This window comes from Camellia sinensis, chromosome 9 (genome assembly GCF_055761805.1).
Source record: "Camellia sinensis isolate YWXY chromosome 9, ASM5576180v1, whole genome shotgun sequence".
Classification (NCBI taxonomy): domain Eukaryota; kingdom Viridiplantae; phylum Streptophyta; class Magnoliopsida; order Ericales; family Theaceae; genus Camellia; species Camellia sinensis.
Window position 1 is genome coordinate 46,737,328 of NC_138969.1, and position 106,570 is coordinate 46,843,897.

The 106,570-nt window shown below is 36.3% G+C and overlaps 4 protein-coding genes across 4 annotated transcripts; all 4 read left to right on the forward strand.

Annotated features, from left to right (window-relative positions):
* Window positions 1-3,157: 3,157 nt before the first annotated feature.
* Window positions 3,158-4,785, forward strand: LOC145799077 (epoxide hydrolase 1-like). Its single transcript, XM_082888642.1, has 2 exons — window positions 3,158-3,595; window positions 4,306-4,785. Exons 1-2 carry the CDS (start codon window positions 3,476-3,478, stop codon window positions 4,549-4,551), a joined length of 366 nt encoding a protein of 121 aa, XP_082744768.1. The 5' UTR covers window positions 3,158-3,475; the 3' UTR covers window positions 4,552-4,785.
* Window positions 4,786-29,963: 25,178 nt separating this feature from the next.
* LOC114266116 (epoxide hydrolase 2-like) lies at window positions 29,964-35,397 on the forward strand. The gene is made up of 4 exons (XM_082888559.1): window positions 29,964-30,446; window positions 33,775-33,942; window positions 34,032-34,267; window positions 34,704-35,397. The coding sequence occupies exons 1-4, from the start codon at window positions 30,162-30,164 to the stop codon at window positions 34,951-34,953; spliced, it is 939 nt and encodes a 312-aa protein (XP_082744685.1). The 5' UTR covers window positions 29,964-30,161; the 3' UTR covers window positions 34,954-35,397.
* An 11,176-nt stretch (window positions 35,398-46,573) lies between these two features.
* On the forward strand, window positions 46,574-51,479 carry LOC114277266 (epoxide hydrolase 2-like). The gene is made up of 4 exons (XM_082888567.1): window positions 46,574-47,081; window positions 49,441-49,608; window positions 49,920-50,155; window positions 50,983-51,479. The coding sequence occupies exons 1-4, from the start codon at window positions 46,929-46,931 to the stop codon at window positions 51,104-51,106; spliced, it is 681 nt and encodes a 226-aa protein (XP_082744693.1). The 5' UTR covers window positions 46,574-46,928; the 3' UTR covers window positions 51,107-51,479.
* A 21,252-nt stretch (window positions 51,480-72,731) lies between these two features.
* Window positions 72,732-79,926, forward strand: LOC114277272 (epoxide hydrolase 1). The gene is made up of 4 exons (XM_082888566.1): window positions 72,732-73,272; window positions 77,578-77,745; window positions 78,052-78,287; window positions 79,425-79,926. Exons 1-4 carry the CDS (start codon window positions 73,120-73,122, stop codon window positions 79,669-79,671), a joined length of 804 nt encoding a protein of 267 aa, XP_082744692.1. The 5' UTR covers window positions 72,732-73,119; the 3' UTR covers window positions 79,672-79,926.
* The last annotated feature ends 26,644 nt before the right edge of the window (window positions 79,927-106,570 follow it).

Here is a 106,570-nt window from a genome sequence, read left to right on the forward strand (position 1 = left end):
ATGAATGATGTGATGTTTTGGTCTTGGAGTTGTAATTTTTTTTTTTTTTTTTAATGCATTAGTGCTATTAGTGGTGATGTTTTTAGTGGGATGAATCATTGTTGAATAGTGTGGTATGGGTGGACAAACATTGGATTAGGTTAGATTAGCTCTGTATAGTAAAAATATGTATCTCATTCCAAGCCCGCCCCAACAGGCACCAGACCTAGCCAATTATCTATTTTAGAAAACTAGTGGCAATACTTCACTTTAAAATAACAAAAATTGTAGCCAAAAAACAAAAAAAAATTGAAGGAAATTTCTGTTTCAATTTTGCAACTTCCATTGACAATTGTTTGGATATACATCTTGTCATAGTAGCCTGGGTATTTTGTTGAAAGATTATTGATTTTCCAAGCTATTTGTATGATTATAATCAAACATTAAGAAACTTGAGTTTGGTGTGGTTTGGTTATTAAGCCTCCGTTTGGGAAGTAGGTTGGCTTTTTGACTTTTTGACTTTTTTGGCTATTTTAGCCTGGGCTTAAAAGCTTGGTTTGGGAAGGGCTTTTTGGTTTTTTGGCTTTTTTGAGTTTTTTTGTGAGAGAAGAATGTAATGATTATGGGTTGGATGTGATGTTTTGTTTGTTATGGCTAAAATAGCCTATTTTGTTTTTTGTGGCTAAAATAGCCAAAAAAGCCTCCAATCCACCTTCCCAAACGGTGCCGATGAGTCAATCTCCAACCAACAAGAAAATATTTCAATGCTGGAAACCTTTTGCATTTGTTTTCCAAGCTGTTTTTGCGATTATAATCAAACATTTGAAAGTAGAAGCAATCTCAACCTCATAGGGGAATGTTTCAAGGCTAAATCCTGTTTCTTTGTTCAAAACATCACGGGGAAACAATTAGGCCCGTTTGTTTCGTTGGATATAAAATGGAGGATATAATATGATGTGAGATTTAGTCAGGATATATAATAAATAGGATATAAGTATTTGATAGTATATCCCCTAAGTCATGTTTGTTGACTTGATATATAAGATTGGATATATGTTATGCATGTTTGTTTTACAAAATATATTGTGGGATATAACAAGTAATTTCCAAGATTGCCCTCATAATATTATATTATATTAAATTAAATTAAATAATATTATATTATATTAAATTCAAAATTTATATTAAATTAAATTCAATAATATTATATTAAATTAAATTAAATTAAATAATATTATATTATATTATATTAAATTCAAAATTTGGTTTAAATTAAATAATATTATATTAAATTAAATTAAATTCAATAATATTTATATTAAATTAAATTCAATAATTATATTATATTAAATTAAATAATATTATATTATATTAAATTAAATTCAATAATATTTATATTAAATTAAATTCAATAATTATATTATATTAAATTCAAAATTTTATATTAAATTATATTATATTAAATTCAATTCAATAATATTATATTAACTTAAATTAAATTAAATAATATTATATTATATTATATTATATTCAAAATTTGTATTAAATTAAATAATATTATATTAAAGTAAATTAAATTCAATAATATTTATATTAAATTAAATTCAATAATTATATTATATTAAATTAAATAATATTATATTATATTAAATTCAAAATTTTATATTAAATTATATTATATTAAATTAAATTCAATAATATTATATTATATTATATTAAATTCAAAAAAATATATTAAATTATATTATATTAAATTAAATTAAATTAAATAATATAATATTATATTAAATTAAATTCAATAATATTTATATTATATTAAATTCAATAATATTAAATTAAATTCAATAATTATATTATATTAAATTCAAAAAAATATATTAAATTATATTATGTTAGATAGAAAAAAAGATAAATTGGACTTTTTACATCATATCCCCACCAAGGGGATATGATATAATGGGGGGTGTGGTATTGTATATCCTCCACTTTTGGGGGATATACAATCCCACCGGATATTACATCCCCTTCAAAAAAAATTACAAATATGAAATATATGGACCCCACCGGATATAATATCCAATCCCAATCTTTATAGGCCTAGCCTTGGTTGATTTTTACACAAAAGGTTGATTATCAAACCTGTTTCTATTCTCAGGTTTTTCTTGTTGCTAAAGATTTTGGGACTCGGACTGGTTTCTTTTTTACCCCTCTCTACCCAGAGAGGGTCTCGGGAATCAAAACTATGGGTGTGCCATTTGTTCCCCTGGTCCCTTTGAATTCGGCAAAAACATTCCTGAAGGTTTCTACATGTCAAAGTGGAAGGTGTGTTGTAACTTTATCAATTTGTTTTCTTTTTTTAAGGGGTTGTTTGGGGTGTCCTAAATAAGTGAACTTTTTATTTTTTTGAACTAAAAAGTTGAGGAAAAAAATATGGATGTTTGGGTTAACTTTTTATCTTTTTATGAAAAAATGTGTAATAAAAAAATTGTATAAATAAAGTGTGTAGTGGAAGATTTAAGATTGATGGTACGGCTGCCTGCGGCTGCCCAGCCTGTCTAGTAAGAAAAATAATCAACTCCTACAAGGTAAATAATTTTTGGAGAGTGATGGTGGATCCGTGGGGGCCACCAAGGGCCCTATTTTAATAATCTGAACCGTTCAATATGTATAACTCATCGATTATTATATGCTTGTAAAAAATCATATTGATCGGATATCGATAGCTACATGAACGGATTAGTTTTTTTTTCAACAGTTAACTATCACACCATCGGTTTTGTTTATACAAAATTAATTTGATCATATAGTTAACAATATCCGATCAACGTGATTTTTTACAGGCATATATTACTTGACGAGTTCTACATATTAACGGTTTGGATTATCAAAACGAAACCCTTAGTGGGCCCCCAAGGGCCCAATATTACCATCAAACTAATAAACTTTACCTATGGAATTTTTTTTTGTCTACAAAAAAAGTGGAACTTTTCCCAGTTTTAGACTGTCACGTTGCTAGTGCATTTGAAGTATAAATATATATAAAATATTTTTTTAATATTTTTTATTTGTGAATAGTAATGTCTTTTTTACTTTTTGTGTAATTTTTTGACTTTTTGAATTTTTTTGAGGATGCCAAACTTGACCTAAGTTTTTGTTTATGATTGAGAACTCCGCCTAGTTAGGGACTCTTGGACCCTCCCCAAGTGTGTAAACTAGGGGTTCAAAGGCCACCCCATAAGCCTATGAACCAATGAATTGGACAAATGGGAGGGGTGTTGAACCGCAGACCTCCTGGATTGGAACTTGGGCGACTGATCATATGAGCTAATGAGGATTAAAGAAACAGTCTTAGCCGCTTTCGATTTGATGTTTTGTGATCTCAATACTAGAAACCTGGACGAGCTGAAGCTGATTTTGGCCGGTTTGATGCTAAAACTGTTGTTACATTCTCTTTTCCAAAAGTGAAATACCAATAGCAGGAGAAAACCAAGAAATCATGAATTTGGTGGAACCGTCTGCTTCTCTGCCCACTTGGTTCACGGAGGAAGATCTTGAAGCGTATGGGGCTTTGTACAATAAATCTGGATTCCTCACTGCCTTTGCGAATTCCTTACAGGTAAATTGGATTTGTCCTGTGTTCACATTAGTCAAGTACTTAACATTAGGCCCTGGTTGTTTGACCTGATTACATTTCTTTTTATTCAAAATTAAACAGTTAGTGTGTTGATAAACTTAGGTCATGTTTGATTCACTAGTGAAGTATTAATAATCCTATTAAATTAGTGTGGTATTCACTATCTAATTAGATTAATATCCATTGGATTAATAATCTCACCCCTATCCCATTACTAATAATCCTTCAAATTTGTTGGATTAATTATCCATTGGATTAATAATCTTAAACCAAAGTGTTAAGACAAACATAGGATAATTGGACCCACGGATTAATAATCTCAATCTCATCCTCTAATCCACCCAATCAAACATGCCCTTATTTCACAAACTACGTTAAAATGTGGATAGCAATCATGTTTTTATTAAAAAAAGGTTATTACTAATAACTTATTATATCCAATCGCTTATCTGTAACTTATCTCCATAATTCTATCATTATCCAATCCATAGTATAACTTATTCATTAGAATCCTATCAATAATCTCATCATATCTTATCTCCTGCGTGTTAAATCATGTTATATAACTTGTGTGATTGAATTAAGGTTGGCTAATGGAAACTTTTTTACAGGATTGGCTACCATCTAATAATATAGCTTCATCTATTCAAATAATAATAATAATATAGCTTCACTTATATGTTGTTTTACAGGTCTGTCGAAGAAGAGTTCAACTTTCCAAATATGAAGTTGAAGCTCCGACATTACTGATCATGGGCGAGAAGGATTATTTTGTCAAATTTCCAGGAGTGGAGGACTACATAAAGAGCGGACAAGTGAAAGTGTTTGTCCCTGATTTTGAGATAACATACTTGCCTGAAGGAAGTCATTTCGTTCAGGAGCAACTCTCCAATGAGGTGAACCAAACAAATAGTCCATACCTTCCTCAAGAAGCATAGTTGTTGATTTCAAACATTCAAGGTTGGTTTGTTGTTGTCATTTGAAGTGTGTTGAAAGGTTTGGTTGGAGCTCAAGATAATACTATGAGAAATTTGAAGTCACATTAATATATGCCAATTGTGACATGAATAATTAACTATGTTAGGCGTTTGTAGTTCTTTTGTATGTCTTGTAATTTATGCGTAAGACATTGATGGCACTTTTGCAACAAAGTTGATTGACGAATTTCCTGTGATATTCATTCTAGCTGTGCATCATTTTTTTCTCTCTTTTTTATGGGTAAAGAATCTGCCATGATAAATTAGCTTTTTCATCAGTGGCAACCACCTTCATCCACTAGCTCTTGCAAATAATATTTTTCATTTATTTTCAAAAATAAAATTTTAAAATACTAGCATACTAAATTGTTTTTTTATTTTATTTTTATCAAAAATAAATATAAGCACATTAATATTTGCTACAAACTAAAAAGTAAACTTTACTAAATGAATAAAATGATATACTACAAGTTCAACGCCCATTGAATGGTTAGGATAGCAATTCCGTTAATCCAAAAAAAAAGGTAAAATGCACTTAACTCTATGTGATTTTGGCCGGTTGCAGATGATCCCTTAAGGTTTGAATATATATAGACATCTCTTTTATGATTTTGGATTGATCTGTAACTGTTATCTTTTTCATCCAAACAAACGGTAAGTGGATTGCACGTGTCTCATTTGCAAGTATTGCTCTGTTTGACAAATTTTCATCCAAAAATGATTTGTCCAAAAGACCAAAATTACCCTTCACTATATAAGACAATACTATTAAATGGGTGTTAAAACATCCAGGAAAACCCAAATTGATTGTTTTATATATATATTTTTATCTCTTATTTATTTTTTTATTTAATCAAATATTGATTTGTTTAATTTGTCTTCCACTCTATTTTCGTCTACTCTGTTGTGGTAGATGACTGTCTTTTTTTCTTTTTTCTTTTCTACTTTTTAGTTTTATTGTTTAGGTTTATTTTTTGTTTAAATCATAAAATTACCTTAATCTAATTTTTAACCCACTTTTTATTTAACAATATTTTAAAATAAACATATATATAACAAATTAAATCATAAAAATTTATTTCTATAAAATTACCTTATTTAATAGTATTTTAAATTAAACATACATATATTTATATGTATAACAAATTATATTATAAATTAATGTAACTACCTTAATTTATTATCATAAAATTGCCTTAATTAAGTTTAAATTTTTAACTTAATTTCTTATTTAATAACATTTTAAATTATATATGCATATATATATATAATCATAAATTAATCTAAACACCTTTATTACCATAAAATCAAATCAAAAAAATTAAAATTAAAACTTAAAAAAGAGAGGCAACCAATAGTAGATATTGTAATGTTCCTAACAAATTGCAGAATAGAGTAAAAAAAATAATTAAAGAAATCAAAAAAAAAAAAGAAAAAGATAGGTGTTTTTATATATAATTTAAAATGTTATTAAATAAGAAATGAAGTTAAAAATTAATAATTAATTAAGGTATTTTCATGATAATAAATTAAGGAAGTTAGATTAATTTATAATTTATATATGCATATGTTTAATTTAAAATATTATTAAATAAGGTAATTTTATAGTAATAAATTAGACTGTTTAGTTTAATCTATGATTTAATTTTTTATATATTTAAAATGTTATTAAATAAAAAAAAGTGGGTTACAAATCAAAAAATAGATTAAAGTAATTTTATGATTTGATTTTATGGCAATAAATTTGTTTAGATTAATTTATGAATATATGTATATATAATTTAAAATGTTATTAAATAAGAAATTAAGTTAAAAATTAATTAAGATGATTTTATGATAATAGATTAGGGTGTATAAGTTAATATATGATTTAATTTGTTAAATATGTGAATAATATAGAAAATTATAAGAGAGAGAGAGAGAGAAGCTTAAGGGTAAATTAGTCTTTTTAATGTTTACTATTAACGGTATTATGGTTGCAGTTCAGTCCAAAATTACAAAGGAGGTGTCTATATATATTCAAATCTCAAGAGGGGTCATTTGCAATAACCCAAAGTTACATGGGATAAAGTGCTTTTTACCTGCAAAAAAAAAAAAAAAAAAAAAGGAGAAATTATACTGGTCTCGTCAGAAATTTGAAACAAATAAAATAAGTTTTATAATTTTCAGATAATTATACTGATTTTTTTAAGTTAAACCGGCCGAAAGTACGGTAGATGGCGTGAAAATATAAAAATAAATAATATGAGTATATATTTTTGTGTAAAAGGGATAATAAATATCATTTTTTTAATCTATATAACTAGCAAATTATTAATAAAAAAGGAATTAAGTGATTTATGAATTAAAATTTCAAGAAAACTTAATATAATTATACCAAAATTGTGAAACTGCAACAGATATTAGGGATTCGGGTTTTGGGGGGTCTGTGTTAAGGAAAATGTTATAAGTCCCAAATTTTCTACTAAATAAATAACCAAATGCCTTACATGAGTGTGAGGACTCCACACCCACATTTGATAGAAAATTTTATATCCCTAATATCACCCTTGGATTATACAATAATGCATTTTTAATGCCACATGGCTTCCATGTGGCATTTTTTGTCTAGAATTTGACGGACGTTAGTGTTATAAATGTATTGGGAAAATTTTGAAATGTAACGGCCCAAATGGAGAAAAATAAAAAAGTCAAATTTAAAAGGGACAAAGTGTAATTTATTCAAAACAAAATCAAAACTCACTAATAAAATCAAAATTTACCCCCAAAAAATTAGGGAAAAGCTTCTCTTCAGTTCAAATTGAATTGGAGGTTACTATTGGGCTTCCATGGGCTTACCATGGAGCCCTTATCAATAATCCAAACAGTTCAATGTGTAAGAATCGTCAAGTACTTCATCGCTGCAAAAAATCACGTCGATTGAATATCGATAGCCACTTGATCATATCACATTTATGTCAATGATAAGTATAATTTTTAAAATAAATTATTGATACAAATGTGACCTGATCAAATAGTTATCGATATCCAATTAATGTGATTTTTTATAAAGATGAAGTACTTAACAAATTTTATATATTCAACGATTTGGATTATTGATACAAATTCTATAATAAATCTACAAAAATCCAACAATATCCTCCAATTAAAAAACCTAGAATTTTTTCTCAAGTTTGGTCTATTTTTTAGGTGGGCCCCGAGCGTCGATTTACTCGGGTCAAAGTGGTAATGTGTTCTATGCCGCGTTGTGATTCACGTGGTATATTTGGTTGCTCAAAACCATTACCGAGTGAATGAGAAATTAAAGCCAAAGTGTGCTCCATGGAAATGGAATTTTGGTGGAAATTCCTTAAGGTTGTAAATTGGCTTGTCCCACATTGATTTGGTGGGAAGTTTTGAAAGGGTTTATAAGGCTTGGGTGAGATACTTGGGGTGTGCCCCAAGGGGTACTCAAGTGTTTTAGAGGGAGAGGTTATGGGCAAAATGGGCTAGACCCATTAGACCCAAAAATCACTACACGCGCGCCGCCGCAGCCGTCCGATCGGGCGACCTGGGCTTGGGCGCAGGTGCATGGTTAGGTTGGGCTTGTTCGGCCCAATATTAATCTTTTTGGGTCAAAAATATTTGAATTTAATTTTATTTTTTGGTAAAATAAAATCCAGAATTCAAATTAAACTGGTTTGGATTTACTGTTCAATCCAAACAGGTCCCTTCCCGTTTTCAAACAAAATTAAACTGGTTTGGATTTACTGTTCATCCAAATAGAGCCCTTCCCGTTTTTTATCTGTTTGAATTATTAACCCAACAGATTCAAATCTGTTTAAATTTGAAACTAACAGGTTTCATACCTGTTCAATTCAAAACCAAGAGCCACCTTTACATCTATAAATAGACTAGCCTCTCATTTGGATTTCACACCAATTTTCGTACTCCATCCTCTGCTTTAAATCTCTGCATTTTGTTGCATGTTATTTCTGAAAGAAAGAGTGTAAACACTTTGTGTGTTCGACGAACGATTAAATTGTAGTGCTGCTTTTATTCGTTGATAAGATCATTTTATCCTGGGAGATAGACGTCCAAATTCTGAAAGCACCGTAGAGAGGACGAATCTGTCTTAAGGACACAGTGTTAAACACTGGACTTGATCAGAAAAGTTATTCAAATAAATTAACCAAGTAAGTTGTTTAATTTTATTCTGTTTTTATTTGTTTATTTAATCAGATTTTATTTTTGTTTTTGTAACAAAATAAAATCTGTGGTTTTATATATTTATTTATTATTTCGAGTTTGATTTTTGTAATCAAACATATTCTCTCATTTTCTTTATTTCTTTATATTCTTGTTGTTGTTTTGTACACAACAGAATTTAACTTAATTAAATACAGTGAAGATTGTCCAACAATCTTAAGACAGAATCCTTTTTGGTATCTTCATTGTATTTAATTTTCTGTGTTTTCAAAGTAATATTCTGGTTGGAAAAATAAATAGTGATTTATGCTATTTGACAGATAGTAGTAATATACTGTCTCTTTTCTTTGACAACTAGTAGTAATATACTGGTATCATTAACAATTGCAGAATATTATTTGATATTACAGAAAATTATTGTGATATTTTATTTTTCTAGTTTTAGTAACAAGGAAAATAAAATTATTTTGTTGTTATAATTTATTTTCTGGTTTTAGTAACTAGAAAATTAATTTGTGTTTTAATTTTTTCTGATTTTTGTAATCAGAGATTATGGCTACTACAACTGAAACTGCATTTGGCAGTGGTACTCCTATTGTTACACCTACATCGGTCCCTGTCCAGAACCATGTTCATGTACCAATCAATCATGGAGAAAAATCGGACAAATTTAACGGTACCGAGTTTAAGAGATGGCAGCAGAAGATGCTGTTCTCTCTTACAACTCTTAATTTGGCCTGGTTTCTCCATAAAGAGGCTCCAGCACTTAAAGAGGGTGAAAGTGATCGGCAAGTTGTTGCCGTTGTAGATGCTTGGAAACATTCAGATTTCCTGTGCAGAAACTACATCCTAAATGGCCTTGACAATATGTTGTATAATGTATACAGTCCTCTGAAAACAACAAAAGAATTGTGGGATTCTTTGGAGAAGAAATACAAGACAGAAGATGCCGGCACGAAGAAATTTGTCGTCGGTAAATTTCTGGATTTTGTTATGGTAGACTCCCAAACGATAATATCTCAGGTTCAAAGTTTTCAAATAATTTTACATGATATTCATTCAGAAGGTATGTCTCTTAGCGAGTCATTCCAAGTCGTTGCTTTAGTAGAAAAGTTACCACCGGCTTGGAAAGATTTCAAAAATTATTTAAAACATAAACGCAAAGAGATGACTATGGATGAATTGATTGTAAGATTAAGAATTGAGGAAGATAACCGAAAGGCTGAAAAGAGGAATGGGAAAAATCCCATTGAGTCCAAGGCTAATGTGTTGAACAAGTTCATAAACCACATAACAAAAAGAGAAAGTTTACTGGAGATGGTCCTAAACAAGGTGATAGTAGCAAGAAGTTCAAAGGAAAATGCTATAACTGTGGCAAAGCTGGACATCGAGCTTCTGACTACCGCCGCCCTAAAAAGGATCATGGAAGTACAAGTAAGAAGACCATCAATCAGGCCAATGTAACCGAATTGGATTACATCTCTGACGGAGTGAATGACATCAACCTATCTGCTGTGGTGTCTGAGGCTAACTTGGTTGGAAATCCCAAAGAGTGGTGGGTTGACACTGGAGCAACTCGTCACATATGTGCGGACAAGAAAATGTTCACTACCTACAATGAGGCTGCAAATGGTGAACAACTTTTTATGGGAAATTCTTCTACTTCTACTGTGGCTGGACAAGGGAAAGTGATCTTGAAGATGACATCAGGGAAAGAACTAACCCTCAACAACGTACTGCATGTACCTGGCATCCGAAAGAATTTAGTTTCTGGGTCTTTGTTAAGTAAAAATGGTTTTAGACTTGTATTTGAGTATGATAAATTTGTATTAACAAAGAGTGGTATGTATGTTGGTAAGGGATACACGAGTGATGGTCTCTTTAAGTTGAATGTAATGACAGTTGTACCGAAAGTTGCTATGAATAAGAATAACACATCTTTTGTTTATATTCTTGAGTCAAATTTATGGCATGGTAGATTAGGACATGTGAATTTTGATGCTTTGCGTAGATTAATTGGTTTAGATTATATGCCAAAGTTTGAAATTTATCCTAATCATAAATGTGAAATTTGTGTAGAAGCGAAACTAACTAAGACTCCATTTAAATCGGTTGAAAGGAAAACCGAACCTCTAGAATTAATTCATACTGATGTATGTGATCTAAAATTTATTCAAACTAGAGGAGGCAAAAATTATTTCATAACATTTATTGATGATTGCACAAGATATTGTTATGTTTATTTACTTAGAAGTAAAGATGAAGCCTTAGAAATGTTTAAACTCTACAAAACAGAAGTTGAAAATCAACTTGGTAAAACCATTAAAATGATTAGAAGTGATAGGGGTGGTGAATATGATGCACCATTAAATGAATTTTGTGCACAACGTGGCATTATTCACCAAACTACAGCCCCTTATTCTCCACAGCAAAATGGAATTGCTGAAAGGAAGAATAGAACCCTAAAAGAAATGATAAATGCCATGTTACTAAGTTCAGGCTTACCACAGAACTTGTGGGAGGAAGCAATATTGTCTGCTAATTATGTTCTTAATAGAATATCCCACAAGAAAACCAAAAGCATTCCTTATGAATTATGGAAAGGTCGATCACCTTCCTACAAATACTTAAAAGTGTGGGGGTATTTGGCAAAAGTTGAAGTACCTGTTCCTAAAAAGACTAAGATTGGACCAAAAACAGTAGATTGTGTGTTTATTGGTTATGCTCAGAATAGTAGTGCATATCGGTTTCTGACTTATAAATCAGAAATACCTGATATAAATGTGAACACTATTACAGAGTCAAGGAATGCTGTGTTTTTTGAACATGTATTTCCTTATAAGAAATGACAGGATTTAAATTCACAGAAAAGAACTTATGATTGTACACAAAGTCAAGAGACTAATGACAATCAAACACAAGAGACTAGTAATGGTCTCGACCAACAGGATTTAACTGATGAACCAAGACGAAGTAAGAGAGTGAGAACATCAAAATCCTTTGGTCCAGATTTTCTGACATACTTATTAGAAAATGAACTTCAAAGCTTTAAGGCAGCAATGACAGGTCCTGAAGCACCTTTGTGGAAAGAGGCTATTAATAATGAAATTGAATCCATTATGCAAAATCATACTTGGGAATTGGTAGATCTTCCACCAGGTTCTAAACCTCTTGGATATAAATGGATATTCAAGAGAAAAATGAAAGCAGATGGTTCAATTGACAAGCATAAAGCAAGACTTGTTGTTAAAGGTTACAGACAAAAGGAAGGTTTGAACTATTTTGACACATATTCCCCTATGACAAGAATAACATCCATTCGCATGCTTATTTTTATAGCAGCGTTGTTTAATTTAGAAATACATCAAATGGATGTTAAGACAGCTTTCTTAAACGGTGATCTAAATGAAGAGATCTATATGGAACAACCCGAAGGGTTTGTTGTATCAGGGCAAGAAAAGAAAGTTTGTCGACTTGTAAAATCCCTTTATGGATTAAAACAAGCACCTAAGCAATGGCATGAAAAATTTGATCATGCAATGTTACTAATGGGTTTAAGATAAACGAATGTAACAAATGCGTCTATGTTAAAAACACTGACCAAGGATATGTCATAGTTTGTCTTTATGTGGATGACATGCTTATCATTGGAAGCAGTCAAAACATGATCAAATCAACTAAGCAAATGCTTAACAAAAGATTTGATATGAAAGATATGGGGGTCGCATATGTTATATTAGGAATGAAAATTACTAAAATATCTGACGGATATGCATTATCTCAATCTCATTATATTGAGAAAATTCTTGATAAATTTATCAAGGATGATTTGAATTTAGCTAGAACACCTGTAGACATTAGTCTTTATTTATTAAAAAATAAAAGTGATGCAGTGTCTCAGTTAAAATACTTCCAAATCATTGGAAGCCTAATGTACCTAATGAATTGTACTCGTCCTGATATAGCTTATGCTATCAGGAAATTGAGTAGGTACACTAGTAACCCTGGAGAAGACCATTGGAAAGCGATCATTCGGGTTCTTAGATATCTAAGATTTACTCGTGATCATGGTTTGAACTTTACTCGATATCCAGCAGTACTCGAAGGTTATTGTGATGCCAATTGGATATCGGATACTAAAGATTCAAAATCCACTAGTGGATATGTCTTTACTCTAGGAGGCGCTGCTGTTTCTTGGAAGTCCACGAAACAAACTTGCATCGCACGATCCACAATGGAATCTGAGTTCATTGCTTTAGACAAAGCAGGTGAAGAAGCAGAATGGCTTCGTCACTTCTTAGAAGACATTCCAATGTGGCCAAAACCTGTGCCAGCTATTTGCATTCATTGTGATAGTCAATCTGCAATAGGCAGGGCACAGAATCACATGTATAACGGTATGTCACGACATATTCGTCGTCGACATAATACCGTAAGGCAATTGTTGTCAAACGGATAAATCTCAATAGATTATATAAAATCTAAAGAGAATATTGCGGATCCGTTAACAAAAGGTTTGACAAAAGAGATAGTGTATAATTCATCAAAGGGGATGGGATTAATGCCTATTACATAAGAGTCGTCATAATGGTAACCCTACTTATATGACTGGAGATCCCAAGAACTAAGTTCAAAGGGACAACTAAGTTATGTATGGCTCGCCAAAAATCACCAAGGGATTAAAATTCCTACCCATTCTTATGGTGAGAGTGATATCTGCAACATATGTTGTCTGCAGGGATATAAGGATAAGCTTTGCTTTTAATGATTACTTATATCTTGATTAAGGCATAAAATCAAGACGAGTATAAGGAGATACTCACAATAAGAATCACCTATATGAGTGTTGAACTGGGGCCGGTTCTATGAGAATGAAAAAGGCTACATTCTCTAGAAATACTCATGAAAACCAGGTGCGTTCAAGGCCAAAATGAACACAACAGTGAGAACCACGATGTGTCAGAAGATGTTTTGTGTGAAATCTATTGTCTTGGCTTACACAAATGGCTGAACAATTCAAGGCATCGCGTCCATTGGTTAGCCAGTAAGTCCGATAGGTTATCACTAAGGAAGGTTCAAGGCCGAAAACTACCTATCCTGATGCAAGATATTTTCGACTTATACTCTTTCGTAAAAGTCTGCATATTGTTGCATTTCCGTTGTCATCAAATTCCATTCATGTGGGGGATTGTTGGAAATGGTAGAAAAATTCTGGGTAAAACCAGAATTTTTTCTCAAGTTTGGTCTATTTTTTAGGTGGGCCCCGAGCGACGATTTACTCGGGTCAAAGTGGTAACGCGTTCTATGCCGCATTGTGATTCACGTGGTATATTTGGTTGCTCAAAACCATTACCGAGTGAATAGGAAATTAAAGACAAAGTGTGCTCCATGGAAATGGAGTTTTGGTGGAAATTCCTAAAGGTTGTAAATTGGCTTGTCCCACATTGATTTGGTGGGAAGTTTTGAAAGGGTTTATAAGGCTTGGGTGAGATACTTGGGGTGTGCCCCAAGGGGTACCCAAGTGTTTTAGAGGGAGAGGTTATGGGCAAAATGGGCTAGACCCATTGGACCCAAAAATCACCACACGTGCGCGCGCGCCGCCGCCGTCCGTCCGGTCGGCTGGGCTGGGGTTAGGCTTGTTCGGCCCAATATTAATCTTTTTAGGTCAAAAACATTTGAATTTAATTTTATTTTTTGGTAAAATAAAATCCAGAATTCAAATTAAACTGGTTTGGATTTACTGTTCAATCCAAACAGGGCCCTTCCCGTTTTCAAACAGAATTAAACTAGTTTCGATTTACTGTTCATCCAAACAGAGCCTTTCCCGTTTTTTATCTGTTTGAATTATTAACCCAACAGATTCAAATCTGTTTAAATTTGAAACTAACAGGTTTCATACCTGTTCAATTCAAAACCAAGAGCCACCTTTACATCTATAAATAGACTAGCCTCCCATTTGGATTTTACACCAATTTTCGTACTCCATCTTCTGCTTTAAATCTCTGCATTTTGTTGCATGTTATTTCTGAAAGAAATAGTGTAAACACTTTGTGTGTTCGACGAACGATTAAATTGTAGTGCTGCTTTTATTCGTTGATAAGATCATTTTATCTTGGGAGATAGACGTCCAAATTCTAAAAGCACCGTAAAAAGGACGAATCTGTCTTAAGGACACAGTGTTAAACACTGGACTTGATCAGAAAAGTTATTCAAATAAATTAACCAAGTAAGTTGTTTAATTTTATTCTGTTTTTATTTGTTTATTTAATCAGATTTTATTTTTGTTTTTGTAACAAAATAAAATCTGTGGTTTTATATATTTATTTATTATTTCGAGTTTGATTTTTGTAATCAGACATATTCTCTCATTTTCTTTATTTCTTTATATTCTTGTTGTTGTTTTGTATACAACAGAATTTAATTTAATTAAATGCAGTGAAGATTGTCCAACATCAAGTACTACAAAAAGAAACAATTTCATTTCAATGCAAATTTTTATATACTTTTATACAAATTTCTTACATATTTCAACGTGATTGTGCAGTTACATGTAGTGTGTCCAACAAATAACAGAATGTTTAAGAATTATATGGTCCTAAAAATAAGAGAATGGTAGAGAAATAATTAAAAACAATGAGAAATTTTTGGATGTTGTGGGAATATATTTTCTGAATACCAGCACGTGGCATGGTGACGCCGACGTGTCAGCCGAGGTGCCACGTGTCGTGGTAGTTAGGCCGAGGTGATCTCAGAGTTGCCGAGGTTATCTCCGAAGATATCGGAATCCGAGATAAACGAATAAGGGACAAGAGTCCTAAGACGAAGAGGGGACTTAACCAAGATAAGGATAAAGCTCTTAGGGAGTTTATCTTTATCTCTTGAGGAGTCCAAAGTAAGCACAGAATTGGAGTTCATAGAAGTCATACTTCTAGTGGGACTTGGATTGAGTATATTATAAAAGAGAGGCACCCCCGTGGGTCTAAGGTATGCATTTTATGTTTTGAGTATTAAGTTTAGCACTTGATTATCCTTGAGAAAGATACTGACTTGATCGTCGGAGTGTCCCCGGGTGGAAGAACCACCGCCGGAGCCTTTTCTTTCTGTTGCAGGTTGCTGAAGCCATCTATTCTGCCTGTGCTCTCCAGTTGATCACTGAGTAGGCAGTGTGGTCAGATTTTCACCCACACAATTTGGCGCCGTCTGTGGGAATCTTAGAAGAATAGATGGCCAGTGACGGAGAAAGGGAAAACATTGGGGGCAACACTCCTACTGGGAGCGGCAGACCAATTGACCTTGACATTGAAAGAGACAACCACAATACAGAAGCCCGTGACCAGGGTCACAGAGAGAAAGACGTCATCCAGGAGGGCGACACATCAAAAAGGACAGACCAAGGAAAGTACTACAATGAAGATAACCTCCAGGTATGGAGGGACAGGTGCCTACGGAGGGATGAGGAAGTGAAAGAATTGGCAAACAAGTTGGCAGATCTTCAGTCAGTCGTCAACTTCATGATGCAGAATAATGTTATGCAGCCACCATACCCGCTGCAAGATACGCCGATGCCAGCAACCAACACCCAGAAGGGCGGAAGAAAAATAATCCCCGAGGTCCCTCAGTATACTAGGAGCGGAAGGCATTCTCACCGGCCTTCCAGGGAAGTCAGACGAGAAGAGCCGAGGCAAGAAGAGTCCCGAAGGACGCACCACATGAAGAATCCAGAACCCAAAGAACATCGGCATGTTCGAGGGCAAGCACTCTGCTTTGACACAACCCATGGAGAAAGATCCAAACGGGCCCACCATGAGGCCGAAAGCAGTGTACTAAAAAGACTAAAATCCAAGGACAGCCGAGCTCCAGGGAGGAGCAAAGAAGACCTGAGGGACTACCTCAAAAGGAGACAGCAGAATGTCGAAGCCGAGGTAAACTCCCCAGTAAAACCGAAGACAACCTTCTCGGTGGAACTGAACAAATTCGAACCACCAAAGAGATTCAGTATGCCGAGGTTTCAAATTTATGATGGTAAGTCGGATCCAAACTTTCATGTTGGACTATACCTGAATTCAATGGCATTATATAGCGGGAACGAGCCACTACTCTGCAAAGTATTCCCCTCATCCTTTGGGGAAATTGCATCTGATTGGTTCCATAAATTACCAAAGGGAAGCGTAAAAACATGGGAAGGCCTAGCCGAGATGTTTGTGGCCAGGTTCGTGATCAACAAGCTGTAGCCCCTGAGGGTTGATGCTTTGATGGCTCTAAGAATCGCCAAGGAAGAAGGCCTTAGGGCCTATGCGAAGAGGTACTACAAGGTGTTCAACCGAATACCCGAATGCAACCAAGAGGTAGCGGTCGTGTCTTTCAAGAACGGCCTGAAAGATGACTGCCCACTACGGAAGTCTTTGGCAAAAACATTGCCAAAAAGCATGGAAGAACTCATGGCAAGAATTGAGAAGTACGCCAGAGCCGAAGAAGATACATCGGGAAACAAAGAGGTAAAACAAGAAAAGGGAAACGGCTCGCCGAAGCAAGGCCGAGGCAACAATGGGCCGACCAAACAAGAAACAGAGTTGAGAAGTAAACAGGCGGTAACAACGGTATTCCGAATCCCAATCCATAAAGTCTTAGATCAGATTCGAAACCAACCTTATTTCAGGGCTCCGGCAAGAGCACCAGGGGAATTCATGGGAAGGAACGTTGGTAGACGTTGTGCCTACCACAATGAAGAAGGGCACCCAACTCAAGGTTGCAGAGCCTTGAAAGCACACTTGGAGGACCTGGTGAGACAAGGCCTTCTGAGGGACCTGGTCGATGAAGCCAGGACAAGGGAAGAACAGGCAAGGTTGCCTCAAGCACCAGCAGCGCCGCCTCCCCCAGCACAGCTACCACAAGCAGGAGGACCGATGGTGGTTAATGTGATCCACTCAAGGGTCAACGAAAACGAAGTCAGAGGGGAGACCCAGAGGGTAAGACATTTACAGCATGTCTACCAAGTCGGGGAGAAGAGACATCGGCCAGAAGAATGCCAAGGGCCGATGGTAGCCTTTACTGAAGCCGACCTGGAATTGGTCCAACACCCGCATAATGATGCCTTGGTAGTATCCCTCCAGGTTGGGGAATGCCAAGTGAAACGCATCCTAATAGATCAAGGCAGCTCCTGTGACATCATGTATGTCAGATGTTACAAGGAGCTGGGCCTTCACCCTGATGACTTAGAACAATCCGGCGGCCCGATGGTCGGCTTTAATGGAACGCCGACATGGCCACTAGGCGCAACAAACTTGGAAGTACAAGCCGGCACTAAGAAGATCTAGACGGAATTTTTGGTAATTGGCACGCCCTCACCATACAACATCATCTTGGGAAGGCCGTGGTTGCATGCAATGGGGGCAGTTCCCTCAACGTTGCATCAACTACTGCGGTTCCCAACAGAGCATGGGATTGAAGAAGTCAGAGGAGATCAACTACAAGCAAAAAATTGCTCCATGGCAGCAATGAAGTCCACTTGTAGTATACGAGAGCCAAGGAAAGCAGAAGTTGAAGATGAGGACATGGAGGTCCTAGAAGACGTCGGGAAAGAACCAGCCGAAAAGAGCGAAGAGGCGCTAAAAAAAGTTTTCATCCAGGAGGGCGACGAAGAGCGTTTCTTTCTTCTCGGCTCAGGCTTAGCTAGAGAAGAAGAAAGAGAACTGGAATATTTTTTGAAGGCAAACATAGAGGTGTTCGCCTGGACACCTTATGAAATGCCAGGCATTGACCCCGAGGTCACTTGCCACAGACTGAATGTCGACAGGTCGGCAAAACCTGTGATTCAACGAGCCAGAAGACCGACGTTGATGCACGTCGAAGCAGTAAAAGAAGAGGTAGACAGACTCCTGGAGGCCAAGGCCATCCGAGAAGTTCATTACCCAACATAGCTGTCCAACACAGTAGTAGTAAAAAAGAAGAATGGCAAATGGAGGGTTTGTGTAGACTTTACCAGCCTCAACAAAGCCTGCCCCAAAGACAGCTTTCCTCTGCCCAAGATCGACCAACTGGTAGATGCCACTTCAGGACATGAAAGGATGAGTTTTTTAGATGCATACAGAGGGTACCACCAGATTGCCATGTACCCTCCAGACGAGGAGAAGACCGCGTTTATCACCCCTAAAGGCCTATACTGTTACAAGGTAATGCCTTTTGGGTTGAAAAACGCAGGAGAAACCTATCAGAGGTTAGTGACAAAGATGTTTAAGCACCTGATTGGCAAAACAGTAGAAGTCTACATCGACGACATGGTCGTAAAGACCAAGGAATCAAAAGGTCATCTTGCTGACCTAAAAGAGGTCTTTGACATACTCAAAAGATATCGGCTCCGACTCAACACCTCGAAGTGCGCCTTTGGAGTTGGATCAGGTAAATTTTTAGGGTATCTAGTAACAAGAAAGGGCATTGAGGCAAGCCCAGACCAAATCAAAGCCATCCTGGAACTACAGAGCCCGACATCGGCAAAGCAAGTTCAAATGCTTACGGGAAGGGCCGCAGCCCTAAACAGATTTATCAGCAGAAGCTCAGATAAGTGCAGACCCTTCTTCAACCTGGTGAAAAAAGTCATAGACTTCCTATGGACAGAAGAATGTGAAGCCGCCTTAACCGACCTAAAAAAGTACTTGACCACGACTCCAGTTCTTTCTAACCCAGTACCAGGGGAGGAACTGTTTTTGTACTTAGCAGTCTCAGAACACGCAGTCAGTGCCGTGCTAATCCGAGAAGAAAAAGGGGAGCAAAAGGCTGTTTATTATGTAAGTAAAACTTTGGCCGACGCAGAAACAAGATACCTACCACTGGAAAAATTAATGCTGGCCTTAGTAATGGCTTCAAAGAAGTTGAACCATTACTTTCAGGCACACAAGATTGTGGTCCTAACAGAGCACCCACTGAAGTCCTTATTGCAACAAGGAGACTTAACAGGAAGGATAGCAAAATGGGCAGTAACCCTGGGTCAGTTTGACATGGAGTTCAGGCCGAGAACAGCAATAAAGGGTCAAGTTTTGGCCGACTTCGTCGCAGAACTCACACCTGAAACCATCGCACATCAGGCTCCGTCAAGCCAAGATGAGCATTGTCCCAACAAGCAAAAAGAATCCCAGCCAAAGACAAAAAAGCAAGAGAATGAGAAGCTCAGACCCTGCAGCATCTACATCGGCAATTCATTCAGACTATTCGTCGATGGAAGCTCAAACCGCCAGGGAGCAGGGGCAGGAGTACTGCTGATATCTCCAGATGGAGAAATAGTAGAACAGTCCATCCGTTTGGGGTTCAAAGCCTCAAACAATAAACCAGAATATGAAGCATTAATTGCAGGGCTAAAGCTGGCAGCAGCAGCAGAAGCAGATGAGGTAATTGTTTTTTGTGATTCACAACTCATTGTTAACCAGTCAACATGAGAATTTGCAGCCAGAGACGAAAGAATGTCGGCATATGCAAAGGAAGTCATCAGATTGGCAGCCCTATTTCAGAACTGCAAATTACTCCAAGTTAGCCGAGATGACAACACCCACGCCGACGCGTTGGCTAACCTGGCCAGTTCAATTCAAACTGGAAAAACAAGGACAATTATGATCGACTACATGTCGGCCCCGAGCATAGATAAACAGAGCACCGAACAAGAAGCAATGTGCGTGGACTTGGGACCAAGCTGGATGGATGCAATCATTGCATTCCTAAAAGAGGGGAAGCTGCCAGAAGACCATAAGGAAGCGCATAAAATCAAACTGAAGTCGGCCAGATTCAGTCTAACAGCAGAAGGCCATCTCTACAGGAGGTCCTTCACTGGGCCGCTTTTTAGGTGCGTACACCCTTTACAAGTTGAAGATTTTCTTTACGAAATTCATGAAGGAATTTGTGGAAGCCATGCTGGGGGCAGATCATTAGCCCACAGGACCATTACCCAGGAGTATTGGTGGCCCTACATGCAAAAGGATGCCGAAGCCTATGTGAAGAAGTGTGAACAATGCCAAAGGTTTGCACCTTTGATACATCAGCCAGCTGCTGACCTGAACCCAGTATCCAGCCCTTGGCCGTTTGCCCAATGGGGCATGGGTCTGGTTGGACAACTTCCCCAGGCAACTAGGCAGAGAAAATACTTGCTGGTAGCAACAAACTACTTTACAAAATGGATAGAGGCAGAACCTCTTGCCAAAATCCGAGATGTGGACGTCAAGAATTTTATATGGAGAAACATTATCACCAGATTTGGGATTCCAAGAGCAATAGTTGCCGACAACGGAACACAGTTTGACAGCAAACTCATCAAGAACTTTTGTGCAAAATTCAAAATCAAGAATTATTTCTCAACACCAAGTTTTCCTCAAAGCAATGGGCAAGCAGAGGCATCCAACAAAGTAATTCTTGATGGAATAAAGAAGAGGCTGCAGGCAGCAAAAGGAAAGTGGGTAGACGAGTTGCCCAACGTACTTTGGGCATATCGGACTACGCCGAGAAGATCAACAGGAGAATCCCCCTTTGCCATGGCTTATGGCACAGAAGCAGTCATCCCATTGGAGATTGGCATCCCAGGGATCAGAACCCAGGGAGTAGAGAATGGCACCAATGACGTACTCTTAGCCCGAAATCTGGATTTGTTGGAAGAACGAAGAGAGAAAGCTGCAATTCAGCTTGCAGTATACCAGCAACAGCTTGCCAGAGCTTACAACAAGAAGGTCAATCGAAGAGATTTTCAAGTCGGCGACCTAGTCCTGAGAAAAGTCGTCGGGAACAAGAAGGATCCCAGGGAAGGCAAGCTTGGCCCAAACTGGGAAGGACCCTACAGAGTTACTTCAGTATTAGGCAATGGAGCTTATCGGCTTGAGGACAATGAGGGCAAAGCAGTGCCCAGACCTTGGAATACTTGTAATTTGAAATTTTTCTATCATTAGATGTGCACATTTTTTGGCCGATATCATCAATAAAGTCTTTTCAGAATTCTTTCAACACATATGATTGATAAAGTTATGCATTAAATTAATGTGAACCCAAGTCAAACTCAGATTCACATTGGGGACAAAGAAAAGGAAGAAGTTATTCCTTAATTCACTTGTTGAAATTTGTAGCAATTTACAAGTTGGAATTGAGCTGATTCCTTATCTTCACTTGTTGAAATTTGTAGCAATTTACAAGTTGAAGTTAAGCCGAGATTATTCCTCAATTCACTTGTTGAAATTTGTAGCAATTTACAAGTTGGAATTAAGCTGATTTCTTATCTTCACTTGTTGAAATTTGTAGCAATTTACAAGTTGGAATTAAGCTGATTTCTTATCTTCACTTGTTGAAATTTGTAGCAATTTACAAGTTGAAGTTAAGCCGAAGTTATTCCTTAATTCACTTGTTGAAATTTGTAGCAATTTACAAGTTGGAATTAAGCTGATTCCTTATCTTCACTTGTTGAAATTTGTAGCAATTTACAAGTTGAAGTTAAGTCGAGATTATTCCTTATTTCACTTGTTGAAATTTGTAACAATTTACAAGTTGGAATTAAGCTGATTTCTTATCTTCACTTGTTGAAATTTGTAGCAATTTACAAGTTGAAGTTAAGCCGAAGTTATTCCTTAATTCACTTGTTGAAAGTTGTAGCAATTTACAAGTTGGAATTAAGCTGATTCCTTATCTTCACTTGTTGAAATTTGTAGCAATTTACAAGTTGAAGTTAAGCCGAGATTATTCCTTATTTCACTTGTTGAAATTTGTAGCAATTTACAAGTTGGAATTAAGCTGATTCCTTATCTTCACTTGTTGAAATTTGTAGCAATTTACAAGTTGAAGTTAAGCCGAAGTTATTCCTTAATTCACTTGTTGAAATTTGTAACAATTTGCAAGTTGGAATTAAGCTGATTCCTTATCTTCACTTGTTGAAATTTGTAGCAATTTACAAGTTGAAGTTAAGCCGAGATTATTCTTTAATTCACTTGTTGAAATTTGTAGCAATTTACAAGTTGAAATTAAGCTGATTCCTTATCTTCACTTGTTGAAATTTGTAACAATTTACAAGTTGAAGTAAAGCCGATGTTATTGCTTAAGTTCTCACAAACAATATGTGGGTTGCTTAAACCTAAGGAAGATGGTTAACACTTGTTGAAATCTGTAGCAATTTACAAGTTTATGTTAAGCCGAAATATGATCACCCGCTGAGGTATACAGAAATTTACAGGTTGAAGTCAAGACTAAGTATATTGTTTAAACACTTGTTGAAATTTGTAGCAATTTACAAGTAGGATAGACCGAGATCACTGTTTAATACTTGTTGAAACTTGAGAAGAAGCTTGCAAAGTTTACATTGAATAGTATATGTTTTATACTTGTTAAAATTTATGCAAGGTTTGGAGGTCAATATCTTGCCGAAGTAAAAGTTTTGTAGTTATACCCGAGGTATGTAACCCCGAGAAGATTGCACAAAGGAAGCAAAATGGAAAAGCATGCGAAAATTTCGAAGTATAGAATTACGCAGAAGAAATCAACGGAACATCACAAGATTAAAAAACATCTATAGAAAGAGCAGTTGCAGTTACATATTGAAAAAGTTACGTCGGCCATAAGAAGGAGTTTTACATTATCCAGAAATTACAAGAGAGTACAGTGTGCAAAGTGCAGAAAAAGAGGAAAAAAGTACAAAAGGCATTTTAAATCAAAACTCTTCAGTATTAGCAGCTGCAGGGGCTGGGACCTCGGACGATTCTGGTGGAACCTCGTCGGCCACTTTTTCCGCTTGTATCTCGGCATCAATCTCTGCTAATGTTTTCTCAACACTTCTTTCTATCAAGAGAAGATCGGACGATAGCTGCCCAGTGACAATTTCCTTGGCTGCCTCCTCAACCTCATCACCCTCCTCATCCAAGGTTAAGTCCATAACCTGCTCAGCAGGAGGAGGGGACTTGGCTTCAGCAGCATCCTTGGATTTCCTCACCAAGACTTCATCATCATTTTTCTCTTCATCCTCATCCTCAGCATCAGCCTCAGTCTCTGATTCGTCTTCAGTCTGACTTGGAGGAGGAAATGGTAAAGGAATGACATCGGTATTACGAAAGGGCGAGTCAACAGGGAGATCAAGTTTTTTTATCAAGGACATCCAACCAAGGGAAAATCCCCTGTTGTATGCCTGCCTGACTTGAAGTTTATAATCCTCTGCGACGTCGGCCATACCCTGGGCATAGGCCTTTTCATCGGCCTCTTTGACTTCGGCCTCTTTGGTGGCTAGAGCTTGCTGGAGTTCTTTCTCCGCTTGGGCCTTCTTAGCCTCGGCCTCTCTTTTCTCAGCCTCTGCAACTTTTTTAATGGCCTCAGCAGATTCGGCCTTCTCAAGAGCTAAAGTTTGGGCTTTAGTTGCAGCCTCGGCCTGATCCTCCAGTTTTTTCATCTTTGATTCAAGAGATTTGATCTCCTTCTCCTTCTTTAGGGAAGACGCTTCCCTCTTCATATCAACCAATCTTTGCCGATTTTCAAAAGATTGCATTGAAAATGAATGGGCGTGTTGGATGGCCTGGAGAAAAAACAGAAGTGTTAGAAAATATTCAGAGTAAAAAACAGAAGAAAAAATCACAAGTGCAAACAGGAACACTTACCTGAACGGAGTGTTGGAGCATGAGAGCGTAATTCTTATACTCACTGAGCTTAGCATTTCGCTCCAAATCATTCGGAAGGAGAAGAGCAGTGCTGACGGCGACACCTACGTTGATATCATCGGCGCTTTCGCTGGCCATAATAGGCCTATCCTCCAGAGTTAATTGAGGGGCCCATGGAACGTCGGGCTTCTTGGACGCCGAGGTCATCGTAGACGATGACCTCGGCCTTTTTGACTGTGTAGACCCTGAGGGTTGGGCCTCAGCAGACCTCTTGGTGGAAGCAGAGGTTGATTTTTTGCTTTCTGCCAGCTAAGAAATAGGCAAAGCATCCTCAGCCTCGGCATCAGTAGCCTTGGCCTTGGGCTGGGCCTTTTTTACTCTCTTTGGCTTTGGAGGGGGCATCGCATGCGTTGGCACAGCTTCGGCGTCGATTGGAAGGTCGGCAAGAAGATCTTGCGCGACAGGCCTTGGACGAACCATCTCGGCAGTCTTCACAAGTCTTCGTCGACGTTTACGTTTTGGAATTGGTATTAAGTAGGGGGCCGAAGTGGATGGAAGATCGGCTGGGTCAGAGGTGGATCCTTAATCTGTTCGGGATGAAGAAGTGGTTACAGTTGTGGCAGTAGGTGGAGAGAGACTCTTTTTCTTCCTTTTTGGGATGTCGGGTAAAGTGGATTTATATGTAGGGATGAAGTTTAATAACAGTGGGGCTTTTCGTTTATGGATTGAAAGGTCAAGGAGTTTTTTCAGATCTGTTCCTGGGAAGAAGGATTGACGAAAGTTTTTCGATGGCTGATGAAGATCTGCAGGATAAAGAAACAGACGTCAGAAACAGAAAGTATTAAAGACTTAAATAAAAACAACTAAGTGTTGGCTCAGGGCTCTTACCCTTGCCCTCTTTTACTGTTCGAGGAAGAGGGTAGAGGTGGACATCTTCATCTGGGCCAAATTCCCAATTCCCCGAAGCGATAACAAAGTCATCCCCAGCCCTCTTGTTGGAGTCTGGGAGGTCGGCTACAATTTTGAACTTGGTAGACCTCGGCTTAAGGTAATAAACAAACCCCCTTTCCTTCAGGTTGAGGAGGCACATTGTATAACAGTACTGAAGGTCGGCCAAGGTAATCCTAAGATTCTCCTGCCTAGGTAAAGCTATAATACCGTTAATCACCCTATAGGAGTTGATAGTAAGTTGCATGGGGTTCAGCTTGTAGAAATAAAGAACTTCACGAAACAGGGGATTAAATGGAAGCCGAAGTCCACATTCAGTAAAGGCCACTATAGGAAAAGGCATCGTATGGTCTGTGGGCATAATGGTATCATCATCCCCAGCTAACTTAAGGTGAACATCGGCTGGGATAGAGAATTCTTGCCTAAAGTATTCGAGTTTTGTTGGGGTATTTACCCTATGCCTCCACATACCCATTACGTCGACTTAAACAAAAGAAGAATGTATTTCAGAAAATGGGCGTTCAAAGAAGGGATGCAAGAACCTCGGCAAAGACTTAGGAAGGGACTGACAAGGCTTGTTTCAGTTTTTCCTAAAAAATTGAAGGTTCTACACAGAAACTCCCAAGCCAAAGAACTATAAAGATCAAAATCGAAGGCACAGATCTGAAACAGATACGAAAAATCAAGAAAACAATGGCAAAGTTTCAGATTCAAGAACAACGGTGGGCTATCAGAAACACGAAGAATACAAAGGGTTAAAAGTCAAGAATTATGGCAAGAAAAGCGGTGAAATAGTGCAAATATTCAAGATGTAGCCACGATTCAAAATACAAACGAATCCAAGGCTTTGAGCAAAGCAATAACGACAAACAGGCAGACGAAAGCACATAAAGAGAACTAAAAGTAAAAGGAACATAATCTTACCAGAACAAATGAAGCCGGAGCAATATTCGCCGAAATCAGATGTCGGTTGTGACAGCAAGGAAAGCTTCGCAAAAATAGAAGATTAAAGACAGTTGCAGAAGAGAGATTGAAGCAATGGCAGATTCGAAGAAAAAAGGGCTTTCGGAGAGAGAAAGAGCAAGAAATCAAAATGAAAAAGTGAAGAAAGAAAGGGGCAAAGAAAAGTTTTGTGAAAAACTTAAAACGGCGGCAAAACAGGGCATTTATTGCGCCTGGAGCACCGGATACGTCAGACGGCGCAGACGGATGAAAAGACAGCCTTAAGGCGCGTCACAGACACGCTCCAATAAAGACAGAGCACGTGAAAGGAACGGTTAGATGTGCATGACAACTCATGCGCGTGATGGAGTACATTTGAATTCTTATTCTCAGAAGCGAACACATCAACTTGGAAAAGAATTATCTCAGCCAAACAGTTTCTTGACCACAATGCAGAAAGAAATATCAATATAGGTTCCATCACCTCAAAATGCCGAGGTAATAGAACCTAGGGGGCAGTTGTGGAGATATATTTTCTGAATACCAACACGTGGCATGGTGACGCCGACGTGTCAGCCGAGGTGCCACGTGTCGTGGTAGTTAGGCCGAGGTGATCTCAGAGTTGCCGAGGTTATCTCCGAAGATATCGGAATCCGAGATAAACGAATAAGGGACAAGAGTCCTAAGACGAAGAGGGGACTTAACCAAGATAAGGATAAAGCTCTTAGGGAGTTTATCTTTATCTCTTGAGGAGTCCAAAGTAAGCACAGAATTGGAGTTCATAGAAGTCATACTTCTAGTGGGACTTGGATTGAGTATATTATAAAAGAGAGGCACCCCCGTGGGTCTAAGGTATGCATTTTATGTTTTGAGTATTAAGTTTAGCACTTGATTATCCTTGAGAAAGATACTGACTTGATCGTCGGAGTGTCCCCGGGTGGAAGAACCACCGCCGGAGCCTTTTCTTTCTGTTGCAGGTTGCTGAAGCCATCTATTCTGCCTGTGCTCTCCAGTTGATTACTGAGTAGGCAGTGTGGTCAGATTTTCACCCACACAACAAGATGGTAGATATCATGTGATATTGTCTTCTATTGTGATTAAATTTGATAATGGAGTCTATTACATTTATGTTTAGTGTTTGAGAGATAGTAGAGACATGCATTTATACCACTTACCAGTGTCATGTAGTACCTTCTTGGCAAACAAAAATTTCTCAAAAACAAGGGAATAGTAGAGAAATAAGGTAGTATTTGGTTCACTAGAATAAAATAGAATGGAATGATCATTTCATCAAAATATTCATTTTCATGTTTGGTTAGACTAACAAAATGATGACAAATGTAATATAAATGAAATCATCTTACATAATTTTGAGCGAATGATGATTCCATAAGAAAAGTAACCACTATTTTATTCTCTCATTCCAAAGAAATTATTTAATGCTCCCGAAGTAAATTTAGATGACTCGAAATGGGCACACGACCATGTGATTTTATAATTTTTGAGAGACATTATTGCTATTCTGAGGTAAAAGTTAAACTTATTTTTTAAATCTATTAATGTGGCAATCAAATTGAATATTTTTTTTTGAGAAAATATAAAGAAGTTACATTAAAAAAAAAGAAAAGAAAAAGAAGTTACATTAAAAAAAAAAAAGTAAATTACAAACACACTCCCTGAAATTTGTTTTAAATACAAATTATTTTCTGTGATTTAAAAATTACATCCCGCCCCTTAAAGTGTCAAATTTAATAACAAATAGTCTCTTTTATTAATAAATCGTCAAGTTAATTAATAACTTTTAATAATGTCAGAAATTTATTTAATTAATAATTTATGTAATTTTATTATTATATAGGAGAATAATTAAAAAAATTATTTTTTCAATTAATCTATAAATTAAAAATTATAACAAGAGATTATTTATAATTTTTCAAACAATAAAAAACAATTCGTATTTTAAGCAAATTTTAAGAGGTATATTTGTGAGTGAGAGGATAATTTATAAATAAATTGGGTGGAGCTAGGGAAGGGCCTTTTTTGTAAGTTGGGCCGCACAATAGGCTGAGGTAAGAGTTGATATAGCCCGGTCTTAGAGCTAACGAGCTTGGCCTAGGCGAAGTTCGGACCGAGCTATGAATTGAGGAGCTTGGGACCTCGCACGATCGACCTCATTCTAGTTAGCTCGGTAAGAGACCGCTACAGTTAGCTCGATTTGAACAGTCAGAACCGAGGTGTACGTGGACAAGGACCGAGCTAGGCATTGCGTTTAGAGTCACCGAATTGAGTATGTCAGAGGGCTACTGTTAGCTCGGTCATACTGTTATCCAACCGTGGTAAAATCATCTCACTTGGTTTAAGCAGTGAGGAGGGTGTTGAAGGATAAGCATTATCTTTCAGAAGTGTGATTCCTAGGCGAACTCTACTTTGAGGAGTAAGAGTCCTACTAGGATTGTGCCAGGCAAAAATTATAAAAGCTCACAACAGAACCTATATACAGGTAATACAATTTTGATTTTCGAAATACACAGAACTTTTGTCTATTTGTCTATTTTGCTGACTTAGACATCGGAGAGGTATCCGGCACACACCCGCCGACTAGCTCACATTTGTGTTTTCAGGGAATAGAGCGACAACGTTTGGAGGAGCACAAACTTGATTAACAGGATTATACGAGGACATTATTTCGTACTCGTACAGCGAGCAACATACAAATCAAGAAAAGAAAAACAATAAGACGTTAACAAGAACTACAAACAACAAAAAAATAAAGCCGAAAAAAAACAAAAATTACTATTTAAGAAAAATCACCAATTTATTCGGGATGTGATTTGAAAAAGTAAGATCTGCATTAAACCCATTGTTGTAGTCGTTATTGCCCAACTTTGCCACTGTCGTTGTCGAACTTTAATCACCACCAAAAATTGGAGTTGAAGATAAAAAACACGTGCAACAATATTAGAGTGATTAAAAAAAAATTATTATGGGCGTCAAAAATCCAAACACATTATGCCCCACATAAAATATTCAGATATATATTCGACATTTTAAAAATGTAAAGGAGTTCGCTGGACCGTTGTCGGACCATCACGGCGACACGGACAAAAATCACCTACAGAAAAGCTCTTCCGAATCTGAAATATATTTTCTAATCATTATTTAATTATTATTAATTTATGTATGATTTTTCTTTCTGACGATAGTCCTGTTAGTAGGATTTATTTTTAGTTTATTTCAGTTTGGACAAATTACATATACACCCCTCAAGGTTTGGTTAAATTATAGATACCCTCTTGAGGTTTCAGAAATTACATCCCGCCCCCTGAGGTTTGTATTTTCATAACAATTTACCCTCTGAGGTTTATATTTCATAACAAATTACCCCCTAATTTCTTATGCAAATATAGCATTCAGGGGGGAATTTGTAATTTCTCAAACCTCAGGGGTATTTGTAATTTAGCCAAACCTCGAGGGGTGTATATGTAATTTGCCCTTTCAGTTTTTAATTTAATTTAAATTATTTTGATGTGTTTGGTTCAGCTTAACAATACAATTTATAATTTTTTGTCAGTTAAAAATTAACTTATTCTTTAAGTGAGGAAGAGAAACTTAATTTATAAGTCAAAAATCAACTTATGTTCATAATTATAAGTTATAAACTGTTAAATTATAAGTTATAATCACTTTCCCACGTTCTTATCAAACCGGGTCGATAGGACAAACATGGTGTCTCACCAAACACTTCTTGACGGACCTCAGAATCTCTCTCTCTCTCTCTGCTAATGATGACGAAGAGCAGCGGAGAGCACCACTTTAACAACTGAAGAACTACTATTCGAGGCACACTTCAACTCTCTCTCTCTCTCTCTCTCTCTCTCTCTCTCTCTCTAAAACTCAAAGATGGATGAGATTGAGCACAAGTACGTTGAAGTGAAAGGTCTGAAGCTCCATGTAGCTGAGATCGGATTGGGCCAATCGGTTGTGGTGTTCCTCCACGGGTTTCCCGAGATATGGTACTCCTGGCGCCACCAGATGATCGCCCTCTCCAGCGCCGGTTACCGAGCGATCGCGCCCGATTACAGAGGGTACGGGCTGTCCGACTCACCACCCGAACCCGGAAATGCCTCCTTTGGTGACCTCATCACCGACCTCCTCGCTATCCTCGATGCCCTCAGCCTTCCTAAGGTATCCATCCCCACAACTCTTCTTCGTTACTTTGTGTTTGGATGCCGAGAAAATAGAGGAAAGGAAAATAAAGTAAGTTTTGGTGCAAATTATAGTTGTGGTAAATGTAATTTTGCCTGTCAATTTGGTCCATAATTTCAATTGCATCAATTTAAATTTTTATTATTATTTTTTTTAAAATTGTGTGAATTAAGTCTAATTAATAACGTAGTTGTGTAATTAGACAGAAATAAATAAGGGCCAAATGATCAAGTCTAAGTGGAATAGCCATTTCAAATTGTACGTCAATTTCTTAATGTTTTGAGGAGAGTAATATATTATTAATTTGATTAAAATGATACAATATAAAAAATTAAGCGAAAATTAGAAAATAAAAATTCAGAGTTTGACATAACAAAATAAATAATAGAATTTTAATTTTTATCTAATTATTTGATTTGTTGTTAATCAAAAGCATTTGCCTATTTCAATTAATTAAAACTAATGGAGAAATAATATTTTAGCTATTTAACTCAATGTAAATGTACATAAAATGTCTAAAATACTCTTTTTTGTTGAGTTTAATAATTAAAATACCTTTTTTTTTCTTGTCAGTATTACATAACAAAAATAAGTAGATAGCTTAAATTAAAAATAAATCAAAAGATTAAAGTTTAAATTAACAAAATTAAAAACTCATTGCAAGGGTCAAACTCGTGACTTTTTTTTTTTTGTTGTTATGTTTCCAAAAATTAGAAGTAAAATTGATGCAATTATAATTAACACGAGGCAAATTATAGAGACCACAGATGATATTTGCCCTAAATTTAGTTTTAAGAAATTAAATTATGGATGAATCTGCGTTCTGCCCTGTTTTATTTAGATGTGATTATGACATCATTTGTGGTTGAGCATATTGGGTTTTTGACTATTTTTGCAGAATATTTTTCAACAGATGCAAAATTTTTGGGGATGTTTTGGAATTTCTTCTTCTAATACATCCAAAAAATTGGGGAAGAAGAAATTGGGAAACGATAAAAAACATGTCAATAAACTTGTTTATTTAGAAAACTACTAGAAATTTTTCTTCACTTGAAATGACAAAATTATAGCCAATATATATATATATATATATGAAAATGGTTGAAGTTTTGTAATTTTTATTTATAATTGTTTGGATACACCTTGTCATAGTAGCATGGATATTTTCTTGAAATGTAATTGGTTTTCTATGACAGTTTTATGATTATAATCAAATCAAACATTAAGAAAGTAGAGGCAATCTCAAACTCATAAGAAAATGTTACGTTGGAAACCTTTTGCATTCTACTAAACATCATGGGGGAAACAATTGGAGCCTTGGTTGATATTTACAGAAAAAGTCAATTATCAAAGTTAACTCCATATCAAGTGTTTGAGGAAAAAATTTACAATAACATTTATTTAAATAAGGGCAAATTACACTAACAGTCTCTGCAGTTTGGGATTTATATCACTTTGGTTTATGACTTTTTAATTGTGATACATTTAACTATGAATTTTTAATATTGTTCCAAATAAGGAAATCAAAGATGTTTCCTTTGCAAACGGTTCATTTCAAAGGCAAAGTCGTCATACAACTTATTTTGTATTGATCAGCTTATATGTTATTTGAAATGTAATGGCCTCTTTTTTTAATGAATAATATTAAAACTTTCTTGGTTATAAAGTTCTGTTTTGTTTGGTTTTCAGAATCTATTTTCATAAAAAAAAATTCTAAGAAACTAAAAATTAAATTGTTAAAAAAAAAATTTAATATACGTCATTTTTATATAATTTATCTTTTGGAAGGGTAGAAATAGCTGAAATAATGATGCTAAAGTAGATGTATGTCAAGACTAGACAAGACAGAATTAGGAATGAGTGTATTCGGGAGTTGATAGGAGTAAAACCGATAAAAGATAAGTTGAGAGAGAATCGATTGAGATGGTTTGGTCGCATTCAACGGAGACCAACAGAGGTAGTAGTGAAGAGATGCGATGCTATAACAGTAGAAGGGAGTGTTAGGGGACGGGATAGGTCTAGATTAACGTTGACTAGCGCTGTAAATAGAGACATGTATCTAGTTAATTTGACTAACGAAATGGCCTTTGATAGGATCGCGTGGAGAAGAATGATTCATGTATCCGATCCCATTTGATGGGACTTAAGACTTTGTTTGGTTTGGAAGGGTAGAAATAATTTTTAAAAATATTTTTTTTTTTTATATTTATTTTCGTTAAATTATTTTTTGTCTTTTCAAAAGTCAAACATGACGACAATTTTGATATTATTATTAAATCATCCATTAAATCAAAAAATTTAAAATTAAAAATATTTCATAAATTAAATATATCGATTATACATTAAAAGCTTAATAACCATTTATTACATGATAACTATCAAAAAATATCTATTAATAACAAATACAACCATGTATTATCTAATAACCATCCAAAAACATCAACAAAAACAATCATCCATTACATAATCATTATTCAAACACATACTAGAAATTAAGTTGGTAAAAAAAATAAAAATGTAAAAGATTTATCATTTTTATATAATTTTATCTTTAGTGGGTAAAAATAATTTTTAAAAATTCAAAAATAATTTGTTGACATTTATTTTGTCAAACTAGTTTATATTTTATCAAATTAACGATTTGGCCCTTAAAATGGAACAACTATGTCTTCAATTCTCCTTATTTGGAAGAAGATTCAAATTCAAGATCAAATGTATCACAATTGAAAAGTCATTAACCAGAGTGACACAAGACTCAAACTATAAGAACCGTTAGTGTAATTTGTCCTTTAACTAATTAAATATATTTTTTTTAAAGCAAAAGCCATTTAACCTGTGTTATATGAACGCTTCTACTTCCCCTAGTATACCCGTGTCTAGAAGGGTACGTGATATGTGTTTGACAGCCAGATTTAATTTAGACATCTTCTAATTTTGTATGATATTTGAAGAACAATACGCGCTCACATTTATTGGTGAATAAGCATATCTAGCTTCCCACACTAATGAGAGAAATAAATTCAATATTTTTCCTAAATCTCATTGAGAAATACATTTCTAAATAATTTAAAGCATCTTATTTACAAACATTATATAATATGCAATATGTATAATAGTTTAAGATGTGTTCACGTACCCCAATCTAATGTTTTGATGCATATCTCACCATCTTAATCTTTAGATTTAGGAAGATCTGACACAGTGACACTTGGCCATGTACCTGCACTATATACTTGTACCTGAGTCCATGGAATATAGCATTTAGCCTTCTATCTCTTTCCTGTCTTTTCACACATTTTATTCGTAGGTTTTCCTCGTTGCTAAAGATTTTGGGGCTCGGCCTGCTTACTTTTTTGCCCTTCTCTACCCAGAGAGGGTCTCGGGAATTATAACTTTGGGTGTGCCATTTGTGCCCCCAAGTCCCTCTACTTACCACAAGTACCTACCTGAAGGTTTCTACATCTCAAGGTGGAAGGTGAGTAGTAACTTTTTCAGTTTACTTGCTTAGAATTGAAGAAACAATTTTAGCTTCTTGCAATTTGATGTTTGTAATCTCAATACTAGGAACCTGGACGAGCTGAAGCTGATTTTGGCCGCTTTGATGTTAAAACAATTGTGCGGAACATCTACATTCTCTTCTCCAAAAGTGAAATACCAATAGCGGGAGAAAACCAAGAGATCATGGATTTGGTGGAACCGTCTACTCCTCTACCCCCTTGGTTCACAGAGGAAGATCTTGAAAACTATGAAGCTTTGTACAAGAAATCTGGAGTCCTCGCCGCCATGCAAGCTCCTTACAGGTAAATAGTTTCAAACTCAAAAATTGTTTTTGAGCTTTTTGTTTTCCATGTTTTTTTTTCTTAATGAACTTTTTGTATATTTTAGTCAAAAAAAATTTTAAACTTCTTTGATGCACTTAAAAGTAAAATATTTGTGAAGAAGTTCGAAAAAAATTCATTGAAGACAAAAAAAAAAAAAAAAAAAAAAAAAAAAAAAATCAAAAATCAAAAATCAAAAATAATTTTCAAAAACTAAACCAAACATTGGTTCAAGTCCTGCCTTCCCGTTAGTTAAGTACTTAATACAAGGCCCTTGCCAATCATCCTTCCCTGTCCTTTTGTATACTATGTTGATCGAACAAAAGGTTGGCTAATTGAAACTTTTGAACAGGTTTGGCCAACTAACTTCTAAAGCCACCATCTAATAATATAGCTTTGCTGATATGTCATTTTACAGGTCTTTTGGAGAAGTGTTCAACTTACCAAATACAAAAGTTGAAGCTCCAGCATTGCTGATCATGGGTGAGAAGGATTATTTTTTCAAATTTCCAGGAATAGAGGACTACATAAGGAGTGGAAAGGTGAAAGTGTCTGTTCCTGATTTGGAGATAACATACTTGCCAGAAGGAACCCATTTTGTTCAGGAGCAATTCCCCGATCAGGTGAACCAGCTCATGCTCACCTTCCTCAGTAAGCATAGTTGTTGATTTCAAACATTGAAGGTTGGTTTGTTGTTGTCATTTGAAGTGTGTTGAAAGTTTTGGTTTGGAGCTCAGGAATACTGTTTGGTCACATATCAGTATGCCAATTTGTGACATGAATAATTAAAGGTAAATTACACCAACCTCCCCTCAGATTTAGAGAAAACACAAGCTTTACAGTTTTGCAATAATTACATTGAGTTCTTTTTAATGGTTTCACCACTTTTCATCTATAAATTGTTAGTAATATGATGGAAAATGATGTCATCTGTTTTACACCAAAATGTGTATTTTTCTTTCTTGATCCTTATATTTTCATACCATTTGCATTTGTTTTGGTCCATTTAACTTTATTAAAAGGATGATTAGTGTAATTATGTCAATTATGGAGCTTCTTGTATTTTTTTTCCAAATTTTAAGAAATTACCCAGTAAATAACTTTGTTTGGTATTTTCAATTGTTGGCACTTTTGGTACCAATTTGATGGAAGAATTGCCTGTGATAACCATTCTAGTTGTGCGTCAATTTCATGGTGATAATGAGAGTTTAGTGCCTATCTAAAAAAAACAAAAAAATGAGAGTTTAGTGTACAATCACTTACTAAAAAAACTTCGCTGCTTCTATTTGATTTCATTTTTAAAATTTATTTTTGTTTAGGGGCATTTTTGTGTAATCCAATATGTTTGATTTATGATTCATTTGGGCCTATTCATATTCTTAGAGGATTGCTAAATGTCCCTACATTTCTACTTCGAACCCCCACCTCCTTCATTTTTTTTAAATACTAATTTTGTCCAAATATAAAATTTCATTTTTACCCTTACCCCTAATCTTCTAACCCTAATTTTCCAAACCCAAACCCTAACCCTAATCTCATTCCTCACCACCATCCAGCAGCCCCTAGTCGCTGCAACCACCACTCCCTCCGATGTGTCACCATTGTGACCACCACCACCTTCATAGCCCCCTCACTACCGCCATTGAGAGAGAGAGAGTAGCAGTCACCACTTCTCTACCTCTAGCGAATATTGCTTTTAGATAAAAAAAAAATCCTAGATCTAGGGTTAGGGTTCTAGGAAAAGAAGAAGAAAATGAGGAGGATGATTAGAAAAACAGTACAATTGAAGATTTGTATCAATACCCATTTCTCCGTTTGTAACGAAAATGACCGATATAGTGTTTCCAAAGCTCTTCAAGGACGTTCTCAACATTTTCTTCGTGCTCGAAGACAATCCTCGAAACTGGGCTAGACTTGCTTGCGTTTGCACCAAATTCTATTCTCTCATTTGGTTCGGTAGTTTAGGGTTGAACCACCACCATTTGTTTGACGGTCTTCAACCGAACGACCACCATTTGTTCAGTAGTCTACACTCGAATCTCCACTATTTGTTTGGTACTGGTTTTTCGAACCAGGGGGGATGATTTCAAATGAAAAAAAATCAAACATGAGCATCGTGGGGAAGGGCTCTAGGGTTGTTTTGTGGGTGGCGACATTGATGAATGACTGAGAGGGAGAGCGACAGTGATGGTGGGTTGGTGTAAATTATTTCAATATGAAAATAATTAAATACCATAAATTATTTTAATATAAAAATAATTAAATATAACAATTAAAATAAATAAATGCAATAAACTATTTCAATATGAAAATAATTAAATACTATAAAGGGGTATTTGTCAGTAAATTCTATTTAGGAGACTTATGTCCCATTTAATCCTATTAAAACTAGCATTATTGCCACCTAGGAATGGCAAAATTACCTGACCCGATTGTATTTATTTTAAACCGATTTTAATAATAAAAAACAGGAGATTTTTTTTAAGATCCTTGGTATTAAGATTTTATAGCCTAAACGACATCCAATATTTTCATAATGTCTAAGGTCCCTCAACATCAATCCAGAGATGGATTTTCCAGAAAATTTCTCTCTAGAGAATTTCTGAGAAGGCCAGATAAATTCTCTGGATTCTAGTCTAGAGATTTTCTCTGGATTGCCTTCCCAATCACGATGTGCAATACACAAATCGATCACCCAAATAAGCAACAACAAACAATATACATATATATATATATATGTAGAGAGAGAGAGAGAGAGACTCATTGACAGTAGAATTTCTCTAGATTCAAACTAGAAAATTTCTCTACCAAGAACAAGAAAAATCAAGATTATAGTTTGGATGGAGAAAAAACAAAGGCATGAAAGAAACCTAATTAATTGTAGAGAAATGTGAGATGAAAGAACAGAGAATCATCCATATAATTAAATTCAAAAAAACTCATGAAGACAATTCTACTTTTTTGTGGTCAAGATGAGTCTATAGCTTCAAAGCCCAATCATACCTTCTGTATTCACTTCCAGACCTCTTAGCTTAATCTATTCTTCACCCATTACGAATCTATCGTCGAACACAATCTATAAGCTCACCTGTAACAATCTGTGCAACTCTAACAACGATTTTTCACATACCCATCAATTATTTTCTTGTTTCCAATCTTTCTCTTGGAATCAAGGCATTGCTCTTGGTGGGGTTTTGTTTAACTTCAACCTCATTGTTTTATTGATCATATGCATAATTTTCTCTGGAACATATAAACAAACATGGGATGGGCTATCTATGGAGTGTCTCAGAGGCTGGAAATCACTCATGAATTTGGCGATTCCAAGCTGCATTTTTGTGTGTTTTGAATGTTGGTGGTATGAAATCATGATTTTGCTTTGTAGGTTGTTGATAAGCCCCAAATTCACAGTTGCTTTAATGAGTATTTTGATCCAAACAACCTCATTAATCTACATATTCCCATCTTCTCTGAGCTTCAATGGGTTGTTTTTAGAATTGTCTTCATGTTCGTCGGAGAGAGAAGAGCAGAGAGAGAGGAAGAGAGGAAGAGGTCGGTTTGATTTGAGGGAATCAAAATTCTCTATGATATATGAGTGTTGGGGTTGAGGGACCTTAGACATCACAAAATAATATTGTAGACATTTTTCATTACTAAAAATGAGATAAGAACCTTAGATTAAAAAAAAAAGGTTTGGAAGAGTATTGATTGAGTTGGGTAAAGTATAGCGATATGTAGGTTAAAGTTGTCAAGTTAGAGTAAAATATGAAATTGTATTAGTTAAATAGTTGAGCTTAAAATCAACAATTCACCCGTGAAACCTGAAAAATCCCGACCCGTTACCATCCCTGTTGCCACCAAATTATATAGATAGTAATAACTAAACATATATATTCTTACTTAAACTTAATATCTAATACAAAAATGATTGACTCACCGAATTTGAACTCACCCGAATTATATAAGCCGGACGTTTGGCTGGATGATCGACATCACCCTCATCAACCCACGGTTGTCACCCTTGACACACCGGTAACTGTGGTCGTCACCTTTGTCTACTGATATGTCAACCGGCATCTAATCGGCATCCTATTGGATGACCAACCAGATGACCTCTCGAATGATTGGCATGCACAAATTCGAGTAATTCAAACAAGTCCAAATTCGATAGATGTAGCAATGCTCTGTCTAATAATATTAGTTGAGATTAAATAAAAGATTCTCCATGAATGTGTTGTTAAAATAGGATTATCCATTTCAAAAATATACCTAACCAGTAGAACAAAATGTTGAGTATCCCTAATGTTGAGTATCCCTCATTTTTTTGGAATCCAACAAGAGTATCTATATCTGATCAAAAAAAACAAGAGTATCTATATATGTAAGTATATATGATATATTTATATAATATAAAAAATATGTGAATGTTCATATTATATTCTATGAATAAGAATAATGTAAAATTTTAAAAATTAAAAATATTAGCATTTTTAATAAATTAGAATAATATTAATATCTTTTAAAAAATATGAATATTCACACTAACTTCTATACTTTTCAAAAATTCATAATATTTTATTAATTGAAAGTATGAATATTCATATTTATAATTTTCACATTTACTAGAAAATTCACACTATTACATTTATAAACGCAGAGTAGAAGAGCCTCATGACAAAACATTTCTCAAACAATGAAATTTTAGAAGTGGAAAAATTTTACACTGCCAAATAATAACAAAAAAGAGTAAAATTTTATTTTTTTTCATTGTACATAAATTTATATTCAATTGAGATTTTGTTTTAATAGATCTCGTTCAGTAGTTTTCAAAAATCTTTATAAAAAATTGAAGTATATTTTAAAGATGATGGAATTTTAAAGTTTTAAAATATAAAAGAAAATGTTGCCATATAAGCATGTTGACGAAAACAAAGATAAACTGTCATGGAAAAACATTTAATTCAAAAAAAAGATATTCCAGAATACAATTTCAAATATATAAGACTTATCGGATCACAAATATTTCCATTGAATTTATGACTAGACAAGTTTTTGAAAATGGACTTTCTACTAATTTTTTCTTAATAATAAACACAGTTATCATGCGAATATTATGCTATGGTATAAGCTGTTATTGAATATAGTATTTAGTATTCATATTGATATGAATATTTATAATGTTATACCATATAATATTCATATTGACATGAATATTTATACTATTTAATTGTTTTAATTATTTTCATATTGAAATGGTTTATAATATTTAACTATTTTAATTGTTTTAATTGTTTCTATATTAAAATAACCTACAGTATTTAATTATTTAATGGTAATACAATAATTTTACATTAAAAATATATTTAAAAAAAAACCACATGAATCATAAGTTATCCATATGAGATTTTTGAAAAAAATGTCAATAATTTGAAAGGGGATCTCTTCCGTCCTCATCTGAATTGAAGAGGCACTGTCTGAACTTGTGAGGCTCATTATGAATCTTATTCTTATAATTCAAATATTTAATTTTTAAGGTTATTCACATATAACATTTATTAAAAAAAAATTAAATCAATCCAATAATTATATCATTTTTATTTTATCACATTTAATTTTAAAAAAATGAATGATTCATTTTAAAAAATGCATGTGTCGTTCATTATTTTAATGATAAATATAATAAAATATTATAATTATTGAATCAAATTAATTTTTTTTATAAATAATATAAATAAAAAAAAATAAGTAATTTAGTTTATCAAAACAAGTGAATGGTATATGCCCCACCAATTCAAAGAGAGAAATTTCTACCTAACAAGTGGGTTGGCTTTTTAGTTTCTTGGCTTTTTTAACTATTTTAGTCTAGGTTAAAAAATTTGGTTTGGGAAGGGTTTTTTGACTTTTTGACTTTTTTGACTTTTTTTGTAAGAGAATAGCGTAATAATTATGGGTTGGATGTGTTATTTTGTTTGTTGTGGCTAAAATAGCCTATTTTATCTTTTTTGGCTATTTTAGCCACAAATCATCTTCCCAAACTGACCCTAAGTCCATTTATAAAGTTGGTTAAAAATTAGTTTTTGGCTTTTAATTTATTTTGAGTTATATTATTTTTTATATTTTTTATTCACAAAGGTTTTGTCTGGAAAGAAGGATTGGGTTGGGTTCTGGGCTATTTTAATCATAAAATGACAAAATAGATTTTTTAATTTAATAAGATAAAATATCACATCCAACCTATAATTATTACATTTTTTTCTCACAAAAAAATTTAAAAATTCAAAAAATTCTTCCCAAACAAGACTTTCTAATCTCAAATTAAATTTCCCAACGAATCCCAAAGGACAAAACAATAAAATCAAAAAAAATAAAAAAACTAATTTTTAACTAACTTCTCAAAAACACCTCAAATAAATTATTGAACCAATTATTGAATCCATAAAGGACAAACCTGTTGGAAAATTTATAAAGAGATAGTTGTGAATTGAAATAGACTCAATTTTGAATGAAAGGGTGTAACCTTTCATGGTGTCTTTTTGTTTTAAAGGAAAGGTCAAACCTTGATTTGAATGAAAGGGTGCAAACCTTTCATGGTGTCTCTTTATTTTAAAGGAAGGGATATGTCCCTTCTTCATACATTTTCTATTCAAATTGAATAGGTACCAACAAAGCCTATATAAAGGTAGCCCCATTCCAATTTTGATTGATTCCAAAAATTCATTTTCCTTGCTTTCATTTTGCTCTCTTGTGTCCTTTATTCTTCATATTATTTTAGGGTAATTTTCAAAGAGTTAGAACACAGGTTTGGTTCGCCGAACAAATTGTTTGGAGTGCTACTACAATTTGTGAAGATCATTGTATCCTGAGAGATAGACGCCACTCAACCGTAAGCACCGTAGTGGGGCGAATCTATCTTAAGGACAGAGTGTCACACACTCGACTTGGTCTTAATTTTAATTCGGTTCGATAAATAAATCCGGTATGTTATTTATTTATTTTGTTTGAATTTATTTCAAGTTATTTTATTTACCCAAAAGATTGTTCCAACAATCTGAAGACAGATACGAATTATTCTGTTTATAGAATTTTTCGTCTGTTTCCTTTTCCTTTCTTGTTTTAAGAAAATTATTTTCTGTGGATTTACAAAATAATATTCTGGTTGGAAAAACAAATAGTGATTATATGCTACTTGACAGATAGTAGTAATATACTGTCTATTTTCTTTGACAACTAGTAGTACGATACTGGTGTCATTAACAATTCAGAATATAATTTTGTGAAATTTTGTCAGAAAATTAATTTTGGCTTTTAGAAATTATTTTCTGAGTTTTCATTAATTAAAACTCTGTTTCAGTATTTTAATTATTGAAGTGTTACAGAAATTAATTTTCTGTGTGGAATTAATTTGGTTAAATAAAATTTTATTTTATTTCCAAATTAATTGAAAAATAAAAGTTATTTTCTTATTTCTTTTATTTTACAGAATTTAATTTTCTGTGTGAGATTAATTTGGTTAAATAAAATTTTATTTTATTTCTAAATTAATTAAAAAATAAAAGTTATATTCTTATTTTTTTTATTTTACAGAATTTAATTTCCTGTGTGGAATTAATTTGGTTGAATAAAATTTTATTTTATTTCCAAATTAATTGGAAAATAAAAGTTACATTCATGTTTCTTTATTTTTTACAGAATTTAATTCTGTGAATTTGGTTTAATTTTCTATGTAGTGTAAATTCTAACTATAATTTTGTTTTATAAATTAGAATTGATGGCTACTGAAACTAATGCCCAAACAAGTACTATTGTGGTGGCTGCAATGACGCCAACCCCCTCTCCTGTTGTAACAGTACCAGTGAATCATGGTGAAAATTCAGAGAAGTTCTTAGGAACTGTTTTTAAAAGATGGCAGAAGATAATGCTATCTAAAGGAGGGGAAATTAAGAAATACAAGTTTAATGGCATGTGTTACATTTGTAACAAAGAGGGATATCGTGCTAAAGATCGCCGTTACAAACATAAAGGCAAAGGAAGATCAAGTAAGAAGATTGCTAAAGCCAAAATGATCGAAATGGATAAAATTTCCAATAGTGTAGATGTCAAAAATCTTTCTGCAGTTGTTTCCGAGACAAATCTTGTCGAAAATCCTAAAGAATGGTGGGTGGACACTGGTGTTACTCGTCATATTTGTGCCGACAAAAAGATATTCACATCTTATTCTACAGTGGACAATGGTGAACAACTTTTTATGGGCAATTCCTCAACTTCCAAAGTTGAAGGACAAGGAAAGATTGTACTAAAGATGACATCAAGAAAGGAACTCACTCTCAACAATGTGCTGCATGTACCGGATATTCGCAAGAATCTTATTTCCGGATCTTTGTTGAGTAAGAATGGGTTTAGGCTAGTATTTGAGAGTGATAAATTTGTACTTATTAAGAATGAGATGTATGTAGGAAAAGGTTACATGTCTGATGGCCTTTTCAAGTTAAATGTAATGATCGTTGTATCCTCAGTTATTAATAATAATACATCTTCTTCTTACTTGCTTGAGCCTTCAAATTTATGGCATGGTAGACTAGGACATGTTAATTATGGATCTTTGCATAGATTAACTAATATGGAATGTTTACCTAAATTTGCAATTGATTCAAATCATAGATGTGAAATTTGTGTTAAGGCAAAATTGTCTAAACTCCTTTTTCATTCAATTGAAAGAAGTACGGAACCACTTGAATTAATTCATAGTGACATTTGTGATTTTAAGTCAATTCAAACAAGAGATAGGAAAAAATATTTTATCACTTTTATAGATGACTATACTAGATATAGTTATGTTTATTTAATTCGAACCAAGGATGAAGCTTTGGAAACTTTCATTCAATATAAGAATGAAGTTGAAAATCAACTTGGTAAGAAAATCAAGAAAATTAGAAGTGATAGAGGTGGTGAATATGAATCACCTTTTGGTGAATTTTATAAAGAACATGGAATAATTCATCAAATCACCGCTCCTTACTCACCTCAGCAAAATGGAATTGCTGAAAGGGAAAATAGGACTTTAAAAGAAATGATGAATGCCATGTTAATCAGTTCTGGATTACCTCCGAACTTGTGGGGGAAAGCAATACTTTCTGCTAATTACATACTTAACAAAGTATTCCGAAAGAAAGTGAATCAAACACTTTATGAATTGTGGCATGGAAGAGTACCATCCTATAAATACTTAAAAGTGTGGGGGTGTTTGGCTAAAGTAGCTATTCTTAGTCTTAAAAAGACTAAGATAGGTCCTAAGACCATTGATTGTATTTGCATTGGTTATGCCAAGAATAGTAGTGCTTATCGATTTTTGATTCATAAATCAGAACATTCCGAAATGCATGTAAATACTATTATTGAATCTCGGAATGCATCTTTCTTTGAACATGTATTTCCAAATAAAACTGGACAAGAGATTAGTAACCATAAAAGATCTCATGATGCTATTACTAGTCAGGATCAAGAACAAGAGCTGGATCAAAATGAGGAAGAGGAACCTAGGCGTAGTAAACGTGCTAGAACCTCAAAATTTTTGGTCCAGATTTTCTAACATATTTGTTAGAAAATGAGCCTTTAACTTTTAAAGAGGCTATGTCCAATCCTGAGGATCCTTTATGGAAAGAAGCTGTCAACAGTGAAGTTGAATCTATCTTGCAAAATCACACTTGGGAATTAGTGGACTTGCCACCAGGTTGTAAACCTCTTGGGTACAAGTGGATTTTTCAAAGGAAAATGAAAATGGATAGATCAATTGACAAATACAAGACAAGACTTGTGGTCAAAGGTTTTAGACAAAAAGAAGGTCTTGCTTACTTTGATACATACTCACCGGTTACTAAAATAACATCGATTAGAATGTTAATTGCCATTGCATCTTTATACAATTTAGAAATTCATCAAATGGATGTGAAAACCACTTTCTTAAATGGTGAGTTAGAGGAAGAAATTTACATGGAGCAACCAGAAAGTTTTTCTGTTCCAGGAAAAGAAAAAAAAGTGTGTAAACTGGTTAAATCATTATATGGTTTAAAACAAGCGCCAAAGCAATGGCATGAGAAATTTGACAAGTTAATGATGTCAAATAGATTCAAAATTAATGAGTGTGACAAATGTGTTTATATTAAAAACACAGACAAATGTTATGTCATTATATGTCTTTATGCAGATGATATGCTCATCATAGGTAGATGTAATGACATGATTAAAACTACTAAGAAAATGTCGAATAAACATTTTAAAATGAAAGACATGGGCATTACTAATGTAATTCTTGGTATGAAAATTACCAAAACATCAGAAGGATATGCTTTGTCACAATCTCATTACATTGAGAAAATACTTGACAAATTTAGCAAAGATGATGATCATCTTGCTAGAACACCTGTAGATGTTAATTTGTATCTTTCTAAGAATATACAGGAAAGTATTTCTCAATTAGAGTATGCCCAAATTATTGGAATCTTAATGTACTTGATGAACTGCACTCGCCCAGATATAACTTATGCAGTAAGTAAATTAAGTAGATATACGAGTAATCCAGGAATAGAACACTGGAAAGCAATTATAAAGGTTCTAAGATATCTCTGATTTACTCGTAACATTGGGTTGAATTATACTAGATATCCAGCAGTACTTGAAGGATACTGTGATGCAAATTGGATATCGGATACTAGAGACTCGAAGTCCACCAGTGGGTATGTCTTTACTCTTGGTAGGGCGGCTGTATCCTGGAAATCTTCCAAACAGACTTGCATTGCTAGGTCTACTATGGAATCAGAATTCATAGCTTTAGACAAAGCAGGGGAAGAGGCAGAATGGCTTCGCCATTTCCTTGAAGATATTCCAATTTGGCCAAAACCGGTGCCTACTATATGCATGCATTGTGATAGTCAATCAGCAATTGGTAGAGCACAAAGTCATATGTATAACGGTAAGTCACGACACATTCGTCGTCGACATAACACTGTAAGACAACTACTCTCTAATGGTATTATTTCAATAGAATATGTTAAGTCTAAAGACAACATAGCAGATTCACTAACCAAAGGGTTAGCAAGAGAGTTAGTTGAGAATTCATTGAGGGGAATGGGACTTAAGCCTATTAAATAAGAGTTACCACAACGGCAACCCAACTTAGTTAATTGGAGATCCCAAAATCTAGGTTCAAAGGGACAACCGAGTTGTGAATGACTCAGAAAGATCACTGGGGAGTCTAACACCTACCCATTTCTTTGATGAAATAATGATGTCTGCAGCGTTTGAGGTTAAGTAAAATTTTAATGATTCTTATATCTAGGTAAACCTAGTGGAGTATGGCAGGATAATCTTCATAAAAATCACTTATGTGAGTGTGAACTGGGCCGATTTTATGAGATTTGTGAATGGCTACAATTCTCTAGAGCACTCATGAAAGACCAACCTGTTCAGGGCCAAAATGAACACAATAGTGAGAACTAAACTGTGTCAGGAGATATACTGTGTTAGTTCTATTGTCTTGGTTTACACAAGCGGCTGAACAGTTTAAGACATCATGTTCACTAGTTAGCTAGTAAATCCGATAGTGTCTCATAAAGGAAGGTTCAAAGCCAAAAGTTACCTATCATTTGCAGAATATTTCCAATTTCTATACTCTCTATATTTACATCATGTTGTTGCATTTTCTCTCTGTCAATTTCATTCATGTGGGGGATTATTGAAAAATTTATAAAGAGGTAGTTGTGAATTGAAATAGACTCCATTTTGAATGAAAGGGTGTAACCTTTCATGGTATCTTTTTGTTTTAAAGGAAAGGTCAAACCTCCATTTGAATGAAATGGTGCAAACCTTTCATGGTGTCTCTTTATTTTAAAGGAAGGGGTATATCCCTTCTTCATACATTTTCTATTCAAATTGAATAGGTGCCAACAAAGCCTATATAAAGGCAGCCCCATTCCAATTTTGATTGATTTCGAAAATTCATTTTCCTTTTTTTCATTTTGCTCTCTTGCGTCCTTTATTCTTCATATTATTTTAGGGTAATTTTCAGAGAGTTAGAACACAGGTTTGGTTTACCGAACAAATTGTTTGGAGTGCTACTATAATTTGTGAAAATTATTATATCCTGGGAGATAGACACCACTCAACCGTAAGCACCGTAGCGGGACGAATCTGTTTTAAGAATAGAGTGTCACACACTCGACTTGGTCTTAATTTTAATTTGGTTCAATAAATAAATTTGATATATTATTTATTTATTTTGTTTAAATTTATTTCAAAACAAAAATTGTTCCAACAAAAAAAACCGCCGTCCCTGACGTCAGAATCTCTCCTCTCTCGCTCACTCTACTGAATTCTACTCTTTTTCTCTGACTATCCGTCTCTACTCAATCCTCTCTCTCTCTTTTGTAAAACTCAATGGATGATAACAACTGAAGAACTACTATTTGAGGCGCTCTCTCTCTCTCTCTCTCTCTCTCTCTCTACCTAAAACTCAAAAATGGATGAGATTGAGCACAAGTACGTTGAAGTGAAAGGTCTGAAGCTCCATGTAGCTGAGATCGGATCGGGCTAATCGGTTGTGGTCTTTCTCCATGGGTTTCCTGAGATATGGTACTCCTGGCGCCACCAGATGATTGCCGTCTCCAACGCCGGCTACCGTGCGATCGCACCTGATTTCAGAGGGTACGGGCTGTCCGACCCACCACCCGAACCCGAAAATGCCGCCTTGGGTGACCTTGTCACTGACCTCCTCGCTATTCTTGATGCCCTCAGCATTCCTAAGGTAGGGTCCAGAACTCTTCTTCGTTGTGAGTTATTTTGTGTTTGTTTGGTTGCAGAGAAAATAGACGAAAGGAAAAGAAAGTAAATTTTGGGCCAAATTATAGTCGTGGTTCCTGTACCTTTAATGTCAATTGGGTCTAGTTTCAATTTTGTTAATTTTGTCATTTAAATTTTTACATTACATCAATTGATAACTCCAGTTCCTTCGGAAATGGTAAGATCTTTGGCGCAAGAGGAGGGGGTTGATCCGTATCATCTTAACTTGGTTGTGCTTCCTCTATTTTTGTAAGAATACCGAGTCGGGTTCTTCTCCTACCTGTATCAAATAGAACATGAGGAGCCAAATCTTTTTCATGTAAGACCTGCTTAATTTAGATCGGAAAATCGTGTGCTTTTATGAAATCATGTGCTATGGCTCGAATCCATAGTCTGATCTCGGTTATGAAATTAGATGAAAATTAAGCATAAAATCATTCATTCAAATGGGAATATACCATTTCAAGTTAGTCGTCAACTACTCAAGGGAAATTTTGTTTTTGCATGCACCAATTGCTCAGTTCACACCACACAATTTAGATTTTCTGAATTTTTTCCCCTCAATTAACACCATCAATTTTTGGATCTTCTCTATGTTGCAAACCCTAACCCTAACCACCGCTGGCGCTGGCCGCCGCCCCTCCTCATTGCAATCCCTCTCCCTCCCTGTTGCCGCCTCCCCACCCCATCGTGGTCCCCTAGATCTTGAGTTCTCTCTCTGCCTCTACGGGTATGGGATTGCGAGGGTGGGGGGCTTAGGGGGAGGGGCTGTGATGGTAGTGGTAGTGGGGGCGAGGGGCAGTGGGCAGCGGGGTTGGAGGGCCTGCAATGGGGGCTGTGATGGTGGGTAGGGAGGAGGAATTTGGAGCTGGTGGTGGGGGCTGGTGACGGCAACCGGAGGTGGGGAGTGGGTGGCAGAGGAGGGATGGCAGTGGCTGGTTGTGTGTAGGGTGTCTGAACTAGTAATTTGATTAAGGGACACAAATGTAATAAATAAAAAATTAGGGAGATGGTGTATATTGAGTTAGATGGTGGTGTATAAATAGAATTACTCACCACTATCAGTACAATTTTTAAATGACGTTTTTAATTTGATTAAATTAACACAATGGGAAAAATCAAGAATAAAATTGATGTAATTAGAACTACAATGATCAAATTGACACAGAAGACAAATTACAGCGCTATGAATTTTATTTGCCCTAAATTTAGTGTCAAAAATTTACAAATTTTTGATGGCTCTGTGTCCAGTCTTCCTTAGATGTATTTGTGACATTATTTGTAGTTGAGCATTGCACAAGGGATATGGGTTTTGACTGTGTTTGCAGAGTACTTTTTGTTGCATCCAGAATAGTTTTGGTGAATTATATGATTAGATGCTGTAAATTCAAGCTCTTCAATTTGTAAACAGATGTTATTTTTTGGGGATGTTTTGGATTTTCTTCGTCTTCTTCTATGACATCCAAAATTTGGGAAAAAAGAAATTGGGAAACAATTAAAAACATGTCAATAAATTTGTTTATTTTGAAAACTAGTAGCAATTTTACTTAACATTTTGTTTAATTATAGTGACAACAAAAAAAGAAAAAAAATAAAGGAAATGGTTATTAGAATTTTGTGGGTTTCTTTCACAATTGTTTGGATATACATCTTTTTATAGTAACTTGAATATTTTCTTCAATTGTAATTGGTTTTCCAAGTCATTTTTATTATTGGACTCAAACATTAAGAAACTAGAGGCAATCTCAAACTCATAAGAAAATGTTTCAAGGCTGGAAATCTGTTTCATTCTTCTAAACATCATGGGAAACAGTTGGAGAGTTGGTTGATTTTTAACTAAAGGTTGATTATCAAAAGTTAATTCCGCATCAAGTGTAACCTGTGTTATATGTCTGCGTCTACTTCCCTAGTCTACCCATGTCTATCGGAGTAAAGGTGTGTATGCAATTTAGATACTTGGATCTTCTAATTTTATATGATTTTTGAAGAAGAATACGCTCATATTTCTTGGTAAATTAACATTTCTAGCTTTCCACACAAACTAGAGATATAAATTTCATTTTTTCCTAAATCCTATTTTGAAATACATTTTTTAATAATTTACATTTAAAAACATTATACATATGCAATATATGTAAATGTTTAAGACGTGTTTGCGTACCCATATTTAACTTTTTGATGCATATTTCACGATTCTAAGCTTTAGATTTAGGAAGAATTGATGTTTGAAAACGCATTTGCACTCGATACTCATACCCGAGTCCATGTAACATAATATTTAATCCTTGTTCGCTTCCTCTCTCTTTCACGCATTTTATTCACAGGTTTTTCTCATTGCTAAAGATTTTGGGGCTCTTCCTGCGTACTATTTTGCCTTTCACTACCCAGAGAGGGTCTCAGGAATCATAACTATGGGTGTGCCGTTTTTGCCCCCAGGTTCCACTACATTCCACGAACAACTTCCTGAAGGTTTCTACATGTCAAGGTGGAGGGTACGTAGTAACTTCATCAGTTTGCTTGCTTAGAATTGAAGAAACAAGCCTTTTATTTTATTTTATATTATATTTCTGACTGAGAACTTGGCCTAGGCAAGGTCTTTTGGACCCAACCCAGGTGTGTAAACTCGAGGTTCAAAGGCCATGCCCTACGTAAGCCTATGAACCGGGCAAACGGGAAGGGATTTGAACCTCAGAGCTTGTGGATGGGAACCTGGGCAACTGACCATCTGAACTACCCCTCTGGCTTATTGAAGAAACAAACTTAACTGCTTGCAATTTGATGTTTGTAATCTCAATATTAGTAGGAACCTGGACGTGCTGAAGCTGATTTTGGCCGTCTTGATGCCAAAACGGTTGTGCGGAACGTCTACATTCTCTTCTCCAAAAGTGAAATACCAATAGCTGGAGAAAATAAAGAAATCATGGATTTGGTGGAACCGTCTACTCCTCTTCCCCCATGGTTCACAGAGGAAGATCTTGAAGCCTATGGAGTTTTGTATACGAAATCTGGATTTCGCACTGCCCTGAAAGTTCCTTACAGGTAAATTGGTTTTGTCCTGTGTTCACATTAGTCAAGTAAATATAGGCCCCTGCCATCTTCCTTGACTGCCCTTTCGTCTACAATGCGTGCTAAAGCTAATGGTTGTACCAACAGGCATCGACCAGACTAGGATGCCACACCTTCCACTCTCAAGAGCATGAAACCAGTCTATGAAGCACGGATACTTCTAAGAGGGTTATGTGTCTGACATTGACACTTGTCCAAAACATTCATATTTTTTAAAAAAAAAATTAGATCCGAACACTCTTTAGACACTTGGAGGAGGGCACACAAGTACATCATTTGAACACACATAAAACTAATTATAAGTTTGAACAAAATACCTAGGAGATAGAACATAGAAAAAATAAAGCAATGTAGATTTCTAAAAATTAATGTTATGTTGCATTTTTTTTATTATCTTTGAAAGATATATTCGTAAATATGATATGTAATAAATATATAAAATTATATATTTTGTATCCCTCACATGCTGTGTCCCACATTTTTTTTGAGAATTGTTGTGTCGTGTGTGTATATCCGTGCCCCTTAGCCTGAATGTAGACAGGCAGTTATCAAAGATCACCGCACTAATTGACAACAGTGTACACTCAAATTGGAGTTCAAAATATTCATTCTTCATCCCCTTCATAGTATCAACATACTGAAAATAAAAGATTTTCTATAGTGTTAAAATCATGGTATATAGATAACTTATATGATCGACCAAAAGGCTGACTAATTAATACTTTTGAACCAGTTTGGCTGACTGATTTCTAACCAGCTACCATCTAATAATATAGGTTTGCTGATATGTTCTTTTACAGGTCTTTTGGTGAAGAGTTCAAGTTACCAAATACAAAAGTTGAATGTCCGGCATTGCTAATCATGGGTGAGAAGGATTATGTTTTCAAATTTCCAGGAATTGAGGACTACATAAGGAGCGGATAGGTGAAAACGTTTGTCCCTGATTTGGAGATAACGTACTTACCCGAAGGAACCCATTTCGTTCAGGAGCAATTACCTGATCAGGTGAACCAACTAATCCTCACATTCCTCAGTAAGCATAGTTGATTTTCAAACATTCAATGGTTGGTTTGTTGTTGTCATTTGAAGTGTGTTGAAAGGTTTGGTTGGAGCTCAAGAGTACATTTGAGAAGTTTGAAGTCACAGTATTAGTATGCCAATTGTGACATGAATAATGAGTAACTACTTTGGGCATTATCATAGGAAGACTAATTTTGCAGTTTTTCTGCAAATCTTTTAATTTATTTGCAAGATGTTTGGTTATGGAGCTGCTTATAGCTCTTTTTTGTTTTGAAAATTTGTGTAGTGTTTGTTACAGTTTTTGTTTACAGCTTATAAGATAAAAATAATTTAAATAAATTAAAAAAGGAAAGAGAGCAGATTATTGAAAAGCACACAGAGATGATTGTAACTTCTACACTTGACCATAAACAAGTGAAGCTCATAGGTCACACAGATCAATCAGTTGTTGGAAAAGCAATTTCAGTGGAATCAAATTTGAACCATAGCAATCTGCAATCATAAACTAGCTTTTAGCAAACTCGTCAAAACTTTCATTTTTGGTGTCAAATTACTATTTACCCATAAGTTGGGAAAATTACATTGACTTCTTTCCATAAGGTTTAAAAAATTGATAACATATCCTCCTCTAATAATGATGTTGAATTATGAGTGTTGCTATTAGCACTCTAATCAATATTTTCGACTCCTACTTACAAAATTCAAAATTCTAAAAATTTATAAGAAACACTAAATAATACCAACTCTTTTTTAAAAACACCACAATCACCAAAATGCACACTCCTTAGCGCCCCTTAAAAATCCTTCATCTCCCAAAACCCTTAATAATTGAACTCATCAATCTTTTTCTCACGGTTGAGAGAGTTGCATTGTTGGGAGAGCTACCTCGTTGATCTCTCCACAATCGATCTCTGTTACATCTAATCTCTCACCGTCCACTTCTCTCCATCGTCAATCTCTCCCCACTATGTTAGGAGCCGTGTTGCCAAACAAATTACCCATGTTCGGATATGTGTTATCGAACATTATAAAAATGTAAACTCGTGTATATGAATAAGTTTGACCCATTAAAATTTAACAAACAGATAAGTATGCATCAACCAATTTGATTAACAAATAAAATTAAAGTTCATTGCATAACCAAAACATAAGTATGCATTAAAGTTACCTCCAAAGTGCCGAATATATGAATTAAAAAGTTCGAACCCAAAGTGTCACACATATAAATAATGTTCGATTAGATGTTGCTAAACTAATGCCTTTAATTTGGCCCCGTAGTGACCTTTTTTTTTTCTTTTTCTTTTTTTACATGTGTTCGGAAGTTCAGTATCGAAAAAAATTCAATCTGTATTTATCATTTTTTTGTTCTTGTGTTTTTAAAATAAAACTTATCATTACAAGGTCAATCTCCTCTTAATTGCGAACATAATCCAAGTTATAAACTTTCTCTGAGTTTACATTGTGATGCTACATTTGTTTCATAGTTGGGGTTGCCCAAAAAACTCACTCATTGCCATTGTCGGAGAAGTATGTACTGTTAAATAGTTGCTGCAGAAAGACTAGCTGCTAGAGGATTTTGAAAGTTTTGAGGGTTTTGAAGTGTGTAAATGGTGGGGGAGGTATGTACTCTCATAAACTCGATATTATGATTTAGTGGGTGAGTGAGTTTAATTGTGGATGGGGTGTCCTTTTTAGTCATTTTATTTGAGATTATTATTATTATAATAATAAATAAATGAAAAGTGCAAAGATTAATTATGGTGTTAATAGCAACACTCTAGATTATTTTTTCACCTTTATATATTTGTGTCATATAACTTTTTTATCGTTCACATCTTTTTTTTTTTTTTTTTTTGTTCTCTTTTTTCTCTAATTTCTCTATTTTGTCTCTCTACAACCACACCACCACCACCACCACTTCACCATCGACCACACGCCCTGCCTATCTTTCCTTCAACACTACACAACACCTATACCCCCATCTTCCCTATTTAAGAAGAAATTCAAAAAAAATAATAAATTAATAACTAAACACAAAAAATATTGAAAAACAATTTAAAAATATTTTTTTAAAAATTAAACCAAACATTGGTTTTGACTTATCTTCACATTAGAGCATCCACAATAAAATAACTAAAAATATAGTGTGTTGGGAAATTCTACTATATACATCATTTAAAGAAAGTGTACTATATGTACTCATAGTTATATCATTTTCTTCTTTAGTTACGAATAATTTTCTTATTTTAGTTATAACTCGTGAGATCTTTAGTTATGTCTCATATGATTTTTTTTTTTAAAGTTATAATTCAAAAAGTATGAATTTATGACATTTTCTTTTTAGTTATAAGGTCTATATGGTATGCACTATTTGAAGGATATGTATGGTCTTATATAACAAATAGTGATAAAAGTAGAATCTATTTTTGTGTGTTAAGATTTGTTCGTTTACGCTGTGTTTGGTTGAGAAATTTGATGAGAGATTTAGAAAAGAAAAGAGAAAAGTTAAGGAAAATGTGAATAAAATATACTTATATTTTACCTAATTTTACACACCTTTTCTCTATTTCTTTTCAAATCTTTTCCTAAATCTTTCAACTAAAATAGCATTAACAGCATTAGTAAATATGCGTGGTGTTGCAATGAAAATATTAAGGTATATGTGTTGGCTTTTTGGCTTTTCGAAGGGTATTTTTGTGAATGTGAGCGTGCCAGCAAGGATCAATCAGTCCTTACAGAAATTGTGATTGCCAACCAATTATCAGACGATTGTGTTTTAGTTCTTTTCAGCCTCAATGAAGAGGACTTTTACTGGTGGCTTGACTTAGGAGAAGTTAATAGAAATAACAGTAATATGAAGAACAATTGAAGTATTTCATAAAAATGAACCCTTACAATGGTTCGAACTCAGCCTCAGAGAGGTTTACAACAGCAATCTACTTGAATCTACTTGAAGCTACTCCTATGAATCGAAGTGCAGTGCGGGTATTTAATGTGCAGGTATTTAAAGACTGGAAATGTAAAAGACTGGAAAAGAAAATATATGAAGTAAATGACTGATTTGTATGATCTGAGTCCGTCCTTTTTTCTGGGGGCTACCCTGCTATTTATACTCGTCTGTGATGACCTTCGAACTGCACTTCGAACCGTCGAACTGCTCCTCCATGATCGCTGATCATGCTTCCTTACAAGTAGCTCCATTACGCCATTACTGGCAGTTGAGCTTCCCTCTTGTACTTGAATTTGAATATAAGTAACCGTTGAAGATATGTCATCTTGCATCCCGTTATTGATCTAGTGTTACTCAGATCATGTGAGGACCAATATTTATTGCCACGTGTACGATCAGGATTAAAGGCTTGAATAACCTTCCTTTATTACCCTTACTCTGCCACGTGTCGAACTGTAACTGGCTTTTACAAAATATGTAGCCAACATTACCCCCCTCACTAATATACCCAATACTTGGTGATATTAGTGGATTACAGTTTTTCCCGCGCCTCTAGAACGTGTATGGAGTCCAAATTCTAGAAACACAACCGTCATCCATTTGGTGATCATTTGCATTAACTCGTCGAACATCCCAATACCTTAGTATTCGAACAGGCTATGGCTGCATCAACTTCCCTTACTACTGATCAAGCATATGAAGAGCCTTTGAGTGATGTTATTCCCCCTCGAAAGAACCTCCACGCATTCATTAGCCACCTTTACCCGCCCTTCTCTATTCAGGTAATGGAGGCTTTTGCAGATTATAAACCTTTGGACTACGAACACATTGCCTTTAATCCCTTGGTTTATAAACTTACAGATACAAAGAGTTCTTCCCCTAAACTCCCTTTGTATTTTGACCGAACTACTCTCAAGCCTTTGCTTCGACAAGTTGCAAATATGGACTCTGCATGGGATGAAACTGTAACCTCTTCACCCTCTGGGGCTTCTGGCTGGACAAGCTGGTCAACTCCTGAGACTTATGATTTAAGGGAGCGAATCAATCACCATTTTGTTGAGTTCACTGACCCCTTGGAGTTTCCCTCCTACGCTCGAAGCTCAGTAGTCTACCCTTACGTACCCATTGACCTTCGACGTAGCTTGGAAGAGAATCTGCTTGTGGCTTGGTATACTTCTTCCATGCCTACAAAGATAATGCACCCTGCCCGGCGTCCAGAAGAAGCACAAGGGTACACCCCTTCATTCTTAGCCAAGAAGGCGAAGATTTGTTTTTCTGATTGGCTTGATTACATTAATGCCTTTGTTCCTTCTGCTCCCGTGCCATCTCCCATGATAGAGGCATCCACACCCTCTTCTGCATCTTCTGAGATAGAAACATCTACTCCCTCCCCTTTGTCTTCTGAAGCAGAGCCATCTACTCTCTTCCCATCTTCCGAAGCAGGATCATCTTCTCCTTCTCCTTCTCCCATTCTTTCCTGGACAGAGAAACTAAGACTTGTCCTTCCAATGGACAAAGTTTTTCCACCTTACCAACCTCCGTCACCCCCTTCTCCAGCCGAGCGAAAGCAAGCTCAACTTTTGCTCGCGGCTTTCTCTCACCTGCCCTTCAATGTTCTTGAGGATGACATTCCTCTTAAGAACTTTCAATGGGCTTGTGATGTCCTGACTAGGGGTCATGTCCTCAACCCTCTTGCCCAAGTAGAGCTTCATTTGTTTTTGGACCAACTCCCAGTGCTCCTCTACTGGCATCAGAATTCTAAGATCACCATCCAAAATCTGGATCAACTTTTATCTCTCCGAATTCATGCCCAGTATGAAGCAGAAAATTTTATCGAAGAGTTCGATGACTTCAAGAATAAAGATTCTGCGTACTGGGACGATTTGGTTATAGATGAATCGGAACAAAAATCGAGGGAAGAGGCTTTCGAAACAAAGGCTGAAGAACTCTATTATGAAGTGAGAGCTCATCAGCTTATGCAGCCAACTTTAGAAGAGATAGAAGAAATAATAAAGAAAGAACAGAAATTTATTGACCATTGTTGGACAAAATTCCATGACCTCGTTATTTATTCTATTCCTTATTTTTATGAACTTGAATTTGTACCTAGATAGGGTTACTTAATGTAATCGTCTTGGCTTTAATATAAACAAAGTCTTTCTGTATTTAACACTGTTTGACTTTGTTTCCTTTTATCTTTAACAGCTAACTCGTAACTTCGAATTTGAACAATCTCACCCTTCGAATCAATTGTTTAATGAAGTACTAAAAGAACCAATCATGTCTTTTTCCAATTCATGGAGTAAAATTGACAATTCTGGCAGATATTATTTTAGTACTTCGATTTCAATGACTTTACTCTTCAACACTAACTGTAACCAATATATGGTCATGGTTGATAAAGCCAATCAATTTTAAACTAATCTCTTTTGGCTTCGAAGGGCAACCTATGGCAATTCCTTCTTGCTCATATAGAAACCAATGATTGGTCTTGGATGTTTCGAACAGTGCCCCTCTTTCTTAAAGAGTCCTAGGGTTTGCTTCGAATATTATCATTTTGACTGATAACCTTCAAACAGGTCTTTGGATTTTTGAAGTAGACCAATACTTTGAGTATTCAAGCATTTTTAAGCATGTAGTATGCTCCGAACAGCGTTTCTCATACTCAGAGAATACTAGGGTTTGCTCCGAAGGTCGCTACTTTGATTTATAACCCCTAAACAGACCCATAATCAAGCAATTTAGCACCTTTAAGCATATACTAGGCTTCGAAGCCGACTTATGTATTTCGAAGCCATTGTTATTTGATTTTTTGACGCCAAGATCTTGTTTTCGAAGCCAAATATTTCATTTCGAAGCTGGCCCCAATCCCCGGAATACGCTCTTCCCTCCAAAACTATCAATATTGGAAGAAATTCCTCGCATTCGTACTTTTAGTACTTAACGACTTACGGGGTATAATTTCGGACACAAAGGTTTTAAAACCCTCTCGTTTCGTGTTCCGAAATCTCTTGCCTTTTACAAACCCTTCTCTCTACTGGTTCTTCTGATCTTCTTTGCTCTTTTTTTTGCTTACTACCAATGGATCCCTCCTCTCTAAAAGTACTTGCTGGCGATCATATCTGCCCTACCATGGCTTTGAAATATTGTATCGATGAAGAAATCAGCAAGCTGACATCTGGTGAGTCAAGTAACATCGATGGTCGTCTTTTCGTTCCTCGCCACAGCAACAAACAGGAGTACGTCCTAGGTCCTATCTTCCGGGAGGCTCCTACTCAACTCCCAGCTCTGTACCCTCGTTTGGAGGACCATTTCCTTCTCTACGAAGAAAGGCTTGATTGGGGAAATTGGAAGGTAAATCGTCCTCATCGTTGCTGGCCGACATTGAGGACTGAATGGGAGGAATGGTATGACAGAGTGGTGCCTGTGAGAGAAGATGACCTGCAAGAGCTTTATATCCTCGATGCCCTTCGAATTTCCAGGTTCATTATTCCTGAAGACCCCTTTTTGATTCCTGCTGCCTTATGTTTTTGGAATATGGCTTTCAATTTCTTCCAGTTTCAGTGCGGTATGATGGCCCCCACCGTTCTTGATATTTGCCATCTCCTAGGGCTTTCACCCCATGGTTCTCCTTTTACTCCCAACTATCTAGACCTTCCTGTCAAATTTTCTCTTCCAGCCCTAAGCTCTTCTTATAGTGACTTCGTAAAGGCTGAAAATAAGAGAGAAGGTCCTGTGCGGGACAGAGAACTCTTCTCCTTCATATTATACTGGTTATGCAAATTCCTCTTTTGCACCACATCTCAGAGGATTATGCCTGAGTTTGCTCCACTTGCGAAGGCACTCGTCTTGAAGAAACATATCGCTCTTGCTCCTTATCTTCTAGGTCATGTCTACAGAACCTGCTCCCAATTTTGCGAAAAACCCCTCGATGCTAACCAAGGAGGTCCCCTCTGGGTGCTCCAACTCTGGCTCTTTGCTTATTTCACTGACCTACATCCCAAGTGTTTAGGATTCCTTGTTCAGGATCCTAGTACTTACGGGGAAAAATATGCCAAGATTGCCCTTTACCCTGCTTCCTTTGCTTATTACTTTACCTTCTTTTATCAACTTCCTATCTCTCCATCTGCTTCCTTCTTTTGTCCTTTCGAAGCCAATAGAGGGCCAACCTGGCTACAATCTTTTCTGGCTGATAAGGAATGTTCCACTTCTCCCCACAAAGATATGTGGGCCTCTATATTATTACCAAGGGAGCTGTTCATTGGCACTCTGAACCCTCGAGCCTACAAATGCATATCTGAGGTATACTGCCCTTCTCAATTTGCAAGGCAATTTGGGCTCTCTCAAGGGATACCTGTTCCTCTTTGCAGTCTTTCAAATGTCCATCTCACTGCCAGGGATTTGAGAATACCCAAATCCAAGCCAGAGGCAGCAGTACTCAGACTGCTGAAGGAATTGAGTGAATTCCAATTTATCCCCTTTCGCTCCTTTGGCTCAGTTTTAAAAAGGTTTAAGAACTGGTGGACAGCCAATATGGAAGTGCGCCTCTTTGCACACCCTCATGACTTGTTGGTGGGGTTGGGATTGCCTTCGAAGGATAAGTCAACAACAGCCCAGAACACTTCTCCCCCTCCTGAAGTTGTCACCACCACTCCTGCCACTTTACCTCTTCCAGCTAGGGTTACTAGAGCTGCTTCGAAGAAAGGTGAGTATCTTCAAGTTCTTCTCCTCCCCTTTTATTTCTGAATCTTTTGTTGGTTTCCTTATACTCATGCTTTTGGTGTAGGGTCTCCACAAGAAGAGTCTCCCAAGAGAGCCGAGACTTTAGCTATTCTCAAGAAGAAACAACAACAAAAAACAAAAAGGAGACTAGTCCTTCCTCCTGAAGTACCTAAATCTCTTGAAGAAGAAAGAGAGGTTGAGCCAGAGAAGGAAGTGCCCTTACAAAGAACAAAGAGACAAAAGGTAGCTGTTTCTTCATCTGATGCCATTGAAAATCCTGTTAGCGAGGCAACCACCATAATAGCGGAGAAAGAACTTATTTCTGGAGAGTCTGAACCCCAATCTGAAGAAGGGGAGGTTGGAAAAGAATTGGTTGTATCTCTGCCAAGGGAGAAGAGAAAGAAAACGACTGTTCCTGTCACTGACCATGTTGAGGACTCTACTCATAAAGCAGCTGCCAAGGCAGTCGAACAAGAGCATTCCAAGGCAATCGTTGTATTTGAGAGGGCCAAGAAAAGATGGCAAGAGCAAATGCTAAGAGAGGAAGCTGCTACTGCCGATGCAACACAAGGGGAAATGGTAAGAAGGCAGCAGACTGCTGGACATTACTCTCTCCGCAGTTCTCCCATCAGTACTAGCGCCTCTGGAACAAGTAATTTCTTTCATACCTCTACTGTTTTTTACTTTGTCAGCTCGTGGTATTGAAGTTTAACATTGTTCTGCATTTCTTCCTTTTGCAGCGACAACTACTGCACTCACCTTTCCAATGAGACCTTCCTCAATTTCGGTTGAGGTTGATCAAATGCAAAATGTCAGGGTTGTTCGAATCGTACTTCCACTTCCAAAACCTATATTTGACGTACCTCCCTTAAGTCCCAGTATTCCTGCATCTCCTTTTCTTGGATTAAAGCCATACCTCCCTTTTTTGGCTCGTGACCTACCTCAGTCTACTTTTCCTTCGAGCCATGCTCTTTTTCCATCCTTTATAGAAACTCCAACTGCTACTCCATTCCCAATGGCAGTTGATTCTTCCACAGAGGACACTGGTAGCCCTTCAATTCATGGTTCATCACCAATGCCAACTTCCAGCCCCTCTTCACTTGATTTGCTGGTGGCCAAGACCATAGAGGCTGCCAAAGATGCTCCATCCGTTTCTCCCATCCCCATGCAGCCTTTTGTGTCTTCCACCACAACACTCTCTATGCCCTTCATGTCAAGGGACGAGGTAGACATCTTCGAAGGAAGACTAGCTAGTCTCTTTGACATACCTTCTACCTCTCCCACCTCTACTGCTGAAGCTGAACCATTAGCCTTGGCTGACTCCCTACTGGAAATCTTCAAGAGTTCTCCTTCCTCCAGCAACAAGCCTTTTGCACCTTCAGTAGATTTGGACACATGCTTGCAACTGTTGACTTCTTTTTCAAGGATCCCCTTCGAGGCTCTACAAAAGCCTATCATCAGGAATGGGTTCCTTCAATGCTGTAACATTGCTGAGCAGTCTGGCATGAGTGTCTCAAGTCATCTATCTCAGGCTGCAACTACTATTGATTTTTATCTCAATATTTGTCATGCTGCTAAGATTGCGGATGAGAAGCTGGCTAAGGACCAGAGTTTTGTTTCTCAAGTGCATACTGAAGTATCGACTCTGAAAGAACAACACTCTTTTGCCTCCCACTTTCGAGTCCAACTTCTGGAGAAGAAAGCTCAGCTTGAAGAAGAGTTAGCCGTAGTAAACCAAGCCTTGGTTCGAACTGATAAGAAACTGCACATCACCAATCAAGGGCTGGCTAATCGAAAAGAAGACATGACTGTGGCTATCCAATTATTTCCTTCCCTTAGCAATAGGAAAGCTATTGTACAAAAACAACTAAAGCATTGTAATGATTTTTGGGCCAATTTGTGGCACAATGTACTTGATTCTTTATGAAAGCACAATATTTTGTATATCATTTGAGCAAGCTTGTGTTTTTGCATATGATGCTTGCATATGATGTTTACTCTATCCCTTGTGTTTCCCAAATGGTTGGAAAATAAGGTTTTAAATATCTGCCATTAATCTTTTTGGGATGTACATAACCATTCAAATTTCTTAAATGGTATGCTCCAAAAGGCAGAACCCTATGAATTTGATATGGTCCTTCCCAGTTAGGTGACCATTTGCCAAACTTATGGCTTTTAATCCCAATTGGGAGTATTGTCTTCCATACCAAATCACCTTCATCAAAGCCAATGTGTTTGACTTTCTTATTATAATTCTTGGCTGCTTTCTTCTTTTGGAAAAGAATGCTATTTAATGCCAAAATTCTGGCTTCATCTATGCCTTCTAATTCTAAGCACATACTTTGATGGTATTGTTCAGAATTCAATTGATCTTGACATCTTACTCTCAAAGATTTAACATTAATCTCTACTGGTAAGACTGCATCATGTCCATACACCAAGGCATAGGGAGTGACTCCTGTGCTTGACCTCGGTGAGGTTCTATATGCCCACAGAACATCCAATAATAGGTTATGCCAATCCCTGGGATTGTCATCCACAACCTTTTGTATTCCTTTTTTCAAGGACTTATTGGATGACTCAGCTTGACCATTAGCTTGTGCATAATAGGGTGTGGAATTAACAAGGCTAATTCCAAATTCTGCCACAAAAGCCTTCACCATCTTCCCATCAAACACAGTTCCATTATCAACTGTTATGGTTTGCGGGATGCCAAATCTATGGATCAAATCTTTAATAAAACCAATAACTTCTGTTTGGTCTACAGCCTTGTATGGCTTAGCTTCAACCCATTTAGTGAAGTAGTCAGTGGCCACTAGAATGAAACAATGATGCTTCGAAGAAGGTGGGTGTATTTTTCCCATCATATCCATGGCCCACCCTCTGAATGGCCAAGGCTTCACTACTGCATGTAGGTCAGTTATGGGCACGTGCCTTATTGTGCCATGCTTTTGACATGCCTGACACCCCTTTGCATATTCTATGCAGTCTTTAAGGATGGTTGGCCAATAATAGGAATGCCTTCGAAGCAACCACCTCATTTTTACACCAGGTTGATGAGCACCACAGATGCCTTCATGAACCTCAGCCATGGCTGTTAATGCTTCTTTCGGGCCTAGACATTCTAACAATAAGCCATCTCCCCCCCTTTTGTAGAGAGCATTACCATATATCATATATTGCATAGACTGCAATTTAACTTTTCTACTGGCCTTCGAAGACGGACCAGTCAAGTACTGCTTTATTGGATGCCTCCAATCTTGTTCTTGTAAGTCATTATGATTGACTTCCAAGATCACATTCCTTTTATTCAAAGGTTGTATTAATCTCTGATATGTTGTTTGGCTTATGTCCCTTTGGGTATTATCCCTTCTCTTGAAGTTTGAAGCCTTTTGAGCCACATCATTGGCTCTAGTGTTCAAGAATCTTGGAACATGGGTTACATTTGCTATTTGAAACTGAGAAAGCAAATGTAATGCAACAACATAATATGGCAGGATACTTATGCTTTGACACTTGAAAATTCCTTTCACTTGGTTAACCACCAATTGAGAATCTCCAAATATGTCAACTGCATATACTTGTAATCCAATAAGAATCTCTAATCCCACAATTAAGGCTTCATATTCAGCCTGGTTATTGGAACAGGTAGCTTCATTTACTCTAAAACCATGGGTAGTTTCTGTCCCCCGTGGAGACTTGATTACAATACCAATTCCAATTAACCCATTTGCTTTCGACCCATCGAATCACATTTGCCATGGCTCAACACTGGCCATACCAAGTTCCATTATCTCCTGGCTCTCTGTTTGAGATGGATGATCTGCCAAGAAATTGGCTAAAACCTGCCCTTTTACTGCCCTTTGAGGGACATATTCTAGATGAAATTCTGATAAGGCAAGCATCCATTTGCCAATTCTTCCCCTCAACATTGGTCTAGATAACATATATTTAACCAAATCTGTGGTTGCAATTACCAAGACAGTTGTAGGCAAAAGATAATATCTTAATTTTATTGCAGCAAAATACAAAGCAAGACACAGCTTTTCAACAGCTGAATATTTACATTCACAAGAATTTAAAAACCTACTAAGGTAATAAATAGCTTGCTCCTTGCCTCCTTCATTGTCTTGGGCTAAGAAAGCTCCCAATGAATCCTTTGCTGCGGCTATGTACAACTTCAAGGGCTTGTTCCCCTTTGGTGGCATCAGCACTGGAGGGTTAGCCAAGTAGGCCTTGATACCTTCGAAAGCAATTTGATGCTCTGTTGTCCACACAAATTCCTCTTCATCTTTCAGCCTTAACAAGGAAGAAAATACTTTAGTTTTCCCTGCAGTGTTAGAAATGAACCTTCGAAGAAAGTTAACCTGCCCAAGGAACCTTTGTAATTCTTTCTTACTTGATGGGGGTTTGGCTTCAATGATTGCTTTGGCTTTGTTCTGATCAATCTGTATTCCTTTCTTGTGAACAACATAGCCCAAGAAATTTCCAGATGATACACCAAAAGCACATTTAAGAGGATTGAGCTTTAACTTGAACTTCCTCATCCTTTCAAAAGCTGCTTCTAAGTGAAACAAGTGCTCTTCCATGGACTGGGATTTAACCATAATGTCATCAATATAACATTCCAAATATCCTCCAATAAGATCATGAAAGATAGTGTTCATGGCTCTTTGATATGTAGCTCCAGCATTCTTTAGACCAAATGGCATTTTAACCCATTCAAAGGTGCCAATATTCCCAGGACATCTGAATGCTGTCTTGTGGATATCTTCCTCTGCAATGCAGATTTGGTTATAGCCGGAATGCCCATCCATCATTGACAAGACTTGGTGACCTGCTGAACTATCCACCAGCAAGTCCACTATAGGCATAAGGTACTCATCTTTGGGAGTTGCCAGATTTAAATTTCTGAAATCGATACATACCCTCATTTTGCCATTCTTCTTGACTACAGGCACAATATTAGATAGCCACTCGACATACCTGGCTGTTCTAATAAAACCTGCCTTGAGGAGTTTAAGGATCTCTTCCTTGACCTTCTGAATTACTTCTGGACTCATCCTCCTTGGTTTCTGCTTGTAAGGCTTGAAATTAGGCTTCATGGGGAGCCTATGTTCCACTAATGACCTATCCAATCCTGGTAGTTCATTATAAGACCATGCAAAGCAATCTTTGTATTTTTTCAGAACAACCAATAGCTGGTTTCTGTCCAGAGCATTCAAGCAAGCACTTATATAAGTGGGCTGTTGTACAGAACCTTCCCCTAGATTTACTTCTTCTAAAGGGTCTTGTGCATGAGAACTCCCTCTGGTTTCTTCTACCTTTGAAGTGATCTTCAAGCTTGGTTCTGCCCCCAGGTTCTTCAATTCAATATCTCTGTCCTCCTCCTCATAGACAAAATCTGTCCACAAGGCTTCCTCTTCCTGTATCTCCTGGACTTTTGTTTCAATGTCCAAGGCACAGTACTTACCAAGAGTCAAGACTCTAGCCTGTTGCTTCTGCTGTTTGCAGCCAATTATCATGGCCTCTCTCTCTTGCTCCTGAACTTTCTGGACTATTGCTTTTATGTCCAATGCTGAAAATTTAATCAAAGCCAAGGACTTGGCCTCTTGTGGTTCCTCTCTTTGCCTATAACCAGGCATCATTGTCATCTCTAAGGACAACCTCTTCATCAGCACTTTCTTGGACTAAGTGCTTCAGGTGTGTCACCTCCTCATCAGCCGTTACTTCGGCTGAACTGTCATCTTTCATCAGTATACTGAGTGGTGTCACTCCCTCAATATACAATTTAGCCTCCGCAAAGTCTGCACAGGCTATGAAGGGTTGAGGATCTGCATCGATTTCCTCTGTCTCTCCATTGCCTAAAGCCATCATGATTTTCTGATGTAAAGAAGAAGGCACACATTTGTTAGTGTGGATCCAATCCCTTCCAAGCAAAGCATTGTATTTAGCATTACTGTCGATTACGAAGAATGCTGTCATACAATCCCTGGTTCCCACACTTAAATTAATGGGTAGAATCCCCTGAGCCATTTGCTTATCTCCAGCAAAACCAGCAATGGTTGTGCTGGTTGGTATCAACCTGGGATTCTTTTTTCCTAGTTTCTTCAAAGAAGATTTCGGGAGTAGGTTTACTGCTGCCCCATTGTCTATCAGGACTCGGTTCAGCTGTATCCCATCAAAGAAAGCCTTGATGTACAAAGGCCTGACGTGCTGCGTCATCGAATCTGAGGGGTACTCAAATGGATACGATAGATTGATGCTTACCACTTCCTCACTTTCATATTCATCTTCCATCGGGGTAACCATTTCGAAATTATCTTGCACCATGCTTGCTTGCGAGTCTTCACTAGAGATCTGAACTGGATCAGCTTCCTGCCCCTCTTGATTTTCATCTCCAGCTTGGAATTCCTGTGGTAATATGTGTACCATGTTCACTGATACTGGGGGAAACGAGCCAAACTGGATGGCTGGCTGTACTTGTTCCCCCTCTTGGTTACTTTGGTTGACTCCCTCAGAAACATCCTGCATGATGCATTCTGGTATTTCATTGCTAACTGATCCCTTCGAAGGATCTTTCTCAACTGGCTCTTCAGTCAGAAACGTTTGCTCAGCCATGAAGGCTTCGAACATCTCTTCCTCCACGACCTCTTTCTTCTGGCTTATGCCAATCTCTTCTTCCGTCTCACTATCACTCTCCATCAGAGTCTTCTCCAATCCAACTAAACTAGACTTCTCTCTGGCTGTTAGTTCGGCATGAACCTTAGCCAATTGTTCTCGGCTGCAGACCACTTTGCTCTGTGGAACCGGCTTTGGAGCATGGTCTGACTTTGGGTTCTTCCTTCCTTCCGTTTTGACTGGTGAAGAATTTTCTCCACTTTCCTTCAGATCTTTCTGGTACTGGGTGTACCTGCGCTGAATTTTTCTCCTCTGTGATCTTGAGATGACTGGGACCATACCTGGTTCCCTCGTCTTTGGGTGTTTAAGCAGCACCCAGTTATTCGGAGCCACCATAGGAGGCCTGATCATCCTGCCTTGGTTTACAACATCTCCTCGAACAGGCAACTCTCTAGGTTTGTTTTGCATTACAAACCAGTCTGGGACTCCAGGTACCCATGAACTTGCTGATTCAGACGCTGAACTGCCCTTTTCCACCTTCGAAGCCATCTTCGAAACTGGCCGTGAAGGTAAGTGCTTGGTTTTGTCCTCATGTTTTGAATCTGATTCAGACCTTCGATAAGAGTGACCATTTTCTGTCCTGCGTGAAACTGGTCTAGGGGGCCAATCTCTGGCTTTGATTCCATGAACTGAACCCCTCTCCAGTTTTCTTTCAGAATGGCTACTCTCCATTCTATAATAGTTATGTGGCCTGGATTCATGCAAGAGCTTCTTGCCTTTGTCATGCATTCTGTTCACCACAGGCTCAACCACTGGTGGTCTCTGCCTATCACTAGCCGGATACGGCCTTTTGTTGTAAGCATTGGTTGACTTAGGACGTCTCTGAACATCCCTGTAGTATTGCTTCCCATCAGTTGGAAGCCCCTTCAACCACTTGTAACTGAGTCTGCACCTGGGGCACATTCTCTGCATCACCGCTGCTTCCAAGGAGTTGTCATCTAGTGCTTCTTCGTCAGATTGCTCCTCCTGATGTGAGAAACCTTGTCCAATAGCTGGTGGGTTTCTAGCCTCCTTCTTAGCAGTTATCTGGTTGGCAGTATGCATTTGCACGTTGACCTCTTCCAACTCTTGCAGAGATAGATTCTGGAAGTTTGGTACAACCACATTAGCTGTGCCTTCTCCAACTTCTGGAAACGGATCACTGTCAATTCCCATGGCTTTTTCTGTTTTAGCTGGGAACTTCAAACTTCCTTTCCGAATCTGTTCTTGGATCCTGTCTCGAAAAACAATGCAGTTTTTAGTCGAGTGAGACCAAGAATTATGCCATTTACAGTATACTTTTCCTTTCAGTTCATCTGGAGATGGTAGTTTTACTCCTTTTGGTAACTTAAGGAAATTAGCCGCGAGCAAATAATCAAAGATGTCATCTGCTTTTGTTAAATCAAAAGAGTATTTTCTGTGAAAGTCTTTCTTTTTAAACTGCTGGTCTATAGTTGTATCCTTATGAATTAATGCTTCACAGATTACGGGTTCTTTGCCTACAATCTCTGCTGCATCTATTTCATAATTAGGATCTCTATAATATGTCTTATATGATGCATTATTTCGATCTTGCTCCTTTTCTAATAATGCTTCATATCGAGACACCTTATAGGTCAATTCGACCAAATCTCTGAATTCAGTTAAATCAAACTTCTTTCGAAGCCTGAATTCTAAACCATTTTGAGCCAATCTGACGAATTCTGGCTCTGGCAGGATGACTCTACATTTATTTCGAGCCCTTTTAAATCTGGCAATAAACTGAGTAGCCTTTCCTTCAGGCCTTTGACTCAATCTAGCCAAATCTGCCATAGATACTTCTGGCTCTGATTGGAAGAATTGGGCATGAAATGCCTCTTCCATTTGTTGCCAATTTTGAATGGAGCCAGGTGTAAGGTTGATGTACCATACAAATGCTCCCCCCGTTAGGGAATTTGGAAATAATCTCAGTTTCATATAGTCATGGTTAGTAAATTCACCGCATTGAGCAGCAAACCTAGCAATATGTTCTATCGTTGATTGATTTCCAGTCCCATAAAAAAGGGTAAAATCTGGTATCCTGAATCCCCTTGGGTATTCATGTACCCTATCCACCCATTCTGGGTATGGTTTTCTGTATATAGGAGTCTGGACCCCCCGAGCCATTGGTCCACATATCTCCCTAACAATATCAGCAATCTGGTCTCTAGGGACCATATTTTGTGCCTGCTGAACCACTACTGGAGGGGCAAACACAGGATTTAGTGGACAAACTTGTGCTTGTGGTCCTCTTGGTCCATAAGGTGGTAAATTTGGGGCTGGTTGTCCTTGCGGTGCAGGTTGCTGTTGAGGGTATGGGTAACCCCTTTGAGCATGACTTGCGAAAGGACCTGCAAAAGGTGCTGGAACAGGTGTTGTGTCTCTGCCATTTGTAGGAAAACCCTCCAACCCCCCGGGTGTAAATTCGAATAAGGGATTAGTGTACCCCCTTGTGCCAGGTATGGCTTCGAACATGGGATTTGTAATCATTCTTATACCAGTTTCTTGTATTTGGCCAGATCCACCAACTTGTGTGGCTTCATTATTAAGTACTGAGGCATTTTGGCCTGCTATAGGCCTTGAAATGGGTTCATACCAAGACTGAGGTGATGGTCTTTCATAGTTCTGATTACTAGTTTGACCATTATACTGTCCATTAACTTGCATAGGCTGTTTTTCTCTAGCCAATCTTTGTTGGGGGACATTTACGACTTCCTCCGTGTGTCTTGTGTTTGTTGATTGGTGGTTATTCATTCGATCCAAAAAGGATGTTGCCCACCTTTCCATTGTGTTCATTAATTGTTGTCCCATGGCATTTACTAAACCATCCCATGGATTTGTTGGTTGAATAAATGGCACAGTGGACGGTCCAATTCATTGGTTTTGTCCAATAATATGAACATATGGTTCTTGTCCAGAAGTACTGGTCTGTTCGACCATAGGTTCTGACAATATAGGAGTTTCCACAGGATGTGTTACCACATTATCCTCTGAATTTGGTATTTCTACCTCTCCTTCCACGCCTTCTTCCAAGCGTTCATTTTCTCCTTGTCGTCTTCTTCTAGCCATTTTTAATTATGTCCCACCGGGCGTGCCAAAAATATATGTTGGCTTTTTGGCTTTTCGAAGGGTATTTTTGTGAATGTGAGCGTGCCAGCAAGGATCAATCAGTCCTTACAGAAATTGTGATTGCCAACCAATTATCAGACGATTGTGTTTTAGTTCTTTTCAGCCTCAATGAAGAGGACTTTTACTGGTGGCTTGACTTAGGAGAAGTTAATAGAAATAACAGTAATATGAAGAACAATTGAAGTATTTCATAAAAATGAACCCTTACAATGGTTCGAACTCAGCCTCAGAGAGGTTTACAACAGCAATCCACTTGAATCTACTTGAAGCTACTCCTATGAATCGAAGTGCAGTGCGGGTATTTAAAGTGCAGGTATTTAAAGACTGGAAATGTAAAAGACTGGAAAAGAAAATATATGAAGTAAATGACTGATTTGTATGATCTGAGTCCTTTTTTCTGGGGGCTACCCTGCTATTTATACTCGTCAGTGATGACCTTCGAACTGCACTTCGAACCGTCGAACTGCTCCTCAATGATCGCTGATCATGCTTCCTTACAAGTAGCTCCATTACGCCATTACTGGCAGTTGAGCTTCCCTCTTGTACTTGAATTTGAATATGAGTAACCGTTGAAGATATGTCATCTTGCATCCCGTTATTGATCTAGTGTTACTCAGATCATGTGAGGACCAATATTTATTGTCACGTGTACGATCAGGATTAAAGACTTGAATAACCTTCCTTTATTACCCTTACTCTGTCACATGTCGAACTGTAATTGGCTTTTACAAAATATGTAGCCAACAATATGTTAGATAAAAGTTATGTATTAAAATATATATAAATAAAAAATTTATAAAAAGTGCAATAAGACTCACTTCCTGTACAATCATCAGCCCTCTTCTCTTTTATCTCTCTCTTCTCCCAACGCATTAGTTGGATGCCCACGGTTATAATTAAGGGTCTGATTGTTTTTACAGTTAAGAGCATCCCAACAATCTGTCTTATTTCTATTTTAAAATATAATAAAAAATAAATAAATTATAAATACATCTTATAAAATTTATTTAAAATATAAATCACCTTTTATGATTTGAAAAATTAAAAATAACAATTTGTTAATTTTTTTATTTAACTAAATTAACTAAAAACATAAATTTTTTAATTGTTCTTCCATATAATAATAAAATTACCTAAATTATTAACTAACATATATTTCTAACATTATTAAAAATTGATAATTGACTTGATGATTTATTAATAAAATGATCTATTTGTTATGAAATTAGAAACCTCAAATGGTGGAATATAATTTCTAGAACTACAAGGGACAATTCATATTTTAAGCAAAATTCAAGAAATTTATTTGTAATTTATCCTTAAAAAATGATTTCCTATTTTAGGAGTCACTTTGTCAACTATTTGTCCCAATAACAATCTCTATTCTTTTTCTATTCTATTAAAATATTTCCTATTCTTTCACGCCTTCCAATTCGCACCTATGAAATAAGAATTATATATTTGGAGGAGCTACATGACTACAAATAAAGAGCGATTGTAACAATTCTAAATTTAGGGGACTCAATAGGAGTCTGTTGGGGAGTGTTTTTTGGACAACCAACTCCTCAATTTAGCAAAAAGGTAAGATAAGTGCTCTATTGTTGATGCTCTTAGGTTGGGTGCAATTATTAGTGTGTAGATTGTTAGTGAGGAAATTGTTAGTATGAGGATAATTAGTGAGAAAATTATAAAAAGTTGTATTTTTTTCATAACCATTGAACTAGCAAGATTTTAGGTTTGTTTTTCATTCTGTGATGGGATTAGTTATATGAAATTTCACAAATGCCTTTAGTGTTTTTGATATATTTTATAAATATTAAATTTATTATTTTTTTGTACTATATTATTTAAATATTAAAAAAAATTATATTAAATTATTTTGATATAAAGAATGGTGAGAGTAAAAAATAATGACAAAAAAAAAGAGAGGGATTTGGTGATAGATCCTTCACTGTCTAATTTGTCTTTCAAAATAACAAGAATTATATATGCACTTTCAAAACCTCCTAATATTTTGAAACATGTTTCTTTTACTATATAACCCTCATATCTATCAGCTCTCCTATTAAGCCATCTTCAAAGTGTATTTCAGAGTAAAATTTTACTTTGAATCATAGTAAATTTTACTCTGATTCAGAGTAAACTCTGAATTAGAGTAAAAGTAAAATTTCATATCGTTAAGAAAATCAACATGTTTTTAACCAGAGTAAAATTTCAGAGTAAAATTTTATTTTGAATTATAGTAAACTTTACTCTGATTCAGAGTAAAGTTTACTACGATTCAAAATAAAATTTTATATTGTTAAGCAAATTAACATGTCTTTAACCAGAGTAAAATTTTACTTTGAATCATAGTAAACTTTACTCTGAAAGTACAATTTTACACTAAATTAGAGTGAAATTTATTATGATTCAAAGTAAAATTTTATATTGTTTAAAAATTCTAAGTGATGATTCATTTGATACTAGCAGGAGCAAAATAAGGTCCACTCACTCATGTATACAACATGCATGCATGCATGCATATATATACAAGGCTCATTTCTGATAACAAAAATACTTACCTACAAATAAGCAATCTCCACGGAAGATATGGCCTACGACATTGTTACTACTAAGAAAAATGTTTGGGAACTTTAAAAGAGCTCTAGATGGTCGGTCTCACTAATTGATGTGATGTTTTGGTCTTAAATTTTTTTTTTCTTTTTTTTTTTTTAATTTCCACTTCATTAGTGGGATAAATCATTATTGTACTACTAAAGTTGTTGTGGATATACATGAATAAAAATATATGATAAGATAATTAGTAAAGACAGAACAACAAATAATTCAAAACAGATTTCAAAACTTTCAATTAAGCCCCACTCTCACAATTGATTTCATTCGACCATTACCAAAACACTTCAATGATAAGCCAAAATTGAAAGATTTGAGAGGACCTGTGTTTGATTGTCGTTGCTTGCTTGCAAGAGCAGCCACCATTTTTTGAGCAACCTTGCGAGTTTGACTCGACATGCGGCGAATCAGAGGATCTTAGATATGAGGCCTTGACGGTGTTCACGATTGGGAAAAAAGACAACGATGGAGGAGGGAAGAGAAGGTGGGAAGAGGGTGGATAGAGAAAGTGGAAAGATTTAGTTGAGGATATAATAGTCTGATAAAATATTTAAATAATAAATTTTGTCCTTTATGCAAGACTTTATAATTATGAGGAGATTTAGAAAGTATAATTTTTTTCTTAATCTTTTTAATAATGAAAGGAATGTAAAGGGAGTTTATAACCAAATTTTCCAAAATAGAAAGTTAGAGAAAATGCCCTGCTAACCAAGTGGAGTAAGTAAATTAGATAGGATAAAAAGAGAGCAAAATAGCTTTTTCCAAGCTAATCCCAAGGGATTAAGTCTTAAAACCAAGTTTCTTTGGCTTTTGCTAATCCCCTCTATTCATAGAAATCATAGTCCATTGAGAATTTGAGACTAACAATCTATTGGGGATTAATTGCAAATAAACACAATATTAGTGAATTTTACTCACTATTAATTCTAATTGCATGCTCAACCTCTTCAAACAAACAAGGCCTAACAACTGACAATGGGAGTGTTTGGAAAGTTGCGTTTGCTAAAATATTAATAAAGATAAAATAAACTAAATTAGTTAATAAGATAAAATGTCACATCTAAATTATAATCATTTCATTTGTTTTCTCACAATCATCAAATCAATTACAAAAAAAAAAAAAAAAATCAACTCTTATCTCAAACACAACTTTTTTAGCTAGCTAAAATAGCTAAAAAAATTAAAAAGTCAACTAAAATAATTTATTTACAAATGAGGTCAACCTTATTGTATGCTTGTAGACCACGTTTGTTTAACAAATTAAGTTGGATAAGATTATAAATACAATGGAATTGAGTGAGAAAATTAATAATATGATAGTATTAAGTTAGAGATGTAAAATAAAATATGTTTGTTTAAGGAATAATGCGGTGACATAAGTTAATTGGTATTAAATCTATAAAATTATATGTAATAGCTTTTATTATATAAAAAGAGATTTTATTGTGTTTGATAAATAGAAAGCAAAGTAGACATTTTACTTGGGGATTGAATAAGCAATCTCAGCCCCTTCATAGCAATGTTAATCCCACTATCCCCAAGTAAGATTGATAGTCCCATGAAACTCGTAGCTCTGTAGCATGTGACACAACTAAACATGAATTTGACGAGACTCACCGAATCATTAACAACTGCTCCTAGGCTCCTAGCAGCCTTCGTGAAGAAAAAGGTAAAAACCGGTGGCTTGAATTTTAGAATTAACGCTATTCAAAAGAAGAATTCTAGCTCCATGTAGCTCCATGTAGCTGAGATCGGGTCGGGCCAATCGGTTGTGGTTTTCCTCCACGGGTTTCCCGAGATATGGTACTCCTGGCGCCGCCAGATGATCGCCCTCTCCAACGCTGGTTACCGTGCGATCGCACCCGATTTTAGAGGGTACGGGCTGTCTGACCCACCACCCGAACCCGAAAAGGCCTCCTTTGCTGACCTCATCACCGACCTCCTCGCTATCCTCGATGTCCTGAGCATTCCAAAGGTATATTCCTGAACTCTTCTTATTTGTCAGGTACTCTGTGTTTGTTTGGTTGCAGAGAAAATAAGAGAAAAAGTAGAAGAAAGTAAATTTAGGGACAAATTATAATCGTCGTTAATGTACCACTTATGTCAATTTGTCTGGTTTTAATGATGGAAATTAGGATAAAATGATTTAATATATAAATTGATAAAAGAAAATAGATGGAAATTAGGATAAAATGATTTGTTATATCAATTGATAAACCCGAATAAGAAAATAGATGAAAATTAGGATAAAATGATTTAATTTATCAATTGACAAACTCGGGTTAGAAAATAGATGAAAATTAGGATAAAATTATTTAATAGAACAATTGATAAACTCGGATAAGAAAATAGATGGAAAATAGGATAAAATGATGTGTTATATCAATTGATAAACTCAGATAAGAAAATAGATGAAAATTAGGATAAAATGATTTAATATATCAATTGATAAACTCGGATAAGAAAATATGATAAACTCAGATAAGAAAATAAATGAAAATTAGGAAAAAGTGATTTAATATATCAATTGATAAATTCAAATAAGAAAATAGACATAAATTAGGATAAAATTATTTAATATATCAATTGATAAATTCGAATAAGTAAATAGATGAAAATTAGGATAAAATTATTTAATATATCAATTGATAAACTCGGAATAAGAAAATAAATGAAAATTATGATAAAATGATTTAATATATCAATTGATAAACTCGGATAAGAAAATAGATGAAAATTAGGATAAAATGATTTAATATATCAATTAATAAATTCGGATAAGAAAATAGATGAAAATTAGGATAAAATTATTTAATATATCAATTGATAAGTTCAGATAAGAAAATAGATGAAAATTAGGATAAAACTATTTAATATTTCAATTGATAAACTCGGATAAGAAAATAGATGAAAATTAGGATAAAAGGATTTGTTATACCAATTGATAAACTCAGATAAGAAAATAGATGAAAATTAGGATAAAATTATTTAATATATTAATTGATAAACTCGGATAAGAAAATAGATGGAAATTAGGATAAAATGATTTATTATATCAATTGATAAACTTGGATAAGAAAATAGATGGAAATTAGGATAAAATGATTTATTATATCAATTGATAAAGGATGAAAATTAGGATAAAATGATCAATTCACTCCTTCAAACCAAACCCTTGATCTTGATTTCTCTGTATGTGTGTATTTGTGTTTGTGACTGTGAGTAGAGGGTAGCGAGGGGTGGGGGATTTAGCAAAAGTGCGTCATGGGGGTGGTGGATCGCGGAGGTAGGGTCTGCAATGGTAGTGGTATTGAGGGCGAGGGGTGGTGGGGCAGCGGGGATTGGGGACCTGCAATGGTGGCTAGGGAAGAGGGACATGGAGGTGGAGGTGGCTGGTGACGGCAGCTGGCTGTGGGGAGTGGGCTTCAGAGGAGGGATGACAGTGGCTGGTTGTGTGTTGGGTGTCCGAAGTAGCAATTTGGTTAAGGAACATAAATGTGTAATAATAATAACAATAATAATAATAATAATAATAATAATGGGATGGTGCCTTGAAAATAGAATTACTCACTAACCAAAAACTTTGAAAAGAGTAAATGGACTAGTTTATCTTTGATTTCAGTATAATTTCTAAAATATGTTATCAATTTGATTAATTAACACAGAAGACAAATTACAAGAGTATGGATTTTATTTGCTCTTTAGTGTCAAGAAATTACAAATTTTGGATGGATTTGTCCGGTCTTCTTTAGATGTAATTATGACATTATTTGTAGTTGAGCATTGCGCAGGGGATATGAGTTTTGCTTGTGTTTGCAGAGTACTTTTTGTTGCATCCTGAATAGTTTTGGTGAATTATATGATTAGGTGCTGTAAATTCAAGCTCTTCAATTTGTAAACAGAAGAAATTTTTTGGGGATGTTTTGGATTTTCTTCTCTTCTTCTATGACATCCAAAAATTGTGGAAAAAGAAATTGGGAAACAATTAAAAACATGTTTTGTTTATTTAGAAAACAAGTAGCAATTTTACTTTGCTTATTTTAATTATAACAACTACTAAAAGGAAAAAGAAAAAAGAAAAAAGAAAAGGAAATGGTTATTAGAATTTTGTGAGTTTCTTTCACAATTTTTTGGATATACATCTTGTCATAGTAACCTGAATATTTTCTTCAATTATAATTGGTTTTCCAAGCTATTTTTGTAATTGTACTCAAACATTAAGAAATTAGAGGTAATCTCAAACTCATAAGAAAATGTTTTTAGAGGCTGGAAATGTTTTGCATTCTACCAAACATCATGGGAAACAATTGGAGCATTGGTTGATTTTTAACCGAAAGTTGATTATCAAAAGTTAATTCCACATCAAGTGCAACCAGTGTTATATGTCCGCTTCTACTTCCCCTAGTGTACCCATGTCTATTGGAGTAAAGGTGTAGGATATATTTTTGACACCTGTATTCAATTTAAATATTTAAATCTTCTAATTTTGTATGATTTTTGAAGAAGAATATGCAAATAATTATTGGTAAATTAACATTTCTAGCTTCTAGGAATGGCAACGGGCCGGGGCGGGGCCGGGGACCACACTCCCCGTCCCCGATCCCCGATGATAAAAACTTCCCCGTCCCCGGCCCCGATCCCCGACGGGGAACCTATTGGAGTCTCCGTCCCCGCCACCAACGGGGATCGGGTTTTCCCGACCCCAAAAGTTCCCCGGACCAAAAAAAAAAAAATTGAAACAGCAACAAGTTTGCAGATTTGAGAGACATCATCAAAAAAAAAAAATCCAAAAATTCAAACATCATCAAACAACATCATCATAGAACAACATCAACATCAACAACAAACAACATCAACATTACAACGGGAGAGAGACAGATCTGAGAGACATATCTAAGTATAGAGAGAGAGAGAGAGAGAGATCGCCGAATGAGAGGATCTGCCGTTGACGGTCGAGATCTGGGTTTGCAGATCTGTGAGTGAATGGGTCTGTGTGAGGAGGGAGGCCTTTGAGCTTGTGTGAGTTTGTAGATCTGTGAGGAGTGAATGGGTCTGTGTGAGTTTGCAGATCTGTGAGTGAATGGATCCGTGAGTGAATGGGACAGCAGAGGGGGAGATCGGCACCGGCGGTGTCAGCGTCGGAGGAGGGAGGCTTTTAGAGAGAGAGAGAGAGAGAGAGAGAGAGAGAGGGAGATGAGAGGCTGTGTGAGTGAATGGGTCTGTGTGAGGAGGGAGGCCTTTAGAGAGAGAGAGAGAGATGAGGTTGTGTGAGTGAGTAACGCTGGGGCCGTGTGTTTTTTTAACACACGGTGTGAGTGGGGCAGTGTATATATATATATAGGGGTATTATAGTAATTTCATTTCGGGGAGAAAACCGGGGATGGGGACGGGGCCGGGGACGGGGCTGTGAAAGCTATCCCCGTCCCCGGCCCGAAACTAATCGGGGATCTAATTTCAAATACCATCCCCGTCCCCACGGGGATATTTTTCGGGGAAAAACCATTCTGATCGGGGTCGGGGGGTCGGGTCCCCGTCGGGCCGGTTTCAAATTGCCATCCCTACTAGCTTCCACACAAACGAGAGATAGAAATTCTATAGGCTCTATTTGATTTGAACATGGTGTTTGTTTATTATTTTCAAAAATCAATTCCACATTCACTTTTGAAAACATAGTCGAAGGCGGGAAAATTTGGGCTAACCGGTTGTCCCACCGGACGTCCCACCGGTTGACCGGAACAATGCATTTTTTTTTTTTTGGACACATGTTAATTTTTATATATTCAATAAAAAAATATTTTCCGAATTTTTTAAAATTTTTTGTGAGTTTTAATAGAATTTTGAGCTGTGTGTTTAGTTATGAGTTGTAAGTTTTTGTATCAAATATCATATGTCACATCAAAAATTTCCTACTCAATTCAAAACTCATTTACCAAACAAATTTTTTACACTCAAATCAAAATTCCAAAACTCACAAACTCAAAATACAACTCTATTCTTAAATCATATTTAGAAAACTCTACCAAACGCAACCTATATTTTTGCCTAAATCTCATTTTGAAATACGTTTTTTAATAATTTACATTTAAAAACATTATACAAATGCAAATATGTAAGTGTTTAACATGTGTTTCCGTACCCATATTTAACTTTTTGATGCATATCTCACGATTCTGAGCTTTAGATTTAGGAAGATTTGATGTTTGGACATGCATTCGCACTCGATACTCATACCCGAGTCCATGTAACATAACATTTAATCCTTTTTCGCTTCTATTCACAGGTTTTTCTCGTTGCTAAAGATTTTGGGGCTCGGCCTGCCTACTATTTTTCCCTTTTCTACCCAGAGAGGGTCTCAGGAATCATAACCATGGGTGCGCCATTTTTTCCCCCGGGTTCCGTAACATTCGGCAAACACCTTCCTGAAGGTTTCTACATCTCAAGGTGGAGGGTATGTAGTAACATAATCAGTTTGCTTGCTTAGAATTGAAGAAACAATCCTTTTATTTTATTTTTCATTTATGGCTGAGAACTCGGCCTAGGCAAGGTCTTTTGAACCCAGCCCAGGTGTGTAAACTCCAGGTTCAGAGGCCACCCCCTACCAAAGCCTATGAACCAGGCAAACGGGAGGGGATTTGAACCTCACAGCTTGTGGATGTGAACCTGGGCGACTGACCATCTGAGCTACCCCTCTAGGTTATTGAAGAAACAATCTTAATTGCTTGCAATTTGATGTTTGTAATCTCAATATTAATAGGAACCTGGACGAGCTGAAGCTGATTTTGGCCGTCTTAATGCCAAAACGGTTGTGCGGAACGTCTACATTCTCTTCTCCAAAAGTGAAATACCAATAGCTGGAGAAAATCAAGAAATCATGGATTTGGTGGAACCTTCTACTCCTCTTCCCCCATGGTTCTCGGAGGAAGATCTTGAAGCCTATGGAGCTTTGTATACAAAATCTGGATTTCGCACTGCCCTGCAAGTTCCTTACAGGTAAAATTGGTTTTGTCTTGTGTTCACATAAGTCAAGTAAATATAGGCCCCTGCCATCTTCTGTCACTGCCCTTTTGTCTACAATGCAAGCTAAAGCCTATGGTTATATCAACAGGCATCAACTGGACTAGGATGCCACACCTTCCACTAACAAGAGCACGAAACCTGTAGTCTATGAAGCATGGACACTTCTAAGAGGGTTATGTGTCTGTGTTTGACACTGACACTTGTCCAAAACATTCATATTGTTTTTTAAAAAATTTAAACCCAAACATTCTTTGGACCCTTGGAGGCACACATGTTCATCATTTGAACAGACGTAAAGTTCGAACAAAATACTTAAGAAATAGAACACAGAGATAAAAGAAAACAATGTAGATATGTAAACATTAATGTTATGTTACATTTTTTTTTTTATTATCTTTGAAAGATATATTTGTAAATATGATATACTATAATAAATATATAAAATTATATATTTTGTGTCCCCCACATGTTGTGTCCTATATTTTTTTTTTGAAAATTGTTGTGTCGTGTGTCTGTATCCGTGCTCCGTAGCTTGAATGTAGACAGGCAAACAATAGGGTACACTCTGTGAGAGTATTTGTGTATCTTTGTATATATGGTAGTCTATATTTGTGTATACGTTCTATTTTCTTTTTTGTATTAGGGTTAGGAGTGCTATATAATTAGATGTATTCTTTGTAATTAGACACAATTGAATATACAAATACATTCAGGAACTTACACACTCAAATCTGAGTCCAAAACATTCATTCTTCATCCTCCATAGTATCAACATACTGAAAATAAAAGATTTTCTAGATCATACCTTGATAACTACCCAAACCAATCAACACTACACATGTCACAAGGTTTACACACTATGATATATTGACAAGCCATGAGTCTATTGAGCACCAAAGACCTTCAACTTACTATTTTTTTTTTTTTAAAAAAAAAAAAAAGGGACCTTCAACTTAACTATTTATACTGTGTGTTAAAATCATGGTATATGGCTAACTTACGTGATCGAACAAAAGGTCGGCTAATTGAAACTTTTGAACTGGTTTGACTGACTGACTTCTAACCAGCTACCATCTAATAAAATAGGTTCGCTGATATGTTCTTTTACAGGTCTGTTGATGAAGAGTTTAAGTTACCAAATACAAAAGTTGCATGTCCGGCATTGCTGATCGTGGGTGAGAAAGATTATGCTTTCAAATTTCCGGGAAAGGAGGACTACATAAGGAGCGGACAGGTGAAAACGTTTGTCCCTGATTTGGAGATAACATACTTGTCCGAAGGAACCCATTTCGTTCAGGAGCAATTCCTCGATCAGGTGAACCAACTAATCCTCACCTTCCTCAGTAAGCATAGTTGATTTTCAAACAGTCAATGGTTGGTTTGTTTTTGACATTGGAAGTGTGTTGAAAGGATTGGTTGGAGCTCAAGAGTACCTTGAAAAGTTTGGAGTCATAGTAGTAGTATGCCAATTGTGACATGAATAATAATTAACTTTGTTGGGCATTATCAAAGGAAGAATAATTTTGTAGTTTTTCTGTTTGTCTTGAAATTTATGTGCAAGATGTTTGGTGCATTATTAAAGGCAGACTAATAGTCTTTTCTGTTTTGAAAATTTGTTCCTGAATATTTGTTGCAACTTTGTCTATTGCTTATGAGATAAAAATAATTTGAATAAATTAAAATTGAGAGAATCATTTGCTGGAAAAGCTATTTCACTTGTATCAAATTTGAACCATAGCAATCTGCCATCATAAACTAGCCTTTTCAATTAATAAGCAATTACTAACACATATAGCAAGCTCTTCTAACTTTCATCTTTTGGTAAATTAAGCTGATTTCTCATGAGATTTGAAAAAATTATAACTAATTTTAACAGAATTACAAATATTTCCCTCAAGTAGAGTTGCAAATGAACCGAGATATTCATTAACAACTCAAGTTTGGCTTGTTTAAAACTGGTTTGAGCTCGGCTTATTTATTAAACGAATAAGCTCGAGTTTGTTTATTTCTCCCCTTTATGGGTTGTATGTAAGCAATAGTGGAGTGATTGTTGGGTGTGGGTATAATAAGGCTTTTGTTTCTTCCCCATGTGGAGTTGTATGTGCTATGTAAATAGTATCTATTTGATGATACAATATTTTTCACGCTTATAATTACTCTTGTATAAATTGACAAAAACATATTGATGTATTAAACGGAATCTATTAAATATAAAATTATATGAAATGAAAAAATTAAAAATTTCACATTTTTGGAGAAATATTTTGTCATAGGACTCTTCCTCTCCGTGCTTGTATATAAGTGTGAATTTTTTAGTAAGTGTGAAATTTTTAAATGTGAATATTCATACTTTCAATTAATAAAATATTATGAATTTTTGAATATTCACACTATTTATATTGATATGAATAGTTTCAATATGATAGTATCTAGTATTCATATTGACATAATATTTAATTATTTCATATTAAATTAGTTTGTGGTATGTAATTATTTTTATATTGAAATAGTTTATAATAGGGATTTTTTTAGTAAATTTCATTTTTAAAATATATTCATATTCTTTTTTAATATTCCATTAGATCATATTTGATATAATATGACCAAATCACATCCAACTTGTGGCGCTTTTTTCTATTTTGAAATTAATACACAATAAACAAAATAACAATAATTCCTTATTCCAAGGAGAAATTCTCTCATCATTTTAGAGAAAATCTATCCCCTATTCTATGAAGAAAAACTCTCCGTCATTCTAGGGGAAAAAATCTCCCCTATTCCATAGAAAAAAAAATCTAACATTCTCAAAATCCTAAATCGTCTATCTCCTGAAAATTTCTCACTAAATGTTGATGTGAATTTTCACATTACAAATGCATGCTGATAAATAACATCTCATCATGGAACCATACACACACTCAATATTAAATGAGTGTGTGAACATTAACATAGGGTGCGACTACCTATTTATATTACAGAATTAATGTGAACATTCACATCTCTACGTGCACACCATGTTTGTACTACAATGACTACTTATATACAACTTTTGAAAAAATAAAATACATACCAAAGCACAATGTAATGTCCATAATAAATAACAAACATACAACTAATTTAAAAAAAAATAAAACTCATATCAAAATATAATGTGAATAATCATAGTTTACAATTAACATACACTATCCTTAAAAAACTTCACTCATACCAATGTGAGGCATTCACACTGGAATGTGAAAGTATAAAATAAAATTGAATAAAGTAAAAATCGACTATTTCGATTGTTTAATGGTAACAAAAATGATTGATCAACCAACAAGCATAGTAACAAAAACAACAAACATACAATTAACTTTTGAAAAAATAAAATTCACACCAAAATACAATGTGAATGTTCACAATTTACAATTAACATACAATTAGTCTTAAAAAAAAACCTAAACGCCATTTACATTACAACGTAAAAATACGAAACAAAATTAAAAAGTGAAAAATTGACTATTTCGATTATTCAATGTAGCTGAGATTGGGTCGGGCCAATCGGTTGTGGTTTTCCTCCACGGGTTTCCCAAGATATGGTACTCCTGGCGCCACCAGATGATCGCCCTCTCCAACGCTGGTTACCGTGCGATCGCACCCGATTTCAGAGGGTACGGGCTGTCTGACCCACCACCTGAACCCAAAAAGGCCTCCTTTGCTGACCTCCTCGCTATCCTCGATGTCCTGAGCATTCCAAAGGTATATTCCTGAACTCTTCTTATTTGTCAGGTACTCTGTGTTTGTTTGGTTGCAGAGAAAATAAGAGAAAAAGTAGAAGAAAGTAAATTTAAGGGCAAATTATAATCGTCGTTAATGTATCACTAATGTCAATTTGTCTAGTTTTAATGATGGAAATTAGGATAAAATAATTTAATATATAAATTGATAAACTCGGATAAGAAAATAGATGGAAATTAGGATAAAATGATTTGTTATATCAATTGATAAACTCAAATAAGAAAATAGATGAAAATTAGGATAAAATGATTTAATTCATCAATTGACAAACTCGGATAAGAAAATAGATGAAAATTAGGATAAAATTATTTAATATATCAATTGATAAATTCGGATAAGAAAATAGGTGAAAATTAGGATAAAATTATTTAATAGAACAATTGATAAACTCGGATAAGAAATAGATGGAAAATAGGATAAAATGATTTGTTATATCAATTGATAAACTCGGATAAGAAAATAGATGAAAATTAGAATAAAATTATTTAATATATCAATTGATAAACTCGGATAAGAAAATAGATGGAAAGTAGGATAAAATGATTAGTTATATCAATTGATAAACTCGGATAAGAAAATAGATGAAAATTAGGATAAAAGGATTTGTTATATCAATTGATAAACTTGGATAAGAAAATAGATGAAAATTAGGATAAAATTATTTAATAGAACAATTGATAAACTCAGATAAGAAAATAGATGGGAAGTAGGATAAAATGATTTGTTTTATCAACTGATAAACTCCTATAAGAAAATAGATGGAAATTAGGATAAAATGATTTATTATATCAATTGATAAATGATGAAAATTAGGATAAAACGATCAATTCACTCCTTCAAACCAAACCCTTGATCTTGATTTGTGTGTGTGTGTGTGTGTGTGTGTGTGTGAGAGAGAGAGAGAGAGAGTGAGAGAGAGAGAGAGAGACTGCGAGTAGAGGGTAGCGAGGGGTGGGGGCTTCGGCAAAAGTGCATCATGGGGGTGGTGGATCGTGGAGGTAGGATTTGCAATGGTAGTGGTGTCGAGGGCGAGGGGTGGTGGGGCAGCAGGGTTTGGGGACCTGCAATGGTGGCTAGGTAAGAGGGACCTGCAATGGTGGCTAGGTAAGAGGGACATGGAGGTGGGGGTGGCTGGTGATGGCAGCCGGCTGTGGGGAGTGGGCGGCAGAGGAGGGATGACAGTGGCTGGTTGTGTGTAGGGTGTCCAAAATAGTAATTTGATCAAGGAACATAAATGTATTATAATAATAATAATAATAATGGGATGGTGCTGTGAAAATATAATTACTCACTAATCAAAAACTTTGGAAAGAGTAAATGGACTAGTTTATCTTTGATTTCAGTATAATTTCTAAAATATGTTATCAATTTGATTAAATTAACACATAATATAAATTACAAGAGTATGGATTTTATTTGCTCTTTAGTGTCAAGAAATTACAAATTTTGGATGGATTTGTCTGGCCTTCTTTAGATGTAATTATGACATTATTTGTAGTTGAGCATTGCGCAGGGGATATGAGTTTTGACTGTGTTTGCAAAGTACTTTTTGTTGCATCCAGAATAGTTTTGGTGAATTATATGATTAGGTGCTGTAAATTGAAGCTCTTCAATTTGTAAACAGATGAAATTTTTTGGGGATGTTTTGGATTATCTTCTTCTTCTTCTTCTTCTTCTTCTTCTTCTTTTATGACATCCAAAAATTGGGGAAAAAGAAATTGGGAAACAATTAAAAACATGTCAATAAATTTGTTTAGTTAGAAAACTAGTAGCAATTTTACTTTGCTTATTTTAATTATAGCAACTACTAAAAAGAAAAAGAAAAAGAAAAAGGAAAAAAGAAAAGGAAATGGTTATTAGAATTTTGGGAGTTTCTTTCACAATTTTTTGGATATACATCTTGGCATAGTAGCCTGAATATTTTCTTCAATTATAATTGGTTTTCCAAGCTATTTTTGTAATTGTACTCAAACATTAAGAAACTAGAGGCGATCTCAAACTCACAAGAAACCAGAGGCAATCTCAAACTCACAAGAAACCGTTTTTAAAGGCTGGAAATGTTTTGCATTCTACCAAACGTCATGGGAAACAATTGGAGTGTTTGTTGATTTTTAACCGAAAGTTGATTGTCAGAAGTTAATTTTACATCAAGTGCAACCTGTGTTATATGTCCGCTTCTACTTCCCCTAGTGGTACCCATATCTATTGGAGTAATGGTGTGGGATATATGTTTGACACCTATATTCAATTTAGATATTTAGATCTTCTAATTTTGTATGATTTTTGAAGAAGAATATGCAAATAATTATTGGTAAATTAACATTTCTAGCTTCCACACAAACGAGAGATAGAAGTTCTATATTTTTCCTAAATCTCATTTTGAAATACATTTTTTAATAATTTACATTTAAAAACATTTTACATATGCAAATACGTAAATGTTTAACAAGTGTTTCCGTATCCATATTTAACTTTTTGATGCTTTAGATTTAGGAAGATTTAATCCTTTTTCGCTTCTATTCACAGGTTTTTCTCGTTGCTAAAGATTTTGGGGCTCGGCCTGCCTATTATTTTTCCCTTTTCTACCTGGAGAGGGTCTTAGGAATCATAACCATGGGTGCACCGTTTTTTCCCCCAGGTTCCGTAACATTCGGCAAACACCTTCCTGAAGGTTTCTACATCTCAAGGTGGAGGGTATGTAGTAACATAATCAGTTTGCTTGCTTAGAATTGAAGAAACAATCCTTTTATTTATTTTTCATTTATGGTTGAGAACTCAGCCTAGGCAAGGTCTTTTGAACCCAACCCAGGTGTGTAAACTTGAGGTTCAGAGGCCACCCCCTACCTAAGCCTATGAACCAGGTAAACAGGCGGGGATTTGAACCTCAGAGCTTGTGGATGTGAACTTGGGTGACTGACCATCTGAGCTACCCCTTTGGGTTATTGAAGAAACAATCTTAATTGCTTGCAATTTGATGTTTGTAATCTCAACATTAATTGGAACCTGGACGAGCTGAAGCTGATTTTGGCCGTCTTAATGCCAAAACGGTTGTGCGGAACGTCTACATCCTCTTCTCCAAAAGTGAAATCCCAATAGCTAGAGAAAATCAAGAAATCACGGATTTAGTGGAACCTTCTACTCCTCTTCCCCCATGGTTCTCGGAGGAAGATCTTGAAGCCTACGGAGCTTTGTATACAAAATCTGGTTTTTGCACTGCCCTGCAAGTTCCTTACAGGTAAAATTGGTTTTGTCTTGTGTTCACATAAGCGAAGTAAATATAGGCTCGAGCCGTCTTCCATCACTGCTCTTTTGTCTACAATGCAAGGTAAAGCCTATGGCTGTGAGAACAGGGTACACTCTGTCAGAATATTTGTGTATCTTTGTATATATGGTAGTGTATATTTGTATATGAAAGGGAGATTAATGATATAGAATTGGGCCAGACAGATTTGGGCCGGACAGAGTTGTGCTGGACAGATTTGGGCCGAACAGGTGTTGGGCCAAGTTGTGTGGCCCGGACTTGAAGGAAGCTGCTCGGTTAAGGCAGTGTGTGGATTGACCGAGCTGTAAGGATCCGTGGTTACGAGGCCGGTCAGGTGAAAAGTCCAACGCTAGGAAAGACAAGGTTAGACCGAGGTACCTGTTTGCTCGGCAGGTAGGTTGACCGCAGACAAGCGTGAGTTGCCCTGAGCTCGGCTTTGCCAAGATACCGCCGAGTCCGGTCCTCATCTGAGCTTAGCTGTTGGAGTACTTGGGCATGAAGTGCAGCATGGCAGACGATGGCCGAGACGATACTGCCCGGCTGTCGAGCTCCCAGGAGAATGGGCAGGCAGTTGGGTTAGGTGGTGCTCAGCAAGGTTTATACTGACAGATAGGATAGCAGTGCCACGTGTTGAGAGGTCACTGGGAGTAGATTTGGGGCGCAGAAGGTATATAAGCATGTCTGCGCCCCCCATACGCAGACAGATGAACATTTGGTGAGACATACACTAAAGACTCAACACTCACCCTTCTCTCTATCTATCCCCTGTGTGTGTGTTCTGACTTGATCGTCAGAGGGGTTTTCCGGCCACACACCGCCGGGTAGCTCACTGCCGTTGTGTACGCAGGCAATCGGACAGAGACGGAGCTCGGAAGAAAGGAGTACGGGCTTGCCAGAATATTTGCTCCCCGTATAGTATATATATTCTATTTATTTTTGGGTGTTAGGGTTAGGAGTGCTATATAATCTGATGTATTCTTTGTAATTAGACACAATTGAATATACAGATACATTCAAAAACTTACATGGTATCAGACTGGGAGTATGCAGGGATGGGGGTAGACTGCATTTCCCTGGCCTAGTAAGCAAGAACGTTGGGCTTAAGGGAGGGTGTGAAGCAAAGTCCCATATTGCCTGAGTACTAAAGTAATATTAAGCATATAAGGGTGATGGCACCCTCACCTTAATAGCTAGCTTTTGGGGTGAGTTCTACCCAAGACCGTGTAACATGGTAGTCTATATTTGTGTATATATTATATTTTTTTTTTGGTATTAGGGTTAGGAGTGTTATATAATCAGATGTATTCTTTGCAATTAGACACAATTGAATATACAAATACATTCAGAAACTTACACACTCAAATCTGAGTCCGAAACATTCATTCATCATCCTCCTTCATGGTATCAATATACTGAAAATAAAAAATTTTCTAGATCATACCTTGATAACTACCCAAACCAATCAACACTACACATGTCACAAGGTTTACACACTATGATATATTGACAAGCCATGAGTCTATTGAGCACCGAAGACCTTCAACTTACACTATCTAAATAAAAAAAGGACCTTCAACTTAACTATTTATACTTTGTGTTAAAATCATAGTATATAGGTAACTTATGTGATCGAACAAAAGGTCGGCTAATTGAAACTTTTGAACGGGTTTGACTGACTGACTTCTAACCAGCTACCATCTAATAATATAGGTTCGCTGATATGTTCTTTTATAGGTCTATTGATGAAGAGTTTAAGTTACCAAATACAATAGTTGCATGTCCAGCATTGCTGATCGTGGGCGAGAAAGATTATGCTTTCAAATTTCCGGGAAAGGAGGACTACATAAGGAGCGGACAGGTGAAAATGTTTGTCCCTGATTTGGAGATAACATACTTGTCCGAAGGAACCCGTTTCGTTCAGGAGCAATTCCCCGATCAGGTGAACCACCTAATCCTCACCTTCCTCAATAAGCATAGTTGATTTTCAAACAGTCAATGGTTGGTTTGTTTTTGACATTGGAAGTGTGTTGAAAGGATTGGTTGGAGCTCAAGAATACCTTGAAAAGTTTGGAGTCATAGTATTAGTATGCCAATTGTGACATGAATAATAATTAACTTTGTTGGGCATTATCAAAGGAAGAATAATTTTGTAGTTTTTCTGTTTGTCTTGAAATTTATGTGCAAGATGTTTGGTGCATTATGAAAGGTAGACTAGTAGTCTTTTTTGTTTTGAAAATTTGTGCCAGAATATTTGTTGCAAAAATTATGTGCCAGAATATTTGTTGAAAATTTGTGGCAGAATATTTATCTGGTACCAAAAATTATGGTTTGTTTTATAACAAGTATCATGCGGTACTTGAGGGATATAGTGGTGCCGATTGGAACACTTTGTCATGTGATTCTCTCTCTACCTCGAGTTTTATTTTTACCTTAGGTGGTGGTTCTATATGTTGGAAGTCTAAAAAACAGACTATAATTGCTAATTCTACTATGGAAGCTGAGCTTATAGCGTTAGCTTCAGCATGTGAGGAAGCAAATTGGTTGAGAGATTTGTTACATGAAATCCCTTTTTGGGAAAAACCAATTCCTCATGTGTTAATTCGTTGTGATAGCACTGCTGCTATTGGTAGAGTGAACAACTATTTTTATAATGGTAAATCCAGACCTATTCAAAGGAAACACAGTAATGTGAAATCCTATTTGAGTAATGGCATCATAACTGTGAATTATGTAAGATCTTGTGATAATCTTGCGGATCCGTTAACCAAGGCCTTGGCGAAAGATAGGGTCTGGAATACATCAAGGGGGATGGGTTTGAAGTCTATAAAATCATAAACCATATTTGAGGATACCCTACCTAGGGACCAGAGATCATCTAACTAGGTTCAATGGGAAGAACGAATCATATGGTGGTTGTAAAAATGCACTCCTTAATATTTTGTTATCCATCCATATGATGTAAGTGCATTTATCCTGTAATGTTGGAGGGTTGAGTTTTTATATTCTTAATGAAATTTTGTAGCTCTTGTTGAGTGGGGCGCGTAAATTATAGGACCATCTTTGACAGATTTCACCTATGTGAGCATGAAAGTGAGGCCGCTTTCTTTGAGAACAAGGCTTATTCTCAAATATGCTCATGAAAACTGAGATAAGCACAAGAGTGTAATGTGCTGGCTATTAAAAGCTCATGTCAACACCTGGATTATTATGTGTGAGTAGTAATACTTTATTTCCCCCAAGCAGTCATAGTTCAAGTCTGAGACCACTACTGACTCTAGATTAGAGGTTGTTGTTTCACTAATGAGGTTCAATGCAGAGCACACATTCATGATGCATACTAGTCTATCTTTGTTTGGTAATCTCTCTTTCCTTGTTGATATTAAAATGAGTGGAGGATTGTTGGACCATTTTAATATCTTTTATTTATTTATTTATTTATATTGTTCTTGAATCTTCTTTTATTTTATTCATGAATCTCATCTTGTTCATGTATTGAGATTCATTGCTTTGGTGTCCTTTTGTTTTGTTCATGAATTAAGATTAATTAGAATTCATGAACTTGGTGGTGAGTTAATGTTTGGTACACTCTCCTTTTTCTCTAGGTTCTTGATCTTTTGTATGTCTTAGTGGCCTATAAATAGTCTATCTCATCTACTATTTTCTACATCAACTCACCAATTATTTTTTTATACTTGAGAGATTACTAGCAAAGAAGGGTGTTTTTCTTGGTGGAGCTTTGGGTTCACTATCTTGTGCAGAGTTGGCCTGAATCATATGACAAGTGGTCGCGCTGTTGTATCCTAGAGAGGACAAGTCATAATTTTGTGACTACTGCATTGGTATTTGGGTTCTTCCTACCGCAGTGGGCTTGATCTCCTTAAAAAAACGAGATATCCGTGCCTCAGCCTGATCTATTTGTATCTCATTTTCTTTGCATTATTTATCAATAAAATATATTTTTTCTGGTATTTTCCCCAACACTATCCTTAAAAAACTACACTCATACCAATGTGAGCATTCACACTGGAATATGAAAATATAAAATAAAATTGAATAAAGTAAAAATCGACTATTTCGATTGTTAAATAGTAACAAAAATGATTGTTCAACCAACCAGCATAATAACAAAAACAACAAACATACAATTAACTTTCGAAAAAATAAAATTCATACCAAAATACAATATGAATGTTCACAATTTACAATTAACATATAATTAGTCTTAAAAAAAAAAACTAAACGCCATTTACATTTCAATGTAAAAATACGAAACAAAATTAAAAAGTGAAAAATCAACTATTTCGATTATTCAATGGCAATAACAATGATTGTTCAATCAAAAAGTATAGTAACAATCAATATACAACAAATCATCAAACAATATATATATATATATATATAAATATCAAATAATTTATATATATTGACGCACCTTTTTAGAAATCTGTATATAATCAATTCCAACATAATATCGGCGAATGAACTACACACAATATCGGTGACTACACAAATCGACGAAGAGACTACGGTTTATGTATAACAATGGCCAAAAAACAATTGTTTATTGCCGGTTTACTATCATTTTTGTTGCGAATCCATCATCATATCTATCATTGGTATACATGTATAACTGTTGGCTACATATTTTGTATAAGCCAATTACAATTTGACGCGTGGTAGAATAGGGGTAATACAGGAAGACTATTCAAGTCTTCAATCATAATTGTACACGTGGCAGTTAGTATTGGTTATTACGAGATCTGAGTAGCATTGGATCAGCAAAGAAGATGCAAAGTGATGTGGCTTCAACGGTTACTCACATTCAAATTGAAAATTATGAGGGAAGCCTAACTGCAAGTGATGGCATAGTGGAGCTAATTATAAGGCAACATGATCAGCGATCATGGAGGAGCAGTTCGACGGTTGGAAATCTAGTTCGATGGTCATCCTTGAGAAGTATAAATAGCAGAGAAGGCCTTAGAAAAAGCCCCCAGACTCAGATCCAAAAAACCAGTTTTATTCTACTTTATTTCCTTTCTAGTTTTATATTTCCTGTTCTTTACATTTCTGTACTTTGAAATTCCTGCACTGTACTTCGTTCATAGGAGTAGTTTCAAGTAGATTGTTGCTATAAACCTCTACGAGGCTGAGTTTGGATTATTGTAAGTTTTTTCATTTTAATGAAATGCTTCAATTGTTCTTCATTTAATTGTTATTTGCTTAATTCTCCTGAATCAAGCCACCAATAAAAGTCTTCTTCATTGAGGCTGAAAGAACTAAAACACAATCGTTTGATAATTGGTTGGCAATTAATTTTCTATAAGGACTGATTGATCCTTGCTGGCACGCTCATAATTACAAAGATAACCTTCGAAAGCCAAAAAGCCAACGTATATTTTTGGCACGTCCAGTGGGACTAATTGAAATGGCTAGACGTAGGAGACAAGGAGAAAATGAACGCTTGGAAGAAGGCGTGGAAGGAGAGGTAGAAGTGCCTAATCCAGAGGATAATGTGATAACACATCCTGTGGAAGCACCCAGTTCATCAGAACCTATGGTCAAACAGGCCAGCACTTCGGAACAACTACCACATGTTCAGAATATTGGACGAGGCCAAGGAATTGGACCATCCACTGTTCCATCTACTCAGCCAATGAATCTATGGGGTGGCCTAGTAGATGCTATGGGACAGCAGTTAATGAACACAATGGAAAGATGGGCAATATCCTTTTTGGATCGAATGAATACCCACCAACCAACAAACACAAGACACATGGAGGAAATTTCAAATGTCCCTCAGCAAAGATTGGCTAAAGATAAACAGCCTATGCAAATTAATGGACATTTTAATGGTTAAACTAGTAATCAAAACTATGAAAGACCATCACCCCAGTCTTGGTATGAACCTATTTCGAGGCCTATGGTAGGTCAAAATGCATCAGTACTTAGCAGTGAAGCCATGTAAATTGGTGGATTAGGCCCAATACAAGAAAATGGCATAAGAATGGTCCCAAACCCCATGTTCGAAGCCATACCTGGCACAAGGGGATTTACTAATCCTTTATTCGAATTTATGCCCAGGGGGTTGGAAGGTTTTCCTACAAATGGAAGAGACACAACACCTGTTCCAGCACCTTTCGCAGGTCCTTTCGCAGGACAGACTCAAAAGGGTTGCCCACACCCCCAATAGCAACCAGCACCACAGGGACAACCAGTCCCAAATATATCACCTTATGGACCAAGAGGACCCCAAGCACAAGGTTGTCCACCAAACCCTGTTTTTGTTCCTTTAGTAGTGGTTCAGCAGGCACAAAATATGGTCCCTAGGGACCAAATTGCTGATATTGTTAGAGAGATGTGTGGACCGATGGCTCGGGGGGTCCAGACTCCTATGTACAGGAAACCGTACCCAGAATACCCAAGAGGTTTCAGGATACCAGATTTTGTCCTTTTTTATGGGAATGGAAACCAGTCAACAGTAGAGCATATTGCTAAGTTTGCTGCTCAATGCGGTGAATTTACTAATAATGACTATATGAAATTAAGATTATTCCCAAATTCTCTAACTGGGGGAGCATTTGTATGGTATATTAACCTTACACCTGGCTCTATCCAAACGTGGCAACAAATGGAAGAGGCATTTCATGCCCAATTCTTCCAATCGGAGCCAGAGGTTTCCATGGCAGACTTGGTAAGATTAAGTCAAAGGCCTGATGAAAAGGCTACTCAGTTTATTGCCAGATGTAAAAGAGCACGAAACAAATGTAGGGTTATCCTGCCAGAGCCAGAATTCGTGAGATTGGCTCAAAATGGCTTAGAGTTTAGGCTTCGAAAGAAGTTTGACTTGACTGAGTTTAGAGACTTAGTAGAACTAACGTATAAGGTGTCTAGGTATGAAGCATTATTAAAGGAAGAACAAGATCGAAATAATGCATCGTACAAAACAAATTATAGAGATCCTAATTATGAGATTGATGCAGCAGAGATTGTGGGGAAAGAACCTGTGATCTGTGAGGCATTAATTCATAAGGATACAACAATTGATCAGCAGTTTAAAAAGAAAGACCTTCATAGGAAATACTCTTTTGATTTAACTAAGGCAGATGACATTTTTGATCATTTGCTTGCGGCCAACTTCCTTAAGTTACCAAAAGGAGTCAAAATTCCATCTCTAGATGAACTTAAAGGAAAAGTGTATTGTAAATGGCATAATTCTTGGTCTCACTCGACTAAAAACTGTATTATTTTTCGAGACAGGATCCAAGAACAAATTCGGAAAGGAAGTCTAAAATTCCTAGCTAAAGCAGAAAAGGCCGTGGGGATCGACAGTAATCCATTTCCAGAAGTTAGAGAAAGTGCAGCTAATGTTGTTGTACTAGACTTTCAGAATTTATCTCTGCAGGAATTGGAAGAGGTCAATGTGCAAATGCATGTTGCCAGCCAGGCTACTGTTAAGAAAGGCACTAGAAGTCTGCCAATTGTTGGACAAGGCTCTACAAGTCAGGGAAAAGACTCTGATGAAGAAGCACTGGATGATGATTCCTTAGAGGCAGCAGTTATCAAAAGAATGTGTCCTAGGTATAGGTTGAGCTATAAGTGGTTGAAGGGCTCCCGATTGATGGGAAGCAATACTACAAGGATGTGCAGAGACGTCCTAAACCAATCAGTGCTTATAACAAAAGGCCATATCCGACTGCTCCTAGGCAGCAGCCATTCATGGCTGAATCAGCAACTACTAGAGTGCAATTCAAGGGTAAGAGGCCTATACATGAGTCCAAACCTGTCAACTATTACAGAGTGGAGGGCAATCATCCTGAAAGAAGGACTGAAAGAAGCTCAGGTTATGGGATCAAAGCCAGAAATTGGCCCCATAGACCAGCTTCACGCAGGACAGAAAGTGGCTACCTTCATTAAAGGCCTGAGTTAGGCCCAAAATATGAAGTCAGGGCCAAGCAGTGGCCTTCACAGCCAACTTCGAAGATGGCTTCAAATGAGGAAAGAAACAGTTCAACAGTTGAGTCAGTAAGTTCGTGGGTACCTGGAGTTCCAGATTGGTTTGTGATGCGGAACAAACCTAGGGAAGTGTCTACCCAAAGAGATGTTGTTGGAAACCAAGGTAAGATGGTCAAGCCTCCTTTGGTGGCTCTAAACAATTGGGTATTGCTTAAACACCCAAAAACGAAGGAACCAGATATGGTCCCTGTAATTTCTAGATCACAATGGAGGAAGATTCGGCGTAAGTACACTCAGTACCAAAAAGACCTAAAAAAAAGTGGAGAAAACTCGTCATTGGTCTAGACAGAAGGAAAGAAGAATCCAAAGTCAGACCATAATCCAAAAACAACTCTACAAGACAAAATGTGTTGTAGCAGAGAACAATTGGCCAAAGTTCACTCTGAACTAAAAGCCAGAGAGAAGTCCAGTCTAGCAGGATTGGAGAAGGCTTTAATGGAGAGTGATAGCGAGACAGAGGAAGAACTTGGCCTAGGCCAAAAGAAAGAAATGGTTGAGGAAGAAATGTTCAAAGCCTTCATGGTTGAACATACGTTTTTGGTTGAAAAACCAGTCAAAAAAGACCATTTGAAGGATGAAGTGCCAGAATGCAGCATGGAAGATGCTTCTGAAGTAACTGAACAAGGTGGCCAAGAGGAGAAACAGGCACAGCCAGCCATCCAATTTGGTTCGTTTCCCCCAGTATCAGTAAATATGGTACACATACTACCGCATGAATTCCAAACTGGAGATGAGAACCAAGAGGGTCAAGAAATGGACCCAATTCCAGTCTCCAGTGAAAACTCACAAGTGAGTATGGTGCAAGATGAATCCGGAATGGCTACCCCAATGGAAACTGAATACGAAAGTGAAGAAGAGGTGAGTATCAACCTCTCATATCCTTTTGAGTATCTCTCGAACTCTATGACACAGCATGTCAAGCCTTTGTATATCAAGGCTTTCTTCGATGGGATACAATTGAACCGAGTCTTGGTGGATAATGGGGCAGCAGTGAACTTACTACCAAAATCTTCCTTGAAGAAACTAGGGAAAAAGAACCCTAGGTTAATCCCAACCAGCACAACCATTGTTGGCTTCGCTGGAGACAAATAGATGGCTCAGGGAATTCTGCCCATCAACCTGAGTGTGGGAACCAGGGACTGCATGATGGCATTCTTCGTTATCGACAGCAATGCTAAGTATAATGCTTTACTTGGTAGAGATTGGATTCACACTAACAAGTGTGTGCCTTCCTCTTTGCATCAGAAAATAATGATGGCCTTGGGCAATGGAGAGACAGAGGAAATTGATGCAGATCCTAAACCCTTCATAGCCTATGCAGACTTCACAGAGGTTAAATTGTATATTGAGGGAGTGACACCACTCAGTATACTGAGAAAACCTGATGGCTCAGCCGAAGTGACGGCAGATGAGGAAGTGACACACCTGAAGCACTTAGTCCAGGAGAGTGCTGATGAAGAGGTTGTCGTTAAGGATGACAACGATGCCTGGTTGTAGGCAAAAAAATGAAGCTCAAGAAGCCAAGTCTTTGGCTCTAATTAAGTTCTCAATATTGGATGTAAAATCAATAGTCCATAAAGTACAAGAGCAAGAGAAAGAAGCCATGATAATTGGCTGCAAGTAGGAGTAGCAACAGGCCAGAGTTTTGGCCCTTGATAAATTCTGTGCATTGGACATTGAAACAAAAGTCCAGGAGATACAGGAAGAAGAAGCCTTATGGACAGACTTTGTCTATGAGGAGGAGGGTAAAGATGTTGAATCAAAGAACCTGGGAGCAGAACAAAGCAAGGAGATTGTTTCGAAGACAGAAGGAATCAAAAAAGGAGCTTCAGTAAGTTCTCAGATACAAAACCCCTTAGAATAAATAAATTTAGGGGAAGGTTCTATACAACAACCCATCTATATAAGTGCCTGGTTGAATGCTCTTGACAGGAACCAATTGTTGGTTGTTCTTAAGAAATATAAAGATTGTTTTGCATGGTCTTATAATGAACTACCAGGATTGGATAGGTCATTAGTAGAACATAGGCTCCTTATGAGACCTAATTTCAAGCCATACAAGCAAAAATCAAGAAGAATAAGTCCAGAAGTGATTCAGAAAGTTAAGGAAGAAATTCTTAGACTATTCAAGGCAGGCTTTATTAGGACAGCCAGGTATGTTGAATGGCTGTCCAATATTGTACCTGTAGTTAAAAGAATGGTAAAACGAGAGTATGCATTGATTTCAAAAACTTAAATCTAGCAACTCCAAAAGATGAGTATCCTATGCCTATAGTAGATTTGTTGGTAGACAGTTCAGTAGGGCATCAAATTTTATCAATGATGGATGGGCACTCTGGTTATAACCAAATCTGCATTGCAGAGGAGGATGTCCACAAGACGGCATTCAGATGTCCTCGGAATATTGGCACCTTCGAATGGGTTAAAATGCCATTTGGTCTGAAGAATGCTGGGGCTACATATCAGAGGGCTATAAACACTATCTTTCATGACCTCATTGGAGGGTATTTAGAGTGTTATATCGATGGCATTGTAGTTAAATCCCAATCCATGGAGGAGCATCTGTTTCACTTAGAAGTAGCTTTTGAAAGAATGAGAAAATTCAAGTTGAAACTCAATCCTCTTAAGTGTGCTTTTGGCGTATCATCTGGAAACTTCTTGGGCTATGTAATACACAAGAAAGGAATACAGATTGACCAGAATAAAGCCAAAGCCATCATTGAAGCTAGACCTCCATCAAGTAAGAAATAATTACAAAAGTTCCTTGGACAAGTTAATTTTCTTTGAAGATTCATTTCTAACACTGCAGGGAAAACTAAAGTATTTTCTTCCTTGTTAAGCTAAAAGATGAAGAGGAATTTGTGTGGACAGCAGAGCATCAAATTGCTTTCGAAGGAATCAAAGCCTACTTGGCCAACCTTTCAGTGCTGATGCCACCAAAGGGTGAGAAGTCCTTGAAGTTATGCATAGCTGCAGCAGAGGATTCATTGGGAGCTTTCTTAGCCCAAGACAATGAAGAAGGCAAGGAGCAAGCTGTTTATTACCTTAGTAGGTTTTTAAATTCATGTGAATGTAAATACTCAGCTGTAGAAAGCTATGCCTTGCATTGTATTTTGCTGTAATGAAATTAAGATACTATCTTTTGCCTACAACTGCCTTGGTAATTGCAACCACAGATTTGGTTAAGTATATGTTATCTAGACCCATGTTGAGGGGAAGAATTGGCAAATGGATACTAGCCTTATCAGAATTTCATTTAGAATATGTTCCCCAAAAGGCAGTAAAAGGACAAGTTTTAGCTAATTTCTTGGCAGACCATCCATCTCAAACAGAAAGCCAAGAAATAATGGAACTTGGTATGGCTAGTGTTGAGCCATGGCAAATGTGGTTCGATGGATCAAAAGCCAATGGCCTAATTGGAATTGGTGTAGTGATTAAGTCACCACAAGGAGTAGAAACCACACATGGTTTCAGAGTTGATGAAATTACCTGTTCTAATAATCAAGCTGAATATAAAGCCTTAATAGTGGGACTGGAAATTCTTATTGGATTACAAGTTCATGCAGTTGACATATTTGGAGATTCTCAATTGGTGGTTAACCAAGTGAAAGGGATTTTCAAACGTCAAAGTATAAGCATGTTGCCATATTATGTTGTTGCATTACATCTACTTTCTCAATTTCAAATAGCAAATGTAACTCATGTCCTAAGATTCTTGAATAATAGAGCTAATGATGTGGCTCAGAAAGCTTCGAAATTCAAGAGAAGGAATAATGTTCAAAGGGATATAAGCCAAACAACATTTCAGAAATTAATACCACCCTTAAATAAAAGGAATGTGGTCTTGCAAGTCAATCATAATGACTTACAAGAACAAGATTGGAGGCATCCAATAATGCAGTATTTGGCTGGCCCATCTTCAAAGGCCCGTAGAAAAATTAAATTGCAATCTATGCAATACATGATATATGGTAATTCTCTCTACAAAAGGAAGGTAGATGGTCTATTGCTGGAATGTTTAGGCCCAAAGAAGCATTGACAGCTATGGCTGAGGTTCATGAAGGCATCTGTGGTGCTTATTAGCCTGGTGTGAAGATGAGATGGTTGCTTCGAAGGCATTCCTACTATTGACTAACTATCCTTAAAGACTGCATAGAATATGCAAGAGGTTGCCAGGCATGTCAAAAGCATGGCACAATAAGGCCTGTGCCCATAACTGACTTACATGCAGTAGTGAAGCCTTGGCCATTTAGAGGATGGGCCATGGATATAATGGGGAAAATACACATACCTTCTTCAAAGCATCATTGTTTCATTTTGGTGGCCACTGATTACTTCACTAAGTGGGTCGAAGCTAAGCCATACAAAGCTGTAGACCAAACTGAGGCCATTGGATTCATTAAGGATTTAATCCATAGATTTGGTATCCCACAGACTATAACCGTTGATAATGGGACTGTATTCGATGGGAAAATGGTAAAGTCTTTTGTGGCAGAGTTTGAAATTAGCCTTGTTAATTCCACCCCCTATTATGCACAAGCCAATGGTCAAGCTGAATCATCCAATAAATCCTTGAAAAAAGGAATACAAAAGGTTGTGGAAGATAATCCTAGGGATTGACATAACTTATTGTTGGATGTATTGTGGGCATATAGAACTTCCCTAAGGTCAAGCACAGGAGTCACTCCTTATGCCTTAGTATATGGGCATGATGCAACGTTACCTGTGGAAATTAATGTTAAGTCCTTGAGGGTAAGATGACAAGACCAGTTAGATCTTGGGCAATACCATCAGAGTATGTGCTTGGAGTTAGAAAGTATAGATGAAGCTAGAATTCTAGAATTAAATAATATTCTTTTCCAAAAGAAGAAAGCAGCCAAAAACTATAATAAGAAAGTCAAACACATTGGCTTTGATGAAGGTGATTTGGTATGGAATACAATACTCCCAATAGGGATCAAGAGCCATAACTTTGGTAAATGGTCACCTAACTGGGAAGGACCATATCAAGTTCATAGAGTCCTGCCTTTTGGAGCATACCATTTGAGAAATTTAAATGGGTATGTATATCCCAAAAAGATTAATGGCAGATATTTGAAGCCTTATTTTCCAATCATTTGGGAAACACAAGGAATAGAATAAATTCTACATAAAAGAATATAAGAATAGTCAAATGATAAATAAGAATTTGCTTTTCATAGAGAGTTGAATACATTTTTGCCATAAATTGGCCCAGAAATCAGTACAATGCCTCAGTTGTTCTTTTACAACAGATGTTCTATTCTTAAATGATGAAAACAACTGGATGGCTATGGTCATTTCTTGCTTTCGATCGGCCAGTCCTTGATTGGTAATCAGTAACTTGGTGTCAGTTCAGACTAAGGCCTGATTGACTGCAGATAGCTCCTCCTCAAGTTGAGCTTTCTTCTCCAGTAGTTGAGTTCTAAACTGGGAGACAGAGGAATGTTGTTCCTTTAGCTCTGATACTTCAGTATGTACTTTGGAAACAAAGCTCTGGTCTCTAACCAATTTCTCATCTGTAGCCTTGGCAGCATGGCAAATGTTGATATAAAAGTCAATAGTGGCTGCTGCCTGAGATAAATGACTTGAGACATTCATGTCGGATTGCTCAACAATTTTGCAGCATTGAAGGAAGCCATTTCTCATTATAGGTCTCTCTAAGGCCTCGAAAGGAATCCTCGAAAAGGATGTCAACAACTCCAGACAGCTGTCCAAATCCATCAGAGGTGAAGAAGGCTTACTACTGAAGGAAGAGCTCTCAAAAATTTCTAGTAGGGAATCAGCCAAAACTAATGGCTCAGTCTCATCACTAGCCATTGGAGAGATGGAAGGCATGTCGAAGAGACTGGCTAGTCTTGTTTTGAAGATGTCCACCTCGTCCGTGGACATGAAAGGTGCAGAAAGAGCTTTGGTGGAGGGCACGAAGGACTGCATAGGAGTAGGAGAAATGAGTGGGGTATCTTTAGCAGTCTCTATAGTTCTAGCTACCAGCAAGTCGAGGGAAGAGGGGCTGGAACTAAGTAGAGGTGATAAACCATGAGTTGGAGAGCTACTAGTACCCTCTATAGAAGAATCGGCTACCATCAAAGAGGAAGTAGTAGCTGGAGTTTCCTTAGGAGGGAAAAGAAAAGCAAGGCTAAAAAGAGAACTAAATTGAGAAAAATCAAAAGACAAGTAAGGGAGATATGGGGTTAAGCCAGAAGGAAAAGGAGCAGGAATACTTGGTCTTAGGAAGGGTATAGAAAACATAGGGCCTGGAAGTGGTAGAATTATTTGAATGATCTTCACATCTCAAGTTTGTTCCACTTCAACTGAAACTGAGGGAGTCCTTATTGGAAGAATAGGCTCAGTAGTTGTTGCTGCAAAAGAAGAAGTACAAAGTAATATCAAGTCTTAATATCAAGGAATTGACAAGGGAAAAGAATAGAGACTTGAAAGAAATTACTTGTTTCAGAAGTGGTAGCAACATTGGGAGGGCTGCGAAGAGAATAGTGCTCAGCAAGATGCTGTCTCCTTGTAGTTTCTCTTTGGATTGCAGCAGCAGTAGAAGCTTCATCTCTTAACAGTTGTTGTTGCTGTCTTTTTTCAGCTCTTTGAAAAATAATTATGGCTTTAGAATGTTCCTGCTCTACTGCCTTTGCAGCTGCCTCATGAATAGGGTCTTCGACCAAATTAGAAGGGGAGACAGTCATTTTCCCTCTCTTTTTTCTCTGTATTGGTATTCCCTGCTCCTTCTCAATTTCTCTCTCTTCAATCTGGGATTCAGATTCCTCAGATGTGAGTTCTTCTTCTACTACTCTGGCAGTTGTCTCATGAGTGGGATCTTGAACCAAATCAGAAGAAGAGATAACCACTCTCTTTCTTCTTTCTAAGGGTGTCTCTTGCTCTTGCTCTACTTCTTCTTCTTCTGTTGCCTGAACTTCAGGTGCTTCCTTGTCAGGATCAAGTAAAAGTTTCCTTTTATTCTTTTGCTGTTTGCTCCTGAGAAGATTTAAAGCTTGGGTCTTCTGAGGAGAATCTCCCTGTGAAGCACCCGCACCACCTTCACAAAAGAAGAACTAAAGATAAGGCTAAAAAGCAATATAAAAAAAAGGCAAAAGGAGAAAAAACAAGGGTATATACCTTTTTTCGAGGCAACCCGAGTAACTCTAGAAGGAGTGGAAGCAGCAAGAGTAAATTGTGTGGTGGCAGGCACAGAAACTAAAGTGGTAAGAGCAGTGGAAGAAATGACAACTCCAGCTCCTTTAGGCTTGGGTTGGGGCACATCCAGCACCATTAATAAGTCTTGATGAGCAATGGCCAAGTATACTTCCATATTGGTCACCCACCAGTTTTGGTACCTCTTCAACAAGTTACCTTGAGGAATGAAAGAGATATATTCAAAATCGATCAAGTCCTGTATAAACTTAGAAGTTGCCTCTTCTAGTTTGGACCTTTGAACCTTTAAATCCCTGCTAGTAAGACTTAGGTTGGTGTTACTGCAAAGAGGTATTGGGACCCCTTGTGAGAAGCCAAATTGTCTAGCAAATTGAGCAGGACAATAAGGCTCAGCAATGCATTTGTAGGCTCTGGGGTTCATAGTCCCAATGAATAACGCTCTGAGGATCAGAATAGAAGCCCATATATCCCTGTAAGGAGGTGAAGCACAAAACCTATCACTTAGAAAATTCTTTAACCAAGATGGGCCAATAGTAATGGGTTCGAAAGGATGAAAGTTGGAAGAAGGAAGGGAAGCTGGAAGCTGGTAGAAGAAAGAGAAGTAAAAAGCAAAGGTAGAAGGATAAAGTGAAGCATTGGCTAGCCTCATGCCATGAGTAAGAGGGTTTAGCTCAAAAAATTTAAGGCACTTAGATTGTAGCTCAGCAAAATAAGCAAAAAGCCAGAACTGAAGTATCCAAAATGGACCCCTTTGATTGGCATCCAAGGGTTTCTCACAAAAAATAGAGCAAACTCTATATACATGGCCTAGAACGTATGGAGCTAAGGCCACATTTTTCTGTAGGACAAGGGCTTTGGAAAGAGGGGCAAATTCAGGCATGATTCTTTGAGAAGAAATGTAGAAAATGAATTTGCAAAGCCAATATAATATGAAAGAAAAGAATTCCCTATCAGTTACAGGGCCCTCCCTTCTATTCTCAGCCTTGACAAAGTCACTGTAGGATGAGTTAAGGGAGGGGAGGGAAAAGGGGATCGGTAAGTCAGGATAATCTGGTCCAATGGGGGACAATCCTAACAGATGGCAAATATCAAGAACAGTAGGGGCCATCATCCCACATCTGAATTGGAAGAAATTAAAGGCAGAATTCCAAAAGCAAAGGGCAGCAGGAATTAAGAAAGGGTCCTCTGAGATAGTAAATCTGGATAGTTTGAGGGCATCGAGAAGGCAGAGCTCTTGAATGTCCAAAGTCCTATCAGGAACAACCCGATCATACCATCCTTGCCACTCCGGTCTCACTGTGGGCCAGCATCGGTAAGGACGGTTCATCCTCCAGATTCTCCGGTCAAGACCACCTTCGTAAAGGAGACAATGGTCTTCTAGACATGGATATAACGCTGGAAGCTCAGTAAGAATCTCCTTGAAGATGGGCCCAATCACATAGTCCTGTTGCTCATGACGTCGAGGGATGAAGATGCGTCCGTCGATGGCGCTTTTCTCACCGGCCTTGTACTTTTCACATTCTGCCTCAATGATCCTTTTCAGGGTTACAAACGAGCTCGTGCACTCTACAACTGGTACTTTCAATGAAGAAGAAGCCATTGATTGAAAGCTTTCTCAGAGGACAAAGTTGGGAAAGGGAGTAGAGAGAAGTGGAAGGTCAGTAGAGATAAAGGGTTTGTGTGTTAAATGAGCGAGTGATTTCCGAACACGAAATAAAAGGGTTTTAAAAACCTTTGTGTCTGAGAAATATATCGTGTAATTCGTAAAGTACTAAAGGTACAGATACGAAGAGTTTCCTTCAATATTGATACTTTTGGAGGGAAAAACACATCCCAGATGTTGATGCCAGCTTCGAAATAAAATATTTGGCTTCGAAACCAGATTTTGGCGCCAAAAGTCAAATAACAATGGCTTCGAAGCACATTCCATTCCTAAGGATGTATGAATGCACAAATATTTGTTTACTTCAAAGGGATTAAAGACCTGTTTTAGGTTTCTCAATAAGAGTAATGTCCTTCGAAGCAAAATTTGATACCCTTTGTGGGTGGGAATTGATGTTTGAAACATCAAAACCAATAGTTGGTTTATATATACAGAAAGGACTGTCTTTTCGGACTAAAACAGTACTGCCCTCAAAAGGGGTTTCCATATTTTTGAAAGTATGGACTGTTGTTCGAAGCAAAAACGGTCAATTTAAAACTGATTGATCGTATTAACCATAACCATATTTTGGTTATGATTAAAACAAGCTTTAAGCGGCAAGATTGTTAAATTCGAAGCACTGATTCTAAATGAAAATCAACAAAAACTGTCAACTGTAATCCATAAATTAGAAAAATTCATGTTGGTTTTTTTTAGTGTTTCATTTAAAACGATTGAATTTGGATTCGAAGGATAAGATTATTCAGTTCGAAGCCCTAAATTTGCTTTTAAAGACAAACGGGGACAAGATCAAATAATGCCAAATAAAGAGAAAAGTCTTAGTTGTATTAATGCAATAGCAATTACATTGAATGGCCTTCTTTGGGCACAAATTCAAGTTCATAAAAATAAGGAATAGAATAAATAACAAGATCATGAAATTTGGTCCAACTATGATCAATGAATTTCTGTTCTTTCTTTATTCTATTTTCTATTTCTTCTAGGATTGGCTGCTGAAGTTGATGTACTCTCACTTCATAGAAGAGCTCTTCAGCCTTTTATTTCGAACGCTGTTTCTCTCAATCCTTGTTCCAACTCGCCCATATCCAAGTCATCCCAATACGAAGAGCCTTTATTCTTGAAGTTATCAAATTCTTCAATGAGGTTCTCCGCTTCGTATTGGGCATGAAGTCGAAGGGATGAGAGTTGGTCCAAAGATTGAGTGGTGGCCACAAAAGTTCGATGCCAGTGAAAAAACAATGAGAGTTGGTCTAAAAACATGTGAAGCTCTGCTTGGGCGAGGGGGTTAAGGACGTGATCCCGAGTCAAAATGTCACAAGCCCATCGAAGGTTCTTGAGAGGGATGTCGTCCTCAAGAACATTGAAAGGCAAGTGAGAAAAGGCCGCAAGCAGAAGTTGGGCTTGCTTCCGCTCAGCTGGAGTAGGGGAAGGTGGAGGCTTGTAAGGAGGAAAGACCTTATCCGCAGAGAGGGCAAGCCTCAGTCTCTCTGTCCAGCAAGGATTTGGCGGAGGAGGAGATATAGAAGCTTCCACTTTAGGAGAAGGAGCAAGGGCAGAAGGAACAAGGGCATTAATATAATCGAGCCAATCAGAAGAGCAAAGCTTCGCCTTCTGGGCTAAGAACGATGGATTGTACCCTTGTGCCTCTTCTGGGCATCGGGTAGCGTGCACTATCTTCGTAGGTGTGGAGGATATGTACCATGCTACAAGCAAATTATCCTCCAATCTACGTCGTCGGTCGATGGGCACATAAGGGTAAACCACCGAGCTTCGCGCATAGGAAGGGAACTCTAAAGGGTCAGTGAACTCGACAAAGTGATGGTTAATTCGCTCCCTTAAATCATAGGCCTCAGGTTCCGACCAGCTTGCCCAGTCAGAAGCCCCAGAGGAAGAAGAAGCCACAGCCTTATCCCATACAAGGGATTGTGAAGAAGAACTTCCCATGTCCATATTTACAACTTTCTGAATCAAAGGATTGAGGGCAGTTTGTTCGTAGTCCGAGGATGAATCAGAAGAAGAACTTCCCATGTCCATGTTTGTAACTTTCTGAATCAAAGGATTAAGGGCAATGTGTTCGTAGTCCAAGGGTTGATAGTTTGCAAAGGTTTCCATGACTTGAATATAGAAAGGTGGGTAAAGGTGGCTAATTAATGCATGGAGGTTCTTTCGAGGAGGAACAACATCATCAGATGACTCTTCGTATGCTCGATCAATGGAGGAGAAAATTGATTTGGCCATAAAAAATGTATCAGTCTGTTCGAATACCAAGGTGGTGGGGGTGTTCAAAAGATTAAATGAGAGTTTAATGCAGATGATGAAAGACAGTTGCATTTCTAGAAGAATGCAAAGCCCATGCACGTTCTAAGACATGGATGAAAGACCTTGATCCACTAATATCACCAAGTATTGGGTATATTAGTGCGGGGGGTAATGTTGACTACATATTTTGTATAAGCCAATTACAATTCGACGCGTGGCAGAATAGGGGTAATATAGGAAGACTATTCAAGTCTTTAATCATAATCGTACACGTGGCAGTTAGTATCGGTTATTACGAGATCTGAGTAGCATTAGATCAGCAAAGAAGATGCAAAGTGATGTGGTTTTAACGGTTACTCACATTCAAATTCAAAATTAGGAGGGAAGCCTAACTGCAAGTGATGGCATAGTAGAGCTAATTATAAGGCAACATGATCAGCGATCATGGAGGAGCAGTTCGACGGTTGAAAATACAGTTCAATGGTCATCCTTGAGAAGTATAAATAGCAGAGAAGGCCCCAGAAAAAGCCCCCAGACTCAGATCAAAAAAATCAGTTTTATTCTACTTTATTTCCTTTCTAGTTTTACATTTTCAGTTTTACATTTCCTGTTCTTTACATTTCTGTACTTTGAAATTCCTGCACTGCACTTCGTTCATAGGAGTAGTTTCAAGTAGATTATTGCTGTAAACCTCTACGAGGTTGAGTTTGGATTATTGTAAGTTTTTTCATTTTAATGAAATGCTTCAATTGTTCTTTATTTAATTGTTATTTGCTTAATTCACTTGAATCAAGCCACTAGTAAAAGTCCTCTTTATTGAGACTGAAAGAACTAAAACACAATCGTCTGATAATTGGTTGGCAATTAATTTTCTGTAAGGACTGATTGATCCTTGCTGGCACGCTCATAATTATAAAAATAACATTCGAAAGCCAAAAAGCCAACAATAACTAATCCTTTCTTTCAAATGTTCTTTCATGACAAGACCTTATTGTAAAATAATAATGAAAGAAGATCTTTGGTTAAGTGAATCTCTCACATTGAGGAAAAAAAAATACTAAAAATAATGGTTGGTTCCATTTTTCCAAAAACACTTTTAAGAAAATTTTACTGTCTTATTTTTCGTATTTTTTTGTTTTTACTAAATTTTTTTAATGTTTTAAGCCATTTTTTTTTACTTTTTAGATACACTTCACATAAATACACCTAAAGAGTAAAAAATTTGTAAAAAAAATCTTTTAAAAATTCACTAAATACCAAAAATACAAAAAAAATACAAGAATTCAGTACATTTTTTGTATTTCTATGTATTTATTCATTTTTTAAAATATTTTTTCACAAATTTTTTACTTTTTAGATACATCTAAGTAAGGTGCATCTAAAAAAGTTTAAAAAAAAAATGTTTAAAATTTTAAAAATATGCATTAAAAACAAAAAAAACATGAAAATAAAAAAAAACTCAATTTTCAAAAAACTTAATTCAGAAAACTCAAACCAAACACACTGATAATTTTCTATATTTATATACAATATTTTATATATCATAAATGAAACATATCTAATAATAATTTTCTCTCTTCTAAACATATGATGTATAATATATATACTTAATAGGTTATAAGTTCTCTAAATGAGATTTATAAATAAATATCCCTCTATTTGTGGGTTGTTTGAAATGTTCTAAATAAATGCACTTTTTAAATTTTTATGAAATATGGGTTGGGTTTAAAGTAATATGGTAGAGAGATGATGGCCTTGTTTGGTTTGTATTTCCAAAAGTTTTTGGGAAAAATTCTCTATAAATAAGTTTTCAAAAGTAATCAAATCAAACAAATTTTTTCAAAAAAATTTCCCAAAACTTGTTTGGTTTACAAGTTTTCCAAACAAATCTCTCTCTCATACACATCAAATCAATCACTTTTTCTAAAACTCTCTATCAAAATAATTTTTCAAAACATCTTTTGAAAAAAACCAAACCAAACAACTTTTCGTACTTTTTATCTCTAAAACTCATCTCCTAAACTCAAACCAAACATACCCGATGTGACTTAAATAAGATGATATGACTTAAATAAGATAGTGACTTTTTAACTTTTTTAGAAG

Coding starts and splice junctions, on each gene's coding strand:
- LOC145799077 (XM_082888642.1), top strand. CDS start 3,476: ATGAATTTGGTGGAACCGTCTGCTTCTCTGCCCACTTGGTTCACGGAG. Junction 3,596..4,305: donor CCTTTGCGAATTCCTTACAG/GTAAATTGGATT, acceptor GTTGTTTTACAG/GTCTGTCGAAGAAGAGTTCA.
- LOC114266116 (XM_082888559.1), top strand. CDS start 30,162: ATGGATGAGATTGAGCACAAGTACGTTGAAGTGAAAGGTCTGAAGCTC. Junction 30,447..33,774: donor ATGCCCTCAGCCTTCCTAAG/GTATCCATCCCC, acceptor TTTTATTCGTAG/GTTTTCCTCGTTGCTAAAGA. Junction 33,943..34,031: donor TCTACATCTCAAGGTGGAAG/GTGAGTAGTAAC, acceptor TCTCAATACTAG/GAACCTGGACGAGCTGAAGC.
- LOC114277266 (XM_082888567.1), top strand. CDS start 46,929: ATGATTGCCGTCTCCAACGCCGGCTACCGTGCGATCGCACCTGATTTC. Junction 49,609..49,919: donor TCTACATGTCAAGGTGGAGG/GTACGTAGTAAC, acceptor CAATATTAGTAG/GAACCTGGACGTGCTGAAGC. Junction 50,156..50,982: donor GCCCTGAAAGTTCCTTACAG/GTAAATTGGTTT, acceptor GTTCTTTTACAG/GTCTTTTGGTGAAGAGTTCA.
- LOC114277272 (XM_082888566.1), top strand. CDS start 73,120: ATGATCGCCCTCTCCAACGCTGGTTACCGTGCGATCGCACCCGATTTT. Junction 73,273..77,577: donor ATGTCCTGAGCATTCCAAAG/GTATATTCCTGA, acceptor TTCTATTCACAG/GTTTTTCTCGTTGCTAAAGA. Junction 77,746..78,051: donor TCTACATCTCAAGGTGGAGG/GTATGTAGTAAC, acceptor CAATATTAATAG/GAACCTGGACGAGCTGAAGC.